Below are 144,179 nucleotides of genomic sequence, written 5' to 3' on the forward strand. Positions count from 1 at the left end.
GCATGGTCTGTTAGTTACCTTGAAGAATTTGTTTGTGAGGACAGAACATGATTACATAACATGCATGACATGGTAGTTTCCTGTGAAGAATCGATTGCGAGATAACATGAGTATAACCATGCATGACACTTCTATATTTTCAAACCCAGTATACATTTCCCTGTATTTTCCTCCTAGTTCCAACAGGGACATATCAATGATGTTTCTTGCATTATCCTACTCAAACTCTGAACAATGCTGATCTTACATTAACAATGCCTGTCCTTTTTGATATGATGCAGTGTCCCTACAGTTACTGCCCTTTGTAATCACACCACCTTTGCCAAAAACAAGGAAGCACAACTGGTTCCTCGCTCGATCAGACGACGGCAAAAGACTGATGATCATTCGGACACATGAGCCGGAAAAGTTATATTGCAAAAACCCCACTGTATACAAGCACCGTGTAATACATGAGTATCCGGACAGTGGCTGTTACGTCTATGAGCAGGATACCAGCTTGTTGGGGCCTTTAGGATTTTTTAGTTGGAGGCGGGTAAACAGCCTTGGTTCACACTCTCTGTTTCTCGGACTCAATTATCCGATTAACCAGGAGATCACCGTTGGCAAGGACCTTGATGGCAGAGAGGCTCTGTTTGCTATGGAAAACGGTGTCTACACGGCGAGCCCTAGGTGTTCGGGAGCAAACTCTCCTGATTGTCAACGATACAGCCTGCAGCCAAAAGAAGGTGAGAATGACAAAGGCATCCGAATTAACTGTGATCCTTGGATGTCTCAATTACGACAGGCAGTGATGTGGTTCGAGCCTTCAGGTTGATAGGTAATTGGGCTGTTGCATCGAAAGAGTGGAGTACTGGTGTCTCCGGATCACTAGTCGCCGAAGCGGGGCTGCAAATTATGATGGTGTTGGATCATCTCTTCAAATGACTTTGTTGTCTTTGCTGCTGGTTCTATATGGGTAGTTCTTTCTTTTGTTATGCATATTCCTTGTCATTTGGTCATCCTCGTCTATGTCACTCTTACTATGTAATAGTTGCTTCTGTTTAGAATGTCATTCTCGTCTGGATTACGAGAGTCTGGGCGCTGCAGATGGGTGCGTTTTGGTGGTGTAGAAAGACTTCTTATGAACCATCATGTCTTGCTGTTTATGTCAGTAGTAGTCACTAGTCAGTGTTTGAATGTTGTATATATCGTTGTTTTGAACTGTTTATTGTCTCGAACTACTGGTGGGCTAAATGAGGGCATCACCATTCTCCAGTGTTCAGAGTATATCTCCTTTTTTCAAATTATATAATTTGAGCTCAGTGTCTTTTCGATGATGTACACTTGTTTGGACCAGTGAGGTGTCGTTGAATATGGGCCGAGTAGTAACACAATGCCAAACAGGTCAATTATGACTCTCAGGCCGGGCTCTCAAAAGATCCTGAAAAAAAGGCCGGGCTCTCCAAAAAAGAATGAATAAGGACTCTTAGGCCGACATGTGGGCGCCACCGGTGTTTTCGTGCACTTGCGCGCCGAGAGCATATTGGCGCGTGCTCGAAATTCATGCTACCTTTTCATCCGCAGTCTCCCGCCCCTCCCCCACCTCTGGAATCTCGATTCCTACTCTAGTTCCCCCAAATCCCCCTCCTGTACTCCCTGTACTCAAGCGCACTATCATGTCGCCGGTCAACGCGGATCTCCGAGCCGGAGATCCTGAGGTCCGTCCTGCCTTCGGTCGCTGCGTGTTGTCGCTCAACAGTGGCATGGCAGCGCTTGACGACCAGTTTGCCGGCAAAGTGCTGATGGTAACCATCAATGGCGACCGGCCTCCCATCTCGTCGGATGACCTTGTCAAAGCTCTTGGCATTGCGCACGGCATCCAAATAAGTGACTTACTCGTCGAAGTCTGTCCGCCACCAGCTAATTTCTTCATCAGGTTCCGGACAACTTTCGACTGCAGTCGTGTGTTCGAATCTTCCTGGCGTTTGTTCTAGGATGGCGCGCTGGTCAGCTTTGATCGGTGGCACCCAGGATGGGGCTCCGTGCCCTCTGAGCTTGAGTTTTTAACAAAGCTTACCTTCCACGGCATGCCTCGACGTGCTTGGAACAGCGAGTCCATGAACGAGCTTATCAACGACCTTGGAGGTGAGCTCGTAAGTATGTTTGTTCCTCCAGACAGCTGGGCTCTGACAGTTATGGCATGGATGAAGAAGCCATCCACCATACCGAAGGTGATTGGTGTTGAGATACCGGTGCAGGAACCGGGGTTGTACTATTCGTCGCCACCAAGGCCGCCGCGGACCACATTAGGGATGTACCTGTATCGAGTGTTCGTGCATGTCGAAGAAGTGGTCAATCCATCAATCGAAGTCCTGCCGCCGCCGCTGGTGCCAGGGTCCGTCGACGACGTCCAATACAGGATTCAATGTCAGACTTTCCCCGTGTTGCTCGGAACGATGGATGGCACAGGGCCTACTCCATCGCGCGGCGGAGGCCACTGCTTCTTTGGGAGAAGAGGCAGGGCTAGCTGCCTGGATGTGCTCTAATTTGAGGTAACAACTGAATCTTGTCAGATACTAGTTAAATCCGAGCTATGGGTGTGAAGCACTGATATGCCAGTACATTTGATTGTGACCTGTTCTAATTTTGTACCTGAACTTTTTTTAGAAAGGGTTGCACGTCAACTTAATATGCTAGGAGAACTTATTGTGTTGTCTGTCTGTTTTCTTTGCACGACATTCAAGATATTTCCCCGTCATTGATAAAGACGACGAACCGTTATGTACGACTTCGTTGGTTTCAACATAGCCCTTCTCGTAGCGATCCACTGCTTCCATCCTGATTGTGCCGCCTGCGTGAAATTTTTGTATGCAAGTTCAGTGTGCTATGATGTTCTATATGATTGTGTCAACTATATAAGTTTTTACTGAGCATCAGCAATTCATATGGCTGAAAGATGTATTTACGAGCATCAGCCGATGGCTCTCTCTCTATCTCTCTCTCTCACACACACACACACGCACAACTAGGACCCGCTGAATTATTTATTTGCTCGTGACAGCTTTTAATTAGGTTCCACTCTAATCTAACTTTTTTCTTAAGTTATTAATTGAGCTCAGTGACTTCAAAAAGTTGTACAGAAACCTTGTTTGGGCCTTTCCGGCGTTGCTGAATGTGGGCTGAATAACCATGTTAGGTTGTACTGTACTACACGGGCCTTTTTTCGCTATTTTTTCTTAAATAATACATTTTTTTATTAATTTTCATAAATATTACGCTGGGTAATTTTTTTTTCAAAAATAATATATCGTCCGCCCGCTGCAGGCCGACTGGGCCTAGTCGGCCCATAGCAGGCCGATTGGATTCCAGTCGGCCTACAGCTGGCCGACTGGCCCCTGTCGGCCCACTGTGGGCCGACTGGAGCTAATTGGCTCGCTGTGAGCTAATTGTTTTTGCAAAAGTGTTAATCATGTATTTAAAAAATATGTGTATTGTGACCTCCTCCGCTCGCCGTGGGCCCACTGTTGACTAAAAAATATATTTTAAAAAGTGTTAATCATGTATTTAAAAATTGTTAAATGTGTGTATAAAAAATGTTCCTTATATATACAATTTTTTTAATGTGTGTATAAAAAATAGTTTTTTTTCAACATTAGCAATGCAACTGGGCCGATAGTTGTACACAATATCTGGGTCAACTGGACAGTTACTATGCACCAAACACGTAATTAGTTTGAAAAATATATTATTTTTGGAATTTGATAATTTTAATTTCATTACTTGTTGCGTGCGCAATATTTCGTTGGATTTTAACGTAATACAACTTTATTTTGAAATTATATTTAACCTGATTAGAAATTTCGGATACAAATATTTCGGATCCCATCAAAATGTGGAATTTTTTTTGAATTCTGTTTTGAGCGGTTGTTTGAAATTATTAATCGTTGTCCTAGCTAGAAGTTGGGCTGTACTTTTAACAAACTGTAAATGGGCTGTAGTAAATTCCATTAGAATTAAAAAATGGGTTGTACACTCTTACAAATCGCAAATGGGCTACATGTTCTCTATCAAATCCGAGCTGTGGGCCTACTAAGTTAACGCGTACCAAGGGCTTTGTCAACTTAGTCAATATAAACGATTCTAGCTGCAGTGATCGTACGATGTCCATCCAACGGTCGTAGTGCTTCTTCAACCTCTGGTCTTCTTGCTCCAACCGCCCAAAGCAGCGCCGGTCGTGTCGCGTGCCCCTGCCTCCCGTGGCCGGCTGTGATGCCGCGGAGGCCTCACCGCCCCGTACTACTCCCACCTCTTGCCAGACCATCCCTCTACTCACCCACACCCCCTGTTATTCTGCGGCGACGGCAGCCTCACACCACAGCCGAACCAGTGAACCCTCGTACTCCTCTCCGCGCGGGCTTCCACTGCTGCGTCTTCCCCGTCTCCGCGTCGTCCTCTTCCTAGGTCTCGCCGTCGTCCAGACCACCGCCCTGGTGCTCTCGGCGCGGCGTGGTCAACGTGGTCAACGACCGACTTCCATCGGAAGAGTACTTGATACGTCTCCGTCGTATCTATAATTTTTGATTTTTCCATGCCAATATTATCCAACTTTCATATACTTTTTGGCAACTTTTTATATTATTTTTGGCACTAACATATTGATCAAGTGCCCAGTGTCAGTTCCTGTCTGTTGCATGTTTTTAGTTTCGCAGAATATCCATATCAAACGGAGTCCAAACGGGATAAAAACGGACGGAGCTTATTTTTGGAAAATATGGAAGGAAAATCAACACGAACAGTGCCCGAGGTGGTCACGAGGCAGGGGGCGCGTCTGCCCCCCTGGGCGCGCCCCCTACCCTCGTGAGCCCACCGTAAGGCGGTTGACGCTCTTCTTTTGCTGCAAGAAAGCTAATATTCGGAAAAAAATCATGGCGAAGGTTTCAGGCCAATCGGAGTTATGGATCTCCATATATACACGAAACGGTGAAACAGAGCCAGAGAGAACGCAGAACCAGAGAGAAACAGAGAGATAGATCCAATCTCGGAGGGGCTCTCGCCCCTCCCACGCCATGGGAGCCAAGGACCAGAGGGGAAACCCTTCTCCCATCTAGGGAGGAGGTCAAGGAGGAAGAAGAAGAAGGGGGGCCCTCTCCCCCTTGCTTCCGGTGGCGCCGGAGCGCTGCCGGGGCCATCATCATCACCGCCATCTTCACCAATAACTTCACCGCCATCATCACCAAATCTTCCCCCCTCTATGCAGCGGTGTAACCTCTCTCTTACCCGCTGTAATCTCTACTTAAACATGGTGCTCAACACTATATATTATTTCCCAATGATGTATGGCTATCCTATGATGTTTGAGTAGATCTGTTTTGTCCTAATGGCTATTTGATGATCAAGGTTGGTTTGAGTTGTATGTTTTATTATTGGTGCTGTCCTATGGTGCTCTCCGTGTCGCGCAAGCGTGAGGGATTCCTGATGTAGGGTTTGCAATATGTTCATGATTTGCTTATGGTGGGTGGCGTGAGTGACAGAAGCACAGACCCGAGTAAGTAGGTTGTTTGCTTATGGGATAAAGGGGACTTCATACTTTAATGCTATGGTTGTGTTTTACCCTAATATCTTTAGTAGTTGCGGATGCTTGCTAGAGTTCCAATTATGTTAGCTTATGCCTCTCCCTCAAATAAAATTGCAATAATGATTACCGGTCTGGTTATCGATTGCCTAGGGACAAATAACTTTCTTGTTGACAAAAGCTCTCTACTAAAACTAATTTAGTTGTGTCTTTATCTAAACAGCCCCTAGCTTTTATTTTCGTGTTCTTTACTTTCTTGCAAGCTTACCCAAACACACCTACAAAGTACTTCTAGTTTCATACTTGTTCTAGGTAAAGCGAACGTCAAGCGTGCGTAGAGTTGTATCGGTGGTCGATAGAACTTGAGGGAATATTTGTTCTACCTTTATCTCCTCGTTGGGTTCGACACTCTTACTTATCGAAAGAGGCTACAATTGATCCCCTATACTTGTGGGTTATCAAGACCTTTTTCTAGCGCCGTTGCCGGGGAGCAATAGCGTGGGGTGAATATTCTCGTGTATGCTTGTTTTCTTTATCACTAAGTAATTTTTATTTGCTGTTCTAAGTTGTTCTCTATCTTTAGTTATGGATATGGAACGCAAAATACCAAAAAAATTAGATGTACTCGCTACTCATGGAGATGGGGTGACTCCTAAAACCCTCGATTCTCATTATGTGAAAGATATTAAGTACTACTTTGATAATCCTGAGAAAACCCCATTCAACTTTATAATGGGAGACACGTTGGATCAACGTGAATACTTTAGGGATTATCGCTTGACACAAAAAGGGAAACTATTATGGGACCAATTTATTATGTTGCATTGGTATGCTTGGCAACTATGCTTGAGATATGATATTACTTGTTGCTCTAGGATGAAGGCTCCACACCTTCCCTTTTCATGCAAATTTAATGTTAATGAAACCTTAGCTTCTTATGCTAATGGTATATATGATTACTATGATGTGGAACAAATAGAAGAATTTGTTGCTTTTAAGGCTGCTTATGAAATTGAATCTTTGTTTGAAAAGTATGAAGCTTTAGATGATGATGTTTATACGCCTGAAAATCTTGCTATACTTAGATATTGCTATGAAAATTATGAATACAATTACTATATTAATGCATTTATTGAGAAAGTCTCCGCTGTCCAAGAAGAGACTAATATTTTGCAGGAAGCTATGGAAGAAGAAATTGATGAAACTGTGAGCTCATTGGATGAAAAAGATGATGAGGAGAGCGAAGAACAAAAGGAGGAAGAGCGGATTGATCACCCGTGCCCACCTTCTAATGAGAGTAACTCTTCAACTCATACATTTTTTAATTTCCCTTCGTGCTTACCGAAGGATGATTGCTATGATGATTGTTATGATCCCATTGATTCTCTTGAAATATCCCTTTTTGATGATTCTTGCTATGCTTGTGGCCAAGATGCCAATATGAATTATGCTTATGGAGATGAACTTTCTATAGTTCCTTATGTTAAACATGAAATTGTTGCTATTGCACCCACGCATGATAGTCCTATTATCTTTTTATATTCTCCAAACTACACTATATCGGAGAAGTTTGCACTTATTAAGGATTACATTGATGGGTTGCCTTTTACCGATGCACATGATGATTTTGATGAGTATAATATGCATGTGCTTGCTGCTCCTATTTGCAATTATTATGAGAGAGGAACTATATCTCCACATCTCTATGTTTCCAATATGATAGAATTGTAAGAAACTGTTTATACTATGCATTAGCCTTTACTATGTGTGCATGAATTGTTCTTTTATGACATGCCGATGCATAGGAAGAGAGTTAGACTTCGTCATTACATGATATATGTTACTTTGTGCTCACTACTAAATTACAAATCATTGCTAATTAAAATTGGCTTTGGTATACCTTGGGATCCGGGTGGATTCACTACTTGAGCACTAGACGCCTAGCTTAATGGCTTTAAAGAAAGTGCTGCCAGGGAGACAACCCGGAAGTTTTAGAGAGTCATTTATTTCTGTTGAGTGATTTCTTATAGTTTAAAAACAACAAAAATAAAGAGGGGAACCCAAAACTTTTTAAAAAGGAAAGTGAAAGTGATAGGACAAGCATTGTTGAAGTGGGAGAGCTCCTTGAACTTTGTTCATGCTCACGGCAACTTTGTGAATCTTGATTACAGAAACTTTTCAATAAAAATAATTATCCCCTTGTACAATTCCATTGTATTATAAAAATAATGTGCCAAGGTTTGCCTTTAGGATGTTTACATTTGCTTGATGGTTTGTACGGTGTAGGACAAAAACTTTGGCTGTAGTGCGCGATTTTACATTTTTAGCTGGAACGTCAAATGGTTCTGATTCTTTTTGCACTGTATTCCTATAAAAAAAAATTTATTTTTCCAAATTTTGGTAGAATTTTTCAAGTATCATAAGTATGGTGAATGTTCAGATTGCTACAGACTGTTCTGTTTTAGACAGATTCTGTTTTTGATGCATAGTTTGCTTGTTTTGATGAAACTATCGATTCATATTAGTGGATTAAGCCATGAAAAAGTTATATTACAGTAGACACAATGCAAAAACAAAATATGAATTGGTTTGCAACAATACTTAGAGTAGTGATTTGCTTCATTATACTAACGGATCTTATCGAGTTTTTTGTTGAAGTTTTGTGTGGATGAAGTGTTCGATGATTGAGAAGGTTTCGATGTGAGAAGAAGGAAGAGAGGCAAGAGCTCAAGCTTGGGGATGCCCGAGGCACCCCAAGTAAATATTCAAGGAGACTCAAGCGTCTAAGCTTGGGGATGCTGGGAAGGCATCCCCTCTTTCTTCAACAAGTATCGGTATGTTTTCGGATTCGTTTCGTTCATGCGATATGTGCAATCTTGGAGCATCTTTTGCATTTAGTTTTCATTTTTATTTTATGCACCATGCTGGTATGAGATAGTCCTTGGTTGATTTATAGAATGCTCTTTGCACTTCACTTATATCTTTTGAGTATGGCTTTGTAGAATGCTTCATGTGCTTCACTTATATCATTTGAAGTTTGGATTGCCTGTTTCTCTTTACATAGACAACCTCCATTTGTAGAATGCTCTTTTGCTTCACTTATACTTGTTAGAGTGTTGGCATATCTTTTGTAGAAAGAATTAAACTCTCTTGCTTCACTTATATCTATTTAGAGAGATGACAGGAACTGGTCATTCACATGGTTAGTCATAAAATCCTACATAAACTTGTAGATCGCTGAATATGATATGTTTGATTCCTTGCAATAGTTTTGCGATATAAAGGTGGTGATATTAGAGTCATGCTAGTCGAGTAATTGTGAAATTGTAGAAATACTTGTGTTGAGGTTTGTGATTCCCGTAGCATGCACGTATGGTGAGCCGTTATGTAACGAAGTCGGAGCATGATTTATTTATTGATTGTCTTCCTTATGAGTGGCGGTCGGGGACGAGCAGGTCTTTTCCTACCAATATATCCCCCTAGGAGCATGCGCGTAGTACTTTGTTTCGATGACTAATAGATTTTTGCAATAAGTATGTGAGTTCTTTATGACTAATGTTGAGTCCATGGATTATACGCACTCTCACCCTTCCACCATTGCTAGCCTCTCTAGTACCGCGCAACTTTCGCCGGTACCATAAACCCACCATATACCTTCCTCCAAACAGCCACCATACCTACCTATTATGGCATTTCCATAGCCATTCCGAAATATATTGCCATGCAACTTTCATCATCATCATATACATGACTTGAGCATTTATTGTCATATTGCTTAGCATGATCGTAAGATAGTTAGCATGATGTTTTCATGGCTTGTCCATTTTTTGATGTCATTGCTACGCTAGATCATTGCACATCCCGGTACACCGCCGGAGGCATTCATATAGAGTCATATCTTTGTTCTAGTATCGAGTTGTAATATTGAGTTGTAAGTAAATAAAAGTGTGATGATCATCATTATTAGAGCATTGCCCCAAAAAAGGAGAGGCCAAAGAAGCCTAAATAAAAAAAGGGGGGCAAAGAAGCCTGCGAAAAAAAGAAAAAAAGGGGCAATGTTACTATCCTTTTACCACACTTGTGCTTCAAAGTAGCACCATGTTCTTCATATAGAGAGTCTCTTGAGTTAACACTTTCATATACTAGTGGGAATTTTCATTATAGAACTTGGCTTGTATATTCCGATGATGGGCTTCCTCAAATGCCCGAGGTCTTCATGGGCAAGCAAGTTGGATGCACACCCACTTAGTTTCAGTTTGAGCTTTCATATACTTATAGCTCTAGTGCATCCGTTGCATGGCAATCCCTACTCACTCACATTAATATCTATTAATGGGCATCTCCATAGCCTGTTGATACGCCTAGTCGATGTGAGACTATCTTCTCCTTTTTGTCTCCTCCACCATCATATTCTATTCCACCTATAGTGCTATGTCCATGGCTCACGCTCATGTATTACGTGAAAGTTGAAAAGGTTTGAGAACGTCAAAAGTATGAAACAATTGCTTGGCTTGTCATCGGGGTTGTGCATGATTTGAATATTTTGTGTGGTGAAGATGGAGCATAGCCAGACTATATGATTTTGTAGGGATAACTTTCTTTGGCCATGTTATTTTGAAAATACATGATTTCTTTATTAGTATGCTTAAAGTATTATTGTCTTAATGTCAAAGGATAGACTATTGCTTTGAATCACTCGTGTCTTAATATTCATGCCATGATTAGACATATGATCAAGATTATGCTAGGTAGCATTCCACATCAAATTTTTTTATCATTTACCTACTCGAGGACGAGCAGGAATTAAGCTTGGGGATGCTGATACCCCACCGTCGTATCTATAATTTTTGATTGTTCCATGCCAACATTATTCAACTTTCATATACTTTTGGCAATTTTTTATATTACTTTTGGGACTAACATATTGATCCAGTGCCCAGTGCCAGTTCCTGTCTGTTGCATGTTTTTGGTTTCGCAGAATATCCATATCAAACGGAGTCCAAACGGGATAAAAACAGATGGAGCTTATTTTTGGAAAATTTGGAAGGAAAATCAACGCGAACTAGTGCCCGAGGTGGTCACGAGGCAGGGGGGCGCGCCCCCTACCCTCGTGAGCCCACCGTAAGGCGGTTGACGCTCTTCTTTTGCTGCAAGAAAGCTAATATTCGGAAAAAAATCATGGCGAAGGTTTCAGGCCAATCGGAGTTATGGATCTCCATATATACACGAAACGGTGAAACAGAGCCAGAGAGAACGCAGAACCAGAGAGAAACAGAGAGATAGATCCAATCTCGGAGGGGCTCTCGCCCCTCCCACGCCATGGGAGCCAAGGACCAGAGGGGAAACCCTTCTCCCATCTAGGGAGGAGGTCAAGGAGGAAGAAGAAGAAGGGGGGCCCTCTCCCCCTTGCTTCCGGTGGCGCCGGAGCGCTGCCGGGGCCATCATCATCACCGCCATCTTCACCAATAACTTCACCGCCATCATCACCAAATCTTCCCCCCTCTATGCAGCGGTGTAACCTCTCTCTTACCCGCTGTAATCTCTACTTAAACATGGTGCTCAACGCTATATATTATTTCCCAATGATGTATGGCTATCCTATGATGTTTGAGTAGATCTATTTTGTCCTAATGGCTATTTGATGATCAAGATTGGTTTGAGTTGTATGTTTTATTACTGGTGTTGTCCTATGGTGCTCTCCGTGTCGCGCAAGCGTGAGGGATTCCTGATGTAGGGTTTGCAATATGTTCATGATTTGCTTATGGTGGGTGGCGTGAGTGACAGAAGCACAGACCCGAGTAAGTAGGTTGTCTGCTTATGGGATAAAGGGGACTTGATACTTTAATGCTATGGTTGTGTTTTACCCTAATATCTTTAGTAGTTGCGGATGCTTGCTAGAGTTCCAATCATAAGTGCATATGATCCAAGTAGAGAAAGTATGTTAGCTTATGCCTCTCCCTCAAATAAAATTGCAATAATGATTACCGGTCTAGTTATCGATTGCCTAGGGACAAATAACTTCCTTGTTGAAAAAATCTCTCTACTAAAACTAATTTAGTTGTGTCTTTATCTAAACAGCCCCTAGCTTTTATTTTTGTGTTCTTTACTTTCTTGCAAGCTTACCCAAAAACACCTACAAAGTACTTCTAGTTTCATACTTGTTCTAGGTAAAGCGAACGTTAAGCGTGCGTAGAGTTGTATCGGTGGTCGATAGAACTTGAGGGAATATTTGTTCTACCTTTAGCTCCTCGTTGGCTTCGACACTCTTACTTATCGAAAGAGGCTACAATTGATCCCTATACTTGTGGGTTATCAACCGACTTCCATCGGAAGAGTACTGTATGTGGAGAGACTGACAGTTGGGTCCACGGCAGCCGCAAGGAAGTGCCTCCTTATTACGCGCAAAATAATTATTCCTCCACCTGACAGCGGGGACCCACCGGACGGGCCACCGTATTTCGCGAAAAAAATGATTCGCCCCCTGACTGTTGGGACCCACGAGCTACATCTTCGCACGCAAGGAAGTGCGTCTAGAAAAAAAACGATTCGCCCCCCTGACTGTTGGGACCCACCAGGCCCCCAACTGCTGGGACCCACCAGCTACATCTTCGCATGCAAGGAAGCACGTCCGGCAAAAAAACAAAACGATTCGCCCCCTGACTGCTGGGACCAACCAGCTACATCTTCGCAGGCAAGGAAGTGCCTGACAGTCGGGACCCACCTGGTCGAAGCGTACGTAGCGTTGTCATTCTGGTCGCGAACGTGTACGTACATACTGGTCGATGTAGGGGCGCGCACGTGTCATAGTAGAGGCACGTACGTGTCGTAGTAGAGGCGCGCACGTAGCATGTACACGTACGTACAACGGCCAGGGTGCAAGAAAAAAAATATGGACACATATGTGTACATACGGTTGGGGTCTCGAACGCCTACTCGCGCATACGTACGACGAGGGCTCGTGTACATGGCTGGGTCGGAACGGAGAAACAGCGTCGTCGTCGTGTTCATGGGAAGGCAACGGAATGCGTCGTGTTCATGGGGAGGCAACGGAATGCGTCGTGTTCATCGGGGGGGGGGGGGGTTGGATGGAACAGGCGATGGAAACGAGGCCTGACGTACCGCAGAACGGAGGAAACAACCTTGTGTTCGACCGGCCACATTCGAAACGGGATCCTGTTCATCGGGAGGGGTCTGGCGTACCACAAAACGGAGGAAACAGACCTCCTACGGTCGAAACGGGGGTCCTGTTGATCGGGAGGGGTGTGGCGTACCTCAAAACGGAGGAAACGGACTTGTGTTGGAGCGCTACGGTCGAAACGGGGGTCCTGTTCATCGGGAGGGGTGTGGCATACCGCAAAACGGGACTCCACAGGATATTGTTCATCTCCACCGTCTACTGTTCATCCAGCCCTCCACATCACGGGGTCCTGTTCAACCACCCCTCCACGGGCACTCCTCCACCGTCTACTGTTCATCCAGCCCTCCACACCACGGGGTCCTGTTCAACCACCCCTCCATCGTCTACTGTTCATCCAGCCCTCCACACCACGGGGTCCTGTTCATCCACCCCTGCACGGGCACCCCTCCACCGTCTACTGTTCATCCAGCCCTTCACCACACCACGGGGTCCTGTTCATCCAGAGGCAACGCCACCGCTCACTGTTCATCCAAACCCCCCCGCAACGCTCACTGTTCATCCCATCGATCGGCTTCAGTTAGCAGCAGTAGCGAAGGAATCGCTCGGTCAGGTTCAGTTAACAGCCATCGATCGATCGCTCGGGTTCAGTAACGCGTAGCCTGCAGTGCAATCGCTCGGGTTCAGTTAGAGCCCAACGCCTCGCTCTGGTTCAGTTAGAGCCAACGCCTCGCACACACGCGCGTACGTGTACGAGAGAAACGCGCATCGCTCGGCCCCCGACCTCCCACCGTAACCGGGAACTCCCCGAAATTTTCCTCGCCCTCGCTTCTACCACGGTTTTTTTCGTTATGGACGGCTCAAAGAATGTCATGCAGCTGCGTCTCCGGCCCGCCCAGGACGAAAAGCCCATTTTCTGTCATTATTTTTTGTCATAGAAGTAGGAGCCCATCACATCTATGATGATACCGGGTTTTGTCACAATTATCGTCATAGAAGTGTCATATGTATGACAGAAAAAAATTTCGTTCGGCCCAAAATGTCACGGATGTGTCTTTTTTTTGTAGTGTCGCCCAGGGGTGTGAAAGGTGGGAGCTTTCCGCTTGTCTCATTGGTTAGGGTAGCGGCGGGTCTCGGGTGAGGTGGTGTCAAGGTCTTGAATGCTAGGGCGGCGGCCCGGGCGGCGCTAGCGCAGTGCTCTTGGGGCAGAGCCCGTGGCTTGGTGCTGCCCGGTGGTCATGGCCGTGTTGGCGTGGTAGACGGGGTGTGGCGTTCGGTGGCGATGAGTGTTGGCCGGGGTGAAAAACCTGTTCTATCTTCGGAAGGACCGGCGGCGGCGAAGCTCGTTCCCTTCTTGAAGGCATCGTTGCGGCTCTCATTGCCCGTCATGCGGCTTCAGGGGAAACTCTGATTCTCGGATCGGGCGGTGACGGCGCTCCGGTGTTGTTTCCTTCCTAAAGGCGCCGCCTTAGAGTTTATGGTTCGTCGTATGTGGCTTCATCTCTTTGTGGTGGTAGTGCTAGGGGTGGTGTTGCTGCGCTCAGCGCCTATGTATCACGCCCTGGGTGTGTGTTGTGATGGCGCGCGTTTGTGCTGAATGATTGATGATCGGTGCTTTATATATAAAACGAGATAAAAGCTTTTTTAAGTAATACTATCATTCGAAATGACGTAGTCACAGCCCTAAAAAAAACAACGTAGTCACCATTTCAGCAGTTGTTGTCCAATAAAAAGAAATCAAAAACAGGATCTTCATGCAGAAAAAGACCAAAAAGGTGCACAAAACAGGGTAATAACCTGGCTGTGCGCATTGACTGCATGTACTCCGATTCGTGAGTACTGAAAATGCAAGAAAATTTTAGGGGCCGTTTGGAAGCTCTCCACTCCTAACTCCGCCGCGGGAGCGGAGCGGCATCTAGTGTAATTTGGGCGAGCAGCTAAATGGGCGCTTGTCCGCTCCCTCCCTGGCAAAGGAGCGGAGTATTACCGAACACGGTCTTAATTTCACAAGCAACGCCCATCACCGTGTTATTACAGCCAGACGCAGAAGTAAATGTAGATGCATTTGCTTTACTATATTTGATTTCAGTTGATGATGTCTTTCAGGCTCGACACACGATTCTTTCATCCACATCATTCAAAAGTTCTGAACCTTTACTCTGTAGACGGATGATGGCCTGGCATTTTTGCTAAAAAAAAGAATCCTTTGAGCATAGCAAGCAAAAAAAGCCTACGTAATAGCTTTCCAAAAATGTTTCATGCAGCAGCCCCAATATTGGAAAACAGCCGCAAACAACCCACAAATAAAGCTGATCATGCAGAGCCTAGGCTTGCTTTTTCACAGCTTGAAAAGCAGTGCACATGGCTTCCCCTTTGATTCGATGAGCACACCAACAATTCACAAAATCGGAACCTTATCCTCCCAAAGATGCTAATCTTGATGCAAACAAAAGGTGCGGATAGCATTGATTACAGCTACTGTTGATAGGGAATCCACTCCCTATATAGAAAAAAAAGGTTTATAGAAAAGAAAAGTACTAATTAAGAGTGCAACATAAACATAATTTAAAAAATGATTAACATACAAGATAATATCATATTTAGAATCTACATATTTTTTGGAGCAATTTATATATATAACATGCTAATTTGAAGTTAGTGTTTAAAGGATAAGAAAACTTTAAAAAGTAATCGATTCCATGAAAAAGAAAGTTAAAAAAATAGCTGTGCCGAAATTGAACCGTGCAGCGAGGCTACTCTATCTTACGCCAATTGAAATTTGGGCAGAAAAGACTGAAAAAATGGGAGATGCTATGATCAAGCCTTGGTCTCCCGGATGGGGAAGTGACGCCCTAGCCACTCGGGTGGTGGTGTATTTGTGACAATGTGAGGGCAGAGTTGTAGATCAACCAAACTGAACTGGCGGCCACTTAATCTCTACTATTTAAAAAGGACGCAAGGTTCCCGTTTCACATTTCTTTCCACCGTCCCTTCGTCCAATTTTTCCCGTATAATAATCATCATCTTAATTTACTTATCTTCTGAACGAATTCTACTTTAATTATTTGCCAAACTTGTGATCAAAATATATAAGGTAAACCTCGGGCAAAATTTGATGAACATTTATTTATACAGTCGCATACTATGGGCACATAAAGAACTTCTAATCAAAATATAAGGTAAATCACGGACAAAATTTGATGAACATTTATTTACTCAATTCGCATATTATGGACAGCTATTACTGTAAATACTTATATCCCGTTGCAACGCACGGACATTATATTAGTAAAAAATGAATCTTTTTGCCACTTACGAATGGCGTTGGTGAGTAATTCTCGCCAGCTTCAAGGGTAATTTGAATGACGATGAATGGACAGAAGCACTCTGTACTTTATTATATCTATATCTTCCCCTAATAATAAAGCAAATAGTGCTTCTGGTCGTCCGTCAGGAAAATTGCCCCCGAAGTTCTCACACTAATTACCCACTATGCCACCGGTAAGTGAGAAAAAACGTTTCACTGCGGCTGCATCCGCCTTGGCTTGGTTCATATAAGGCAACACTCTCATATATCACAAGCATATGTGCCTACCGGTAGACCCGGGTTCGTTCTCTGCCCCCCCCCCCCCCCCCCCCCCCCTCTTTTTCTTTCTTTTCTTTTGGATGAACCCCGTCATCGCTGCTCGACCCGACATGCATCTTTGTTTAATTTCCTTTTTCAAATTCAAATATTTTAAAAATAATGATATCTGTCAAATCCTAACATGTTATATATGAAAATTTCTCAGAAAAATGTGTACATTTTTAATTTGCTATTATCCTCCATGTTAATCATTTTAAAATTATGTTTAGGATGCATCATAGTTTGATGCTCTCACAAAACCTATTACAAATGAAATATAATATTCCAAAAAATGTTAGTCACCATAAAAATGATTCCATTTAAAAAATATTCTAACAAATTAGAAAAAAACACTTTCTCAAATTAAATATATATTCATGTTTTTCTGAACAACAAAAATAAAAATGATTGAAAGACACTTTCATCGAAGAGCTGAAATGGGTCATGACAAACATTGCTACAATATGTCCAAATTCCATAGTCCAAAAAGAAATACTTAATGTAACTTTATTTCTGACGTTTGCAAAAATTAAATTAAATAAGTGTTACATAATTACATTAAAGATTGTGATATGTTTTTTTTCTCCTGTTGCAACACACGTGCCCTTTTTCTAGTACTTATTAATAAAGGGTTATTGCTTCTGGCGGTACGTCATCAAAATTGCCCTCAAAATTGCAAAATATTACCCGCCGATGCCACCTATAAGTGCAAAATCACTAGTTGAGGAGTACTCGTTGCAAAGATCACTCCAACTCCCATGGTTGCGACAAATGGCGCCTATGCAGTGCGCCACTTGTCATAACCTGAGAGTTTTCCCTTTTTTCGTAGATCCGTTTATTCAAAACGTTTTTATCCCTCAAACCTTGCGCCCAAATCTCGAACCGCTTTCACCGTTGGATTCCTCGCGTAGAGATCTTTCAAATTAGATCCCATGTTGATAGGTTTTGATGAACTTTTTTCACGAAAAAACCGGACGAAAAAACCGAACTGAAAGCACGGGTTTTTTCCTTTCTAAAAGAGGCACGCCCGTGCCTCTCACGAAATCACAACCGTGTCTCTCGCGGAGGAAAAATAAAAGAGAAAACGTGTTTTCTTTTTCCGTTTCCAAGGAGGCACGACCGTGACTCTCGTGAAAGCACAACCGTGACTCTCGCGAAAGGAAAAAAACAGAAAACACGTTTTTTCGTTTCCATGAGGTACGACCGTGACTCTCGCGAAAGCACAATCGTCCCTCTCGCGGAAGAAAAACCGTGACTCTCGCGAAAGAACAAAAAACAGAAAACACGTTTTTTTCGTTTCCGAGAGGCACGACCGTGACTCTCGCTAAATCACAACCGTGCCTCTCGCGGAAGTAAAACCGTGACTCTCGTGAAAGGAAAAAAAATAGAAAATGCATTTTTTTCTGTTTCCGAGAGGCACGGCCGTGACTCTCGCGAAAGCACACCCGTGCCTCTTGCGGAAGCAAAACTGTGACTCTCGCAGAAGAAAAAAAAAGTAAAACGTGTTTTTTTGTTTCCAAGAGGCACGGTCGTGACTCTCGTGAAAGCAAAACCGTGCCTCGCGCGAAAGGGAAAAAAAATAAAAACACGTTTTTTCGCGCAAATTTTTTTTCAAATTTTTTGTTTTTTGAAAAGCTAAGGAAGACCGATGGAAAACCAAAACATCGAAAAAACCGAAAAAACCCCGTATAAAAAGCCAAAAACGCGTGCGGAAAAATAAAAATAAAAAAATCCGGAGGAAGCGCCCAGAGCGCGACATGTGGCGAATGACTGAGAGCGTGCCAAGTGCCGTTGATCGTTGCGATGCTCCCGAAGGAGCGCTCATTAGCTAGTTGCTCTCCTATAAATGATAAACAACGTTTCACAAAGGGGAATCCCCGACTGGGCTGGCCCATGCAGTAGAAACTTTCTATACTGCGCTCTGCGCATTGGGAGAAGACATAGCGCGCCTGTTTGGGCCGGCCCATGTCCGGGCGGCCTGTTTTTTGAAGTTGGAATTTTATTTTATTCTCCTTTTTCTTTTCATTGTTATTTTTTTCTTTAAATAATTTGGGACTTCCAAAAAGTTCCATTTTTTTTAAAATTGAGAACTTTGAAATAAAATATTTAATAATTCATAAATGTTCATGGATTCATAAAATATTTGTGATTTTTAAAAAATATTCGCATCTTGCAAAAATCTTCACAATTTTGAAAAATAAGTGGTTGAAAAATTAAAAAAAAATCATGATTTTGGAAAAAGTTTGTGTAATGAAAAAGTTAATGAAACTGAACAAAATTTCACCAATTTAAAAAATGTTCATGAATGGAAAAATATCCTAAAAATTCAAAAACTGTTCATGATTTACGAAAATCCAGATAAAAATTTCGCCGATTCTACAAATGTTCGCCGATTCAATGAAATTGCTTTAAAAATGTTCACAATTTTTTTGCAAATAGTATAAATGTTCGTTCATTTTGAAACTGTTCATAATTTTAGAAAATGTATGAAAGTCTGTAAAAATGTTCATAAATTCGAAAAATGTTCATAATATAAGATGTGTTCACGAGTTTAAAAATGTTGATGATTTTTAAAAATTGTTCACGAGTTAACGAAAATGAAGGTGATATTATATCTCCTGATGGAGCAAAATGTGGTCATGACCACAGGATGTTATGATTTTTTTTCTCTATCGTTACAACGTACGGGCCGTTTTACTAGTTATTAGGTAAAGAAACCCGGCCAGTTCAGAGTGGGCCTCGCACGTCAGGTGCTCTTGCGGACACATTTTTGTAGACAAGGTCTTGCGGACACGTGAGACAGTCCGGAGGCCTTTGACGACGGCGCTGTGCTGCGTGGATGTGATGGGTCAGTCTCGCCGTCGAACCCCATCCCCCGTGCTCGCGACCGCACGCTAGCCGCCGCCCCATCTTCGTCTGCTCCGGTGCTCCCCTTCCAACTCCGACGCCAAGGAAGCGAGGGCTTCCCGTCGGCCGCTCGCTCGTAGCCTGTACCCGTCCAGCGCGCTTGGAGAGGGAAGTTTGGCGAGGGTTTCGTCGGCGGGCACGCGGTGGGCGGAGGACTTCGGATCTGCCAGCACCCAGTAACGGAGGAGTCCTCCCGCTCTCCCTCTTCCCCGCGGTTGCCGGCGGCCGGCGCTTCCGGCTGTCGCGAATTGAGGTGATTCCAGTCTCTTTATCTCCTTAGAGAAAGCTAGTACATGATTCCCTGATTTGGTGATGCCACATTCGACTGCGCCTGGTTTGCTGATTTCTCTCCGCTCCCGCAGTGCCCGCCACCTGTTCGACGGAACGCTCGAGATGGCTGCTGCGAGTGACCGAGACCCTTTTGGAGACCTCCCTGGAGAGCTCCAATGGCGTGTCCTGTCCTTCCTGCCGGCGGACAATGCCCTGCAGACCTGCGTGCTGGACACCCGCTGGCGCGACCTCTGGAGGCACGCGACCAGCCTGCTATTTGTCTTCGACGGGCCAACCTTCCCGCGATACAACCGTTCGATTTGAGATCGATGCCTATCCCGACGATGAGCCAGAGGACACGTTCACAAACACCAGGCTGTTGATTGACTACGCTCTAGCATGCAAAGCTGAGGAGCTCGTGGTAAGAGCTGCTGATGTTCAATATGACCAACCAGTGTTCGATGTGCCTCTCAGTCTCATCTCCCAACACCTCAGGACCATACACCTTGAACGGGTGAACCTTGACTGCTCTGACCTGAAGTTCTCAGGCTGCCCAGTCTTAGAGGATCTAAGGGCGTGTACAATGGTGGCATATGGATACATATGCACCCCCGCCCCCTCTCCCTCACGCCCGCGATCCGCCTGCCTCGTGCGTGACCACGACACGCTCCAACACGCGCTGCTCACGGCGGGCCTCCAACAAAACGCACACGAGCACCCCGCACTCCTCGCCAATGGTCTGGCCCTAGTCCTACGCACTGGGATCACGCACACGCACGCACCCCCATGTTTCTCAGACGCACACACACGCGACCCTGCCACGGGCCCGACGCGCCCATACACGTGCTCGACATGTCCGCCGCGGTGGCGCCGCGGCTTATTTGCCCAACAGTAATTCATAGACGCATGTGAGACAACGAACAATACGCCACCCGCCGCCGGCTGCATTATTGCAGTACCGCTGAACCGGTCGTAAACGGTGGGTGACGTGACAATACATCCAGACGTGCTGCATCAGCGAGCTTTGGCTGCGCTTGCATGTGCTGCACTTGCAAGGCTGCACGCACCACCTACACACACAACGCCTGAATGCATTCAAAGATTTTCCATCTCGGCCGGCCACACGTCGCCATTTTCCGGGAATTAATGCGTGTAGTAAGGGTGCCTTACAAAGGGACGATGAAGCTCCGAACTCTCAAGCTGGCATAACAAATTAACATGGCTCCTCTCACTCCCAGGCTTGTAGTGCCCATAGATGTAAAGAAGAAGCCATGGGAGCAGGAGGTTCCTCTCCACAACCGCTGGCACCCGGAGATCCCTCCGGTCGCCGATGTGACTCAAGGGGAATTATTCCGTGTTGAGATGGTCGATTGCACCGGAGGGCAAGTTAAAGATGATGACTCGGCGGACGATATCAAATCTCTGGATTTTGCAGCTGTAAGTATATATGCATTTACTTACTTTTATGGATGAAATGTTGTGTCATGCATAGTTGCCAGATTCGTTAGACAAGGCGCCGAAGATCGTTCAATGTTGCTAGATCGGATTTGGAAGTTGCTCATGTTCATTGACTATGGTTTGATGTTCTGTTTATTCTAGTAGAGTCGGATTTCTCTCATGCGTGCATCAAATAAAAGCAAGTGTTAATTGTGCCAACAAACTGAATATGGGTTTTCCACAGCCTCACTATCTCAGCGGCCCCCTTAGAGTGGTTGATGCCGAAGGGGTTCCAGCTTCACCGGGTGATCTTCTTGCCGTGGAGATCTGCAACCTCGGCCCGCTTCCTGGTGACGAGTGGGGTTATACTGGAACATTTGACAGGGAGCATGGAGGTGGGTTCTTAACTGACCACTTCCCGAGTGCAAGGAAAGCCATTTGGTATTTCGAAGGAATTTACGCGCACTCCCCTCAGATACCAGGTACAAGTTGCTGCTATATATACTACTTTAAATGAATCATATTTATGAGCTTTGGATCATTTAAATGAGTTCATTTTGTGCATACCAGGTGTTTCGATTTCCGGGGTTAACTCATCCTGGTATAGTGGGAACTGCACCGTCAGCTGAGCTTCTCAATATATGGAACCAAAGGGAAAGAGAATTGGTCGAGGCGGGTCATGAGTCTCTGAAATTGTGTCAAGTTCTACACCAGAGACCTCTTGCTAGCTTACCAACCTCCCTCAACTGCTTACTTGGGAAGGTATGACGTGCTGCCTCATGAATGGTTTCACTTTAACAGATCGTATTATACATGTGCTTCCTTTCTGCCGATGCATCTGAGATGCAAACTTGCATTTTCTCGAAAAATAAATAAAAGAGGATTAATCTTGTTTTATGGCCCATAATTCCAGTACAATAGTTTTTGGACGCAGATACTATTTACTCCCCCTGTCCCACAATAAATGACTTGGTTTTAGTTCAAATTTGATGCAGTTGAGAAGATCTCTAATCCTCTAATAAACACTCGTTACAGAGGTGATAGACCAAGTCTGGCTAACCACCACGACACGGAGTCAAAGAACAGTTTGCGAAAGGTTAACAACAAAAAATAGCACCACCGCCGGCATAGGTAGACTGAACAGATTAACAGAATATACTCCACAAAATTGAATTGCCAGCCAGGAAAACAAATCAGATTCAGTGGTCAGCTTCATATAATTAGCAATCCAAACAACCTCAAGTCCCATATGTTCATCGATACTTTGTTTATATATGGTCAAAGAGCTATGTTGACAAGGCATGCAATGTTCTGCAGACCCAGGAAGGGACTGCTGAATGGGAAAAAATTGCAAATGAAGCAGCAAGAACAATTCCTGGAAGAGAGAATGGTGGAAACTGTGACATAAAGAATCTAGGCAGAGGTTCCAAGGTTTATCTACCGGTATTTGTTGAAGGAGCAAATTTGAGTACTGGTGATATGCACTTCTCCCAAGGAGACGGTGAAGTTTCATTTTGCGGAGCAATAGAAATGAGTGGATTCCTTGAGCTAAAGTAATTACCTTAATTTGTTCTTCTCTACACTTTTCAATACTTGTCAGTTGTCACACTAACTACATTCTAAATGCGACTGGTATGAGTGGTATCTCAGGAGTAGTTGTTTACTGGACAACCTAGATCCATTAATGTAATAGAAATTCCCATTGTTAAGTTTCAACATTCTTTATCAAGAAACTAGGTTGGCACAGTAGCAGGAAGCATCTTGAGTCTTAACAGCTGCTTGCTTGAAACCTGTCAGATTCAGATGGGGCAGAGCGTAGAGAGAAACAGATACTAGTGCATAGCTATATTTCACCACATTATCAACTTATATCGTACCTAAGCCTAACAAACTGCAATTCTCAGTTGATTAAGCTTACATGAGTTGCTGAATTTGCTAGTTGCATAACAAAAGAATTGTCTATGTGATTTACTTCTCACGGCGTGCTTGTGAAACTCTAATGATTTATTTCACGTAGGTGTGAGATCATAAGAGGTGGCATGAAGGAATACCTGACTCCTGTTGGTCCATCACCACTTCATGTAAATCCTATCTTTGAGATAGGTCCGGTGGAGCCGCGTTTCTCGGAATGGTTAGTCTTCGAGGGCATCAGCGTGGATGAGTCAGGGAAACAACATTTCCTTGATGCATCAGTTGCCTACAAGCGTGCAGTTCTCAACGCCATTGAGTACCTTTCTAGATTTGGGTACTCCAAGGAGCAGGTAGGCACTAGGATTATTAACTATCACAATGTATTTTGGGTCGTATGCAGGTCTATATCATGTAAGAGGGATATTATCAAATGTTCTTGACTTTGGGTTGTATGCAGGTCTATATTTTACTGTCATGCTGTCCATGTGAAGGTAGGATATCTGGAATAGTAGACGCCCCTAATGCAGTGGCAACACTTGCCATCCCTACAGCGATATTCGACCAGGTATCATGTACTGGCCGCAACAAACTGTCTTCTGGACATTTTAAACCATGTGAATCATATCTGTTAATTCTTGGGCCTTTTATTTTTCATTTTCTTAATAAGAATATAACAAGGTTGTGGTTCATGCCTTTCGTCTAATCTTGGATATACCTTAAGCTTTTTTTGCAACTTTTTTTTTGAGGAAACCAAATAGTGGTGTGCATTGAGCCATTGACAATTAGTAGAGATATGTGTAGAGGTTTTTGTATCACATCAAATCAATGTCGATACTGCTAGGTTTGCATCCTAAAGAGTGCACAGGTACTCAATGGAAACATCAGTCTAATCAGTAACAGGCTGAAGGAGTAGTAGTAGTAGTAGTAGTAGTAGTAGTAGTAGTAGTTGTATATAGACTACCCATGTTTCTGTTGCAAATAATCTCGTTGCCTAAGAATAAATGATCTTGACCGGTGTATGTTGGCAAGAGAAGCGATATTCACTGGTATCACTTGAAGCATCAGGGCTAGCAGCAAAAATATCCAGCATGCATATTGGCGGCGAAGCTTAGTCGGTAGTAGAAAGTACTCCCTCCGTTTCTAAATATTTGTCTTTTTAGAGATCTCAAATGGACTACCATACACGGATGTATAGACATATTTTAGAGTTTATATTCACTCATTTTGCTTCGTATGTAGTCATTTGTTGAAATCTCTAGAAAGACAAATATTTAGGAACGAAGGGAGTAGTAGTTTGCTTAGCTTGTAAGGTAGAACATGTCAGTAGTAGAGTATCTCCTTCATTCATAGGCATTTTCAGTGTTATGAGTATTTTTATTTACAACTCCAGTGCATGACATTTCATTTGTTAACACAGGATATAAAGCCAAAACGCCTGGGGAATGGACCAAAGTTGAGAAGATTTCCGGATGTTCTGAGATGAACGTACAGGGGACCATATATGTTAGCACAAGACCAAGGCGGTACAAGGGCACCACAACGTCAAATATCTAAAGTAATGCGTGATCATGTATTCATGTTTACACTATTGTCTAATAATAAATTTAAATAACCATCTTTATTATTTGAACAATCATTTCTGCATGTGCGACATGGAATGTGGAATTTTTTCGACAAAGGGTGGATTTTATTAGCTCAATATGGAGCATCAAGAGGATACAAACACAAAGAGCACACACCCGGTCTCTGCATAGCTAAGATGCACACAGTCAACACAAACGCACACAACAAAAATCACACCACCGACTAGCAAGGTCATACAAGACCGAAGCTACATCAAGACGGATAGAGAAAAAAGGAGCAATGATAATCCAGGCCGAGCAAGTGTTCAGCCATAATGCAACCGCACATGATCCGGACGTGGACACAACCATGCGGCCTAAACACGCACACATATGCAAGTGGCCTAACTGTTGGGGAACATAGTAATTTCAAAAAAAATTCTACGCACACACAGGATCATGGTGATGCATAGCAACGAAAGGGGAGAGTGTTGTCCACGTACCCTCGTAGACCGAAAGCGGAAGCGTTTGCACAACGTGGTTGATGTAGTCGTACGTCTTCACGATCCGACCGATCAAGTACCGAACGTACGGCACCTCCGAGTTCAGCACACGTTCAGCTCGATGACGTCCCTTGAACTCCGATCCAGCCGAGCTTTGAGGGAGAGTTCCTTCAGCACGACGGCGTGGTGACGATAATGATGTTCTACCGACGCAAGGCTTCGCCTAAGCACCGCTACGATATTATCGAGGTGGACTATGGTGGAGGGGGCACCGCACACGGCTAAGAGATCCAAGAGATCAATTGTTGTGTCTAGAGGTGCCCCCTGCCCCTGTATATAAAGGAGCAAGCGGGGAGAGGCGGCCGGCTAGGAGGAGGCGCGCCAGGGAGGAGTCCTACTCCCACCGGGAGTAGGACTCCCTCCTTTCCTAGTTGGAGTAGGAGAAGGGGGAAGGAGGAGGGAGAGAGGAAGGAAAGGGGGGCGTCGGCCCCCCTCCTTGTCCAATTCGGACTAGAGGGGGAGGGGCGCGCGGCCTGCCCTGGCCGCCCCTCCTCTTCTCCACTAAGGCCCATCTTGGCCCATTAAACCCCCGGTACTCTGGTAAAATCCCGATTTCACCCGGTACACTTCCGATATTCAATTATAGGCTTCCAATATATCAATCTTTATGTCTCGACTATTTCGAGACTCCTCGTCATGTCCGTGATCACATCCGGGACTCCAAACTTCCTTCGGTACATCAAAACACATAAACTCATAATATAACCGTCATCGAACTTTAAGTGTGCGGACCCTACAGGTCCGAGAACTATGTAGACATGACCGAGACACGTCTCCGGTCAATAACAAATAGCGGAACCTGGATGCTCATATTGGCTCCTACATATTCTACGAAGATCTTTATCGATCAAACCGCATAACAACATATGTTGTTCCCTTTGTCATTGGTATGTTACTTGCCCGAGATTCGATCGTCAGTTATCTTAATACCTAGTTCATTCTCGTTACCGGCAAGTCTCTTTACTCATTCTGTAATACATCATCCCGCAACTAACTCATTAGTTGCAATGCTTGCAAGGCTTATAGTGATGTGCATTACCGAGTGGGCCCAGAGATACCTCTCCGACAATCGGAGTGACAAATCCTAATCTTGAAATACGCCAACCCAACAAGTACCTTCGGAGACACCTGTAGAGCACCTTTATAATCACCCAGTTACGTTGTGACGTTTTGTAGCACACAAAGTGTTCCTCCGGTAAACGGGAGTTGCATAATCTCATAGTCATAGGAACATGTATAAGTCATGAAGAAAGCAATAGCAGAATACTAAATGATCGTGTGCTAAGCTAACGGAATGGGTCAAGTCAATCACATCATTCTCCTAATGATGTGATCCCGTTAATCAAATGACAACTCATGTCAATGGCTAGGAAACATAACCATCTTTGATCAACGAGCTAGTCAAGTAGAGGCATACTAGTGACACTCTGTTTGTTTATGTATTCACACAAGTATTATGTTTCCGGTTAATACAATTCTAGCATGAATAATAAACATTTATCATGATATAAGGAAATAAATAATAACTTTATTATTGCCTCTCGGGCATATTTCCTTCAGTCTCCCACTTGCACTAGAGTCAATAATCTAGATTGCACAGTAATGATTCTTACACCAATGGAGTCTTGGTGCTGATCATGTTTTGCTCGTGGAAGAGGCTTAGTCAACGGGTCTGCAACATTCAGATCCGTACGTATCTTGCAAATTTCTATGTCTCCCACCTGGACTTGATTCCAGATGGAGTTGAAGCGTCTCTTGATGTGCTTGGTTCTCTTGTGAAATCTAGATTCCTTTGTCAAGGCAATTGCACCAGTATTGTCACAAAAGATTTTCATTGGACCCGATGCACTAGGTATGACACCTAGATTGGATATGAACTCCTTCATCCAGACTCCTTCATTTGCTGCTTCCGAAGTAGCTATGTACTCCGCTTCACATGTAGATCCCGCCACAACGCTTTGTTTAGAACTGCACCAACTGACAACTCTACCGTTCAATGTAAACACGTATCCGGTTTGTGATTTAAAATCGTCCGGATCAGTGTCAAAGCTTGCATCGACGTAACCATTTACGACTAGCTCTTTGTCACCTCCATAAACGAGAAACATATCCTTAGTCCTTTTCAGGTATTTCAGGATGTTCTTGACCGCTGTCCAGTGATCCACTCCTGGATTGCTTTGGTACCTCCCTGCTAAACTTATAGCAAGGCACACATCAGGTCTGGTACACAGCATTGCATACATGATAGAGCCTATGGCTGAAGCATAGGGAACATCTTTCATCTTCTCTCTATCTTCTGCAGTGGTCGGGTATTGAGTCTTACTCAACTTCACACCTTGTAACATAGGCAAGAACCCTTTCTTTGCTTGATCCATTTTGAACTTCTTCAAAACTTTGTCAAGGTATGTGCTTTGTGAAATTCCAATTAAGCGTCTTGATCTATCTCTATAGATCTTGATTCCCAATATATAAGCAGCTTCACCGAGGTCCTTCATTGAAAAACTCTTATTCAAGTATCCCTTTATGCTATCCAGAAATTCTATATCATTTCCAATCAGCAATATGTCATCCACATATAATATCAGAAATGCTATAGAGCTCCCACTCACTTTCTTGTAAATACAGGCTTCTCCAAAAGTCTATATAAAACCATATGCTTTGACCACACTATCAAAACGTTTATTCCAACTCCGAGAGGCTTGCACCAGTCCATAAATGGATCGCTGGAGCTTACACACTTTGTTAGCTCCCTTTGGATCGACAAAACCTTCCGGTTGCATCATATACAACTCTTCTTCCAGAAATCCATTCAGGAATGCAGTTTTGACATCCGTTTGCCAAATTTAATAATCATAAAATGCAGCAATTGCTAACATAATTCGGGCAGACTTAAGCATCGCTACGGGTGAGAAAGTCTCATCATAGTCAATCCCTTGAACTTGTCGAAAACCTTTTGCAACAAGTCGAGCTTTATAGATAGTAACATTACCGTCAGCGCCAGTCTTCTTCTTGAAGATCTATTTATTTTCAATGGCTTGCCGATCATCGGGAAAGTCAAGCAAAGTCCACACTTTGTTCTCATACATGGATCCCATCTCAGATTTCATGGCCTCTGCGAGTCGACTAGAATTGTAGTGAGAGACATGGTCAATGTGGGTTACGCAGCAGTTAGAAGGTGCATCCGAGCGATGTTTGGCCCAGGGATGCAGGGGAAAATGGACAATGGAAGCCTTCGTTGTTGACGGGGGAAATGATGGGACAGTTGCCCGTTGGGGTTTGCGGCCTGTCACAGGTGATCGTGAAGGAAATATGCCCTAGAGGCAATAATAAAGTTATTATTTATTTCATTATATCATGATAAATGTTTATTATTCATGCTAGAACTGTATTAACTGGAAACATAATACATGTGTGAATACATAGACAAACAGAGTGTCACTAGTATGCCTCTACTTGACTAGCTCATTAATCAAAGATGGTTATGTTTCCTAACCATGGACAAAGAGTTGTTATTTGATTAACGGGATCACATCATTAGTTGAATGATCTGATTGACATGACCCATTCCATTAGCTTAGCACCCGATCGTTTAGTATGTTGCTATTGCTTTCTTCATGACTTATACATGTTCCTATGACTATGAGATTATGCAACTCCCGTTTGCCGGAGGAACACTTTGTGTGCTACCAAACGTCACAACGTAACTGGATGATTATAAAGGAGCTCTACAGGTGTCTCCAAAGGTACATGTTGGGTTGGCGTATTTCGAGATTAGGATTTGTCACTCCAATTGTCGGAGAGGTATCTCTGGGCCCTCTCGGTAATGCACATCACATAAGCCTTGCAAGCATTGCAACTAATGAGTTAGTTGTGAGATGATGTATTACGGAACGAGTAAAGAGACTTGCCGGTAATGAGATTGAACTAGGTATTGAGATACCGACGATCGAATCTCGGGCAAGTAACATACCGATGACAAAGGGAACAACGTATGTTGTTATGCGGTCTGACCGATAAAGATCTTCGTAGAATATGTAGGAGCCAATATGGGCATCCAGGTCCCGCTATTGGTTATTGACCGGAGACGTGTCTCGGTCATGTCTACATTGTTCTCGAACCCGTAGGGTCCGCACACTTAAGGTTTCGATGACAGATATATTATGAGTTTATGAGTTTTGATGTACCGAAGGAGTTCGCAGTCCCGGATGAGATCGGGGACATGACGAGGAGTCTCGAAATGGTCGAGATGTAAAGATCGATATATTGGACGACTATATTCGGACATCGGAAAGGTTCCGAGTGATTCGATTTTTCGGAGTACCGGGTAGTTACGGGAGAAGCAATGGGCCTTGATGGGCTTTAGTGGGAAGAGGAGAAAGGGCCAAGGGGCTGCTGCGCCCCCCTCCCCTCTGGTCCGAATTGGACTAGGGAAAAGGGGGCCGGCCACCTTTCCTTCTCCTCTACTTCCTTCTCCCTTCCTCCCCTCTTGGTGGACTCCTACTAGGACTTGGAGTCCTAGTAGGACTCCACATCCTGGCCGCACCAATTGCCTTGGCCGGCCTCCTCCTCCTCCATCCTTTATATACTGCGGCAAGGGGCACCCCATGAACACAAGTTGATCTTCGTGATCGTTCCTTAGCCGTGTGCGGTGCCCCCTCCACCATATTCCACCTCGGTCATATTGTAGCGGTGCTTAGGCGATGCCCTGCCACGGTAGAACATCAAGATCGTCACCACGCCGTCATGCTGACGGAACTCCTCCCCGACGCTTTGCTGGATCGGAGCCCGGGGATCGTCATAGAGCTGAACGTGTGCTAGAACTCGGAGGTGCCGTAGTTTCGGTGCTTGATCGGTCGGGCCATGGAGACGTACGACTACATCAACCAAGTTAACGCTTCCGTTGTCGATCTACAAGGGTACGTAGATCACACTCTCCCCCTCTCGTTGCTATGCATCACCATGATCTTGCGTGTGCGTAGGAATTTTTTTGAAATTACTACGTTCCCCAACAGTGGCATCCGAGCCTAGGTTTTATATGTAGATGCTATTTGCACGAGTAGAACACAAGTGAGTTGTGGGCGATATAAGTCATACTGCTTACCAGCATGTCATACTTTGGTTCGGCGGTATTGTTGGACGAAGCGGCCCGGACCGACATTACGCGTACGCTTACGCGAGACCGGTTCTCCCGACGTGCTTTTCACATAGGTGGCTTGCGGGTGACAGTTTCTCCAACTTTAGTTGAACCAAGTGTGGCTACGCCCGGTCCTTGCGAAGGTTAAAACAGCACCAACTTGACAAACTATCGATGTGGTTTTGATGCGTAGGTAAGATTGGTTCTTGCTTAAGCCCGTAGCAGCCACGTAAAACTTGCAACAACAAAGTAGAGGACGTCTAACTTGTTTTTGCAGGGCATGTTGTGATGTGATATGGTCAAGACATGATGCTAAATTTTATTGTATGAGATGATCATGTTTTGTAACCGAGTTATCGGCAACTGGCAGGAGCCATATGGTTGTCGCTTTATTGTATGCAATGCAATCGCGCTGTAATGCTTTACTTTATCACTAAGCGGTAGCGATAGTCGTGGAAGCATAAGATTGGCGAGACGACGACGATGCTACGATGGAGATCAAGGTGTCGCGCCGGTGACGATGGTGATCACGACGGTGCTTCGGAGATGGAGATCACAAGCACAAGATGATGATGGCCATATCATATCACTTATATTGATTGCATGTGATGTTTATCTTTTATGCATCTTATCTTGCTTAGATTGACGGTAGCATTATAAGATGATCTCTCACTAATTAGCAAGAAGTGTTCTCCCTGAGTATGCACTGTTGCGAAAGTTCTTCGTGCTGAGACACCACGTGATGATCGGGTGTGATAGGCTCTACGTTCAAATACAACGGGTGCAAAACAGTTGCACACGCAAAATACTCAGGTTATACTTGACGAGCCAAGCATATACACACATGGCCTCGGAACACGGAGACCGAAAGGTCGAGCGTGAATCATATAGTAGATATGATCAACATAGTGATGTTCACCAATGAAACTACTCCATCTCACGTGATGATCGGACATGGTTTAGTTGATTTGGATCACGTAATCACTTAGAGGATTAGAGGGATGTCTATCTAAGTGGGAGTTCTTAAGTAATAGGATTAATTGAACTTAAATTTATCATGAACTTGGTCCTGGTAGTATTTTGCAAATTATGTTGTAGATCAATAGCTCGCGTTGTTGCTTCCCTGTGTTTATTTTGATATGTTCCTAGAGAAAATTGTGTTGAAAGATGTTAGTAGCAATGATGCGGATTGGATCCGTGATCTGAGGTTTATCCTCATTGCTGCACAGAAGAATTATGTCCTTGATGCACCGCTAGGTGACGGACCTATTGCAGGAGCAGATGCAGACGTTATGAACGTTTGGCTAGCTCAATATGATGACTACTTGATAGTTTAGTGCACCATGCTTAATGGCTTAGAATCGGGACTTCAAAGACATTTTGAACGTCATGGAGCATATGAGATGTTCCAGGAGTTGAAGCAAATACCCGAGTTGAGAGATATGAAGTCTCCAACAAGTTCTATAGCTAAAAGATGGAGGAGAATCGCTCAACTAGTGAGCATGTGCCCAGATTGTCTGAGTACTACAATCGCTTGAATCAAGTGGGAGTTAATCTTCCAGATAAGATAGTGATTGACAGAATTCTCTAGTCACCATCACCAAGTTAGTATAACTTCGTGATGAACTATGATATGCAAGGGATAACGGAAACGATTCCCAAGCTCTTCGTAATGCGGAAATTGACGAAGGTAGAAATCGAGAAAAACATCAAGTGTTGATGGTAGACAAGACCACTAGTTTCAAGAAAAGGGCAGAGAGAAGAAGGGGAACTTCAAGAAGAACAGCAAGCAAGTTGCTGCTCAAGTGAAGAAGCCCAAGTCTGGTCCTAAGCCTGAGACTAAGTGTTTCTACTGCAAAGGGACTGGTCACTGGAAGCAGAACTACCCCAAGTGATTGGCAGATAAGAAGGATGGCAAAGTGAACATAAGTATATTTGATATACATGCTATTGATGTGTACTTTACTAGTGTTTATAGCAACCCCACAGTATTTGATACTAGTTCAGTTGCTAAGATTAGTATCTCGAAACAGGAGTTGTAGAATAAACAGAGACTGGTTAAGGGTGAAGTGACGATGTGTGTTGGAAGTGGTTCCAAGATTGACATGATCATCATCGCACACTCCCTATACTTTCGGGGTTAGTGTTGAACCTGAATAAGTGTTATTTGGTGTTTGCGTTAAGCATGAATATGATTTCATCATGTTTATTGTAATACGGTTATTCATTTAAGTAAGAGAATAAATTGTTGTTCTGTTTACATGAATAAAACCTTATATGGTTACACACCCAATGAAAATAGTTCGTTGGATCTCGATCGTAGTGATACACATAATCATAATATTGAAACCAAAAGATGAAAAGTTAATAATGATAGTGCAACTTATTTGTAGCACTGCCGTTTAGGTCATATTGGTGTAAAGCGCATGAAGAAACTCCATGTTGATGGGATTTTGGAATCACTTGATTATGAATCACTTGATGCTTGCGAACCATGCCTCATGGGCAAGATGATTAAGACTCCGTTCTCCGGAGCGAGCAACTGACTTATTGGAAATAATACATACTGATGTATGCGGTCCGATGAGTGTTAAGGCTCACGGCAAGTATCGTTATTTTCTGAACTTCACAGATGATTTGAGCAGATATGGGTATATCTACTTGATGAAACATAAGTCTGAAACATTTGAAAAGTTCAAAGAATTTCAGAGTGAAGTGGAAAATCATCGTGACAAGAAAATAAAGTTTCTACGATCCGATCGCGGAGACAAATATTTGAGTTACGAGTTTGGTCTTCAATTAAAACAATGTGGAATAGTTTCACAAACTCATGCCACATGGAACACCACAACATAATGGTGTGTCCGAACGTCATAACCGTACTTTATTGGATATAGTGCAATCTATGATGTCTCTTACCGATCTACCACTATTGTTTTGGGGTTATGCATTAGAGACAGCTGCATTCACGTTAAAAGGGCACCATCTAAATCTGTTGAGACGACACCGTATGAACTGTGGTTTGGCAAGAAACCAAAGTTATCGTTTCTTAAAGTTTGGGGTTGCAATGCTTATGTGAAAAAGTTTCATCCTGATAAGCTCAAACCCAAATCGGAAAAGTGTGTCTTCATAGGATACCCAAAAAGTTACTGTTGGGTACACCTTCTATCACAGATCCAAAGGCAAGACATTCGTTGCTAAGAATGGATCCTTTCTAGAGAAGGAGGTTCTCTCGAAAGAAGTGAGTGGGAGGAAAGTAGAACTTGATAAGGTAATTGTACCTTCTCCCTTATTGGAAAGTAGTTCATCACAGAAATCTGTTCCTGTGACTACTACACCAATTAGTGAGGAAGCTAATGATGATGATCATGTAACTTCAGATCAAGTTACTACCGAATCTCGTAGGTAAACCAGAGTGAGATCCGCACCAGAGTGGTACGGTAATCCTGTTCTGGAGGTCATGCTACTTGACCATGACAAACCTACGAACTATTAAGAAGCGATGGTGAGCCCAGATTCCGCAAAATGGCTTGAGACCATGAAATCTGAGATGGGATCCATGTATGAGAAAAAAGTATGGACTTCGGTTGACTTGCCCGATGATCGGCAAGCAATTGAGAATAAATGGATCTTCAAGAGGAAGACAGACGCTGATAGTAGTGTTACTATCTACAAAGCTAGAATTGTCGCAAAAGGTTTTTGACAAGTTCAAGGTGTTGACTACGATGAGAGTTTCTCACTCGTATCTATGCTTAAGTCTGTCCGAATCATGTTAGCAATTGCCGCATTTTATGAAATCTGGCAAATGGATAAACAAAACTGCATTCCTTAATAGATTTATTAAAGAAGAGTTGTATATGATACAACCAGAAGGTTTTGTCAATCCTAAAGGTGCTAACAAAATATGCAAGCTCCAGCGATCCATCTATGGACTGGTGCAAGCATCTCGGAATTGGAATATACGCTTTGATAAGTTGATCAAAGCATATAGTTTTATACAGACTTGCGATGAAGCCTGTATTTACAAGAAAGTGAGTGGGAGCACTACAGCATTTCTGATAAGTATATGTGAATGACATATTGTTGATCGGAAATAATGTAGAATTATTCTGCAAAGCATAAAGGAGTGTTTGAAAGGAGTTTTTCAAATAAAGACCTCGGTGAAGTTTCTTACATATTGAGCATCAAGATCTATAGAGATAGATCAAGACGCTTGATAAGGTTTTTCAATAAATACATACCTTGACAAGATTTTGAAGTAGTTCAAAATGGAACAGGCAAAGAAAGAGTTTCTTGCCTATGTTACAAGGTGTGAAATTGAGTAAGACTCAAAGCCCGACCACGGCAGAAGATAGAAAGAGAATGAATGTCATTCCCTATGCCTTAGTCATAGGTTCTATAAAGTATGCCATGCTGTGTACCAGATCTATTGTATACCCTACCACTGAGTTTGGCAAGGGAGTACAATAGTGATCTAGGAGTAGATCACTAGACATTGGTCAAAATTATCCTTAGTGGAATAAGGATATGTTTCTCGATTATGGAAGTGAAAAAAGGTTCGTCGTAAAGGGTTACGCCGATGCAAGTTTTGACACTAATCTAGATGAATCTAAGTCTCAATCTAGATACATATTGAAAGTGGGAGCAATTAGCTAGAGTAGCTCCGTGCAGAGCATTGTTGACATAAATATTTGCAAAATACTTACGGATCTGAATATAACAGACCCGGTGACTAAAATTATCTCACAAGCAAAACATGATCACACCTTAGTACTCTTTGGGTGTTAATCACACAGCGATGTGAACTAGATTACTGACTCTAGTAAACCCTTTGGGTGTTGGTCACATATCGATGTGGACTATGGGTGTTAATCACATGGTGATGAGAACTATTGCTATTAAATCACATGGCGATGTGAACTAGATTATTGACTCTAGTGCAAGTGGGAGACTGAAGGAAATATGCCCTAGAGGCAATAATAAAGTTATTATTTATTTCCTTATATCATGATAAATGTTTATTATTCATGCTAGAATTGTATTAACCGGAAACATAATACATGTGTGAATACATAGACAAACAGAGTGTCACTAGTATGCCTCTACTTGACTAGCTCGTTAATCAAAGATGGTTATGTTTCCTAACCATGGACAAAGAGTTGTTATTTGATTAACGGGATCACATCATTAGTTGAATGATCTGATTGACATGACCCATTCCATTAGCTTAGCACCCGATCGTTTAGTATGTTGCTATTGCTTTCTTCATGACTTATACATGTTCCTATGACTATGAGATTATGCAACTCCCGTTTGCCGGAGGAACACTTTCTGTGCTACCAAACATCACAACGTAACTAGGTGATTATAAAGGAGCTCTACAGGTGTCTCCAAAGGTACATGTTGGGTTGGCGTATTTCGAGATTAGGATTTGTCACTCCGATTGTCGGAGAGGTATCTCTGGGCCCTCTCGGTAATGCACATCACATAAGCCTTGCAAGCATTGCAACTAATGAGTTAGTTGTGAGATGATGTATTATGGAACGAGTAAAGAGACTTGCCGGTAACGAGATTGAACTAGGTATTGAGATACCGACGATCGAATCTCGGGCAAGTAACATACCGATGACAAAGGGAACAACGTATGTTGTTATGCGGTCTGACCGATAACGATCTTCGTAGAATATGTAGGAGCCAATATGGGCATCCAGGTCCCGCTATTGGTTATTGACCGGAGACGTGTCTCGGTCATGTCTACATTGTTCTCGAACCCGTAGGGTCCGCACGCTTAAGGTTTCGATGACAGATATATTATGAGTTTATGAGTTTTGATGTACCGAAGGAGTTCGGAGTCCCGGATGAGATCGGGGACATGACGTGGAGTCTCGAAATGGTCGAGACGTAAAGATTGATATATTGGACGACTATATTCGGACATCGGAAAGGTTCCGAGTGATTCAGGTATTTTTCGGAGTACCGGGTAGTTACAGGAGAAGCAATGGGCCTTGATGGGCTTTAGTGGGAAGAGGAGAAAGGGCCAAGGGGCTGCTGCGCCCCCCTCCCCTCTGGTCCGAATTGGACTAGGGAAAAGGGGGCCGGCCACCTTTCCTTCTCCTCTACTTCCTTCTCCCTTCCTCCCCTCTTGGTGGACTCCTACTAGGACTTGGAGTCCTAGTAGGACTCCACATCCTGGCCGCACCAATTGCCTTGGCCGGCCTCCTCCTCCTCCATCCTTTATATACTGAGGCAAGGGGCACCCCATGAACACAAGTTGATCTTCGTGATCGTTCCTTAGCCGTGTGCGGTGCCCCCCTCCACCATATTCCACCTCGGTCATATTGTAGCGGTGCTTAGGCGAAGCCCTGCGACGGTAGAACATCAAGATCGTCACCACGCCGTCGTGCTGATGGAACTCCTCCCCGATGCTTTGCTGGATCGGAGCCCGGGGATCGTCATCGAGCTGAACGTGTGCTAGAACTCGGAGGTGCCGTAGCTTCGGTGCTTGATCGGTCGGGCCGTGGAGACGTACGACTACATCAACCAAGTTAACGCTTCCGTTGTCGATCTACAAGGGTACGTAGATCACACTCTCCCCCTCTCGTTGCTATGCATCACCATGATCTTGCGTGTGCGTAGGAATTTTTTTGAAATTACTACGTTCCCCAACAGTGGCATCCGAGCCTAGGTTTTATATGTTGATGCTATTTGCACGAGTAGAACACAAGTGAGTCGTGGGCGATATAAGTCATACTGCTTACCAGCATGTCATACTTTGGTTCGGCGGTATTGTTGGACGAAGCGGCCCGGACCGACATTACGCGTACGCTTACGCGAGACCGGTTCTCCCGACGTGCTTTTCACATAGGTGGCTTGCGGGTGACAGTTTCTCCAACTTTAGTTGAACCAAGTGTGGCTACGCCCGGTCCTTGCGAAGGTTAAAACAGCACCAACTTGACAAACTATCGATGTGGTTTTGATGCGTAGGTAAGATTGGTTCTTGCTTAAGCCCGTAGCAGCCACGTAAAACTTGCAACAACAAAGTAGAGGACGTCTAACTTGTTTTTGCAGGGCATGTTGTGATGTGATATGGTCAAGACATGATGCTAAATTTTATTGTATGAGATGATCATGTTTTGTAACCGAGTTATCGGCAACTGGCAGGAGCCATATGGTTGTCGCTTTATTGTATGCAATGCAATCGCGCTGTAATGCTTTACTTTATCACTAAGCGGTAGCGATAGTCGTGGAAGCATAAGATTGGCGAGACGACGACGATGCTACGATGGAGATCAAGGTGTCGCGCCGATGACGATGGTGATCACGACGGTGCTTCGGAGATGGAGATCACAAGCACAAGATGATGATGGCCATATCATATCACTTATATTGATTGCATGTGATGTTTATCTTTTATGCATCTTATCTTGCTTAGATTGACGGTAGCATTATAAGATGATCTCTCACTAATTAGCAAGAAGTGTTCTCCCTGAGTATGCACTGTTGCGAAAGTTCTTCGTGCTGAGACACCACGTGATGATCGGGTGTGATAGGCTCTACGTTCAAATACAACGGGTGCAAAACAGTTGCACACGCGGAATACTCAGGTTATACTTGACGAGCCAAGCATATACAGATATGGCCTCGGAACAGGAGAGGGAAAGGTCGAGCGTGAATCATATAGTAGATATGATCAACATAGTGATGTTCACCAATGAAACTACTCCATATCACGTGATGATCGGACATGGTTTAGTTGATTTGGATCACGTAATCACTTAGAGGATTAGAGGGATGTCTATCTAAGTGGGAGTTCTTAAGTAATAGGATTAATTGAACTTAAATTTATCATGAACTTGGTCCTGGTAGTATTTTGCAAATTATGTTGTAGATCAATAGCTCGCGTTGTTGCTTCCCTGTGTTTATTTTGATATGTTCCTAGAGAAAATTGTGTTGAAAGATGTTAGTAGCAATGATGCGGATTGGATCCGTGATCTGAGGTTTATCCTCATTGCTGCACAGAAGAATTATGTCCTTGATGCACCGCTAGGTGACGGACCTATTGCAGGAGCAGATGCAGACGTTATGAACGTTTGGCTAGCTCAATATGATGACTACTTGATAGTTTAGTGCACCATGCTTAATGGCTTAGAATCGGGACTTCAAAGACATTTTGAACGTCATGGAGCATATGAGATGTTCCAGGAGTTGAAGCAAATACCCGAGTTGAGAGATATGAAGTCTCCAACAAGTTCTATAGCTAAAAGATGGAGGAGAATCGCTCAACTAGTGAGCATGTGCCCAGATTGTCTGAGTACTACAATCGCTTGAATCAAGTGGGAGTTAATCTTCCAGATAAGATAGTGATTGACAGAATTCTCTAGTCACCATCACCAAGTTAGTATAACTTCGTGATGAACTATGATATGCAAGGGATAACGGAAACGATTCCCAAGCTCTTCGTAATGCGGAAATTGACGAAGGTAGAAATCGAGAAAAACATCAAGTGTTGATGGTAGACAAGACCACTAGTTTCAAGAAAAGGGCAGAGAGAAGAAGGGGAACTTCAAGAAGAACAGCAAGCAAGTTGCTGCTCAAGTGAAGAAGCCCAAGTCTGGTCCTAAGCCTGAGACTAAGTGTTTCTACTGCAAAGGGACTGGTCACTGGAAGCAGAACTACCCCAAGTGATTGGCAGATAAGAAGGATGGCAAAGTGAACATAAGTATATTTGATATACATGCTATTGATGTGTACTTTACTAGTGTTTATAGCAACCCCACAGTATTTGATACTAGTTCAGTTGCTAAGATTAGTATCTCGAAACAGGAGTTGCAGAATAAACAGAGACTGGTTAAGGGTGAAGTGACGATGTGTGTTGGAAGTGGTTCCAAGATTGACATGATCATCATCGCACACTCCCTATACTTTCGGGGTTAGTGTTGAACCTGAATAAGTGTTATTTGGTGTTTGCGTTAAGCATGAATATGATTTCATCATGTTTATTGTAATACGGTTATTCATTTAAGTAAGAGAATAAATTGTTGTTCTGTTTACATGAATAAAACCTTATATGGTTACACACCCAATGAAAATAGTTCGTTGGATCTCGATCGTAGTGATACACATAATCATAATATTGAAACCAAAAGATGAAAAGTTAATAATGATAGTGCAACTTATTTGTAGCACTGCCGTTTAGGTCATATTGGTGTAAAGCGCATGAAGAAACTCCATGCTGATGGGATTTTGGAATCACTTGATTATGAATCACTTGATGCTTGCGAACCATGCCTCATGGGCAAGATGACTAAGACTCCGTTCTCCGGAGCGAGCAACTGACTTATTGGAAATAATACATACTGATGTATGCGGTCCGATGAGTGTTAAGGCTCACGGCAAGTATCGTTATTTTCTGAACTTCACAGATGATTTGAGCAGATATGGGTATATCTACTTGATGAAACATAAGTCTGAAACATTTGAAAAGTTCAAAGAATTTCAGAGTGAAGTGGAAAATCATCATGACAAGAAAATAAAGTTTCTACGATCTGATCGCGGAGACAAATATTTGAGTTACGAGTTTGGTCTTCAATTAAAACAATGTGGAATAGTTTCACAAACTCATGCCACATGGAACACCACAGCATAATGGTGTGTCCGAACGTCATAACCGTACTTTATTGGATATAGTGCAATCTATGATGTCTCTTACCGATCTACCACTATCGTTTTGGGGTTATGCATTAGAGACAGCTGCATTCACGTTAAAAGGGCACCATCTAAATCTATTGAGACGACACCGTATGAACTGTAGTTTGGCAAGAAACCAAAGTTGTCGTTTCTTAAAGTTTGGGGTTGCAATGCTTATGTGAAAAAGTTTCATCCTGATAAGCTCAAACCCAAATCGGAAAAGTGTGTCTTCATAGGATACCCAAAAAGTTACTGTTGGGTACACCTTCTATCACAGATCCAAAGGCAAGACATTCGTTGCTAAGAATGGATCCTTTCTAGAGAAGGAGGTTCTCTCGAAAGAAGTGAGTGGGAGGAAAGTAGAACTTGATAAGGTAATTGTACCTTCTCCCTTATTGGAAAGTAGTTCATCACAGAAATCTGTTCCTGTGACTACTACACCAATTAGTGAGGAAGCTAATGATGATGATCATGTAACTTCAGATCAAGTTACTACCGAATCTCGTAGGTAAACCAGAGTGAGATCCGCACCAGAGTGGTACGGTAATCCTGTTCTGGAGGTCATGCTACTTGACCATGACAAACCTACGAACTATGAAGAAGCGATGGTGAGCCCAGATTCCGCAAAATGGCTTGAGACCATGAAATCTGAGATGGGATCCATGTATGAGAAGAAAGTATGGACTTTGGTTGACTTGCCCGATGATCGGCAAGCAATTGAGAATAAATGGATCTTCAAGAGGAAGACGGACGCTGATAGTAGTGTTACTATCTACAAAGCTAGAATTGTCGCAAAAGGTTTTTGACAAGTTCAAGGTGTTGACTACGATGAGAGTTTCTCACTCGTATCTATGCTTAAGTCTGTCCGAATCATGTTAGCAATTGCCGCATTTTATGAAATCTGGCAAATGGATAAACAAAACTGCATTCCTTAATAGATTTATTAAAGAAGAGTTGTATATGATACAACCAGAAGGTTTTGTCAATCCTAAAGGTGCTAACAAAATATGCAAGCTCCAGCGATCCATCTATGGACTGGTGCAAGCATCTCGGAATTGGAATATACGCTTTGATAAGTTGATCAAAGCATATAGTTTTATACAGACTTGCGCTGAAGCCTGTATTTACAAGAAAGTGAGTGGGAGCACTACAGCATTTCTGATAAGTATATGTGAATGACATATTGTTGATCGGAAATAATGTAGAATTATTCTGCAAAGCATAAAGGAGTGTTTGAAAGGAGTTTTTCAAAGAAAGACCTCGGTGAAGTTGCTTACATATTGAGCATCAAGATCTATAGAGATAGATCAAGACACTTGATAAGGTTTTTCAATAAATACATACCTTGACAAGATTTTGAAGTAGTTCAAAATGGAACAGACAAAGAAAGAGTTTCTTGCCTATGTTACAAGGTGTGAAATTGAGTAAGACTCAAAGCCCGACCACGGCAGAAGATAGAAAGAGAATGAATGTCATTCCCTATGCCTTAGTCATAGGTTCTATAAAGTATGCCATGCTGTGTACCAGATCTATTGCATACCCTACCACTGAGTTTGGCAAGGGAGTACAATAGTGATCTAGGAGTAGATCACTGGACAGCGGTCAAAATTATCCTTAGTGGAATAAGGATATGTTTCTCGATTATGGAAGTGAAAAAAGGTTCGTCGTAAAGGGTTACGCCGATGCAAGTTTTGACACTAATCTAGATGAATCTAAGTCTCAATCTAGATACATATTGAAAGTGGGAGCAATTAGCTAGAGTAGCTCCGTGCAGAGCATTGTTGACATAAATATTTGCAAAATACTTACGGATCTGAATATAACAGACCCGGTGACTAAAATTATCTCACAAGCAAAACATGATCACACCTTAGTACTCTTTGGGTGTTAATCACACAGCGATGTGAACTAGATTACTGACTCTAGTAAACCCTTTGGGTGTTGGTCACATATCGATGTGGACTATGGGTGTTAATCACATGGTGATGAGAACTATTGCTATTAAATCACATGGCGATGTGAACTAGATTATTGACTCTAGTGCAAGTGGGAGACTGAAGGAAATATGCCCTAGAGGCAATAATAAAGTTATTATTTATTTCCTTATATCATGATAAATGTTTATTATTCATGCTAGAATTGTATTAACCGGAAACATAATACATGTGTGAATACATAGACAAACAGAGTGTCACTAGTATGCCTCTACTTAACTAGCTCATTAATCAAAGATGGTTATGTTTCCTAACCATGGACAAAGAGTTGTTATTTGATTAACGGGATCACATCATTAGTTGAATGATCTGATTGACACGACCCATTCCATTAGCTTAGCACCCGATCGTTTAGTATGTTGCTATTGCTTTCTTCATGACTTATACATGTTCCTATGACTATGAGATTATGCAACTCCCGTTTGCCAGAGGAACACTTTGTGTGCTACCAAACGTCACAATGTAACTGGGTGATTATAAAGGAGCTCTACAGGTGTCTCCAAAGGTACATGTTGGGTTGGCGTATTTCGAGATTAGGATTTGTCACTCCGATTGTCGGAGAGGTATCTCTGGGCCCTCTCGGTAATGCACATCACATAAGCCTTGCAAGCATTGCAACTAATGAGTTAGTTGTGAGATGATGTATTACGGAACGAGTAAAGAGACTTGCCGGTAACGAGATTGAACTAGGTATTGAGATACCGACGATCGAATCTCGGGCAAGTAACATACCGATGACAAAGGGAACAACGTATGTTGTTATGCGGTCTGATCGATAAAGGTCTTCGTAGAATATGTAGGAGCCAATATGGGCATCCAGGTCCCACTATTGGTTATTGACCGGAGACGTGTCTCGGTCATGTCTACATTGTTCTCGAACCCGTAGGGTCCGCACGCTTAAGGTTTCGATGACAGATATATTATGAGTTTATGAGTTTTGATGTACCGAAGGAGTTCAGAGTCCCGGATGAGATCGGGGACATGACAAGGAGTCTCGAAATGGTCGAGACGTAAAGATCGATATATTGGACGACTATATTCGGACATCGGAAAGGTTCCGAGTGATTCGGGTATTTTTCGGAGTACCGGGTAGTTACGGGAGAAGCAATGGGCCTTGATGGGCTTTAGTGGGAAGAGGAGAAAGGGCCAAGGGGCTGCTGCGCCCCCCTCCCCTCTGGTCCGAATTGGACTAGGGAAAAGGGGGCCGGCCACGTTTCCTTCTCCTCTACTTCCTTCTCCCTTCCTCCCCTCTTGGTGGACTCCTACTAGGACTTGGAGTCCTAGTAGGACTCCACATCCTGGCCGCACCAATTGCCTTGGCCGGCCTCCTCCTCCTCCATCCTTTATATACTGAGGCAAGGGGCACCCCATGAACACAAGTTGATCTTCATGATCATTCCTTAGCCGTGTGCGGTGCCCCCCTCCACCATATTCCACCTCGGTCATATTGTAGCGGTGCTTAGGCGAAGCCCTGCGACGGTAGAACATCAAGATCGTCACCACGCCGTCGTGCTGACGGAACTCCTCCCCGACGCTTTGCTGGATCGGAGCCCGGGGATCGTCATCGAGCTGAACGTGTGCTAGAACTCGGAGGTACCGTAGTTTCGGTGCTTGATCGGTCGGGCCGTGGAGACGTACGACTACATCAACCAAGTTAACGCTTCCATTGTCGATCTACAAGGGTACGTAGATCACACTCTCCCCCTCTCGTTGCTATGCATCACCATGATCTTGCGTGTGCGTAGGAATTTTTTTGAAATTACTACGTTCCCCAACAGATCGGTCATGGGGGTTGATTCGTCTCCAACGTATCTATAATTTTTGATTGCTCCATGCTATATTATCTACTGTTCTGGACTATATTGGGCTTTATTTTCCACTTTTATATTATTTTTGGGACTAACCTATTAACCGGAGGCCCAACCCAGAATTGCTGTTTTTTTGCCTATTTCAGTGTTTCGGATAAACCGAATATGAAACGGAGTCCAAACGGAATAAAATCTTCGGGGACGTGATTTTCTCACCGAACGTGATCCAGGAGACTTGGACCCTACTGCAAGGGATCAAAGAGGAGGTCACGAGGGTGGGGGCGCGCCCCCTGCCTCGTGGGCCCCTCGGTGCTCCACCGACGTACTCTTTCCTCCTAAATATACACACGTACCCCAAACGATCAGAACAGGAGCCAAAAACCTAATTCCACCGCCGCAACTTTCTGTATCCACGAGATCCCATCTTGGGGCCTGTTCCGGAGCTCCGCCGGAAGAGGGCCGTCATCACGGAGGACTTCTACATCATCCTAGCCCCTCCAATGAAGTGTGAGTAGTTTACCTCAGACGTTCGGGTCCATAGTTAGTAGCTAGATGGCTTCTTCTCTCTCTTTTGAATCTCAATACAAAGTTCTCCCCCTCTCTTGTGGAGATCTATTCGATGTAATCTTCTTTTTGCGGTGTGTTTGTTGAGACCGATGAATTGTGGGTTTATGATCAAGTCTATCTATGAATAATATTTGAATCTCCTCTGAATTCTTTTATGTATGATTGGTTATCTTTGCAAGTCTCTTCGAATTATCCGTTTGGTTTGGCCAACTAGATTGGTAGTTCTTGCCATGGGAGAAGTGCTTAGCTTTGGGTTCGATCTTGCGGTGTCCTTACCCAGTGACAGAAGGGTCAGCAAGGCACGTATTGTATCGTTACCATCGAGGATAACAAGATGGGTTGAATACTAAGATAAGTTTGATGCTTGATAATTGTTTTGAGATATGGAGGTGATAATATCATAGTCGTGCTAGTTGAGTAGTTGTGAATTTGAGAAATACTTGTGTTAAGGTTAGCAAGTCCCGTAGCATGCACGTATGGTTAAATTTGTGTAACAAATTTGAAGCATGAAGTGTACCTGGCTTGTGCATCCTTATGAGTGGCGGTCGGGGACGAGCGATGGTCTTTTCCTACCAATCTATCCCCCTAGGAGCATGCGCATAGTACTTGATTTTTGATGACTTCTAAATTTTTGCAATAAGTATATGAGTTCTTTTGACTAATGTTGAGTCCATGGATTATACGCACTTTTACCTTTCCGCCATTTGCTAGCCTCTTCGGTACCGTGCATTGCCCTTTCTCACATTGAGAGTTGGTGCAAACTTCGCTGGTGCATCCAAACCCCGTGATATGATACGCTCTATCACACATAAACCTCCCTATATCTTCCTCAAAACAGCCACCATACCTACCTATTTATGGCATTTCCATATTCCGAGATATATTGCCATGCAACTTCCATCATCATCATCATCATGACATGCTTTACTTTTTTCATATTGCCATTGCATGATCTTGTAGTTGACATCGTATTTGTGGCAAAGCCACCATGCATTATTTTTCATACATGTCACTCTTGATTCATTGCACCATCCCGGTACACCGCCGGAGGCATTCATATAGAGTCATATCTTGTTCTAGTATCGAGTTGTAATCATTATGTTGTAATCAATAGAAGTGTGATGATCATCATTATTAGAGCATTGCCCAATCAAAAAAAAGAAGAGAGAGAGAAAGGCCAAAAAGAAAAAAAAGGCCCAAAAAAAAGAGAAAATAAAAAGGGCAATGCTACTATCTCTTTTCCACACTTGTGCTTCAAAGTAGCACCTTGTTCTTCATGTAGTGAGTCTCATATATTGTGCTTCAAAGTAGTACCATGATTTTCATATAGTGAGTCTCATAAGTTGTCTTGTTCATACTAGTGGGAATTTTTCATTATAGAACTTGGCTTGTATATTCCAACGATGGGCTTCCTCAAAATGCCCTAGGTCTTCATGAGCAAGCAAGTTGGATGCACACCCACTAGTTTTCTTTTGTTGAGCATTCTTAGCTCTAGTGCATCCGTTGCATGGCAATCCCTACTCCTTGCATTAACATCAATTGATGGGCATCTCTATAGCTCATTGATTAGCCTCGTTGATGTGAGACTTTCTCCTTTTTTGTCTTCTCCACACAATCCCCATCATCATATTCTATACCACCCATAGTGCCATGTCCATGGCTCGCGCTCATGTATTGCGTGAAGGTTGAAAAAGTTTGAGATTATTTGAGTATGAAACAATTGCTTGGCTTGTCATCGGGGGTATAGAAGTTGGGAACATCTTTGTGTGACGAAAATGAAGCATAGCCTAACTATATGATTTTGTAGGGATGAACTTCCTTTGGCCATGCTATTTTGAGAAGACATGATTACTTTGATTAGTATGCTTGAAGTATTATTATTTTTATGTCAATATGAACTTTTGTCTTGAATCTTTCGGATCTGAATATTCATATCACAAGTAAGAAGAATTACATTGAAATTATGCCAAGTAGCACTCCGCATCAAAAATTATCTTTTTTATCATTTACCTACTCGAGGACGAGCAGGAATTAAGCTTGGGGATGCTTGATACGTCTCCAACGTATCTATAATTTTTGATTGCTCCATGCTACTTTATCTACTGTTTTAGGCAATATTGGGCTTTATTATCCACTTTTATATTATTTTTGCGACTAACCTATTAACCGGAGGCCCAGCCCAGATTTGCTGTTTTATGCCTATTTCAGTATTTCGAGGAAAAGGAATATCAGATGGAGTCAAAACGGAACGAAATCAACTGGAGAAGTTATTTTTGGAAGGAAACCCACCTGATGGACTTGGACCCCACGTCAGAAGAGCCACGAGGCGGTCATGAGGGTGGAGGGCACGCCCTCCCCCTCTGGGCGCGCCCCCTGCCTCGTGGGGCCCCCGTAGCTCCACCGACGTTCTCCTTTCACCCATATATACCGTCGTACCCTAAAACTTCTAGAACAGAAGATAGATCGGGAGTTCCGCCGCCGCAAGCCTCCAGAACCACCAAAAACCAATCGGGACCCCTTTCCGGTACCCTGCCGTAGGGGGGATCCATCACCGGTGGCCATCTTCATCATCCCGGCGCTATCCATGACGAGGAGGGAGTAGTTCACCCTCAGGGCTGAGGGTATGTACCAGTAGCTATGTGTTTGATCTCTCTCTCTCTCTCTCTCGTGTTCCATCTATGGCACGATCTTGATGTATCCCGAGCTTTGCTATTGTAGTTGGATCTTATGTTTCTTCTCCCCCTCTACTCTCTTGTGATGAATTGAGTTTCCCCTTTGAAGTTATCTTATCGGATTGAGTCTTTTATGAACACTTGATGTATGTCTTGCCGTGCTTATCTGTGGTGACAATGGGATATCACGTGCCACTTGATGTATGTTTTGGTGACCAACTTGCGGGTTCCGCCCATGAACCTATGCATAGGGGTTGGCACACGTTATTGATTCTTCGGTAGAAACTTTGGGGCACTATTTGAAGTACTTTTATGTTGGTTGGATAAATCTGAGATTGTGTGATGCATATCGTATAATCATGCCCACGGATACTTGAGGTGACAATGGAGTATTTAGTTGACATTAGGGTTTTGGTTGATTTGTATCTTAAGGTGTTATTCTAGTAAAAACTCCAGGGTTGTTTGTGACACTTATAGGAATAGCCCAACGGATTGATTTGAAAGAATAACTTTGAGGTGGTTTCGTACCTACCATAATCTATACGTTTGTTCTCCGCTATTAGTGGCTTCGGAGTGACTCTTTGTTGCATGTTGAGGGCTCGTTATATGATCTATCTATGTTATTATTGTTGAGAGAACTTGCACTAGTGAAAGTATGAATCCTAGGCCTTGTTTCCTATCATTGCAATACCGTTTATGCTCACTTTTTGTCGGGGGACTAATCCACGAACACCTATGGGACCGGCGGACCGAGTCCCTTTCGGTTCGGCGGGGGCGGAGGTCGTGCAAAGAGCAGATTGAGGTGAAGCACACGAGCAGTTTACCCAGGTTCGGGCCGCACGGATGCGTAAAACCCTACTCCTGCTTTTGTGGTTTGTATTGAGTTCTTGCTCGGGAGCGCCGAGTGCTACAGTACACTCCAGCAGTTAACGAGACCGAGCGTGAGAGTTCGAACCCCCCCAACGTTGAGCGTGGGCCTCCTTTTATATGCTCAAGGGGTCACCGACAGGTGGCAACGTAGACAAGGGTAAAAATGGAAAGGTGCTGCGGTTGGTACAGCTACCTGCTACAGTGTATCATACCTAACCCTGACGGCAGGGGACAAGGGCATTAAATGCCCGTCTGTGTCGCCTGAATAGTGCAAAAAAAGGGACCGTCAGGGACGCCACCGCTCGCCATGATGGCAATCTTGTCAGCGCCGCTTGCCACCGCGCACCGCTGGCTGCACAGCCTCCCGCCACGTACGCTGGGAAGGGTCCCAGAGCGACACGTTGGTGGATGTGCTGGAGCGCGGACACAGAGTGGTGGCTTGCCGTGGCAAACGCCTTGCCGCGGTCGTTGCCTTGTCGCGTCCGGGAGCTTGTCGCTCACCGGGCCTTGCCGGGACGCGGGGCGCGTCGCGGCAAGTTCCTTGAGATGCCTTGGTTGGCCTTCCCGGCAAGCTCCTCTTGCCGGGGTCTTGACTTGGATACTTTGTTCTTGAATGGCTCCAAAGGAACCACGGAGGACCTTGGCGGTCACCCGGCAAGCCTTGCCGCGGGATGCTGCGACTGCCCGTGCACAAGTTCGGGATATTAGGGTACCCCTACTCTAGTACACCGACAGGAGCCCCCGGGCCTGGGCCATACACGGTGCCGAGCGCTGTTCGGCCAGGGCAAAAACAGGGCACGGGCACGCGCGGCCTAGGTTACGCCGTATCTCTCTCCGTATCCACCGTGCCCTCCCCGAACGGCACGCGTTGAATGCGGCGTCGTGGGAGAGATCATGGGTGGTTACTTTATTCGGAAATGCGGAACGTCCGCCCCCTCCCTCTTTATAAGCAGGGGAAACAGGGGCAGTTCACACATTCGCCGGTGGCTACTCCAATCTCAGAAATCTTCGCCGCTCCCTCGTCTTCCCAAAGCCGAAAGAGAGCAGCGCCCCGCCCCCCATCGCCACCAGCACCACCAACGCCGTCGACCTCCTCCACCACTTCCGCCATGGCTCCGAAAGCCGACAAGGGGAAGGTTGTGAAGTCGACCGAGGCGCAGCGGCTTGCGACGCTGCGAAAGGAGCGGGCAGTCTTCCCCCCCCAAGCTTGCCGCGAAGGAGCTGAGGGAGAACTACTACCTCTTCTGGTCGACGGAGACGCGGGCGCACCCGCGCACGAAGGTACTTCCCGCCGCCGCTTGGAAGAAGGCTCCGAACGGATACCCTTTCTTTGCCTTGTTCTTCTACTGCGGGCTCTGCCCGCCCTTCTCTGAATTCTTCTGCGATATCATGAACACCTACGGGTTCCACCTCCTTGACTTCACCCCCAATGCCGTTCTGACCATGGCAGTTTTCGCGCATCTCTGCGAAAACTTTGTCGGAGTCCATCCCAATGTAGCCCTCTTTCGCCATTTCTTTATACCCCGGGTAGAGAGAGGCGAGCCTTTATCCGGCGGAATCGCCTGGATCTCAAGGGCCGGCAAGAAGGAAACTTATCTGGAGGGAGAGTTCCGCGGCAAGTGGGAGGAATGGAGGGCAGACTGGTGCTGGATTGACGAGGAGAACCCGCAGCCGTTTACCACCCGGCGCCAAACCCCAGTAGCACGCGGCAGCGATTGGAGTGACGTGGCCCCGGAAGACGACAGGCTGAAGATTGCTGTCACCCGGATCCTACGCCGCCGCATCGCCCCTCTGCAGGAACGAGGAAGACCCGCCTGGGAGTTCAAGAATGCGGCGGATATCATGAGGCTGCGGCCGGGCCTCAACTTCAACTTCACTGTTCTGGAGCTCAACGCGATGCTCCAGGAGCTGTTCAAGTATGACCCCCAACATCCCGAAGTTTTCAGGTTGCCGGGGGGCGTCGTTCCGCTGTGTAACAATTCCTCGCTCGACCGCATCCGGGCAATGATGCCGCAGTGCGACTCGCATGGGATTGTCCCAACTTGTCAAGAGCCTGCGGACGACGTCGTGCAACAATTCTTCGATGGCTTGGTAGAAGTGGCGATCCGCCCCGACGAGAAGGACAGCCTCACCCGCGACACCACCGATGAGGAGATGACACGCATCGCCACCAGGCTGGAAGAGGCGGCGGCTGCCGCAGCCGCGGGCGAATTTGGATTCACCGTGGAGGAGGCAGTTGCAGCAGGGGCGGGAAGCCGTGCCGAGCAAGAGGAGCGCGTCGGCGAGAAAGAACTTGCCGGGCATGGCGCCGGGTCGAGCGAGCCCGCCAAGGATACGAGCGGCTCGCTGGAGATCAACTCGTCTTCCACCTCATCTTCAGATAGCTCGCCGCAAGCAGAGCCTCCATCTCCACCAAGAAGGCGCCTCCGCAAGGCCGGGGAGGTAGCGGAGCGGCAGACGAGTCAACAGCCGCCGCGCCGCGCGACACGCTCCACCGCGGCAAGCACCGTTGCCGCGGGAGCATCTCACGCTGCAGCGGCAACTGGAGCGGGGTCCTCCCGGACCACCGCTTCTGCTCCTGCCGCTTCTCATGCCGCGACGACAGCTGGAGCGGGGTCGTCGCAGACCACCGCCACTGTTCCCGCCAAGCAGTCAAGGGAAGCCACTCCTCCGCCTCCTCGCACCGGACGTGAGCCGGACTTCGACTTCTCCGCATTCAGCTCCGACGAGGAAGAAGAAGAGTAAGATCCTCTTGTTGTACTTGTAGTTCTTCGATTCTTGCTGTTTTGTCTTGTATCTCACTTGCTTTACTCTGAACTTATTCCTTCTCAGGACTCTGGCCCAGAGAGCAGCGAAGAGAGCCAAGGCCCCGGTGATTATCATCGAGGATGAACCCACGGCGACAGCGGGGGGTGCACTCGAGACAACCTTGCCGGACCCGGCAACTTTTCTCCAGAGCAGCCCCCAACGTAAGTATCTGGTTTGCTTTTCGCTGTGAGGCGCGCATGGATACTCTGTCTTTGCTAATATCTGACTGCTGGTCTGTGTAGGAGCAGAGCAGCCCCACCAAGAGCCAATGGAGAGTCCTCCGGCAAGGGAGAGCTTTCCGGTAAGGGAGAAGTCTCCGGCAAGGGAGAGTTCTCCGGCAAGGGACAGCACCAGCGGCCCCCCGACGGCGGAGACCACGACTGGAGAACCCGGTACAGGTAATCCTTTCGCTGCAAGACTTCCCTTGGGTTCTGCTTCTTTTGATCTTCTTGGGTTTTTGTTTGACTCTTCTCCCTTTTTCGGTTGTCAGACCCATCTGCTACGGAGCCGATGGAGACCGAGGTTGTCGCTGAAGGAGCAGCCGGTGCTGACGATCCCGCCGACGCAGAGGCCGCCAAGGCTGCCGCCGCAGCAACTGGTGAGGGGTCTGGCGATCGTACTGACGACCCTGAGGCCGCAGGAGCGCCAGGCGCTACGTCGACTGCCGACCCGTCCGCCGCTGCCGCAGCGCCAGGCTCCGAAGAGCCCCAGCCAGGCGTCTACTTGAAGGCCGGTGATGGCATCTTCATCAATCTCCCCTGGGCGTCAAGCTCCAGGGCGCCGGTCGAGGAAGAGATCTTCGACGGGGAGGTGCTCGCCTCTGCTGGGCTGACGCTGGTTGACGTGCCGAGCAGTAGCAGCAACGAGCCCGAGGAAGAGCGGCTGCTGCGGAAGTTGTTGTCGCTCTACCGCGCGCGGCAAGCCAAGCTGGAATCCCACGAGGCGCTTGTCGCGAAGGCGGGAGCAGACATCGAGAAGCGCGCGGAGGAGCTCGGGGGTTTCCACCAAGAAGCCCTCCGGTCCCTGGCGGAGGAGCGGGAGCAGCTCGCCGAAGCACAGAAGGCCTTCCTCCTCGAGAAGGCTGTGCGCAGGAAGGCGAGCTGGCGCAGCGGAAGGTCAACCTTGATGCCCATGAGGAGGAGCTTGCCGCGCATGAGCGAACATTCGGCGGAGCCCTCAAGCAAGCGGAGGATGCTGCCGCAGCCGCCGAAGCCGCCAAGAAGGAGCTGGAGGCGAAGGTGGCGCAGCTGGAGGCCAATCTCGCCGAGAAGGGCAAAGAGCTCAGCGCCGCCAAGGACTCCAACGCGGATCTTGTGTTGAAGCTGACTACTTTGACCAAGACGCTGGACGGCGCCAAGGAACAGGAGGCGGCCTTGAAAGAAGAGATCAAGGCCGACAAGACTCTCCGTCCAGTGCTCCACAGTCTCCCTGAATATGTCGGGATTGGCTTCAATTCCCCGCTGAGACACGAAGAACCCGAGAAGCTTGCCGGAGGGGACTCCAAACACACACTTCTCGGGGTTGAGCTTGAGGCTAATCTTGCGCAGATTTGCAAAGGTCTCGTCTAAATCTTGGATCAGAGTTGCCTTGTCCTTGCTCTTGACCACTATATCATCCATGTAGGCTTCCACATTCCTGTGTATTTTTGGCTCAAGAGCGACATGGACTACTCTTGCAAATGTTGAGCCAGCATTTTTTAATCCAAAAGGCATCCGTATGAAACAGTACATGCCACATGGAGTAATGAATGCGGTCTTCTCCTCATCCTCTTCTGCCATGAAGATCTGATGGTATCCTGAGTATGCGTCAAGAAATGAAAGCAAATCACATCCGGCTGTGGAGTCAACAATCTGGTCAATGCGCGGCAAAGGAAATGGGTCTTTGGGACAAGCTTTATTAACATCGGTAAAATCGATACAAAGTCTCCATTTCCCGTTCGCCTTGCGCACGACTACAGGATTGGCCAACCACGTAGGATGGAGCACTCCTCTGACAAGGCCTGCTGCTTCCAACTTCTTGATCTCTTCTGCAATGAACTCTTGGTGCTCCACTGCTTGCTTCCCGACCTTCTGCTTGACGGGCCGCGCATGAGGACAAACGGCAAGGTGGTGCTCAATTACTTTCCTGGGAACACCGGGGATGTCAGACGGTTGCCACGCAAACACGTCGACATTCGCCCGCAGGAAAGCAATGAGTGCGCTTTCCTATTTAGGGTCGAGAGTGGCACTGATGGTGAAGGTACCACCAGTGCCATCCTCCTTGGCGGACACCTTCTTGGTCTTTGGCGGAGCTGCCATTGTCTTCTTACACTTGCCGGTGGAGCTCGATGGTGCGTCCTCGATGGCAGCGCAACACTCCGAAGAGGTGCGCTTTCCGGAGTGGGCATCAGAACTCTTGCCGGACTTGGTCTTCTTCTTCCCCCCCGGGAGCTTCAACGGCAAGTGACTTGCGGTCTGTTGCGGCTTCCGCTTCCCGGTAGATCTTGTCGGCGCAAATAAGAGCATCCTTCTTGTCGCCGGGGACAGAGATGACGCTTATCGGGCCTGGCATCTTCAGCATGTTGTATGCGTAGTGAGAGGCTGCCATGAACTTGGCGAGTGCTGGACGGCCAAGTATCCCATTGTAAGGCAATGGAATATCGGCAACGTCAAAAGTGACCCTCTCAGTCCTGAAGTTCAGCTCGCTGCCAAATGTTACTGGCAACGTGACCTTCCCCTTCGGCTTACTCCTTCCCGGGTTGATTCCTTGGAATGTGCCGGTCTCTTCGAGCTCGCTGTCAGGGATCTGGAGTTTCTGGAGTACAGCGGAGGAGATCAGGTTCAAGCCGGCCCCGCCGTCAACTAACATCTTAGTGACCTTGAGGTTGCGGATAGTTGGTGAAACCAACATCGGCAAGCACCCGACCGCAGTTGTACGGTCAGGGTGGTCCTCAATATCAAAGATGATAGGCGTGCTGGACCATTTCAGAAGCTTGCGTGACTCGACAGGTGGTTCTGCCGCATTGACTTCCCGCACCCACTGCTTGAGTTGGCGGTGCGAAGTATGCAGAGAAGCACCGCCATCAACGCACAAGACCTCTGTGGCTTTCTGGAACTCCAGTTCGCTGGTCTCAACATCATCCATGTCTTCGTCGTCGTCGTCGTCTTCATCCTTGTCGCGGCCGCGGGGAGGTCTGTCTCCTTGCCACTGCTTGGCCTTGCCGCGGTGTCCTCCCCGGCCGGCGCGCTTCTTGCCAGATTCTCCAGCGCCTCCTTGGGCCCTCTCCTTGTCGCATCGCTCGTATTCAGCCTTTTGCTGCTGGACAAGCTGCTCGACCTTCTTGCAGCTCTGGAGGTCGTGGCCCTTGGTGCGGTGGATCTTGCAGTACTGCTTGTCGGTGCCGTCCTGCTTGTCGGCGACCGCCACAGCCTGGCAGTTGGTGCATGCGGCAATCTCCTTGCTGGAGCTACCAACTTTGGCTTTCTTGGCGCCACCTTCATTGCCGGACTACTCAACGACTAGCACATCTTTGCCTTTCTTCTTCCTGTTCCGCCGCCGGTTTTTCTTTGCCGGGGCTGCATCCTCGCTGTCAGATCCTCCTGCTCCTGTATTCTCTCCAGGGAGTTTCCTCCCTTCCTCAGCACGTGCACACTTGTCGGCCAGGGCATACAGCTCACTGACGTCTCTGATCTTGCACATCGCCATCTCCTCCCGCATCCCGCGGTTACGCACGTTCTAATGGAGCGCGCTGATGACCGCGGCAGGGTGGACATCTGGGATGTTGTGCTGCACACGGCTGAATCTCTGAATATACTTGCGCAGGGGCTCTCCTTCCTTCTGGGCGAGTAGATGAAGGTCACTCTCTTGGCCATGAGGTTTGTGGCCGCCTGTAAAGGCGCCGACAAACTGATGGCACAGGTCTGCCCAGGAGGATATGGAGTTGTCCGGCAAGTGCATGAGCCAGGACCTGACGTTGGGTTTGAGCACCAGCGCGAAGTAGTTGGCAAGGATCTTGTCGTCCCGTCCCCCGGCAGCATGCACCGCGATGGTGTAGATGCTAAGGAACTCCGACGGATGCGACTTGCCGTCGTACTTCTCTGGTACGTCTGGCTTGAAATTCTTCATGCTGGGCCACTGGACTTGCCGCAGCTCACGAGTAAACGTAGGGCAACCTACCGCGTACGGCAAGTCGCCTGGTTCCCCTGGCGCATGCATGTCAACAGAGGGCCCAGCGCGCTGGTCTGATTGACGTCGCGCTTCTCTTCGGCTCGATGCGAGTACGAGCGTCTTCTTGCTGTCGTTCATGAAGAACTTGGCGCTGATCTCGACGACCTCGTGGATCTGATGACGCGGTGGAGTCGCTGTCGAGGTGTATCCGGCGAGTCGGCGATCTTGGCCTTCGGGGCGGAGAGTGCACAGTAGTTGCACCCCCACCGGTCTTGTCGCCACCGGCTCGTGCCTGGCTGACTTGCGGCGGCTGCGACGTGCTCGGCTGCCGCTGAGTGTCGCCGTTGGCGAAGCCGATGAGACTCTGGATGGTGGCCCTCCAGTCGTCGATCTTGTCTGCCGTCGGAGGGTAGTCTAGGAGCAATTGAGCTCGCGCCAAAGCTTCTGCTGCAGTGGCGGGTGGTGGTGGCAAACGGTGCGAGGAGTGGGATATGCTCGGACTTCTAACTATGTTAGAAGGAGCAGTATCCCGTCCAGGCGACCGTGTCTCGCTCGCGCCAGCAGGTTGGCGTGCATGGTGGTCTTGAGCACTCCGAGATCCACCAGCTCGATCTTGGTCCAGCAAACGCATGGTACCGTGAGTACCATGACGCTGCCGGTCCCGCGCCTCCTGAGGTGGGCGCGGAGCATGTACGGACGCCGAGGTCTTGGAGTGCGCCCGGTCATTGTGGGAGCCGGCTACGCCGCCGATGGGCAGCGCAGCCTTGTCCTTGGACCTGGCAGCACCGTGAGCTCCCTCGTCGACGCCCGTTCTTCCACCAGCGTCCGCCCCATCAGCCGTTTGCTCCGGCAGTGGTGGGTTCGGCGCGGACGGAGCAGCCGCCTCCGAAGCCTTCTTCTTCGGCGGCATGTCGATGAAGATGATGAAGATCTAGCTCGCGTGAACGCCGGATCTGGTTCACACAACCTCGACGCCCCCTACCTGGCGCGCCAAAGATGTCGGGGGACTAATCCACGAACACCTATGGGACCGGCGGACCGAGTCCCTTTCAGTTCGGCGGGGGCGGAGGTCGTGCAAAGAGCGGATCGAGGCGAAGCACACGAGCAGTTTACCCAGGTTCGGGCCGCACGGATGTGTAAAACCCTACTCCTGCTTTGTGGTTTGTATTGAGTTCTTGCTCGGAAGCGCCGAGTGCTACAGTACACTCCAGCAGCTAACGAGACCGAGCGTGAGAGTTCGAACCCCCCCAACGTTGCGCGTGGGCCTCCTTTTATATGCTCAAGGGGTCACCGACAGGTGGCAACGTAGACAAGGGTAAAAATGGAAAGGTGCTGCGGTTGGTACAGCTACCTGCTACAGTGTATCATACCTAACCCTGACGGCAGGGGACAAGGGCATTAAATGCCCGTCTGTGTCGCCTGAATAGTGCAAAAAAAGGGACCGTCAGGGACGCCACCGCTCGCCACGATGGCAATCTTGTCAGCGCCGCTTGCCACCGCGCACCGCTGGCTGCACAGCCTCCCGCCACGTACGCTGGGAAGGGTCCCAGAGCGACACGTTGGTGGATGTGCTGGAGCGCGGACACAGAGTGGTGGCTTGCCGTGGCAAACGCCTTGCCGCGGTCGTTGCCTTGTCGCGTCCGGGAGCTTGTCGCTCACCGGGCCTTGCCGGGACGCGGGGCGCGTCATGGCAAGTTCCTTGAGATGCCTTGGTTGGCCTTCCCGGCAAGCTCCTCTTGCCGGGGTCTTGACTTGGATACTTTGTTCTTGAATGGCTCCAAAGGAACCACGGAGGACCTTGGCGGTCACCCGGCAAGCCTTGCCGCGGGATGCTGCGACTGCCCGTGCACAAGTTCGGGATACTAGGGTACCCCTACTCTAGTACACCGACACTTTTACCACTCGCTACCTTGCTGTTTTTATATTTTCAGTTTACAAAAACCTATATCTACTATCTATTTTGCACTTGTATCACCATCTCTTCGCCGAACTAGTGCACCTATACAATTTACCATTGTATTGGGTGTGTTGGGGACACAAGAGACTCTTTGTTATTTGGTTGCAGGGTTGCTTGAGAGAGACCATCTTCATCCTACGCCTCCTACGGATTGATAAACCTTAGGTCATCCACTTGAGGGAAATTTGCTACTGTCCTACAAACCTGTGCACTTGCAGGCCCAACAACGTCTACAAGAAGAAGGTTGCGTAGTAGACATCAACGCACTCCCACCCTTCCACCCTTGCTAGCCTCTCTAATACCGCAGAACTTTCGCCGGTATCATACACCTACCATATACCTTCCTCAAAACAGCCACCATACCTACCTATTATGGCATTTCCATAGCCATTCCGAGATATATTGCCATGCAACTTTCCACCATCTAGTTCATCATGACACAACCATCATTGTCATATTGCTTAGCATGATCATGTAGTTGACATAGTATTTGTGGCAAAGCCACCTTTCATAATTCTTTTATACTTGTCACTCTTGATTCATTGTATATCCCGGTACACCGCCGGAGGCATTCATATAGAGTCATACTTTGTTTTAGTATCGAGTTGTAATCATTGAGTTGTAAATAAATAGAAGTGTGATGATCATCATTCAATAGAGCATTGTCCCAAAAAAAGAAAAAAAAGAAAGGCCAAAGAAAAAAAAGAAGGCCCAAAAAAAGGGGCAATGCTACTATCTTTTTTTCCACACTTGTGCTTCAAAGTAGCACCATGATATAGCGAGTCTCATATATTATGCTCCAAAGTAGCACCATGTTCTTCATATAGAGAGTCTCATATGTTGTTATAGGTCTAGGTCTTCCAATGATGGGCTTCCTCAAATTGCCCTAGGTCTTCGTGAGCAAGCAAGTTGGATGCACACCCTCTAGTTTCTTTTGTTGAGCTTTCATACATTTATAGCTCTAGTGCATCCGTTGCATGGCAATCCCTACTCACTCGCATTGATATCTATTGATGGGCATCTCCATAGACTACTAGGGAAAACCCTAGTAGTAGCGCGGGTTTTGGGGCTATTAGCAGCGCGGGCAGCCGCGCTACCAATAAGGCGCTACAGCTAACTGTTAGTAGTAGCGCGGTCCGTACACGCGCTACTACTCTGGACTGTATCAGCAGCGCGTTTTCAGAACGCGCTACTATTAATTAGCTGTAGCGATTTCCTTGCCCCGCGCTACTGCTATATATTTCATCATTTCCCCCCGGCTTCCTACCCCGTTTCAGCTTCAATAAACAGCAATTTCCAGATACTAGGTACTACTAGATATCAATTTCATAAAGCATTATAGGTACTAGGTAGTACTCCCTCGGTTCCAAATTACTCGTCGTGGTTTTAGTTCAATTTAATTTCATATATACTCAACATGCATCCTCAAGCAGTACAAGGTGATATCGACGACGATCATCATATGTAGTTCTAGATAATATCGACGACGATCATCATATGTAGTTCTACATGATATCAACGACGATCATCATATGTAGTTCTAGATGATATAGCCACACACACACACATGTAGTTCTAGATGATATCGACGACGATCATCATCCTCAAGCCTGGGCAGTGGGTGTTCTTGATGTAATTAGGATGGCCTGTCCAACACGAAGATTCTTGCCAACGAGGAATCTCTTCCACCCAACCGAGTTTAAGTGTGTGCGACCATCTGTGTCCATGCGGTAAGTACAGGTGGCGACGGAGCCCCTTGTGGTAAGGCGTACTCCAGCTGAGCCTTCTTCATTAGGCTCGATGCCACAACTCACAGATAGGTTCTTTGACAATTTCTGAATAAGAAAAACATATCAATTAATAAATAGCCTCGCACATACTCTTGCAAATATATTTCTATTAAGTCTAGACTTCTACACTATCAAAAGACACAGTACTACGCATTTGTACTAACTAATCATGAATTCTACTAATAAGTATATATGGATTATCTACACTATTAATAGTTCATTGGATTCTACACTAATAAGAGCATGTGATCAGACTCTACACTAAAGCATATCATCGACTAGATTCCACAAAGCATATCATTGGACTCTACACTAAGCATATCATCGGATTCACTAAGCATATCATCGAATAATTTGCATTTGTAAGTATAACAATAAAGCATATATATATCATTAAATTACTACAGGCAGTACATATAACATACCATTTTATGCCGATCGGCCATGGTACTTGTCAGGCGGGTCACGAATGGCACCCCGACAAAGTCATCACGTGGCGGAATTATGTCCCATAGGTTGCACACCTCCTCCTCGCTCAGCCTCATTCTTTGAGCTATGATGGCTTCATGAAGTGGGTTCTCATCATCTTCATCGAGTGGGTCCTCATTATCTTCATCATCTTCGTCATCTTCATCATCTTCGCCATCTTCCACCAGGTTGAGATAAATGATAGCCAGCTTGGGTCTTTCTGCTCCGAAGGAGAAGCTGATCAACTCACCACCAGTAAGACGCATGTGAGCAAGGAAACAGGCCCATCCATCTCCTCCAATCTGCGACATATTGCATCCTTTCTCGACCTCCATAGTGTACGGCCCCCCAGGAGCCTCAAATGTCACAGTGTCTCCTGTCAGCTTGTTGAATTTCAACCTCACATTGCATGGGACGATCTGTGTAAAAAAAGCAAAATGACACAATGCAGTAATGCCAACACTAAAAATAAAATAGTTGTTACATTTCATCTAATTTCTTACCGCCACATGACGAAAACTCGGCTGGAAGTAGATGCCGAACAGCTTGCCAGTTGCAAGGCTGCTGGTGCACCTTGACTTGCACAGTCGACATAGTGGTGGTGGTGGTGGCGCCATTTTCCCAAAGCAATATGAGCAAAGGATTAACGATCCACTTCACAGGAAAGATAAATAGTAGCATGTGATATTTTTGGTTCTTCCGCGAGAAGCAATTTTATGGACAAAGCATTTCGGTCGCACCTATTGCCGAAAAAACTTTTCACAAATATCTACCAAATAAGGGTACCAACTACCAAGACATTTCATCTCATCTGGCCCCTATTGCCTAAGACAATTGATTAAAAAACAAGTGGCAAATTTAACTAAATTGGCACCTACATTTTGCCAAAAAATAACTTATTACAAAAAAACAAAAGCATCCATCTATCCATGTACAGAAAAATAACAATAAAATGGTGCATACTAAATCAACTAGCCTACTAAATCCACTAGCATACTAAATCAACTAAATCAAAATGTTCTAAATCAACTAAATCAACTAGCCTACTAAATCAACTAAATCAACTAGCCTACTAAATCAACTAAATCAAGATGTTCTAAATCAAGTAAATCAACTACATACTAAATCAACTAAATTACAATGTTCTAAATCAACTAAATCAACTAGCCTACTAAATCAAAATGTAGCAGGGAGGAGGGGTTGTGGATGGAGGAGGGAGGAGGGAGAAGGAGGGGCGACTCGAGGAGGGAGAAGAGAGTAGGACGGAGGAGGAAGACGGAGCAAGGAGGCGCCAGCCGGCAGCGAGTGGAGGGAGGACGGAGAAGGAAGGCAGAGCGAGGAGGGGCCGGCCAGCAGCGACTAGAGGGAGGATGGAGGAGGAGGCTGGTACCGAGTCCAGCGAGGAGGAGGAGGTGGCGGCGGCGCAGATCGGAGGAGGGGCGACGGGGGAGGACCGGCGTGGGGGTTGAGGGGGAGATCGAGTGAGTGTGAGTGGATCGGATAGGTCGGAGAGTGGGGGAGATGGAATGGCTTAGCAGTAGCGCGCTATAGCAAAATGCGCTACTGCTAAACGACCTAGCAGTAGCGCCTTTCACAAAGAGCGCGCTACTGCTATGTGTCAGCATGTAAAAATAGACATCAAAAATACATTGATCATCAATGATATTTTTGTGTACAATCTGATTTGTCAATATGAGTCCTCACCAGTTTAGGAACTGCTGAAGACTCATATTGCGGCCACAAATTTTACACATAGAGTTCAGTGAAGACCAAGTGGTTGTGAAAGTTTGAGAAGTAACATATTTAAGGTGGTACAAACTCTCTTCACGAAGCCAGGTGGGACTAATTTTTTTAGTAAACTTAGCAGTAGCGGTTATTGTGTAAATGCGCTACTACTATGCTCCGTAGCAGTAGCGCTCTTCATACAAGCACGCTGCTGCGAGAACTAGCCTCGCGGCGGCGTCATGGCAATTATAGCAGTAGCGCGTCTTAGAGTGGGCGCGCTACTGATACATTCATTTCAGCAGCGAGGTTTATGCGCGAGCACTACTGCTAGTTAGCAGCAACGCCTTATTTTAAAGCGCGCTGCTGGTAAGATTCTGTGTATAGGCTTTTCCCTAGTAGTGATAGCCCGTTGATACGCCTAGTTGATGTGAGACTATCTTCTCCTTTTTTGTCTTCTCCACAACCACCATTCTATTCCACCTATAGTGCTATATCCATGGCTCACGCTCATGTATTGCGTGAAGATTGAAAAAGTTTTGAAAAAGTTAGATTATGAAACGATTGCTTGGCTTGTCATCGGGGTTGTGCATGATTTAAATACTTTGTGTGGGGAAGATGGAGCATAGCCAGACTATATGATTTTGTAGGGATAACTTTCTTTGGCCATGTTATTTTGAGAAGACATAATTGCTTTATTAGTATGCTTGAAGTATTATTATTTTCTATGTCAATATAAACTTTTGTCTTGAATCTTTCTAATCTGAATATTCATACCACAATTAAGAAGATTTGCATTGAAATTATGCCAAGTAGCACTCCGCATCAAAAATTCTCTTTTTATCATTTACCTACTCGAGGACGAGTAGGAATTAAGCTTGGAGATGCCTGATACGTCTCCAACGTATCTATAATTTTTGATTGCTCTATGCTATATTATCTACTGTTTTGGACTATATTGGGCTTTACTTTCCACTTTTATATTATTTTTGGACTAACCTATTAACCGGAGGCCCAGCCCAGAATTGTTGTTTTTTGCCTATTTCAGTGTTTCGGATAAACAGAATATCAAATGGAGTCCAAACGGAATAAAATCTTCGGGAACGTGATTTTCTCACCGAACGTGATCCAGAAGACTTGGACCCTACTGCAAGGGATCAAAGAGGAGGTCACGAGGGTGGGGGGTGCCCCCCAAGGGCACGCCCCTGCCTCGTGGGCCCCTCGGTGCTCCACCGACGTACTCCTTCCTCCTATATATACACACGTACCCCCAAACGATCAGAACAGGAGCCAAAAACCTAATTCCACCGCCACAACTTTCTGTATCCACGAGATCCCATCTTGGGGCCTGTTTCGGAGCTCCGCCGGAAGAGGACCGTCATCACGGAGGGCTTCTACATCATCCTAGCCCCTCCGATGAAGTGTGAGTAGTTTACCTCAGACCTTCGGGTCCATAGTTAGTAGCTAGATGGCTTCTTCTCTCTCTTTTGAATCTCAATAGAAAGTTCTCCTCCTATCTTGTGGAGATCTATTCCATGTAATCTTCTTTTTGCGGTGTGTTTGTTGAGACCGATGAATTGTTGGTTTATGATCAAGTCTATCTATGAATAATATTTGAATCTTCTCTGAATTCTTTTATGTATGATTAGTTATATTTGCAAGTCTCTTCGAATTATCCGTTTGGTTTGGCCAACTAGATTGGTAGTTCTTGCCATGGGAGAAGTGCTTAGCTTTGGGTTCGATCTTGCGGTATCCTTACCCAGTGACAGAAGGGGCAGCAAGGCACGTATTATATCGTTGCCATCGAGGATAACAAGATGGGGTTTATTTCATATTGCATGAATTTATCTCTCTACATCATGTCATCTTGCTTAAGGCGTTACTCTGTTTTTAACTTAATACTCTAGATACATGCTGGATAGCGGTCGATGAGTGGAGTAATAGTAGTAGATGCAGAATCGTTTCGATCTACTTGTCATGGACGTGATGCCTATATACATGATCATGCCTAGATATTCTCATAACTATGCTCAATTCTGTCAATTGCTCAATAGTAATTTGTTTACCCATCGTAGAATACTTATGCTCTTGAGAGAAGCCACTAGTGAAACCTATGGCCCCTGGGTCTATTCTCATCATATCAATCTCCATTACTTTAATATTGTTTTGCTTTTTTACTTTGCCTTTACTTTTTACTTTGCATCTTTATATCAAAAATACCAAAAATATTATATCTATCAGATCTCACTCTCGTAAGTGACCGTGAAGGGCTTGACAACCCCTAATCACGTTGGTTGCGAGTAGCTATCGCTTTGTGCAGGTACGAGGGACTTGAGCGCGGGCTCCTACTGGATTGATACCTTGGTTCTCAAAAATTGAGGGAAATACTTGCGCTACTCTGCTGCATCATCCCTTCCTCTTCGGGGAAAACCAACGCAAGCTCAAGACGTAGCAGGGGTCGTACATGAGGTTTGCAAGCAATCCCAATAACTCAATGTATGGTCAGCCGATTGTGTATGTGGAGTTCATTTTAGTCACTGATGTTGCCGGATGCAGTAGCAGGGGTGGTGAGGTCGAGTTGGCCATCACATCAGCCCCTAGAGTCTCCCTATTGGAACCGACGGGCGGCCAACCTGTGTATGACATAGGATATTGGTCTGCGGCCGTTGACATGAGCGAACACGTGGAGGGATTGCCAGAGGTGCTAGATGATGATGATCATTCTTCTGCGTCTTCAGAGTCAAGTGAAGAAGAAGATGTTCCTCCTCAGAGGGCGGTCGCGGTGGCACTGCAACCCGGGTTTTTACAGGATATGAGCATCACCAATGAATTTCACTCTGCTTCTGGCCTAGGAGCGGGGAGCCTGGAGGTTGGGCAAGTTTTCTCAAACAAGAAGTCGGCTTACCAGGCAATGAGTAGCTATGCAATTGGCATCCACCGCCAGCATAGAGTGAAGTAGTTTGATAAAACAGAGTTGAAGGTCATATGCATCCACACCGCGAAAGGTTGCCGCGGAAGAGTTCTCGCTAGACTGAAGCTTGGGGTATTTCAATCATGGCATATCACAAAAATAGTGGAGCATACCTGTGAGCAAAGTGGGACTCTTTCAAATCACTGCAATGTGACAGCAAGACATGTGGCACAGATGATGGAAACAATTGTGCAGGGAAGTCTCAACATTAGTGTTAGGGCTCTGCAAAAAGATGCAGAAGATCAAATTGGCTTCCCTGTCAGCTACAGCAAGGCTAGGCGTGCGAAGGAAAATATATTCAAGAACTTGTATGGTACCTATGAGGAGGCATATTCTTATGCCCACAGAATGCTTCATCAGATAGCAAGTGCTAATAGGGGGACTCAAGTTTGGCGGAGAGAATGTCCAAACCCAATGAACCCGGGTGAGCTAATCCTAGACCACTTATTCTGGGCATTCGCCCAGACTATATATACAAGCCTTCAGGCACTGTCACCCGGTATTATCAGTTGATGGTACCTTTCTCACTGGAAAGTACAAGGGCACACTATTGGTGGCGATTGCAGCGGATGCAAATAATCAGCTTCTTCCTATTGCATATGCACTGGTCGAGAGCGAGAACAAAGATAGCTAGTTGTGGTTCCTGAGCTGCGTGAAGATGGGTGTCGTGAAAGAGCGTGAAGGTGTTTGCATCATCTTTGATCGCAACACTGGATTATTAAGCGCTCTTGACATAATTAAGGCGTCGAAAGAAGAGTGGGGCTGACCCGATCTAGAGGGAAGGTGGTGCATGAGGCATTTGGCAGCAAACTTTTACTCCAAATTCAAAAACAAGGATTAGTTCAAGTTATTCAAGAGGATGTGCATGAAAAAACGGTAGCCAAAATGAATGCGATATGGGCAAGTATCAATGGTGAGATCGACCGCGCGGCCTTGCCGCAGAGAGAAGACTGGAGGGGTCGTAGGACGCCCATAAATTTGAGCCAGTGGATCGGCGACAATTGCCCTCATTTGGACAAGTGGGTGCAAGCTCACGACACCGGGGCTTGGTATGGAATAATGACCAGCAACATGTCAGAGGTGTACAATGGTGTTCTTAAAGGAGTGCGATCACTGCCTATCACAGCCCTAATTGAAGAAACTTGGAACAGGACCCTGTCATACTTTGTAGAGAGGGTCGCCGTCGCCAAAGCACAAGTTGAATTGAACAAGCCATGGTCCGAGAAGATGCAAAGACATCTGGACGAGAAAGCAAAGAAGTCCCAAAATCATGGCTGCAGGAAAGTGGACGCACTTAGGAATAAGTGGGAGGTCAATGTGCGGGCCAAGTACGTTAAGGGTCACCACAGAGGATCAAAAAAGCAAGTTGTCACCCTCGGCCCAACGTCCTGTGAGTGCACTTGTAACAAGCCCAAGCTTGAGGGCTACCCTTGCAATCATGTTCTCCGGGCGGCTGCTGATCAAAAAATCAGTGTCGAGTCATATGTATCGCCGTATTTCAACATGTACAATCTGTACAACACTTGGAACGGTGAGTTCTGGGCTTGGGGCATTGATATGAACTACAAAATGTTGTGTCCAGATGGGCCGAAATGGGTTCCGAACGCCGACTTGATGAGAACCGCAAAGGGACAACGTCAGTCTAGGCGTCATCGCAATGACATGGACCATAGCCAGATGGGAGAACCAAGGCCATGCCGCGTTTGCAGGTGTCCTGGACATTCACGCAGAAAATGCCCGTATCGAGGCAACAACACTGCATGATGTTGATACATCTGTACTCGCTATGTCTATTTATATTTCTACTCGTTATGTTTACTTATATTAAATTTAAGTTGAATCTCTTTGTATTATTATACTTGTGATGTTAACTTCAGATAATTAACGTAAATTGTATCTCTTTGTATTTTTAAGTTAATTTTGATTTGCATTTGTATTTGTGTCTTCCTCATAATTTATATTTGTATATTTGTGTGCAGGTTATGGCTGAAGTGCTAGTGCTTTTGCAAGGGCCCCATGACGCCGGCCACCGTTGCCACCTATTTTTGAACCCAAATACTAAGCATGATTATCGGCCTTTCAGACTTCGAACCATAAAGCAAACATGGCCAATACACAATTATTTCCTTGCTCACCTTGACGCTTATGGACTACAAGGTTTTGCTAGGCTCACGTCATGCTACGACCAATTACGTTCGGGCCCATCCCTTTTGACATCCCTCGTTGACCGGTCGAGACCTGAAACCCACACCTTTCACTTTCGTTTTGGGGAGATTGCACCTACACTGAAAGATGTTTCTATGATCACTGCTATACCAATTAGAGGTGAGCTGTTAGTCTCTCCACGAGTGTCTCCATCTTGGGCATTAGATATAACAGCCCGTCTTGGGATGGCAATGCCAGAATCACAATGTTCTGGTGGCCCTCGGGGCATCCCACTCGTCTGGCTTCGTGATAACTTTCGTATTATATCTAGCTTCGTTGATGAGGAGACGAGAAAAAGACATCTATTTGCATATTTGTTGTGGCTCCTCGGGACTCTGTTTCCAAATTCACATGGGGACGTAGTTCTCCCTGGTCTCATCTACATTGCAGAGAATATGGTAGATGAACCTTTACCCGAGCAGCCAAAATACAGCTTCGGTTCTGCCATGCTATCTCATACATATAGAGGCTTGTGTGATGCCACACAAAAAACCTCTTTCGCACAAAAAGCTCCATTACTTTGTGTCGCCTACGAGTTTCTACAGTTGTGGTCCTGGGAATACCTCCCTGTAGAACGACCTCGTTTAGTAAATCCCGTACACCCATACGACTTTAGCGAGGGCAGCAATGCAACTATGGCCACCAGGTGGACAAAGGCACGGAAACGTTGGTCTCCAGATATTGCGAAAAATTATTACCCTATGTATCACCAGCAGTTTGAGATACTTGATGAGGCAGAAGTCACATGGAACCCGTGGACTCAGGACCAGATACAAATGGTCTTTGATGTTCGACCCATCACAGCAGGCATCTTGAGCAATAGTGCATTCTAGCTGACTCGCTGCAACTTATTGTTCCTGTGATGTGTTGAGCCTTACAATCCAGAGCGTGTAATGAGACAGTTCAGTCTCTATCAAGAGATTCCACCACCTTTTCCAAGACGTATCGATGAGGAAACCCATAAGATTCCACCTCCCTAAATAGTTGGTGTCTTTTTTAATTTACTAAACTCACACTTTGTTACATAATTTGCAGGCTAACCAATATGGGCAGGGGTTGGAGTTTATACTATTGGAGGGAACACAACATTCAATGGGTACACAAGTGGGAAAATGAAGCGCTAGCAGATATAGTGCATCAACTTAGGTATATTTTATTTACATTATTTTATTACGATGATCATACGATGCGTGAAGATGCTTTGCTTTCATCACAATGGTTTATGTAATTATTTAATTTTGCAGACCGTACGATGGAAGTACAGATCAAGTGTACAAGCAATGGTACTACATCAACACACGTACTAGCCTGGCCAGTCAGCCAGCTACTATACCAACACATCTCACACAGGAGGAGCAGACGCAGAGACGTATTGAGCTGCATGCAGCTTACTATCGTGACCAGATGGTAATCACTTGTAACTTTTTCAGGTCCATCATTTCATAATCATTTGAACCAAATAACATCCAAATATTGTTCAGCTTGAAAGTTGCAACGAAGTAGGGCAGATAGCTGCGGAAAGCATGCCGGCCCAGGCCCAGCTCGCAAGTCATTTCAGAAACGTTTTCAAGAATACATGGCAACAAAATTCAGATGCGGTAGAGGCGACGACGTTGTCACTGGAGCGTACAACATGCCGGTAGCGAGGTCAGCCAGACCGAGTGTGGCGCCGTCGTCCAGACCGAGCGAGGCGCGTACGAGCCATGGGCAGTGCGGGGAGGGTCCGAGTACTAGAATGACATTGCCACGACATGACTCATCTCTACCACTGCATCGCTCTTCTTCGGTGCAGTTTCGTCAGGGGCAGACATCTCAGGACCATGGCACGGGCTTGGATTTGATGCCCGAGCAGACTCTTTTCCCTAACCCATATGCGTTCACAGGATATGACGCATACACCCAAGGTGAGAGATCTCAGTCGTATCTCTCCACGCGAGGGATCTCCATGCCCGAGGAGACTCATGTACCAGATTTAAACCAGTGCCACATACAATGGCCAGACAGTACAGGCGACGGATCTGATCAGGTAGTCATGTTTACATTTTAATGCATTTACAATGATATCATGTATTATTCTCTAACAGTTTGTTTACAATGTTTCTATGTGCAGAACATACCTGATGTTAGTTGGGACGATGAGAACACCCAACGTGGCCTCAACACAGGCCTCCGGGGAGCATCACATGATCATGGCGACACAGTTACAGCATTAGTTACAGAGTTTTTTGGAGGGGACGTTATTGGCCCATCTTTTATTCCCGCGGAGTCAAAACCATACGCCTATGATTACGCTTTAGGTTTGCAACGAGGGTTCCCGACTCCACCACCTATGCAGGAGTCGCAGACACATGAAGCCGAATTGGAGTACGGCCGCGGTCTTCGTGTAACTCGGCCACCTAATCGCTTGTCGCTTTCCGGTCGTAAGAAAAGTCCAGGTGGTCGTCGTAACTAGGGTGATTCATCTATCCACGTGCATGACCCATTGTATATACATATGTCAGTATCAGACTTTCCGATTTAAACATCTATGTATGCTGAAATAAAAATGCACCAGTTAGGAACAATTTTTCCCGCCTATATATCCCGCCATACTATCCCGCTACACTCTTTGGCTTATGTTAGGCCGAAATGATTTTTTTAATTTTGGCTGATGAATACTGTGCAACCATTGCCCATCTTAGACGTTGAAAATATATATTTTCGCGCAACCTTTTCCCCTCAATATTTTACCACCAATGCTTTCCCTCCATATGTTCCCGCCACCCGTTTCCCGCCAACCCCTTCCCGTCATATCTTCCCGCCACCCGTTTCCCGCCAACCCATTCCTGCCATATGTTCCCGCCAACCTTTTTTCGCCATACCGCAGTCGTTCTTTCCCGCCATTTTCTCCTCTCTACCTATAAAACCCCCTTTAGACGGAGGAGGATAAGCATTCGAGTGTAGTGTAGTCGAGATGTCCCATTATCCTTTCGATCGTAGTTTTCACCCTGGGATGAGCAGGACTCTTCTGAGGCTAGCTACCGATTTCAGGATGGACAATAGGATAGTTCCATGGGACGCACTCACCGGTAGTGACACCATAATGAATGAGTTGGCTCACGAATTACGTAGGTATGGGTGGCCTGAAAGGACCTATGAGGAGGTACGTAAAGAACTTCTTAGGTTGCATGCAAGGTGGAAGAAGATAGTGGAGTCGAAGAGTGAAACTTTCAGAAGGACTACAGAAAAGCATCCATTTTTATGGACTGAGGAGAGCGAGGACGAAGATGATATCTTCATGCCGCCGCTTCCGGGTTTTGCATCGTCAAAGAGCAAGAGTTCTGCATCGTCCAAGAGCAAGAGTACTGCATCCTCGAAGGGCAAGAGTTCTGCATTGTCCAAGGGTAAGAGTTCTGGATCCTCGAAGGGCAAGAGTTCTGCATCGACGGAGGATGACGATGATGCCTTCATGTAGTTTTTAAGTTGTATTCCAGTTCTACCATTTAATTCAGATGTACTTGCACTATTAGTTTGTACTCTTTTATTGTAGGGCATTATGTTCTATCTTAATTTCATTTTGTAGTTGTTGCACGATGTTTGACAATTAATGGAGGTAAATAAAATGCCACTAATTTATTCTAAAACTATATTTTTTTCATTACGACACGCTACAACTGAAAATGAAATAAAGCTACATTTAACTACTGAAATAAAGCTACATAAACTGCAGAAATTAAGATACAAACGATTGTGAAATTTAAAATACCTCCACAGGAATCTACTGAGTCCAGCATGGATATTTTACTTTTCCATCGCCAGCTTCTTCTGCTGCCTTGGTCTCACGAGCCCTTTCTTTCTTTCTCTGTCTCTCCGCCTCACGAGCCTCCTTTCGCTGTCGTTCCTGCTCAAGCAATAGCCAGACCGATTCCTGCAGCATCGGATTCCCGCAGCGAGTGACTGATTACCGCAGTGCCATCACATCTGCTCAAGCAATAGCCAGACCGATTCTCGTAGTGCCGTCGCATCCGCCGAGGCAAAAGTAGCAAAAGCAGAACTGATTCTCGGGCAAAAGAACCAAAAGCAAGGCACCAACGTCCATATTCCCGCGCGTGAGAATCACTGCCGTCAGCGTCGCTGTCGCGCCTGGGAATCAGGGCCGTCAGCGTCTGGTGTCGCGTTTACCAGAGATGCCGCCTGTTGCAGTGGCGGCGTGGCCCACCGGCTGGGCCCGCGAGCAGCAGGGCTTGTCAGCCAGGGAGCGGCAGCCGCAGCGCCCGCCGCCTCGCCTGGTGACGGCGTGGCCCACAGCGCCTGGCCCGTTCCGTCCCGGCTGCTGGTGATGTACACAAACAGTTATAACACGCGTGGCCGCCTCCTGCGGTGGCGGTAGGTGCCACGTGTCGTCCGCTGCCACGGCGTAGGGGGTCCTTTTTGGCAAATTCATTTGCATGTGGTCCTTTTTGGCAATAGCGTTCGGCAAGGGGTCCTTTTGGACAAAGAATCCGGCATGAATGCACGGCAATCACATCACGCAAGAGAGGGTGTGGACGCTGGGAGAGGATTTTGGGTGGGTCCCAGGTGTCGGACGTGTGCGTGACAGTGGTCTTGACTCCCATAAAGCCCCTCCCCTGTTTGCTTTCGATTTGTGGGAAAACAGATGTCTGGACCTACCAGGGACGGATGAGGTTCCGCATCGAACGGCAAAACACATCGAGACAGCATGATCCGGACGAATGCGAGCGCTTTAAGATCAGCTTTGGAGATGTCCTAATCCCGTGAGACGTCGTCCGGACGTATAGGATTGCGTCTAATCGTATCTATAATAGAGGAGATGCAGAACTAGTGGACGTATAGGATTGCGTCTGATCGTCTCTATAATAGAGCAGATGCAGAACTAGTGGACCACGCCCATCTTAGTACACAGTTAGCTAGTCACCCAAATGGTTAGGCTAAGTGTGCCTGTGGCTGTGGTCATGCCTTGGCTAGCTCTCCTGCTCATGGCCGTGCTAGCTGCCCGGCTGATCCATTTGCTATTGATGAGATGGAACAAGGTAGCAGGGGCGGCAGCTGCAAGGCTGCCGCCGGGATCTAGGGGCTTCCCCTTCATTGGCGAAACGCTCGAGTTCTTCAGCCAGAGCCCATCGCCCGAGCTGGTCCCCTTCTTCAAGCGACGTCTTGAGCGGTACTCCCAAAATCATGCTTCGGACACTGCTTTAGTCCAACTTGATTTTTTCTTCTTCTTATGCTTGTATTACACGTATTTAACCGCTTGCTCCGTTTGGATGCAAAGCAATTTAGGCCCTGCTTGGATCCTCGTTTTGCTTCCACTTGCACCCGTAAAAATTACAGATCTCCGTCCGTTGTTTTGCGTTCCAGCTAAAAATAACTCTTGGCCGGTAAATTACACCCGGAAATTTAATGCACATGTATTAAATTACATCCATACCAAGCGCGGCCTTAAGAGTTTCTCTACGCTACATATAATCTCAAAAGAATATTTTCGTTTTTGGTGCTAAGCAAGATTTTGTAAGGGGAATATGAGATATAATCCAATTTTTTTAAAGAAACTATTGTACTATTAATTAAGAAGACAAAGCTATTACAATCTCAATAGGTCAGGCTCAGCATGTAGGTTGGCACTGCACAACCCGGCCGCACAACTCTTTACGTCTAAATTAGGCAATACTTTAGGCTTAAACATTATCTTTTATGTCCGGATTTGTCAGGACTCATTTGACTGAGACTTGATGAAGTCTTAATCGACTGATACCGGCAAGTATAAAATCGGCTATGACTGGTTCTCCTCACGCACATCGTATTGTTTCTGTTTTATGTAGCCGATTTACGTATGTTACTGCTTTTCTATTTGAGTTGGGTCTGTTGTCCCTGGGTTGGGTTTCTTAAAGCATCTCTAGTAGACCCCACATAACGCTCGGCCCGCAAAAATTTTGGCGAGTATGTGGGCTCGGGCCAATTTTACGGCCAGAACAGAGCCCGCATACTCGCGAGGCCCGCAAAAACTTTTGCCGCAGCCCGCAAACCGCACGCCCCGAGCACTATAAGTGCGGTTCCGTGACCCTTTCGCGGGTCCAAAGCCTATCCCCCCGCCGCCGCGAGCCACCCAATTCCCCTTTCTCCTCTCCCAATTTCTCACCGCCGGCGACCCTCCGCCCCGCCTCCAGCCGCCATGTGAGGGCGAATGTGGAGCTCTGGACGCTGCTCCGGCAGCCGATCCGGCAGCGAGAGGGACCCGGAGCGCGAGCGGCGTGTCCGGTCCGACGGCGCAAGGAAGCGCGGCACGCGGAGGTGGACGAACCGCGGGCTTTCGCCGCCAGCGAGCTTCAACCGCCGCGAGACGGTGGAGTACGACCGCCGGCGCGCGTCGTTCTCCTCAGAGCGGTCTCCGTACGCCGGATCCTCCTCCTCCTCCGCCGCGGGCTTCCTCCCCATGAAGAGGGAGTGGTCGGACGAGGAGGAGGAGCCGGAGCCGCCGGCGCCGTTCCCCTTCGCGCCGGTGAAGGAGGAGCCCGAGGACCCCGCTCTGCTCGGCCGCCGCGGAGTTGTCGGCCCTGAGGACTTCATTGCGGAGTTCGACGCCGTCGCCGCCGCCATCGCCGAGCGGAGCGTGCACAAGGAGGAGGAGCTCGAAGCCCTCGAGTGGCGGCATGCGGTCTCCGCCAAGGAGAAGGCCGAGGAGTGGCGCCGCATCCGCACAGAGCAGGCGGAGAAGTTCATCAATCTCTGCAGCTCCGGCGAGGACGAGTGAGCGTCCGGCTCCTCCACGGCGTCGTCCGGTTGCCGCGACCTCGCCGCCGTTATCCCCTAGTACTAGTTTAACGTAGTATGTGCTTGTAGTTGGATGAACTATGTAGTATGTGATGAACAATGTAGTATGTGTGATGAACCATGTTTGCGCAATTTCTCCCGCGAAAAAAGTTTTTTCAAATTATGCAGGTTTAGATACGAGTTCTGCTCGGATGCGTATGTTTTTGACCCGCAAAAGCGATTTTCGTGAACCCGCAAACGCGTTTTGCGGGTCGTATTTTTGCGGGGTCTGCTAGAGTTGCTCTTAGCTTCACTTCCCCTGTTTTGCCCTTGCTTCCTGACTTGGGCTTTATTTTTTTCAACAAGAACAAAATACACTGGTGAAAAGAAAGTAAAATAGTTCCATGACAGAAAATGGTGCATTGTATTGTGCTTGTGTTTCTTAGAGCCAGCAGAACAGTTGCCTTGCATAGGCCATCTATGTTTGTTCTGCCAGCTCATGTCATGTTTCAGCTTATTTTCTTATAGATCCAAAGAAAAGCTGTGAAAATTAATTTAAAAAATGGGGAAAATCTATATTGTATAAAATTAAAATTGTTCGTGTTTCGTGTTTATAAATGGCCGTCCTATATTTTGTATCACCTCATATTTTATTCAAATATTGACCGTGTATTCATAAAAAACATTGTATATTATAAAATGTTCATCATGCATTTGTCTAATTTTCACGGCATAATGTAAGATGTTCATTGTGTATTTAGATAAATACTCATCATGCGTATAAGAAAATGTTCATCACGTACTTAAATAAATATTCATAATGTAGATATGAAAATGTTCATCACGTATGTAAAATATTAATGTATCAAAAGTAAAAACATGGAACAAAAATGAAGAAAAAAAATAAAACAACGAGACGTCCTCGATGGGCTGGTCACCTCCTAGTGGCAAGTTTGCAGCTGTCGCACCGCCGACAAAACACCACAGAGTTACAGTTCGCGCGACACTTGCAGTTGCATGACTAGTGAAAGACATACAATTGTCTTTTCCGACCAAACATCACAGAGTTGTAGTCGAGCGCGACAAACTATAGTTGCGCGCCTACTGATACACATCAACTGCCTCCTCCACCAACAAAACATCATAGGGTTGCAGCTATGTTGAAGACCTGCGGTTGCAGAAGGATGCGGCAATTGCAGTTGCATGCCTATTGATAAACATGCAGCTGCCCCAACAAAACACCGCTGGATTTTAGTTGTGGACGACACTTGCAATTCCATGTCTAGTGGTAGATATGCAACTGCCCCTCCTCGACAAAATACACTAAGTTGCATAAGCTTGAAGACACGTAGTTGCAGTCGGAGACGACACTTGCAGTTACGTGCTTAGTGGGAGACACGCAATTGACCTCTTCCCTAACAAAACACCATTAAAGTTGCAGTCGTATTGAATGCATGCAGTCTCAAATGTATGCCTAGTTGCAGACATATAACAACTCCATGCCCTCCTTCCCCCAACCCCGAAAAACCATCACTAAATTATAGTTGTATTTAAGACATGAAATTATAGTTGGGCGACAAATATAGTCGTGCTGCTTGTGTTTGCATACGTGGTGCATCATATGTAGTTGCATGTGAGAGACGGACGTTCAACTAGTTGCATATTTTCAAAAAAACATAAACACCCATATTTAAAAATAAATAAAAAGTAAAGAAAAACACAAAAGAAAATTATAAAAGAACTGAAAAGAAAATATAGATAATGAAAATATTAAAAGCATAAAAAAGAAACCAACACACAAAAAATAAAAATAAAAATAAGAACAAAAAATAGGGGGAAATATAAATAAACCAATTTAAATAACAAATCTGTCTGCCGGTCCGCCCCACACACTCGATATCCTGTGACACCCAGTTGGGTGCACGTTGTGCCGCTTGCAGCTTTCGCAGCGCAACACATACAATTGCATGTGGGTGGCATGCAACTCACATCCGTGTTTGCAAAAAAATATACCCCTATTTATAGAAGGAAAAAACAACCGGTGAACACAAAAATTATAAAATAAAAAAACAGAAAAAGAAAGAATATATGAATAATAGGGCATGTACAATGATGCTATCTTAGCAGTGTCACGTAGGATAAATGATAAGGTGGAGAAGAAAAACTCATAAGAAAGACTTGTCTTCTCTTATTGAGATGATCTCTTAGCATAATATGTTTCACCACATTTTTAGGAATAGCTAGTTATTAAAGATATAAGGCTAAGAAATGATCCATTGTATACATCTTTTTTTGTCATCTCTCAATTACATGCAAGATTTAAGATAAGACCATCTTATCAACCATTGTACATGCCCTAATAATCATAACTACCTCACACCCCCTAGTTTCGCACATCGCCCGCTTGTTACAAGTCAGGTACCATACATGCAGTTTGCACATTAAGATGCATGCAACCGAGTGGCACGTTTGAAAATAATAATCAAAACATCTCTATTCAACAAAATAAAAATAAAAACACAAAACTAAAATAAAAACAGAATTAGTTTTTTAATAATACACCCACATAACCGCTCACGCAACCAGCTGACGATATCCCGCTAACTACAGGCAAAAGGGAATAATGAACTGCAAAAAATACAACTGTTTGAAGGAAAGCCCAGCAAGACATAAGACACAGTTAGTGCTCGTGTTCGCCCCTCTAAACGCCAGTTAGCTGTGTAGCCCAGCAACATGCTGAAACTGAAACGCGAAGAAAAAATTCTGTGAGGAGGAATCGAACTCAGCACCACACTGTCAAGTGACGCCCTGCCGTGATTACTGGTAACCCTTTAAATACTGCACATAACCCGTAAAGAAATAGAAGGCATGTAGACCACTATAGTAGTGATCTAAACGCTCTAGTATTTCTTTACGGAGGGAGTGTTATATACCCAGTATAAATTAATTAAAAAAAGAAAGTGTAAATTTCAAAAGGAATTAATAAAAATATAGAAAACCCATGAATTTAAGAAAGTTCAGCGATTTTTTAAAAAAGGTCACTGAATTTGGAAAAAAAGTTCATCAATATAGAAAATATGTTCGCAAATTGGAAAGAAAGTTCATCAATTTTCCAAAAAAGCTAATTGAATTTGAAAAAAGTGCATCAAATTTACATGATGTGTTTTGATTTACGATTTAACCTCCATGTTTGGCAAAGACCAAATAGTGTGACTTAACCCGACTTGTCCATGACCGAGGACACGACTACTCAAATAGTTTAACTTGGTAGAGGTCGCACACTTTACCCATACGACGAAGCATCTCTTATGGTGACACCCACCAAGATCTTCTCAAGTCATACATTTTTATGGGATTGCATTAATGATATCTATCGGCTGGGAATTATCCTAAAAACAATATATTAGAATCAAAGGTTTGATGTTTCTAATTTCTGTGAGATTTTCTAGCATATTTATTTTTTTATGAGACCATAAATTACTTTTAGTATATAAGAGATAGATAATACAATAGAAGATTTCGTATGTTATAAAATAGCCTGACAAATACTCCCGCTGTCCCATAATATAAGCCATTATGCATATAATAACGGAAGCAGATTGTAGCGCCCGGTTGCTCCACACCCCTATACAAACATTAAATTAAAAAAATACCGAGAAGTTAAAAAAAAATCTGAGATTTTGGGATATCAAACCTGGATTTTTTATCTACTCCCGTGTGAAATTTCTTGAAAAAAACCAGGAAACATCTTCGTGGCAAAAAGAATAAAAATTCCTATGTACAGAAAAAAATTGTTTGGATGGATTTTTGTGTGGATAGTATTTCGTTCGCCACAGATACGTTTCCTGGTATTTTTCATGAAATTTCACACGGGAGTAAATTAAGAATCCAGGTTTGATATACCCAAATTTCAGATGTTTTTATTTTTCTGGTATTTTTATTTTTATTTTTTGGGTATTTTTACATTTAATATTCTTATAGGGGTGTGGAGGACCATGAGCTCATGTGTATTTTCCTATAATAATGCCTTATATTAAGGGATGGAGGATGTACTCCCTCCGTTCCGAATTACTTGTCGTGGATTTGTCTAGATACGGATGTATCTAGACTCATTTTAGTGCTAGATACCTCCGTATCTAGACAAATCAAAGACAAGTAATTCGGAACGAAGGGAGTAGTAGATAAAAAGAAGATTGTAAACGAATAACAGTTTAATGTGTAAAACTCTTGTAGAAAAAACTGCATACCCACGAAAGAATTAGGTTACGTTTGACAGCACAATTTTTTTTAGAGAATTGGGAGAATTTTGGATGCAACAAAAAATATCAATCCAAACATAACAAAATGGAAACTCGCTTCGATGCTCGTCTTAAGACGAACTTAACAGTGAAGATTAGTTGTTTGTAAGATAAATCATTTTAAATCTTAAGATATCGCAATCAATGATGGTGATATCAGCATGCATGCATCCCATGTACTAGTTAGAATTAAATTAATGAATGGTTCAAATTTCAGGTATGGTCCAATTTTTAGGACAAGTTTGTTCGGTGAAGACCTTATAGTTTCCATGGACAAAGAGCTGAACAACTTGGTGTTCCAGCGAGAGGAGAAGCTATTCCAAATCTGGTACCCGGAGTCGGTCATGAGAATCTTTGGAGCCGACAGCATCATCTCAAAACTTGGGTCCTTCCACAGGCACATGAGGAGTCTAGTCCTTAGGCTGTTCGGCCCTGAAAATCTCAGGCTAGTCATGCTCCATGATGCTCAGCGAACGGTCCAGACCGGCCTGCTCTCGTGGCTCAATCAACCCAGCGTTGAACTGAAAGAGGCAACTGCAAGTGTATGCCACTTTTAGCTTCTTCCTAAAATAATCATGTTGTGATAAAGATAACCAAATTAAATCCAAGTTTTGAGCACCTTGTCGTCCGACTTCTCTCTGTAATGCAACAATTTCTTATCGTAGATGATATTCAGCATCACATCAAAGAGGTTAATCAGCTATGACTCCTCAAACTCAGATGGGAAGCTCTGGAAGCAATACGATGCATTCTTTCAGGGAATGCTGGCATTTCCACTCTACATCCCTGGCACAGCATTCTACAAATGTATGCAGGTAATTGACAAGTATACAATAGCAAATTCTTTGAAGGAAGAAGGAATGCAGAGTGAGGGGGCAACCTTGTCGTGGGATTAATATGGCAAGTGTCCTCATAGGAGAACTTAGTTGTGAGGCCATAGCTACGAGGTGAAGCCTTGGATGGGGTTGATTGGAAACGAGAGACACAAGTTTACCTAGGTTTAACCCCTCTACTAAGGGTAAAACCTACTCTGCTAGATTTCTTATTGAATATGTTGGTCTCATTACAAGGATGCTATTCTTTCTACCTCTCTCGAGAGAGCTCAAAAATCTTGTCTATTTGGATGACCTAGGAACCCCCTTTATATAATAGCCGGGTCCCTGGGGTTACAACAGATTCCAGGTTCTACCCGCAATCGGAGTCCTACTCTAAGTCTTCTAGGTCCTTCTTGTATTGTCTTCCAAGTTGGGGGTCTTCGTCTTGTATTTGGACTCGTTCTTCACAGAACCTCGCCTAGGTTCAGGTCCTTCAGACCAGGTACTGTAGCAGGCTGGGTCTTTCTTCAGGCCGGGTCCATGTAGCAGACCGGGTACTCCCCAGGTCGGGTCTTTCTTCAGGCCGGATCCTGCCCAGGCCGGGTCTGGCTGGGTCCTATAGCAGGCCGGGTTCTCGAGGGACCTTTGTCCAGTCTAGGTCCTTCAGGGACCTGCTGGTTTCTCTACATCTTATTGGCCTACCCGGTTGGGTATTCCCCGTCACAACCCTCAGACCAATTATCTAATTAGAGTAGTAGTAGTACTTATTATATGTATTCTTGCTATTAACAAGTCTCTTAATTAAAAAAATCTAATATGCATCCTTAGCTGTCTTAGTATATCTTACAAATTATTCTAAGATACTTCTACACAAGTAGTATGAAAAAAAATTGCGCAAAAAAAGTAGTATGAAAAAAGATCACCAGGTCCTAAGATTTTTTGCAATATGTGGATTCAAATTATTAATTTTTATTATTACTATTATCTCTTCAGGCTCTCTAGTAATAACTATTGAAGTATAATTTAGAGTATTCGCCTATGTGGTATATGAGGGACGCAAGTAAAACTCTTAGGAGCATGTAATCATGTCTCTATATGTATACATCATATATAAGTATAATCCATGTTTTAGTTTCACACTATGCATATATAACAATTTCATTGCCAGGGACGAAAGTATGTCATGAAGATTTTGAGGAAGATGCTAGATGAGAGGATGAGGACGTCACATCGGGAGAGCGTCGACTTTCTTGATCTACTGATCGATGATTTGAAAGAGGAGAAGCATTTAATGAATGAAAAAATTGCGTTGGATTTGCTCTTCTTGCTGCTCTTCGCCAGCTTTGAGACCACGTCATCCGCGATAACTGCCACAGTCAAACTCCTAACAAACAATCCAAAAGCCCTACAAGAACTTACAGTAAGTGAAGAAAAGGCTAATGAAGTAGACTTTAATGTTCTGATTTTCAATCTAAAAAAATCCTTCCTTTCGGAGTACACTCTCACCTGCCTACCGCACATGAACTTACAAATAGCACTTTAGTCTATAATAATTGAACAACATATAATACTAGAAATCTATGTATAGTTGGATAAGTTATAATCATGTTGAACATGTTACCCAATCAATTAGTGTGATGGTTCCAGGAGGAGCACGAGAACATCCGAAAAAGAAGGGTTGACCCTGACTCCGAAATCACATGGGAGGAATACAAGTCCATGAAATTTACGTCTCATGTATGTCTCGCTTACACCAGTCATCGACCATGCAAACTTCTAAATTTATTCATGATTATTGTCAAAAGCATCCACCTCTACAATGTGCATTTATCTTCTCCGTTGTTGATTTCTAGGTCATACACGAAGCATTAAGGCTGATTAACATCGCTCCGATAATGTTTAGAAAAGCTACAGAGGATGTTCATGTAAAAGGTAAAGTTTGCTGTAAGGAAAACGATACATGTAGGACTAACCTTTTATTCATTGTTTTTGAGATAGCTAACAACATGCATTACAAGTGGTCATATAGGACTAATCTGTCATATACATGGACACAATTATAGTTGTCGCAAGTTAACTATATGGGATTGGTGGTGATCTGTGCAGGTTACATTATACCAAAAGGTTCAAAGATCATGATTAACCCTTCTACTATTCATCTGGATCCTACAATTTACCAGGATCCCAATGCATTCAATCCATGGAGGTGGAAGGTATGTGAAATTTAAAGCAAAATAACATATGCACATATTTTAATGAGTAAAGGGCCAAAGAAGATTTTAGGTTAGATCTCGTGAATAGAGAATAGACGGACCCTCGCATCCCCTCTCTCGGGCGACATGGGGGAACACGGCCAACGCCGCCACTACCCTCCCTCCCGTCCTCATCTTGTCTTGCCACCGTCGGAGGGTAGCGCGGAATCTCGTGAGGGCGTCACGCATCTGTCCCCATCCATTGGGTGATGTCCCGGCAGCTGCTCTTTGTGCCATCGTGGTGGTGACCCTTGTTCGGCGGGGGTCCTGGGCGTTGAGGCGTGGTCTGATGCGATGACGGCGATGCCCGAGAATGCCATTTTTTTCTCCATGGAGACGTTTGTTAGTTCTGCTTCTACCTCCACAGTGTCATGTGTCTCCTGGGTGAAAGCCCTAACTGAGGTGGGCCGCGATGGCGCCATCGGCATCGTACCCTTCTTGACGGCGCCGCCTTGGGAGATCGTTGGGTTGGTGTTGGCGGCGATTTGGATCTGGAGGTGGTGCGATGTGGCATCTACCGCGTCGGCGATGACGGGTCTCGGCGGCGTGGTGCAACGGGGTCTCGGTGTTGGACGTGTGTTGATGGACGTGTGCAGAGTGGTAACGTTCACATGCATCATGGTGGCGTCTATGGTAGTTAGGCATGAAAAGGTCGATGTGTTGATCTCTTCTGAAGTTGGGACGACGGAAGATGATGCTGGAAGATTCCGGAGCGTGCGGACGCATTGCATGCTGTGAGTCTGCTAGATCGGTTGGTGCCAGCTAGGTGAAGCCACAAATTAGATGTTGTGCGTCGGTGCAAGGTCAAGGCACATCATCAAACTAACAGGTGTAGCGACATAGATCCTCAGCAAGGTGACTTTGGGTTGATCCATGTATTAATTTTGTCAAACTGTTGAATAATAAAATGAAGGTGGTTGTGTGCATGGGCTTATCCTCCTTTTTTAAAGGGTTAAAACAGGCCGATGGATAGAAAAGGCTTCCAGAATACATGATACTGTATTGTATCCTTATTTTTTCTATATTAATACGTTTGAACTTCATGTCATGAAAGGAGAAAATTAGCTCAAGAGCTTCCATAGAAAAACAGAAAGTAACTCATGCATGATGGGTAGCATCCTAACTAGTGAAGTTTGAATTATTAAAGACAATTTATTTACGCACGTAGTAGTGATGTACAATGTTTTCTTTTAAAGAAAATATAGAAGAATCAATAGTTAATTAACATGTTCATTCATTTTACCCTTATGATTTTTCAAGTCACGGAAAAGGCTAAGGGATCTAGCTATATTTTAATGCAAGGGAGTAATATTAATTGTTGCACAAACATAGTATTATCTCCCTGAAACCTAGTTACAACCTGCGTGTACAGGGTACTGCTGAACCAGTTAGTGGTGCCTCCAAGGAATTCATGGCTTTTGGAGGCGGGCTGCGGTTATGTGTTGGTTCAGACTTTGCTAAGCTACAGGTGGCTATCTTCCTTCATTGCTTAGTTACTAAATACAGGTAAAGTTATATTTCTTGTATTTGAAGTATTTTGATAAATAATAATTACTCTAGCAACAAACACGTATTGGAGGGAGAGTGCTAGCAGTGTACATATAGATTTCCTATGGCATAAAAAAGACACCAGTAAAATTGTCCGATCGTACTCTCCTGTCTCCTGAAACAAATGTCTTTCTAGTCATTGGTCCACATCGAAACTGATGTCCAACAGGTGGTTAGAATGTGGGACTCTAACGAGTTCCATAGGTCGGAGATCGGTGGGATCTTGAATGAGAGGTTAAGGAGTTGAGTGCCAACTTCTCCTTGTTCAAATTGTGCTGTATAGGAAGGGACGCTAACACGGCTGCTCATTGCTGCGCAAAGCGAGCTAGTGAGGCTAGACGTAGGTGTTTATGGCTGAACTATGTTCCCCCCTCCTTGCTGAAGTGCATTAGCATGATTGTAATCCTATGGAGTAATCAATAAAGTTCATTTAGTCACACATACACAAAAAAGATCCCTTGTAGTACCTTCAAGAAAACAGATATGGTGTACAACAAAAGGAAAATTGTTAAAAAAACTTCAGTGCTACATTATGCCGTGCAAGACGTGACTAAATTTAACATTTTTCAAAGGAAACAAACCAAAAAGTGTTTCATAAAAGTGAAAAATATAGTATGCAAGAAATGCAAACAAGGAATGAAACATGCGGCAAATCGTACAAAAAGGCTTGCCGTAAAAAAACATGGGAATACTATAGGACTTCATTTGCAAAACATGTATATAGTGCTTGATTCTCTTGTGGTATTAGGGCATCTCCAACGGCGAGCCGTAAATTTCCTCCCGCGTCCGTCCACGGACACGGGGACCAATCCACAGACACTGATGCGGAAGGTCGCCATCCAACGTTGTCTGCATACATTTCATACACTTTATGAATCAATCAAATTAAATTTATGCAAACACGGTCGGATTTCATATAGACATTGTTGAGTATAAGGATTATTAGAAAGTATAGGATAAACTAGGATTTGGTCCTGCCTTGTCTTGTATTCCAAGTTGGTCTTTGTACTCCTATATATACGCCCACGAGGCTCAAGCAATACATCAAACTATTCCCGCAAATCCCTCTCTCCCTTCTAACATGGTATCTATCGCAAGTCGATCCTAAACCCAAGCCGCCGCCGCTTCCGCACCCGCGCGCCGCCCCCGGAGCGGTCGGCCTCCATGCCCGTCGTCGGGGGCCGCGCCGCCCGTATCTAGGGTTCGTCCGCCGGCCGTGTTGGCCGTCTGCCCTAGAGAGTCTTTTTTCCCGATCCTTTGATCCGGATTTTCTATCTCTCGCCGGTCGCTTTGATCGGCGTCTTTTTTTTGGTTTTCCGGTATATGTGATCCGGTTTGCGTCGCCCATCGCCGCCGTCGATCCCGTGTGCCTCTACTCCAACACCGACCCGACGGCCTCGCGCGTCGTCCGCGCGTCTGTCCGTCGGTCGCCCCGACCCGGCGGCCTCGCGCGGCGTCCTTGCGTCGGCCCGCCAGTCGCCCCGACCCGGCGGCCTCGCGTCATGTGGCGGCTCTACACCGCCGCCCTTCGCGCGACGGCCCGCCCGTCGATCTACGCCGGCCGTCACCGCTCTGCTCCGACCGGGACACCTGCATCACCCCGACCCGGCGGCCTCGCGCCATGTGGCGGACAATCATAGCCGCCCTGCCGCCCGCCGCCGACGGCTTCATCTTGGACTCCGCCGCCACCGCGCCTCCATCGAGCGGCGTCCTCGACCTCGCGCGCGATCGGATTGATCACCCGCCCGCCGCCGCGATCCGCCTCATCTACGCCGTGCGACCGACCTGGCCCGTCGGTTGCGCGCGCCTCCGCAGGCCCCGTGAAGACCGTCCCGAGTTCAGCGCGCCCCTCTACCGATCGAGCAATGGGCTGCCGTTGCGTCGCCCTGTCGGGCCGCAGCGCCGCTGCCCCGTGGTTCTTCTCCCAGTTGCACTGACCCGCGTCAGCGCTGCGTCGCCCCTTCGGGCCGTAGTACCGCGGCCCGTGGTCCACCGCCGCCTAGAGGCCGTCCGCTCCAGGCTGTCCCCGTGGCGGCACCGACCCTCGCGCCGCCACTGCGTCGCCCCGTCGGGCCGTAGCGAGCGTGGCACGTGTCCACGCCGCCGTCTAGAGGCCGTCCCCGCGGTTGCACCGACCCGCGCTCCTCCGCCGCGCCGCCCCTTCAGGCTGTCGCGCCGCGGCCCGCGGTCCCTGCCGCCGCCCCGAGGTCTTCCCGCCATCACCCCGACCTGCCCGCCGCCGCTGCATCGCCCCTTCGGGCCGTAGCGCGGCGGCCCACGGTCCATTTCGTCGTCCATGTGCGTTGACTTCCTGTGGTATGCGTCGCGCCACCTCCCTTGGCGCGGGAACGCCACCGTCCGCGCCGGTCTTCGTCATGCTGTCGGGTTCTTCGCCTACTTCGAGCACCGCCGCCGCGCTCCTAACCTAGCCGCCGCCGCCGCCGTCAGGCCGCCGCCGCCCGTCCACCTCCTTCGTCTTCGTCCAGCACCGGCCCGTTGCCAGCGTCGCCGTCATCTACCCCGACTACTTCGTCTACTCCGACAACCGCAGGCGACATTGGCTCCGCGCTGATTGACGCCGCAACCGTCGTCGAGTCCTTCTCTGCTAGCCTCTCCGACTCCTCCGACATGGCGTACAACTTGTGCAGGTCCTTGTCTATGCATGCCCGGTGCTGGCAACACCGATGCGTGCCTTCGTCCACGACGTTTCCCCGGGCCTGACAAGCCTGGTGTGGCGCTTCGTCAACTTCGTCTTCGTCCGTCTACGCATGCCCGGTGCTGGCAACACCGGTGCGTGCCTTCGTCTATGATGTGTCCCCGGGCTTGGCAAACCCGTCGCGACGCGTCGTCAACAACGTCTTCTTCCCGGCGCACCACTACTTCGACACCACTGCGCCCATGCTAACTCGGCTCCCTCTTGCGCCCGCAGCTCCATGGCGACATCCTCGACACCGGCTCTCCGACTCGACATCGACCACGACATTCTTCGCGCGGCTACCTCGACCACGGCTACACCACCCTCGGCTCTCGGCTACCTCGACAAACGGCACAAAGGGCTACCGCCTGCTTGAGCAACCTCGTTGGTTTCCACTCCAGCCACGACTCCGCGATGCGTCGACCGTTACGACTGTGGGGGTGTCCGTCGGCTTGCCTTCGGATTCTTCTCCAGTCTCACCGTCTGCGTCGCTACCGTTGTGACTGCGGGGGGATGTTGAGTATAAGGATTATTAGGAAGAATAGGATAGACTAGGATTTGGTCCTGCCTTGTCTTGTACTCCAAGTTGGTCTTTGTACTCCTATATATACGCCCACAAGGCTAAAGCAATACATCAAACTATTCCACCAAATCCCTCTCTCCCTTCTAACATACATGATAGATTTTATACAAACAGGAAGAAAATGGTTACATTTTAGACATATTTTAACTAAAAAGGTAAAACTATACACACGTACGATCGCGCACGGAGCTCCACTCCCATGACACGGATACACTACAGTAGTCTACGGCCGCCCGTGGCGGATCCCTTTGTATTCCCCATGTCCGGCAGCCCGCGCGCTGATCGGACTGCCGGGAGCCCCGGAGGTATATTCTTCTCCCGTATCTTCCCTATGTCTGGTCGTGCCGCTCATCAGAGTGGCAAAGAGGGTGCTTCAGCCGGAGGGGAAGGGGGGCTCCTCCATTTCGGTGGAGCCCAGACGGGGTCGAGGATGGTCTGAAATAAAGATCCAGATGGGTCATTGGTTGTACAAGTCGGTGACGCGCCTGCGATATGGCCTTCCTGGGACCCAAGCGGCGGCAGCCTCCCATGTTCTACTTTTCCCTCGATGTTGGCGGCGGACATGCTGGCCGTCGACTCGTCGTTCTCCGCGCGGCCGGCTTCTTTCTCTGCCAGCAGGGCATGGTTACGCGCGCGTTGACGATGGTACGACGCGGTGTCGTCCACGGCAGCGACGATGCCCGTGCCGCCGTGCTCCCCCTCCCCCCATGTGCCGGCTTGGAGCGTCGAGTTGCTGAAGCACGCGCCGGCTTGGGGGCGGCACTTGCTCCGTTGGGCTAGGCGAGGAAGGTGGAGCAGCAAGCTGCGTCGCTCGTATCCAACAGGCTCCGCGGGCCTCCCGGCCGGCTTTTATGTTGGAGAACTGTTCTTCCTTTTCGTCGGATGCCATCAAAAGGGTGGAGGAAATGGCGAAAGAAGGAGATGGGGAGCGGCAGAGTGGTATGATTTTAGCCCGGCATCAGGCCTCCTATAAATAGCAGGCGGACAGGAGGAGCTTGTCCGGCGTTGTGTTTAATGTCAGCCTGCTTGTGAACGGACGTGTGGCCGAAATAGGTTTCTCGGCTTCCATGCGGGTTTTAATAGAGGTGTTTGAATGCGGCGACGAGGTGTGTTCAGCCAGGCGTGCAGCGGCGGTGCCCTTGGCCGGCGCACCGCTTCAATGACGGAGGCAGTAAGAGGTCGCGTCTTCCCTGAGCCGTCTTTAATATGGAGCGACGCACTCTAGAGCGGCATGAATGCGGACAGCTGGCACCGAGCGGCCGGGAACGCGCGCATGCGAGGGATGAGGGCGTTTGGGTGGGCCAGGGTGGTCAGAATCAGCGCGTGGTTGCTATCCGGAGGCCCGCATATCCTTCCCCCACGTTTATATCTCGTTTGCGGGAGAAAGTACGCCCGGATTGCACGTCTGCGCCACTGACCGATGTTACATGCCCGCATTGGATGGCTTCTGCGGTCCGGACAACACGGTTGGACGTATGCGGGCGATTTGAGAGTCGGTGTACATGTGCTCGGTAGAAGAAAGGAAAATAGAATACGATATAACTTCAATGCAAAACAGGAGACTGTAAATAAAAGAATTATGAGCTCTTTTGAGTCGTAGGATTATGCATACATTTTTTTACAACATTGTACATAAATCCTGACAAACTAAACTTTAAACTTCTGCCTAGCGCAGATGGAATGTGATCAAGGGAGGAACCATGGTGCTTTCTCCTGGACTACAATTTCCTGGTGGTTTTCACATCCAACTTCTCCCAAAAGCTTGATTCGTGGTGTTGATTTCTGCAATATGGACGATGTTTCTACGCATGGCACCAGAGGATATGCAGTGTTGTCATGTTCCTTATTATGTGGCTAGTAATTGACTTTTGGAACGCAAGATTGCTAATAAGACCTTTTTGAGTTGTTAATAAGCTTCTCCTATGGAGCATAAACTATGACTCAATTTGTTTCTGCTTCCCATATTTGATATATGCCAGAAAAATGTATCTGTTGTTTGTTTGGTGCAACTTGGCAAAGACGTTTTCCACTTTGTCAGGAATTTGCAGGGAATCTAAATGATGGTTAGAATGTTGCTATGTTTCTGCCGGTAATCAAAATGATGCTTACATACTTATTTTGTAGATCATCAATACATCACCAGTATTGTAAATGCATCTCTTATGTCCCTGTGCGTCATCAATAAATACCGGAAGTGTACATGCATCAGAAATCCTCGGTGTCTAAGTGATAATTCTGCAAAAATGCTAGACCTACGGGGACTATTTTACGGATCCCGTGCTATGGATGGACGTGGCCTATTCATTAACCCCTCTGATTACATGTGTGGGGCCCTTCATAATTCAATCAAATAAGCCCCACCTTGGATCCGTAGCTATATCCCATAGGTGTAGCAAAACTCATAATTCTGGGTGAGGTAGCAATGTAAGGGCCCGTTCGGAAGCTCTCTGGCTTCCGAAGCCAGCCAGCTTCTCGAGGGAGCAGCGTTAGACAGCTTCTCCATGGTTGGCAATAGAGGTCGGGGCAGCACGGGAGAGGAGCTGCGGCTTGCTGTGGTCGGGCCCACCAAGCTGGCCCATTTTGAGGAGAGTGAGACTGGTCCAATTGGTCTGTGAGCACGAACCGGTACGCTGATTCACTTGGCGGTGGCAACGCTAGTAATTTATCCTAACTCCACCTCCGCTATAATCTGGGAGCTTGAATACCCAGCTTCTTGTTACACTACGTGAGACCTCCGCTTCTGAAGCTGACTTTATGGAGCCGAGGTGTTCGGCCAGTTCCTCGCGCGTTGCCGGTGGAGCACGGAGCTGGAAAGCTTCCGAACAGGGCCTAAGTTCTCTCTTGATATGTTGAAGATTGTGGGAACAGCACTATCGTTTCTATCTGAAGAAATAGTGGCGTTGTTGCTTGAGTGTCAGCTCAGAAAAAGTTGAAGTTAATTACATATTGATTCCGTTTCAATGTTTCATCTTGGTCTTGAAGCCAGGAAACTTTCTATATTTGTTCTGATTCTGGTCATCTTGTGCTGAGTATGTTGTTTGATATCTAGAGATATATAAGGGCAAGGATTGTCGAGTTTTTTGAGCGGTTCTTCACTAGGTTCACAAATTGTGTGCCTTGACTTTATTTCTCGGACTGTGGAACTAGTACTGGAGCAGTTTAAGTCGAGACTTTGAAATATCCAAAACGCATATATTTGTGAACGGAGGGAGTATTATTTAAGCAGGTTTATTCATGCAAAAAAAGTATTTAAGCAGGATTCATTTTAGTTTTGAACCAGGGTAAGGCCAACTCCACCGCGCGACCCTATCATGTCCGGCCCCGTCCGTTTGGGGTAAAACAGACAAAGGAGGCGGCCCAGCGCGCGACGGCCCGGACCCATCTTGTCCGTTTTGTGTCCGGGCCGACCCATTTCGAGCGCAAACTTGCGCCGGGTTTGGGTCATGACGGACACCAAACGGACGCGCGCCACGTCCGCGTCGGGGCCGCGTGGCAGGCGGCCACCTATCTCCCACCCGCCCACATCAATGCGCACGAGCGGGTGGCCCCACCTGTCATCTGCACGTCGAACGGTCGCCGTCCTTCTTTAAGTGGAAAGCGTGGACGGGTCGTCGTCCACACTGCCCCACGCCACCCCGCGGCCTCCTCGAAACCCGACAGCCCCGAACCCTAGCCCTCCATTGTCCTCGAGCTCGCCGGCCGGCCACCTCGCCATGGGCTTCTGGAACCGCAAGGGGAAGCACGACCGTGAGGCCGGCTCCTCCTCGGGGCGCCGCCGCAGCTCGGTGAAGAAGGAGGAGCCCGTGTCTCCGCCGCGCTCCTTCCATCGAGCCCCCGCATCGGCCCCCTTCACCATCAACCCTAGGCCCGCCGGCGAGCGCGACCGACAGTACCTCGCGGTGGACTTGTGCCGGAGGTACTGGGAGACGAGGACGCCGGTCCCGTGGAGCGACGTCCACCTCCCCAACGGCTGGCACCTTAGCGCCGACCGGGTCCCGATCCTGCCTGTGCCGGCGAGCGGCCGCGCGCGCCGCGATGAGATCGAGCCGCCGCCGCCTCCTCCCCGACGACCTGTACCACGACACCAGGTACGCCCCGGATTCCTCCCTTTGGGACACGTGGCTCCAGGACGAGCACGACACGTGCCGCGCTTCATACTTCGTCGGCACGGTGTCGGGGCAGCGGCGGCCACGTCGAGAGGTGCGCGGGCGTACGCGCGTGCGCGGCCTCACGCCCACGCTGTCGCCTTCCCCGTCTCCGTCACCACCTCCACCTCCTCGCATGACAGCGGAGGAGGAGGCCCGGCTCGTGCAGCGTGTCATGGACGACTCCATATACACCCACGACGAGCGCCAATGGGACGACTTGGAGGAGACGATGGCACTCTCTGCCGCCGGCGACGTCGCCTTCCCCGAGCTGCAAATGGTGGAGGAGAGGAGGGAGGAGGCGACGGAGGAGGAGCCGGTGGCCGCGTTCCACCCGGGCCTGCTGGGCCAGGGGTGGGGCTGGTCCTGCACTGCTCCGGAGATGGCCGCCGCCGTGGGCGTCAACTGGTGCGCCACTCTGCCACGGTCACAGGAGCGGGAGGCATCGCCACGGGAGGAGGTCGTGCAGGCACCTCCCGCCGTCTAGCCCACCCCCGTCTACCACGCACCGCCGGCCCACTTCTGGACGCCGCCGGCCTACGTGGACCTCGTCAGCGACGACGACGACACCGACGGCCACTAAAGACGGCGACGACATCGACGGCACGGGCACGAGCGCGCTGGCGGCGGCCTTTTTTTTTTCTTTTTATGTTTAATTATGTCAAGTTGGACGTGAAACTAGGCCGTTTTGTGGCCATGGACCCTAACTTAAGTTTTAAGTTCTTTAAACTGCGTTTATTTACCTTTTAAGTCATTTTGTTTAAGTTTTTATGTTTTTTTAAACACGGACAAGTTTTGGGGTGCGGCCGCGCGGTGGGCGTACGCACAACCCAACGGACAGAGGCGAACACGGGCGAACTCATCGGCGCCTCAAAGGGACAAAATCCGGCCAAAACGGACGTCTGTTTGGGATCGCGCGGTGGAGTTGGCCTAAGCCGATTCAAATTAAAACTGACCGGTTCGTTGTGGGCCCCGCACGTCAGGTGCTAGCTAGGTGGCATACACGTGGTTCCGATCCTCCACGTGTGACAAGTCCGGCCGCCTTGACCCGTTGCGACTGGAGAGTGAGCAGCACAACCTCCTCTGCTTCCTCTCTCTCGTCTCTCCGAGCCGCGACTCGCTCTTGCGACGACTGACTGGCGACGGGTGAAGGCGCGCCGTCGACCCCCATTCCATTTCCATCCCCCGTGCCTGCGACCGCGCCCCAGCCGCGACCCCCTTCTTCCTCTGCACCGGCCTCCGGCGCTCCCCTTCCACTCCGATGCGAAGGAAGAGAGGGCTTACCGTCGGCCGCTCGCTCGTAGCCTGTACCCGCCCAACGCGCGTGGAGGGGGAAGTTGGCGAGGGGTTCGTGGGCGGGCACGCGGCGGAGGAGCACCCCAGATCTGCCACTACACGCGGTCGCCGGCGACCCGCGCTTCCGTCTGTCCGCGAGCTGAGGTGAGGTGATGCCTACATTTTTCAGCCTGAGGCGCCTAGGGCTTCGATGGTTGAGGTGAGATTCACGGATTTGGCGGCCGTACATTCGATTCGACCTAGGGTTTCGACCTACTGATTGGCCTGCTCATTTCTGTCCTCTCCTACAGAAGGATTCCCCATCACCGGGTGTCGAGCACACAAGTCTGCAGGGCGTCGTCGGACGGCAGAAAGGATATCACATGCTAGAGGAGTTCGTCAGGGAGGACGCGGAAGGGGTCCTCGCCGCTCGCGGCAGCACGCGTATGCACAAAGGAATGCATATAAGCAAGTTGCTTGTATTCTAGAAAAAAAGAAGCAAATTGCTTAGTTTCACTGCCAGTTTGGTACTTTTATGTATACCAGTGGGTCTCAAAGTAACGAATTGATAACATAGTGGCTTGGTGGTTATTTCTGGGGCTTACATGCAGTTTTATATTTTTATTAGTTAATATTATTTAAATTATTTACCCAAAGTTTTTACCAACTTAAATCATGTCGTTTTCTAAAGTTTCACTGTTCATTTTCATTCATCTGCAGTGTGCGCAGCATATCTACGAATGAGATTTAGAACGGTGCCCCATATTTGAAAAATTAAAGACTCTCTTACTCAACGAGTGGATTAGGGTTATTGACCTAGTTTGCATTCTCCAGCACTCCAATTCTTGAGATGTTCACTCTTCAGCTTGATAATACGGAGGTATATTCTGTATATACCTTAAAGGTATTGTCACGTATGTGCTATTGTCTTACTAAATGTTTTATATTATATAGATCCTCACAGGAGCAACAGGGTCCCTAGAAACAATAGAACAACTGTTTGTGTCTGCGCACCTTATGGTTGTCATTGAATGTCGAAAGATTGATGAGGGAATCCATAAAATTTTGAAGATCTTGAGTACATGTGGTGTCCTTCGTGATCACATCAGCATCAAGGACCCATATTCTCTCTCAGAGTGTAAGTTAGCTTTGTCATTCTTCATGCTTCCTATGTTCCTACAATCTTCCTACTTCTATCATGTCTACTTTAATTACACATCAACTAGAGTGTTTGACCCCTTGACAAATACATTGATATTCAATATATATTATCCTTCAGTAATAATGGGATTGCATGCTAGTTGATTTCAAAATGGCTCTTCAGTTTCATCAAAATTAATTACTCTGTAATTTACTGGTGACAATATGATAGTGGCCACACATTTTTCTTGGGGTGTTAAAATGAAATGGCAGTTTTTCACGTCTTGAAATGGAGTTCATCTCTGCTAATCATAGATTCCATTTCACTGTGAATCTTGAACTGATGGGAGCGAGGAGAAACTGCCTTGGCCTCATTGTTTGCAGTTTCATTATTGTTCATAGCCTGCTCTCAGTTTGATTAATAGAGATTGATGGTGCATGCCACACTACTGAGCTTGAAGGCCTCTTGAGTCTTGAGTCATCTTAATGGGCATATATATCTTGCTCTCACATGACTAAACTCCGTGTTAACGAAGAAATTTGGCCAAGGACACTTTAAGTATAAAAATCAGTAATTTGGTCATGGTCACACTTTAAGTAATTTTTATTTAGAAATTTGGTCAAGTTAGATGATAGTTCATCTACATCAAACTGCTACCCAAGCTATTCTCCTCTCGAAACTGAACTTATTGGGAATTGTCGTGGTTTGTGCATATTTCAGTTTCCAGAAAAAGCTATTCTCCTCTCGAAACTGAACTTATTGGGAATTGTCGTGGTTTGTGCAGATTTCAGTTTCCAGAAGCCTCCATATAACTGCTGCTGTGGCCCTAGTTGCTGCCTCCATTGACAGCGCCTGAGATGCCCGCTCGCTTAAAGCCTTTTGTGTTTCTCAGAACTAGTCTGTTATGGTGTTCCTGTGTTAGCCTCTATCTTTGCATTAGTTTCTTGTTTTCTATCTTTTGGTCCTGTGCTGGAAATTAGCTTTGTTTGTTGTTTGGTGCAATTCAACAAACGGTCCGTTGAACTCGTGACTTGTCATGGTTGGTCGGAACATGACTACATTTATGTTAGCAAGAAATGGTGAAATGGGGATTGGGCTGGAGAATCGATATGTTTCCGTTTTCGGTGTTTGAATTGGAGCTAGTACCATTTTTCTCTTTTGCGGGACGGTTTGAGAGACGCTGATGGAGTTTAGACAGAACAGTGCCGTCTGGACTAGAATAGAAAATGAAATATATGATCATGGTCAGAGCATCGATATGTTCCATAATCAATATTAATGGATTCGAGTCCGTGTGCCGGGTTTGACTGCATGAGTTTCTCTCGCGTTAGAGAGTGTGACACCCTTTATGAATGCGTTAAATATTCGGTTTCCGTTATCCTTCAGTATAACTGGACTGCATGCTGCTGTAGTCCAAAACAACTGTTTAAGGACAGTTTTTTGCAAAGAAAAGAAAACAAGGAATTTTGCCGTTTGGCAAGCTATTCTTCTGTGTACATCAATCGAGGGCATCTTGGTACCAAGCTTAGGGCTCCTTTGATTCCAAGGAATTGCATATGATTTTTGGAGGATTTGAACCCTTAGGATTTTTTCCTGCGATGCCCGTTTGATTCGTAGGATTGACATCTTTAGGAATTTTTCCATAGGTTCCATCTGTACATTTTGGAGGAAAATTTCCATCCACTCAAACCTCTTTGTAGAATTCCTTTATTTTTCTTGCACTATCAAACATTCTTTCAAATCCTATAAGATACTATGGGACATGCCATCATACTCCTGCATTTTTCTTATTCCTTCATTTTGACAATCCTGCGAATCAAAGAGGCCTTTATTGTGCATTGTCATGTTTTGTGCAGTTTTCAGTTTCCAGAAGGATCCGCACTCCGCAGCCACTGCTTCCTGTGTAGGTGTCGCACCAGGCCTTGCTGCTTCCACCACTCAAGGCAGCTAAGATGTGGGCTCGGTCGTACTGTAGGCGTAAAGCCTTTTGTTAGTCTGCAAGGGCGGTCCTTTGCTGGCCCTTATCGCTGCATTTAGTTTTCTCGCTTTCTACCTTCCGGTCCATTTCTTGAAAAAAAAACCTGGGTGTGTTGAATGTTTAGTGCAAGCCAGCAGATCACCAGAACAGTTGTTTCTTTTTGTTTATTTGTTGGGTTGTGGTTAGAAATAGACCGTGCAAGGTGCAAAGAGGAAGCGTGTTGTCTTGTTTTTTCTCATTTTTTCTACTAGACTAGCATGTGTGTCCTCCATGCTCAGTGTCTTTTCCTATATTTTTTAGCATGTCATGATCAATGCACACTCTTAATTTTTCTCCACGTTTTTTTATTTTCCTCCATGATGTATGTCAAGGTTTGCTCATATAAGATTTGGTTATATGATAAACCATTTAATCTATGCACCAAGATTGGTGCAAATTTGTGTTGCATTTCCTTTTTCTGGTCGCAATATTGTTTATATTTTTTTCAAAATGGCTTGAGCCAATTCATTTTGGATTTCAAGGATAGTTTTCCTTTTGAATTTTATTTTTGTTGCTTCTTTTGAAATTATTACTTATTTCCATTCCTCTCATTCTTTTCTTGTTCTCTTTTCTCTCATAATTCTTTCTTTGAAGTATGTTTGTGTTTTTTTTTTCATTTTTCATTTTTTATATTTTATTAATTCATAATTGTTCACATTTATTTTTGTCATTTTTAAAATCATACTATCAGCTACATGTACATCCATCCACATGTGACTGCATTGATTATTTGTTTAATTTTTTTTGCCCGTGTTCCTTGTTGCGTTGATTATTTGTCTCAATTGTATTTTCATTTTCATTTTTATTTTATTAAAGAATAAAAAAATTGTAATTTTGTTTTAAATATTTTTTGTTAAAAATAGTTTTATTTTGAAATTTGTGGTTGCTCAATTGCACCCTACTGCAGTTGCATGTCTTCAATGCGACTGCAACTCAGTGGTGTTTTTGTCAAGGGTGAGGGGCATAGTTTCATGTCTATCACTAAACATGGAACGACAAGCCGCCTCGATTACAACTGTACGTCTTCAACCCGACTGTAACTATATGGTGTTTCATCAGGGGAGGGGATAGTTGGTACGCAATTGCATGTCTACCACTAGGCATGCAACTATGTAATGTCTCGTCGGGGATGGGGTAGTTGCATGTCTGTCAATATCCCTATTTTTTGTTATTTTATGCGCTCAAGAGATGGCGTATGAAGTATGTTTGGACCGTTGCAACCATAAGAGTAAGTGTAACGGTTTTGGCATCTATGTATGGGAGTTTAAAAATGCAGCGCTAACTCAGCAAAACTATTTTTTAATTTTTTTATCTTTTAATCTTATTTTTAAGTTATTTGTCATGATATTTTTTTACTTTTTTGTGTGTCTTCAACAAAATAGCTTGTAAAATGTAACGAAAGTGGTCGTTCCAACAACATAAATGGGAGAGAATCTCACATTTTGAGGCCAGTTCATGATCGTACAGTGCAGAGTGAGGGTCCTTAACAAAGTGCAACATATGGAAGATGGTGGAGAAGCTTTGTTGCAGACAACAATATGAGGAAGGGTCACCTGGTGTTCTTTGGTGGTGGGTGGTGAGAGATGGTGTTGTTTGTCTGATACTAGGCATGCAACTCAAGTGTCGCCCTCGACTGCAACTAACCTTGTTTTATCGAAGGACGGCTAGAGAGACACGCAGTTGCATGTCTAACACTAGGCATGCAACTGCAAGTGTCGTCTTCGAGTGCAATTGCATGTCTACTCAAATGAGTGCAACTAATATTTGTTTTAGATGAGCGACGGGAGAGGGGGCAGTTGCATATCTGAGACTAGGCATGCAACTGCAAGTGTCGCGCTTGACTGCAATTGCATGTCCCCCAACATGGTTGCAACTGGACCTTTGTTTTGTCGAAGGGGATGGGCAAGTTGCATGTCCGACACTAGGAATGCATCGGCAAGTGTCGCACCCGACTGCAACTACATGTCTTGTAACCCGACCACAACTAGACTTTTTTGTTCTGTCGGAGGGGGCGCCGCTAGAGGGGGCGGGCCAGTTGCAAGCCCGACGACAGCCCCGCAACTGCAAGCGCCGCACCCGACCGCAACTGCAATGTCCCCAACATGGTTGCAACTTGGCCTTTATTTTGTTAAAGGGGGCGGCGGGAGAGGGGGCGGGCCAGTTGCATGTCCGACACTAGGCATGCAACTGCAAGTGTCGCACCGACCGCAATTGCATGTCTTCTAGCCCTACCGCCACTGAACTTTTTTGTTCTGTCAAAGGGGGTGCCGGTAGAGGGGGCGGGCCAGTTGCATGCCCGACAACATCCCCGCAACTGCATGTCCCCCAACATGGTTGCACCTAGACCTTTGTTTTGTCGAAGGCGACGGCGGGAGAGGGGGCGGTCCAGTTGCATGTCCGACACTAGGAATGCAACTGCAAGTGTCGCACCCGACCGCAACTGCATGTCTTGTAACCCGACCACAACTAGACTTCTTTATTCTGTCGGAGGGGGCGGGCCAGTTGCAAGCTTGACAGCAGCCCCGCAACTACAAGCGCCGCAACCGACCGCAACTGCATGTCCCCTAATGTGGTTGCAACTGGATCTTTGTTTTGTCGGAGGGGGCGACGGGAGAGGGGGCGGGCCAGTTGCATGTCTGACACTAGGCATGCAATTACAAGTATCTCACCCGAGCGCAACTACATGTCTTGTAACCCGACCACAACTGGACTTCTTTGCTCTGTCGAGAGGGTGGGCCAGTTGCAAGCCCGACAACAGCCCCGAACTTCAAGGGCCGCACCAGACCGCAACTGCATGTCCCCCAACATTGGTTGCAACTGGACCTTTGTTTTGTCAGAGGGGGCAGCGGGAGAGGGGTTGGACCAATTGCATGTCAGACACTAGGAATGCAACTTCAACTGTGGATCCTGGCTGCAACTGCATTCTTTCAACACGACTGCAACTTAGTGGCGTTCTGCCAATTTTTTATGAAAAAACTATTGCATGCCATATCTCAACTGTAACTACATGGTGTAACATGACCCACAACAAGGGATACAAGTACCAGCAACTAGCCGTCCCCTACACCTTTATTATCTTTTTAAATACGCGGTGAATATTTTAAAAATACATTTTTATATTTTTAAAATATATGGTGAATATTTTTATAATTACACAACTATTTTATCAATACACGATGGACATTTTTGAAATGTACAGACACTTTTTCTGAAGTATAACGACGAATGCAAAAATGTACTTCCTTTTTTTGGTGAACATGTAACTAAAAATGAAATATAATAAAAACATTGAACAAACAACAGGAAAAATTAAATCAGAAAACCCAGGACATAGAACGGAAAGCTAGACAACATGCAAAAAAAGAGAACGAAAATGATGCACATGTGCACATTAGTCGGACGCATATAGTTGCTTATCTGTTGATCACAGGAAACTAAGTTGTCTTCTTCTTTTCATTTTGTTTGTTTTCTTATTTATTTTCTTTGTTACATTAAAGATTTCTTTATCATTTAAAAATAAAAACAATATTTTTTAAAATGATAAATAAAGGAAAAAATAACAAGATGAAAAGAAAAGAAGGAACAAAGCATTAGCAACGCTAGTGTAAAAAAATACGAACTACATCGTGTTGTATAGCAATACACCTAATGGGACAATGTTCTGGCGATCCAGTAAAAAGCACAAATAAAAAAGGGAAAAAGCAATACAGCCCAACAACAGCCCACGTGGTGTGGCAACACAGGCCAACGCAGGCCAACAGGGAATGCGAACTCCAGCCAAGCGAAGGGAAATTAATCTGTGACTAGTTTAGAGATGACGTCACTTGACTTAGACTTCGCGAAGTCCAAGTCGACTGAAACTTCATGAAGTCTAAATCGACTAAGACCTAGACAAACCCTTAGTGTAAGCCAGCAGATCACCAGAACAGTTCCCAGTAGGTTGAATTCCTGCTATGTCATGGTTAGTCAGAAGGTTGTTCTGTTTCCATTATCAGAATGGAAATTGGGCCAGGACTTTGCCATGTCTAATGGAAATCGGGGTCGTGTGCCCTGTTTGACTGCATAAGTTTGCCATGTTGGGCTTTGTCTGGGAGAGAAGTCCACATTTCAACTCTTAAGTAACCACGCGGTTCGATTTACAACCCTCAACTACGAAACCGGTCAAATTATACCCTCAACTTACCATAAAGTTCAAAAGACAACCCTGGTCTCGTTTTTGTGCTGGTCAACCGGTTTTGACTGCAGTCAGTGCTGACTAAGCAGACCACCTCAGTAGGATAAAAAAATGGATCGGCCACCTCTGTCTCCACTCAATCCGACCACCTTCTGCTCCCACAACAGAGTCACCACCGCCGCTGTGCCCGCCGCCTCGCCGCACCTGACTCCGGCCACCACCGGCGACTGGCGAACGAAGCCGCTGCATCTTCGCCGCCTCGCCCTACCCGCAAGCCAGCTTGAGCCCCGCCCCATCCCACCAGAGCAGCCGCCACCATCTCTGCCTGGGATGCCTCCACCCTGATCCAGTTTCCGCGTGGTCCGGCGGCGACAGCGGGAGAGCGAGGGGAGAGGTCGAGGAGGACCGGGAGCTCACCCCGATGATGGCATCGATGTCAGGAAGGCAAAGGAAGCTCAGAGGCATCCACCTCGTCATCAATGGCGGGCGCCGGGGCATGGGCGCATGGCGTGGTAGGCTTGGGGACGCGACGCTGCTTGTGACCATGGCGTCGAGCGATGACATAATTGTTTCTGGACCGGGGCGATGGTGAGGGAGTCGGGCTCGGGGCCAGCGGGGCGGAGGTGCAGCGCCGCCACGTGTTGCTCACCGGCGGCGGACACCGCTGTGAGAGGAGGTGTGGGTCGGAGGACTCGGGCTCGGGGCCCACGCGGAGGAGGTGCAACGCCGCCACTCGTCGGCCGCTACAGTCGCCGGCCGCTGCCGTGTGCGGCGGGGAGGCGGGCACGGCGGCCGTGGGTCAGGGTGAAGGCGTGCCAGGCGGCAGCAGCAGCGGGGGACTGGGCTTGGGCTCAGATGAGAAGATGAATCGAGAGAGACTAGGTTAGATGGGCTGCTGACTTGGCATGTCCAGTCAGTTTTGACTACGGTCAAAACCGGTTGACCAGCCAAAAACCAAGACAAGGGTTGTATTTTGAATCATGTGGTAAGTTTAGGGTGTAATTCGAATGGTTTCGGAGTTGAGGGTCGTAAATCGAACCGAATGGTTAGTTGAAGGTTGAAATGTGGACTTTTCTCTTGTCTGGGATGGGATGCTGCACCGGAACCCATCTTTAAGGAGTAAACCCCTGATTTCTGTGCATGCATCTTCTTCTTTTTCAGCGGCCGTGTGTTTGTCATTCCGATCGCACTATCCACAAATCCTGTTTGTTTTGCCTGTTTGTACGTGCTAGCTAGTCAAAGATTGATCAATAAATAACGGTTTTGCCTGTTTGTTTTGGCGAGGGGTGGAGCGGCGGCCATTCTGCTGACCGGATGCAGTGAGCAGTAGCGGCGAATTCTTAATCAGCCAGGATCCAATCATCGCCTTGCCGGCCGGTCGGCCGGCTGGCCGGCGATGGTGATATACTAAGAATATATGTCGAGACTCGACCAGAAGGCCAGCCTGACCGTTTCAATTTGAGGGCACACACATGCCGAATCATGTCGTGCCCATTATCCCATCCAGTTGAACACTATAAATCCAGTTTCACTTTCAACAATTTGTAAACATTCTTGTTGAAATCGTTAACTGGTAGCTGTTCGGTTAGCTGACGAGTAGAGTATTAATAGGCTAATCGGCAAGTTGATTCATTAATTGAACGATTTATCAGTTTATCGGCTACTCGATGACCCTATGAGTAGGGATTAATTGGCAAGTAGTTAACTGATTAATCGGACAAATTCTTGAACAAGATTTATAAATATAAAGCGTATGTGTGCTGTGCGGGGTGAAACGTAATTAAATACTAGCATCTCTGGTACCAAATGTTGTTACCGCCCTAAACCCTAACTCGCCCTTGCTGGTCTCTACCTATCGCTCTCGCTCTCTGTGACACGAACCGAGGTAGAAGAAGGAAGGAAGAAGAAGGAGACGCGGGTAGACAGTGGATTTTGCCGGCGCATGAATGCCACGGCCGCAACAACAGCCGTTTCACTCAAGCTCGAACTCGAGCACCACACCACGCCGTTACAATAATCACCATGCGGGTCTTATACCCAGAGCCAGCGCCCGGGCACGCACCCCCGCTCCCTCTCCCTCACGCCCGCGATCCGCCTGCCTCGCGCGTGACCACGACACGCTCCAACACGCGCTGCTCACGGCGGGCCTCCAACAAAACGCACACGAGCACCCCGCACTCCTCACCAATGGTCTGGCCCTAATCCTACGCACTGGGATCACGCACACACGCGCACCCCCATGTTTCTCAGACGCACACACACGCGACCCCGCCACGGGCCCGACGCGCCCATACACGTGCTCGACATGTCCGCCGCGGTGGCGCCTCGGCTTATTTGCCCAACAGTAATTCATAGACGCATGTGAGACAACGAACAATACGCCACCCGCCGCCGGCTGCATTATTGCAGTACCGCTGAACCGGTCGTAAACGGTGGGTGACGTGACAATACATCCAGACGTGCTGCATCAGCGAGCTTTGGCTGCGCTTGCATGTGCTGCACTTGCAAGGCTGCACGCACCACCTACACACACAACGCCTGAATGCATTCAAAGATTTTCCATCTGGGCCGGCCACACGTCGCCATTTTCCGGGAATTAATGCGTGTAGTAAGGGTGCCTTACAAAGGGACGATGAAGCTCCGAACTCTCAAGCTGGCATAACAAATTAACATGGCTCCTCTCACTCCCAGGCTTGTAGTGCCCATAGATGTAAAGAAGAAGCCATGGGAGCAGGAGGTTCCTCTCCACAACCGCTGGCACCCGGAGATCCCTCCGGTCGCCGATGTGACTCAAGGGGAATTATTCCGTGTTGAGATGGTCGATTGCACCGGAGGGCAAGTTAAAGATGATGACTCGGCGGACGATATCAAATCTCTGGATTTTGCAGCTGTAAGTATATATGCATTTACTTACTTTTATGGATGAAATGTTGTGTCATGCATAGTTGCCAGATTCGTTAGACAAGGCGCCGAAGATCGTTCAATGTTGCTAGATCGGATTTGGAAGTTGCTCATGTTCATTGACTATGGTTTGATGTTCTGTTTATTCTAGTAGAGTAGGATTTCTCTCATGCGTGCATCAAATAAAAGCAAGTTTTAATTGTGCCAACAAACTGAATATGGGTTTTCCACAGCCTCACTATCTCAGCGGCCCCCTTAGAGTGGTCGATGCGGAAGGGGTTCCAGCTTCACCGGGTGATCTTCTTGCCGTGGAGATCTGCAACCTCGGCCCGCTTCCTGGTGACGAGTGGGGTTATACTGGAACATTTGACAGGGAGCATGGAGGTGGGTTCTTAACTGACCACTTCCCGAGTGCAAGGAAAGCCATTTGGTATTTCGAAGGAATTTACGCGCACTCCCCTCAGATACCAGGTACAAGTTGCTGCTATATATACTACTTTAAATGAATCATATTTATGAGCTTTGGATCATTTAAATGAGTTCATTTTGTGCATACCAGGTGTTCGATTTCCGGGGTTAACTCATCCTGGTATAGTGGGAACTGCACCGTCAGCTGAGCTTCTCAATATATGGAACCAAAGGGAAAGAGAATTGGTCGAGGCGGGTCATGAGTCTCTGAAATTGTGTCAAGTTCTACACCAGAGACCCCTTGCTAGCTTACCAATCTCCCACAACTGCTTACTTGGGAAGGTATGACGTGCTTCCTTTCTGCCGATGCATCTGAGATGCAAGCTTGCGTTTTCTCGAAAAATGAATAAAAAAGGATTAATCTTGTTTTATGGCCCATAATTCCAGTATAATAGTTTTTGGACGCAGATACTATTTACTCCCCCTGTCCCACAATAAATGACTTGGTTTTACTTCCTAGAAGGCACAGTTAAATTTGCGTGCATTTCCACAATAGACAAGGTTTAGGGCACATTACATTTATTTCTAGTAGCTAATTAGTACTCTGATATACTATTTCTATATGCATGCGTAGTGTGAATGCTATTTTTTAGCCCATCCCATAACCAATAGATAACCACCTAGGTCCCAGAGAATTTCCAAGCGCGCCTTCTAAACCGTGACGGAGGGAGTAGTTCAGATTTGATGCAGTTGAGAAGATCTCTAATCCTCTAATAAACACTCGTTACAGAGGTGATAGACCAAGTCTGGCTAACCACCACGACACGGAGTCAAAGAACAGTTTGCGAAAGGTTAACAACAAAAAATAGCACCACCGCCGGCATAGGTAGACTGAACAGATTAACAGAATATACTCCACAAAATTGAATTGCCAGCCAGGAAAACAAATCAGATTCAGTGGTCAGCTTCATATAATTAGCAATCCAAACAACCTCAAGTCCCATATGTTCATCGATACTTTGTTTATATATGGTCAAAGAGCTATGTTGACAAGGCATGCAATGTTCTGCAGACCCAGGAAGGGACTGCTGAATGGGAAAAAATTGCAAATGAAGCAGCAAGAACAATTCCTGGAAGAGAGAATGGTGGAAACTGTGACATAAAGAATCTAGGCAGAGGTTCCAAGGTTTATCTACCGGTATTTGTTGAAGGAGCAAATTTGAGTACTGGTGATATGCACTTCTCCCAAGGAGACGGTGAAGTTTCATTTTGCGGAGCAATAGAAATGAGTGGATTCCTTGAGCTAAAGTAATTACCTTAATTTGTTCTTCTCTACACTTTTCAATACTTGTCAGTTGTCACACTAACTACATTCTAAATGCGACTGGTATGAGTGGTATCTCAGGAGTAGTTGTTTACTGGACAACCTAGATCCATTAATGTAATAGAAATTCCCATTGTTAAGTTTCAACATTCTTTATCAAGAAACTAGGTTGGCACAGTAGCAGGAAGCATCTTGAGTCTTAACAGCTGCTTGCTTGAAACCTGTCAGATTCAGATGGGGCAGAGCGTAGAGAGAAACAGATACTAGTGCATAGCTATATTTCACCACATTATCAACTTATATCGTACCTAAGCCTAACAAACTGCAATTCTCAGTTGATTAAGCTTACATGAGTTGCTGAATTTGCTAGTTGCATAACAAAAGAATTGTCTATATGATTTACTTCTCACGGCGTGCTTGTGAAACTCTAATGATTTATTTCACGTAGGTGTGAGATCATAAGAGGTGGCATGAAGGAATACCTGACTCCTGTTGGTCCATCACCACTTCATGTAAATCCTATCTTTGAGATAGGTCCGGTGGAGCCGCGTTTCTCGGAATGGTTAGTCTTCGAGGGCATCAGCGTGGATGAGTCAGGGAAACAACATTTCCTTGATGCATCAGTTGCCTACAAGCGTGCAGTTCTCAACGCCATTGAGTACCTTTCTAGATTTGGGTACTCCAAGGAGCAGGTAGGCACTAGGATTATTAACTATCACAATGTATTTTGGGTCGTATGCAGGTCTATATCATGTAAGAGGGATATTATCAAATGTTCTTGACTTTGGGTTGTATGCAGGTCTATATTTTACTGTCATGCTGTCCATGTGAAGGTAGGATATCTGGAATAGTAGACGCCCCTAATGCAGTGGCAACACTTGCCATCCCTACAGCGATATTCGACCAGGTATCATGTACTGGCCGCAACAAACTGTCTTCTGGACATTTTAAACCATGTGAATCATATCTGTTAATTCTTGGGCCTTTTAGTTTTCATTTTCTTAATAAGAATATAACAAGGTTGTGGTTCATGCCTTTCGTCTAATCTTGGATATACCTTAAGCTTTTTTTGCAACTTTTTTTTTGAGGAAACCAAATAGTGGTGTGCATTGAGCCATTGACAATTAGTAGAGATATGTGTAGAGGTTTTTGTATCACATCAAATCAATGTCGATACTGCTAGGTTTGCATCCTAAAGAGTGCACAGTTACTCAATGGAAACATCAGTCTAATCAGTAACAGGCTGAAGGAGTAGTAGTAGTAGTAGTAGTAGTAGTAGTAGTAGTAGTAGTAGTAGTAATAGTACTAGATATGTATAATTGTATATAGACTACCCATGTTTCTGTTGCAAATAATCTCGTTGCCTAAGAATAAATGATCTTGACCGGTGTATGTTGGCAAGAGAAGCGATATTCACTGGTATCACTTGAAGCATCAGGGCTAGCAGCAAAAATATCCAGCATGCATATTGGCGGCGAAGCTTAGTCGGTAGTAGAAAGTACTCCCTTCGTTTTTAAATATTTGTTTTTTTAGAGATCTCAAATGGACTACCATACACGGATGTATAGACATATTTTAGAGTCTACATTCACTCATTTTGCTCCGTATGTAGTCATTTGTTGAAATCTCTAGAAAGACAAATATTTAGGAACGAAGGGAGTAGTAGTTTGCTTAGCTTGTAAGGTAGAACATGTCAGTAGTAGAGTATCTCCTTCATTCATAGGCATTTTCAGTGTTATGAGTATTTTTATTTACAACTCCAGTGCATGACATTTCATTTGTTAACACAGGATATAAAGCCAAAACGCCTGGGGAATGGACCAAAGTTGAGAAGATTTCCGGATGTTCTGAGATGAACGTACAGGGGACCATATATGTTAGCACAAGACCAAGGCGGTACAAGGGCACCACAACGTCAAATATCTAAAGTAATGCGTGATCATGTATTCATGTTTACACTATTGTCTAATAATAAATTTAAATAACCATCTTTATTATTTGAACAATCATTTCTGCATGTGCGACATGGAATGTGGAGTTTTTTCGACAAAGGGTGGATTTTATTAGCTCAATATGGAGCATCAAGAGGATACAAACACAAAAAGCACACACCCGGCCTCTACATAGCTAAGATGCACACAGTCAACACGAATGCACACAACAAAAATCGAACCACCGACTAGCAAAGTCATACAAGACCGAAGCTACATCAAGACGGTTAGAAAAAAAGGAGCAACGATAATCCAGGCCGAGCAAGTGTCCAGCCATAATGCAATCGCACATGATCCGAACGTGGACACAACCACGCGGACTAAACATGCACACATATGCAAGTAGCCTAGCCGCCAAAGATCTTCCATTGAGACGTCAATCGTAGCTCAAATGGCGAGAAGAGATGGTACCACCAACATCTCATTGAAACGCTCCGGCGATCCCATGCCTTCGATGCAAGTGTTTGTCAATGGTAAATCTTTGACATGACCACTGGCCCCAGACAATACACCATGAGCCTACACTGCACCTCCATGGCTACAACAAGCCCTCACTATCATTGAACATGACCCGGCCATCTGCACCGCCGATCAGCATCCCTGGCACTGCCACCTCGCACCATGTTTGCAAGGCCATACTGCAACAATGGAATGTGGACTTGTAGCTGTAATGTGGGATTTCTTGATTCTAGACACTTGAAAATTTATAAATCAGACGTATATATATATGAAGATACACAACAACAACAACAACAACAACAACAACAAAGCCTTTAGTCCCAAACAAGTTGGGGTAGGCTAGAGGTGAAACCCATAAGATCTCGTGACCAACTCATGGCTCTGGCACATGGATAGCAAGATTCCACGCACCCCTGTCCATAGCTAGGTCTCTGGTGATACTCCAATCCTTCAGGTCTCTCTTAACGGACTCCTCCCATGTCAAATTCGATCTACCCCGGCCTCTCTTGACATTCTCCGCACGCTTTAGCCGCCCGCTATGCGCTGGAGTTTTTGGAGGCCTGCGTTGTATATGCCCAAACCATCTCAGATGATGTTGGACAAGCTTCTCTTCAATCGGTGCTACCCTCGTATATCATCATTCCGGACTCTATCCTTCCTCGTGTGGCCACACATCCATCTCAACATACACATCTCCGCCACACCCAACTGTTGAACATGTCATCTTTTAGTCGGCCAACACTCGGCGCCATACAACATTGTGGGTCGAACAGCCGTCCTATAGAACTTGCCTTTTAACTTTTGTGGCACTCTCTTGTCACAGGGAATGCCAGAACCTTGGCGCCACTTCATCCATCCGGCTTTGGTTCGATGGTTCACATCTTCATCAGTACCCCCATCCTCCTGTAGCATTGACCCCAAATATCGAAAGGTGTCCTTCTGAGGTACCACCTGCCCCTCAAGGCTAACCTCCTCCTCCTCACACCTAGTAGTACTGAAACTGCACATCATGTACTCGGTTTTAGTTCTACTAAGCCTAAACCCTTTTGATTCCAAGGTTTGTCTCCATAACTCTTACTTCCTGTTTACCCCTGTCCGACTATCATCAACTAGCAACACATCATCCGCAAAGAGCATACACCATGGGATATCTCCTTGTATATCCCTTGGGACCTCATCCATCACCAAGGCAGAAAGATAAGGGCTCAAAGCTGACCCCTGATGTAGTCCTATGTTAATCGGGACGTCACCAGTGTCGACATCACCTGTTCGAACACTTTTCACAATATTATCGCACATGTCCTTGATGAGGGTAATGTACTTTGCCGGGACTTTGTGTTTCTCCAAGGCCCACCACATGACATTCCTCAGTATCTTATCATAGGCCTTCCCAAGTCAATGAACACCATATGCAAGTCCTTCTTTTTCTCCCTCTATCTTTCCATTAGTTGTCGTACCAAGAAAATGGCTTCCATGGTCGACCTCCCAGGCATGAAACCAAACTGATTTTTGGTCACGCTTGTCATTCTTCTTAAGCGGTGCTCAATGACTCTCTCCCATAGCTTCATTGTATGGCTTATCAGCTTAATTCCATGGTAATTAGTAAAACTATGAACATCCCCCTTGTTCTTGAAGATTGGTACTAATATACTCCATCTCCATTCTTCTGGCATCTTGTTTGCCTGAAAAATGAGGTTGAAAAGCTTGGTTAGCCATACTACCGCTATGTCCCCGAGGCCTTTCCACACCTCAATGGGGATACAATCATGGCCAATCGCCTTGCCTCCTTTCATCCTTTTTAAAGCCTCCTTGACCTCAGACTCCTGGATAAGACGCACAAATTAAAACGCATGCTGGTCTCACCAAAGGAGTCGTCCAGTTCAATGGTAGAACTCTCATTCTCCCCATTGAAAAGCTTGTCGAAGATACATATATGCCATAATGTCTATCTTGCTGCAAAGTTTTGTACTTTTGTTATGTAAGACATGCAAGTATTTTGCTTGTGATTACTATTGAAACTAGCATAGCAGCCCTTGCAAATGCAAGTGCATCATCTTTAGTGTGCCGAAAGCATCAACTACCTATTGTTGTCATATACAAGAAAAAAATCAGATACATTTTCAAGGTGTAACTTTATCTCTTGTTTTTTCATATGATTATGTTGCTAAGAAATAACGAACAAGAACTTTTACTAAAATAGTGATACAAACTCCTTAGTTCTCAATAACTTACTTTACTATGATCTCATGCGTGTTGCCGTAGGAATCACTAACAAATAATTTGATGTTTAGAAACATGAGAATGTTTATGGAAACATAGTATATGTTGATGACAGGGAATTTTGTTTTAAATAAATATTGTTTAGAGTAATCATCTAGATAAAACATGATGAAAAACATAAAATGTGCCTAAATGATTTTTTATTAATTTCCTTACGTTGACAATTTATCATCGAAGTGATCAAGCAATAACACCGTTAAATAGAGACAGTGAAGACATCTCACCTCTGGCAAAAGGTAACACAATGATAGCAACCATTGTTGTGCATTCCATAAAAACCTTCCTTGCACTAGGGAAAAAATGTTATTTCAATCATAAAAGTAGTGGGTGTGGCGAAGCCAGTGGAGCCATTTTGGAAAACGAGTTTGTAACCATGCTTCCGAGGTGGCTTAAGTGCTTGGTTCTCCCCACATTGGGCTAACCATTGGTCCCCTTACGTGTCCCACCAAAATCCTAAAGTTTTTCTTTCAAAATATTGTTAAATTTGATCATGCAAATAACCATAGCTCTTTTTCAACGTGGTAAACAAAAATGGTGTTCATCCTGGCAAGAGTACCATTGTTCATGTTCATGAAATCTTCATTTGAGACAATCTTAAGTTTTCTCTCATTCAGTGTACAAAAAATTTAGTTACCTATTCCTCTTCATTTTATTTTACAATTAGTTTCACTGATTAAGAAATATTATGTGAGATCTAATCAGCTAAAAATCCTACAAAAATAAAAACCGTCAAGAATCATTTAAGTGTATCCTACCCTCCAAAATTAAATATGTTTATTTTAATTAATTATTTTTTCACAATTGCATAATGTCTCACATTTGAAGAGCAGTTTTAAACGTTCTGTTGTAGTGTAATGTAGATCTTATTTATTTATATTAAACTTTTATACTTATATGATTTTATATAACTCACTCTTTAACATAAACTCCATCACTAAATTGTATAATTTTCATATTATATTTAGTGTTAATTAACACAAAACCGGGCTACTAAGTATGAAGAGACATATTCTTTTTCACATCTTGAGCATGCAAATATACTAGTGCACAACGTGACATTTTATTTTTGTAATTAATGTTGTAATAGTTTCCTAAATTTTAGTTTGAGGATTTTCCTCACAAAGAAACCATTGGATCAATTAATCAATATCCTTAGAATTAAAAAATATAAGACAACTCATCGATACTTAGCCGGAACATTCTTATGGTTTTAATTTAGATGTATTTTTTTATTTGTAAATGTGCATATCCAATTAGGGGCCCTCAAATATTTGGCATAGATCATGGTAGCTATCCACCAAATATAATTGTTCGGAAGATGTCCAAGCACTAGTAGAAAACAGGGCTTTGGTCCAGGCCGGGTCAGCCCATTAGTCCCGGTTCAGTCCAGAACCGGGACCAATGTGGGCATTGGTCCCGGTTCGTGCGCCCAGGGGGTCGGTCGGGCCACGTGGGCCATTGGTCCCGGTTCATCTGGACCTTTTGGTCCCGGTTGGTGGGATGACCGGGACCAATGGGCCTCGCTCCTGGCCCACCACCATTGGTCCCGGTTGGTGGCTTGAACCGGGACCAAAGGCTCCCCTTTAGTCCTGGCTCATGTCACCAACCGGGACCAGTGAGGTGCCTATATATACCCCTCGCTCGCGAGCAGAGCATCCCAGTGCTCTGTTTTTCTCTGGCCGAGGGGGAGAGGGCTTGGTGGTGCTCTAGCTCACCTCCTATGCACACAAGGTGTTCGATGGAATGCCCGAGCCACACTACTTAAGCTTTCTCCTCTCCAAGCTCGACCTCCAAGCTCCATTTTCTATAATATTTGTCTAGGTTTAGCGGTCCGTCACGCCCCGTCCCCGTCTTCACCGCCGTCGATCACCCGTGCTGAGCTCATCGCCGGCACCATCGTGGTGAGCCTCTTGTTCTTATCTTCTTTCTGAAAGGAAAAATATTCTTACTTGTATGTTTACATAGATACTTGTATTATTTCTTACTTTTATTATTGCATCTTATATAGTGCGATGGTTTTGGTATCCGCCCCCGTCGGCCCTCGTCCTGTCTATGATTCGGATGTGGTATATATATTATATTTATAACTATTGGTTCATTTATTGTTTATGAAAATTATGCCGATCAACGTGACATAGATTTTATTTATGTAGGATGTATGTGAATCGGAAATGCCAACCGACCCTATTGTCGAGAGGTTAAATTTGTTGAAGGAAAAATGCCATGCGCTTGAAGATTAAGGGCGTGTTGAAGGAAAAAATGCCAACCGACCCTATTGTTGAAGGAAAAAATAAAAAAAAATTGAGGAGGAGAAGATGATATTGGAGTTGTATGTTGCGGATGTCGTCTATGATCACAAGATCAAGATGGATGCAATGCACTTGAAGATTAGAAAGATTAGAAAATATGCCATTCATACCGAGGCTTGATATCATTATGCCGTTGGATCAATTGTTACCTTGGTTGCGATTATGATCGCATTTGTTTTCGCATTGAAATGTTTTACATAGTTTCAATGTATGGTTTAATTAATTAGATGCTCTGGAGAGCTATATGTTGTTAGATGAGAACTATGTATACACTTTGGTTTTAATGTGATGATGAACTTCTATTAATTTGGACACTTAATTATATATAATGCACGCAGATGAACCGGCAATGGATGTACGGTGACAGACACACCCGCGAGTACATTAAGGGCGTGCATGAGTTTCTCGATGCGGCTGAGGCAAACAAGCAGAATGGTTTTATGTGTTGTCCATGCACTCAATGTGGGAATACGAGGTCTTAATCTAACCGGAAAATCATGCACTCCCACCTGCTTTACAAGGGTTTCATGCCACACTATAATGTTTGAACGAGGCACGGAGAAATAGGGGTTATGATGGAAGACGGCGAAGAAGAAGAGTACGATGACAACTATGTGCCCCCTGAATACGGTGATGCTGCAACGGGGGGAGCTGGTGAAGATCAAGAGGAACCAGGCGATGTGCCCAATGATGCTGCAACGGGTGAAGCTGCTGAAGATCAAGAGGAACCAGACGATGTGCCCGATGATGATGATCTCCGCCGGGTCATTGTCGATGCAAGGACGCAATGCGAAAGTCAAAAGGAGAAGCTGAAGTTCGATCGCATGTTAGAGGATCACAAAAAAGGGTTATACCCCAATTGCGAAGATGGCAACACAAAGCTCGGTACCGTACTGGAATTGCTGTAGTGGAAGGCAGAGAATGCTGTGGCTGACAAAGGATTTGAGAAGCTACTGAAAATATTGAAGAAGCTTCCAAAGGATAACGAATTGCCCGACAGTACATATGCAGCAAAGAAGGTCATATGCCCTCTAGGATTGGAGGTGGAGAAAATACATGCATGCCCTAATGACTGCATCCTCTACCGCGGTGCATACAAGGATCTGAACGCATGCCCGATATGCGGTGCCTTACGGTATAAGATCAGACGAGATGACCCTGGTGATGTTGACGGCGAGCCCCTCAGGAAGAGGGTTCCTGCGAAGGTGATGTGGTATGCTCCTATAATACCACGGTTGAAACGTCTGTTCAGAAACGAAGAGCATGCCAAGTTGATGCGATGGCACAGTGAGAACCGAAAGAAAGATGGGAAGTTGAGAGCACCCGCTGACGGGTCGCAGTGGAGAAAAATCGAGAGAAAGTACTGGGATGAGTTTGCAAAGGACCCAAGGAATGTATGGTTTGCTTTAAGCGCGGATGGCATTGATCCTTTCGGGGAGCAGAGCAGCAATCACAGCACCTGGCCCGTGACTCTATGTATGTATAACCTTCCTCCTTGGATGTGCATGAAGCGGAAGTTCATTATGATGCCAGTTCTCATCCAAGGCCCTAAGCAACCCGGCAACGAAATTGATGTGTACCTAAGGCCATTAGTTGAAGAACTTTTACAGCTGTGGAATGGAAACGGTGTACGTACGTGGGATGAGCACAGACAGGAGGAATTTAACCTTAAGGCGTTGCTGTTCGTGACCATCAACGATTGGCCTGCTCTCAGTAACCTTTCAGGACAGACAAACAAAGGATACCATGCATGCACGCACTGTTTAGATGACACTGAAAGTATATACCTGGACAAATGCAGGAAGAATGTGTACCTGGGCCATCGTCGATTTCTTCCGACCAACCATCAATGTCGAAAGAAAGGCAAGCATTTCAAAGGCGAGGCAGATCACCGGAAGAAGCCCGCCATGCGCACCGGTGATCATGTGCTTGCTATGGTCAATGATTTACACTATGTAATCTTTGGAAAGGGTCCCGGTGGACTAGCTGTTCCGAATGACGCTGAGGGACACGCATCCATGTGGAAGAAGAAATCTATATTTTGGGACCTACCCTACTGGAAAGACCTAGAGGTCCGCTCCTCAATCGACGTGATGCACGTGACGAAGAACCTTTGCGTGAACCTGCTAGGCTTCTTGGGCGTGTATGGGAAGACAAAAGGTACACCTGAGGCACGGGAGGACCTCCAACGTTTGCACGAAAAAGACGGCATGCCTCCGAAGCAGTATAAAGGTCCTGCCAGCTACGCTCTTACGAAAGAAGAGAAAGAAATCTTCTTTCAATGCCTGCTCAGTATGAAGGTCACGACTGGCTTCTCGTCGAATATAAAGGGAATAATAAATATGCCAGAGAAAAAGTTTCAGAACCTAAAGTCTCATGACTGCCACGTGATTATGACGCCACTGCTTCCGGTTGCATTGAGGGGGCTTCTACCGGAAAACGTCCGATTAGCCATTGTGAAGCTATGTGCATTCCTCAATGCAATCTCTCAGAAGGTGATCGATCCAGAAATCGTACCAAGGTTAAGGAGTGATGTGGCGCAATGTCTTGTCAGTTTCGAGCTAGTGTTTCCACCATCCTTCTTCAATATCATGACGCACGTCCTAGTTCATCTAGTCGACGAGATTGTCATCCTGGGGCCCGTATTTCTACACAATATGTTCCTCTTTGAGAGGTTCATGGGAGTCCTAAAGAAATATGTCCGTAACCACGCTAGGCCAGAAGGAAGCATCTCCATGGGCCATCAAACAGAGGATGTTACCGGGTTTTGTGTTGACTTCATTCCTAGCCTTAAGAAGATAGGTCTCCCTAAATCGCGATATGAGGGGAGACTGACTGTTAAAGGCACTCTTGGAAGAGACTCAATAATATGCAGGGACGGATATTCTTGGTCTCAAGCAAACTACACAGTTCTACAGAACTCTACCTTGGTGACCCCATATGTCGATGAACACAAGAACAGTCTGCGCTCCAAACACCCGGAGCAGTGCGACGACTGGATTACATGTGAATACATCAGGACTTTCAGTAGTTGGTTGGAAACACGTCTCAAAGGTGACAACACTGTTTGTGATGAGTTGTACTTGTTGTCCAGGGGACCATCTTTGACTGTATTGACTCACAAAGGATACGAGATAAATGGGAATACATTTTACACGATCGCCCAAGATCAAAAGAGCACCAACCAAAACAGCGGTGTCCGCTTTGATGCAGCAACCGAGAGCGGAAAGGACACATATTATGGTTACATAGTGGACATATGGGAACTTGACTACAGACCTGATTTTAAGGTCCCTTTGTTTAAGTGCAAATGGGTCAATCTGTTAGGCGGCGGGGTACAGGTAGACCCACAGTACGGAATGACAACAGTGGATCTGAAAAATCTTGGGTACACTGACGAACCGTTCGTCCTAGCCAATGATGTGGCACATGTTATCTATGTGAAGGACATGTCTACCAAACCGAGAAAAAGAAAAGATAAGGAAGCGAATACATCATACGATGAGCCAAAGCGCCACATAGTTCTTTCAGGAAAAAGGGACATCCTGGGAGTGGACGGCAAGACAGACATGTCTGAAGATTATGAAAAGTTTCATGAAATTCCTCCCTTCAATGTCAAGGCTGACCCAAGCATCCTGATAAACAATGAAGATTATCCATGGTTACGGCGCAATAAGCAAATGATACAAGCGAAGAAAAAGTGAAGACTTTCTCCCGCAACTATTATGATGATACCATGCCAACTTTGTAACACACGAACATGCTACCATTGTCCGTGTTGTACATGCACATGCTATGTGGGTGAAATTATGATACCATCCCAACTTTCAACTTTTTCAGAGTTCATTTGAAATGCTTTCATGTCTTATGGTTCGCCCCTGGCCCATGACCATTAGTCCCGGTTTGTGCCACAAACCGGGACTAAAGGGTTGGTCCTCGTTGCGGGCAGAGTTTAGTCCCACCTCGCCAACCGAAGGGGGCTCACACCGGTTTATAAGCCCTTCCCTCTCTGCCTTGTTGAGCTCCTCTCGAAGTGAAAATAGATGCCCTAATAGAGAAAAGTTTAACCTAAATTCATAGTGAATTTCTCTGAAATTCATAGAAATTTACTAGGAATTTAGGTTGAATTTTCTCTATAAGCGCATCTATTCTCATTTTTTTAGTAAGTTAATCACAAACTTGTGATTCAAACAATTTTCAAAGAATTCAAATTTTAACTATTCAAATTTGAAAACTAATGGCACTAATAGAAAGTTTATATTTTTTCTAAAACTAATGGCACTAACAGAAAGTTTATAATTTTGCTAACCTAAAAGCAAGTAGAATTAAAAATTAAAGCAAAAAACAAAAGAAAATAAATAATGCAAAAAACAAATCAAAAAAATAGGAAAAAACTATTTTTATAGTAAAGTTAATCACAAAATAAAATAAATAAAGCAACAAAGAAAACAAAAAAACTAAAAAAGTGTTTTCAAATTTGAAAACTAATGGCACTAACAGAAAGTTTATAATTTTTCTAAAACTAATGGCACTAACAGAAAGTTTATAATTTTGCTAACCTAAAAGCAAACAGAATTAAAAATTAAAGCAAAAAACAAAAGAAAATAAATAATGCAAAAAAAATCAAAAAAAAGGAAAAAACTATTTTTATAGTAAAGTTAATCACAAAATAAAATAAATAAAGCAATAAAGAAAACAAAAAAAAAGTAAAAAGTGTTTTCAAATTTGAAAACTAATGGCATTAACAAAAAGTTAACAATTTTTCTAAAACTAAAAGCATAAAGAATTAAAAAATAAAGCAAAAAACAAAAGAAAATAAATAAAGCAACAAAAAACAAAAAAAATGCCACCTACTGGGCCACCACGGCCTGAATACGACTAGAAACCCTGCCATGGGCCAGGATTCAGGCCCGCAGTAGGCCCAGTAGGCCCACAGGCATTGCAGTGACAGATTAGGCCCGAAAGCCTGTAGTTGAGAGGAGCTCGGGAGGGTGGGCGCAACAGCGCTTATAAACCACTCCCGAGCCGTCTCAACTAGCGAGGTGAGACTAAACTTTTGGGCGCGGGGCAGCACAAGGCCATTGGTCCCGGTTGGTGGCACCAACTAGGACTAAAGGGGGCATTGGTCACGGTTCGTGGCACCAACCGTGACCAATGCCCCCTTTAGTCCCGGTTGGTGCCACCAACCGGGACCAAAGGCCGCCGCTTCCCGCCCTTTGGGCTGGCGAAATCAGGCCTTTAGTCCCGGTTGGTGGCACCAACCGGGACTAAAGGTGGCATTGGTCCCGGTTGGTGCCACGAACCGGGACCAATACTCTGTGTATATAAGCAGGACTTAGGAAATTTTCAGTTTCTCATCGACCATTTGCCCCCGACGCCGCCAGGCCGCCCGTGCTCGCCGTCGCCGTCGCCCCGCGCCCCTGCCCCGTGCTCGCCATCGCCGCCCGCTCCTCGTCGCCCTGCCCCTGCCCCGTCCCGCCCCCGCGCGTCGACGCCCTCGCCGCCCCCGCCGTCGCCTCGAGCTCCCCTGCTCGCGTGCGCCGCCCCGCACCCCGAGCCCCTTCCACAGACTCGCCGTCGCCGCCCGCCCCTGCCCCGACGCGCACCGCCCCGGCCCGCCCCCGTCACTGTCGCCCGCGCCCCTACCCCGACGCGCGCCGCCCCGGCCCGCCCTCGCCATCGCCTGCGCCCCTGCCCGCCTCCTCAGCTTGGTCCGGCCGCCGACGCCCTCCCTTTGCAATTTTTTTCATATATATGCTTGTTTTATATATATATATGCTTGTTATATATATATATGCTTGTTTTATATATATATGCTTGTTTATATATATATATGTAATGATTTTTTTATAGAATATGATGTTTTTTCATAGATGATCACATATATGATGTATGCATGAATGTGGATGAAATATGATGTTTTTTTGTTCATAGAACATGATGTTTTTTAGTTCACATATTTTTTTGTTCATGAGAGAGGCGGGGACATTGAGGGATCATAGATGTATTTTTTCAGAATTTTCTATTGTGCATAGACGGATTTTAGACCACGGGAGCACCCCCTCTCTATCATTGCAAAATTTGCTAAGTGATATTAAGAAGGAAGGAAAAGAAGTATAGGAAAGAAAGAAAATAAGAAGAGGAAAGAAAGAAGAAGATGAGAGGAAGAAGAGGAGAAATAAATAAGAAGAAGAAAAAAGAAGAAAAAGAAGAGGAGAAGAAGAAAGGAATAGTGGAGAAGAAGAGAAAATAGAATATATTCTATTTTCTCTTCTTCTCCACTATTCCTTTCTTCTTCTCCTCTTTTTTTCTTCTTTTTTTCTTCGATCTTCTCCTCTAGCTATTCCTTTCTTCTTCTCCTCTTTCTTCTTCTTCTTCTTCTTCTTCTTCTTCTTCTTCTTCTTCTTCTTCTTCTTATTCTTCTTAATTTTTATCGGGAACGAGGGTGTCGAGGATCGCCGAGGGGTCGAGGGTCGGGAACTAGGGTAGAGGGTCGAGGGTCGTTAAGGGGTCAAGGGTCGAGGGTTCGAGGGTTCTATAAGGTCGAGGGATCGAGGGTCGAGGGTTCCAGGGTCGTCTAGGGGTCGAGGGTTCCAGGGTCGTCGAGGGTTCGAGGGGTCGAGGATCGCCGAGGGGTCGAGAGAGGTTTCCTAGTGTCAAAGTATTGAAGAAATCCATGGCTTCATCATTAGCCGGAAGTAACCAGGGCATGACGAAGTCCTCCAAAGTTATTTTGGAATGGTGTCCCAGATAGGATAATTTGCCTTTTGTATGAATTTCAGCAAAGGCCTTCCAAATAACGATATTTGGAAGGTTCTTGCTGAACTTTGTACCAAAAAGCGAATTATCCTATCTAGGACTCCGTTCCAAAATAACTTTGGAGAGCTTCGTACCATCATGCACCTGTTACTTTTGCCTAATGATGAAGACATGGTTTTGTTGAATCCTTTGACACTAGGCAACCTCCCGACCCCTCGGCGATCGTCTCGAACATGAGAGGAAGAAGAGGATCGCCAAGGGGTCGAGGGTTCCAGGGTCGTCGAGGGTTCGAGGGGTCGAGGATCGCCGAGGGGTCGAGAGAGAGATTTCCTAGTGTCAAAGTATTGAAGAAATCCATGGCTTCATCATTAGCCAAAAGTAACCAGGGCATGACGAAGTCCTCCAAAGTTATTTTGGAATGGTGTCCCGGATAGGATAATTTGCCTTTTTGTATGAATTTCAGCAAAGGCCTTCTGTCGGTGTAAAAACCGGCGGATCTCGGGTAGTGGGTCCCGAACTGTGCGTCTAGGCCGGATGGTAACAGGAGGCAGGGAACACGATGTTTTACCCAGGTTCGGGCCCTCTTGATGGAGGTAAAACCCTACGTCCTGCTTGATTAATATTGATGATATGGGTAGTACAAGAGTAGATCTACCACGAGATCAAGGAGGCTAAACCCTAGAAGCTAGCCTATGGTATGATTGTTGTATATGGAGTTGATTGCCTACGGACTACAACCCTCCGGTTTATATAGACACCGGATAGGGTTAGGTTTACATAGAGTCGGTTACAATGGTAGGAGATCTTGAATATCTGCATCGCCAAGCTTGCCTTCCACGCCAAGGAAAGTCCCATCCGGACAAGGGACGAAGTCTTCAATCTTGTACCTTCATAGTCCAGGAGTCCGGCTGAAGGTATAGTCCGGCTACCCGAACACCCCCTAATCCAGGACTCCCTCAGTAGCCCCTGAACCAGGCTTCAATGACGACGAGTCCAGCGCGCAAATTGTCTTCGGCAATGCAAGGCGGGTTCCTCCTCCAAGTCCTTCATAGAATATTGTAAACACCAAGAGTAGTGTCCGGCTCTGCAAAATAAGCTTCCACATATTGCCATAGAGAGAATAATATTAACACAAATCAAATCTGCTGACGTATTCCGTAGTGCGTCAACACACTACTGCCAAGTCTTTCACTCGAATCGTTTTCACTTTTCCACCTCAGCGTGTTTTGCGAGGTGGTTTCCTTGGCACGTCTTGTCAAAGCAGAGATCGTGTACCCCCCTTTTACGGGATTCTCATCAATACGGACGTGGGTAACCCAACCGCGCCACTTATCACGACGCTTGGGAGGCAAGCGAGTTCTACTAGGCAGGTGGGGACACACAACCGCATCCGCCCATATAAGGGGACAAGGATCCACCTTTTTACCTACGCCATCTTCCTCCGTTGCCTATCCATCTCCTGCGCACCCGAGCTCCACTTCCCACCTCAACCTTCTCCAGCAATGTCCGGAGCGGGAGGCAAGTGGATGGTCTCCTCCGTCAAGGAGGGCAAAGTCAAGAAGCTAAGGAAGGCCGGATACCTGTCCAAGGACATCGCGCACCGGCTTCCCGAAGAGGGGCAGCTTCTCCCCACCCCAAGGCCCCATGAGAGGGTAGTATTTCTCCCCCACTTCCTCCGCGGACTGGGTTTTCCACTCCACCCATTTGTCCGGGGGCTCATGTTCTACTACGGCCTGGATTTCCACGATCTGGCTCCGAACTTCATCCTCAACATCTCGGCGTTTATCGTCGTGTGCGAGGCTTTTCTCCGCGTCCGCCCTCATTTCGGCCTCTGGCTCAAGACCTTCAACGTCAAGCCCAAGGTGGTGCGCGGCAGCCAGGCAGAGTGCGGAGGCGCCATGGCGGGCAAGATGGCCAACGTCCTATGGTTCGAGGGTTCTTTCGTGGAGACCCTAAAGGGATGGCAATCCGGGTGGTTTTATATCACCGAGCCGCGCGATCCGAAATGGACCGCAGCCCCCGAGTTCCGATCCGGACCCCCCACGCGGCTTATGTCCTGGAAAGAGACGGGCCTGTCGTGGGGTGACGAAAAAGAGGTGACCGGATTGCAAACATGCATCCAGTCCCTGGTGAACAAGCCAGTCCGGCTTGTTAATGTAATCCAGGTTATGCTCGTCCGCCGGATCCTCCCGTGCCAACAACGGGATTTTAATCTGTGGGAGTTCGACCTGGCGCAGCATCAAACCCTCAGTAGGCTCTTCGACACGACATACGGAGACGCCTGGAAGATGCTATTCAAGGGCGCCGAGGCTCCCGCATCTACTTCCGAGGATCGCGGATACAACTCGCAGCGTCATGCTAGCGAGGTATGCCATCTACACCTTTTACAGGATGTTAAGCTTTTTTCATAGTTTGACTCTATGCGGGATCTAAACTCCCTTACCTTTGACAGGCTTGGCGGGCGATATCCGGACCGATTAACTGTCTGGCTCTGCTGCCCGAAGACCCAGCCCTAGCTCTACTAGCAAAGCTTCTGGTTCTGGCGCCTTATGTGGTGCCGGAGAAGAAGGCCAAGAAGAAGAAAACCACAAGGACTCGAAAGAGTGCCCGCAACGTGGTGGTGTCGGACTCGTCATCTGACGAGTCTGAGACGCCCTCCTCCCGCGAAAACGAGGAGGAGGAAGAAGAAAACTCTCCCCCCCAGCGGAGGGAGGAGAGAAGAGGAAGGCCGCCCCAACGGGGGAGGCCGAGGGGTCTAGGAAAAGGAAGACCCCTCCGCCGGACTACGCCCCCAACGCCGAAGAGGGCAGAGAGGAGTGGTCAAACAGGGCCAAGCGTCCGGCAAAATCGTAAGTTCGGATATCAGAGTAACTCATGATGTTCCTTTGTTGCACAGCTTTCCCTAATGTCGAATGTAATTATGCAGTCCGCCCCGGGCCGAATTCGACGAATCGTCGGGCGGCTCCCTGGACTCATCGGACGTGAACTCAGTTCCGCCCGTTGTCTCCCCCTGCACTGCAGACGACGCCGAAGTGGCGTCGCGACAAGCTCCGGGGCAGGAGGAGGTGGTCGCCGCAAGGCAACCTCCCGGACTCCAGGAGTGAAGGGGATAAGGCTCCACAGGGCTCTCAGTCCGGCTTTGTGCCGGACACCGCGCCGGAATCTTCCACAGTTCTGGACCACGGTAGGCGAACTCCTTCCAAGAGGAGCAAGCCTTCTGAGCCGGCGGCCTCCGTCCAACCGGAGGTGCCGGACAATCTGCTGGAGGTGCTTGACGATGCCTCCATCGACGAGGGGCACCGTACTATTATGAGTACGGTGATCCAGAAGGTTCAGTCCGCCAAGACCGGACTGACTGAAGCTTGCGCTAGCCTTCTAACAGGCTTCGAGGTAAGTAAAAATATGTAAAAATATTACCGCATAGACAGTAGCCCCTGATGCTCTGTTTGGCGTTCGGAAAGAAAAGCCGAATAGAGGATCTATTAAATTTCGCAGGAGTCTAAAATAAAAGAGTCAATATGCGTATGCAGTCTTCGCTGCTATCCACCGCCGCACTGACTGCGAAGGTGGGTGTCCTGAAGCAGGACCTCGAGCGGACCGAGCAAGAGCTCGGCCTTGCCAAGCGGCGGCTCGAGGAGGAAGAAGGTAAGAAATACCTTACAGGAAAAGTGCCTATAAAAAGGCTTGATTGCAAAAAGAGTAACAGGATTGTACTGCTTATTGTAGGGGCCACGACTGAGGTGGCGACCCTTAAGCAGGCGCTGTCTAAGGCCGAAAAGAAAACGGCCGCGGAGCGCACTGAGCGAGACAGACTTGGGGCTCAGGTCGACGAGGTGCAGCAAGAGCTTCAGGTTCTCATGAAAAAACATGAGAGGTTGGAGCTGGAGTCGAAGGCGCAAGCATCCGAGCTTGCAACGGCCCTAGAGGCTGCCAAGTCTGCCAAGGCCGAAGCCCAAAAGGCCCGCCAAGAGTTGGAGGAGATGAGGAAGATAGCAGCGGGTAAGGCATTCTTTATGCAAAGCAGAAATATAAAAGTGAACTACCTGTTACTTACCCGAATCCGGAGCTCTCCAGGGGCATTCGCAGATCTTCCCCGTAGCGTATCCGCCGCCGCCGCATTCTACCGAGCTGAAGAGGGTAGCTCGACGGAGAAGGTGTTCTGGTCTTAGTATTCTGAGGCCGGACACCCTGTGCCCTTGAGCGACCAGCTGAAACAGCTGGTCGAGCTCCACAAGGCGGCCGAGCAGGCCATGAAGGGCTTCATAGTTCGGCTGTGGCCCGGAGAGGCCCTGCCTGGGAGCTATTTTGGGCTGGTGCGGCGGCTGGTGGAGGCCTGTCCGAGGCTTGAGGTCATCAAGTGCTCCGTCTGCATCGAAGGTGCCCGTCGGGCCCTTGCCCGTGCAAAGGTGCACTGGGGTAAGCTGGACGGTGAGAAGCTTGTGAAGGACGGGCCGCCTCCGGGGAAGGAGCATCGCAAGCCCGAGAACTACTACAAGGATGTTCTTGCAGGTGCCCGCCTTGTGGCGGATGAATGTACCAAGGATGTGATATTTGAATGAACTCGCTCGTGTTTATCCTGTGCACTGAAAACTTGTTCATATGCGCTAAGCAATGCTTATTGAATTTAAAATATTACTTTCTGTGCGGCCGTTTATCAAAAACTGAGAGATGGCCAGTCGTCGGCTTCTGCCCCCGTGCCACTAGTGCTGGGGTGTTCGGGATAAACCTGAGAGCTCTTTTCCCATAGTTGGGTCCTTCGAGGGAGGCGCTCAGCACAACGAACCAGGCAATCGGACTATAATGCTTGAACACTCTCACTTAGCCATAGAACTCTATAATTTTAAATTTCGGCAAAGCCCCTAGTTCGGAAGACCGAGTTCGGGGCGCTATCCACGCCTTGGCCGGACAAAGCCAGCTCCTCGCTCGAAGCGGCATAAGCCTTTAGGGACTCGAAAAACCTCTCGAACAGCGACCGGTCTCTCGCCACATCATGACAGTCAGTTTTAGCTTTCTCCACTGAGGTGCTTAACCCAGCTAAACCGGGGCACAATCGCAGTGGTTCTCCTAGTGCTACCTTAGCCGATAGAGCGGAACGTAAGGCACCAAAACATAGGAGCCGGGCAAACCCAACTATTGACCCAAATCATGATTCGGAGCCGATGCATATAGTGCTATAAGTTCGGGGTGCCGCACTTGTGAAAGTGTACGGACTTCTCACACCATTATGAGGGGTACTGAAGCCCCTGGCGTGTTTGCCGTACCATGGTGTACGGGTGCAATCATGTCATTTAATAAACATAAATGTGAAAAGAAGATAATCCAAAAAATAGACAAGAAGCTAAGCATTGTTTATAGAGAGGCTATTTATCAAAGCCGAACGATACAAATAGTGCGGTAAGAAAAAGATATTGGATTATTCAGTATGTCCTGACCAGGGGCAGGCCGCGGAATTGTATTTAAAACAGGTATACCGCTCGTAACAGAGACCACCTGGGAATTCCATAATGCGGCATGGCTTGTCTGCCTCCCTGGATCTTGCATCGTTTGTGCGGCAGTCGAATTGCCGAACATGTCGTCCGAAGTATGGAGTCCTGAAAGTAAGAAAAAATTAAAAAAGAATCCGGCAGCCCCTAGTACGTTTTAAACCGTATTTTGGGCGTGCCGCTGTTGTGCCCCTTCCCCTGTGCCCATGGTATTTTAAGGGCGTAGTTATGTACGCGAGGTACTGGTTTCGCTATGTCGCGAAAGCTGGGGTTGGGGCCGCATTGCTACGCTTGCTCAAAGTGTGCCAGGCGGTCCTACTGTGGGTTACTCCAGGCGTGCTTGGCAGTGTCTAGCTTTTTAATGGCCGGACTGGAGAATTGCCTGAGAAGGCTACTTTGTACCTCCGCTGCGAGAGCCGCCGTATGCTCCTCCGTACGGAGGGAGCGTTCGGTGTTTCCGTTGACCGTAATTACTCCTCGAGGGCCTGGCATATTGAGCTTGAGATATGCGTAGTGCGGCACCGCATTGAACTTTGCGAATGCGGTTCGTCCGAGCAGGGCGTGATAGCCACTGCGAAACGGGACTATATCAAAGATTAACTCTTCGCTTCGGAAATTGTCCGGGGATCCGAAGACCACGTCAAGTGTTACTGAGCCTGTACAGTTGGCTTCTACACCTGGTATAACACCTTTAAAGGTCGTTCTTGTGGGCTTAATCCTTGAGGGATCTATGCCCATTTACCGCACTGTATCCTGATAAAGCAGGTTCAGGCTACTGCCGCCATCCATGAGGACTCTTGTGAGATGAAATCCGTCGATGATTGGGTCGAGAACCAATGCGGCGAAGCCGCCATGACGGATGCTAGTGGGATGGTCCCTTCGATCAAAAGTGATCGGGCAGGAGGACCATGGGTTGAACTTTGGGGCGACTGGCTCCATCACGTATACGTCCCGTAGCGCACGCTTCCGCTCCCGCTCCCGCTTGGGAATGTGGGTTGTGTATATCATGTTCACCATCCGCACTTGTGGGGGAAAGCCCTTCTGTCCATTGTTATTCGGCGGCTTGGGCTCCTTGTCATCGCTGTGCAGCCCCTTGTCTCTGTTTTCGGCCCTTAACTTGCTTGCCTGCTTGAACACCCAACAATCCCTGTTAGTGTGATTGGCTGGCCTTTCGGGGGTGCCATGTATCTGGCACAAGTGATCGAGTATTCGGTCCAAACTGGACGGGCCCTGAGTATTCTTTTTGAATGGCTTTTTCCGCTGACCGGATTTATAGCCTTTGAATCCGGCATTGACTGTCGTGTCTTCATTGCTGTCGCTGCTAACGCGGCGTTTTTGCTTATTCCGACGTGTCCTGCCACTTTTGTCCTTGGTATCCGAATTACCAGGGTTCTTTGATAAGTTGTTACTGCGAGCTAGCCAGCTGTCTTCTCCCGCGCAAAAGCGGGTCATGAGTGTCGTGAGGGTTGCCATGGATTTCGGCTTTTCCTGTCCCAGGTGCCGGGCAAGCCACTCGTCGCGGATGTTATGCTTGAAGGCTGCTAGGGCCTCTGCGTCCGGACAGTCGACTATCTGGTTTTTCTTTGTTAGGAACCGTGTCCAGAATTGTTTGGCCGATTCCTCTGGCTGCTGAATTATGTGGCTTAAGTCGTCGGCATCCGGTGGTCGCACGTAAGTGCCCTGGAAGTTGTCGAGGAATGCGGCTTCCAGGTCCTCCCAAGAACCGATTGAGTCTGCTGGCAAGCTCTTAAGCCAATGCCGGGCCGGTCCTTTAAGTTTGAGCGGGAGGTATTTGATGGCGTGTAGATCATCGCCGCGTGCCATGTGGATGTGAAGGAGATAATCCTCGATCCATACCGCCGGATCTGTTGTGCCATCGTATGATTCGATGTTTACGGGTTTGAAACCCTCTGGGATTTTATGATCCATTACTTCATTCGTGACGCATAGCAGGTGTGCGGCGCCTCTGTACTGGGCTATATCACGACGCAGCTCGGGAGAGCTATGTCTGTTGTGTTCGGCCCGACCGGATATGTTGTGTCCGGAGTGAAGATCATTGTCACATGCCGTAGGGCACCTGCGCGGTCCGTAGATCGATCTTGTTTGTCTTGCCTTATCCTCCAGTATGTCTCGCAGGTCGGGCGCATTTTCCCGTGCCTTAGTTGAGCAACGTCGGGGTATGGCTTGGGTGGAGGGCCAAGAGGCCTCTCTGTCGCGGCCGCGAGGTGGCCGGTCTGCCATGTCATGCGCTGGTGATGTAGGTGCTTCCTCCTCTGATCGGGGTAGCGGCCTGCGCTTCGGGTAACTCTTGGAGGGGCGTTCGAGTTCATACTCTTCGGCCGCAAGGACTTCAGTCCATCTGTCAGCTAGCAAATCTTGGGCAGCTCTAAGCTGCTGCTGCTTTTTCTTGAGGCTGCTTGCCGTGGCGAAAAGCCTGCGTTTAAAACGCTCTTGTTCGACGGGGTCTGATGGTATGACGAATTCGTCGTCATCGAGGCTTGCCTCGTCTTCGGAGGGAGGCGTATAGTTATCATCCTCGACCTCTCGGTCTGCCGCTCTCTCATGAGGGCTGGCTTCTCCATCTTCCTATGCCGAATCTTGCTGAGGTGGGTGTTCTTCGGCGCTATCCAGGGTAGTATTATCTCCCGTGCCGGAATCACCGTTTTTTCTTTGGCGGGATTTAGAGCGGCGCCGCTGATGCCGGCGCTTTGGCTGTTTCTTGGGGGCGTCATCCCCCACTGTTCCATCGCCATCTCCATCTTTTGGAGTATCCACCATATATATGTCATATGACGAGGTGGCCTTCCGGCGCCCTACAGGTGCTGGTTCCTGTTCGTCTCCTACATCGTCGTCCATGCCGTCGATGTCTTCGGAGCTGAAGTAAAGCATGTCGGTTAGATCATCGACAGTGGCTACAAAGTGGGTGGTGGGTGGGTTTTGAATTTCCTCATCGTCCGTATCCCACCCTCGCTGACCGTAGTCCGGCCAGGGCTCTCCTGATAAAGAGAGAGACTTAAGAGAATTCAGGATGTCGCCAAAAGGCGAATGCTGAAAGCTGTCTGCGGTGGTGAACTCCATTATTGGCGCCCAATCGGATTCGATTGGCAGGGGCACGGGGGGTTCGGAGTCCGGGGAGGAGTCCGGATCCTCGGAGTCACGAGTCGTGCAGAGTGCGGGGCTAGCGTTCGGCTCGATCTCTTTCGGGATCGCAGCCCCCGAGGTGACGTCCAACTGCTCATCCTCGATTGGCGCAATAGGCTCCGAGTTAGGGGTCGGAACCGATGTGTGTGCGGCCTCCAGGACACTGTCCGGGGGCAGAGCTAGATCATGCCCCTCGAGATAGTGCGGCGCGCTTGGCCGTGGCTTGAGCCCGTCGAAGATCAAGTCTCCGCGGATGTCAGCCGTGTAGTTTAAGCTTCCAAACCTGACTTGATGGCCAGGGGCGTAGCTTTCGATCTGCTCCAGGTGGCCGAGCGAATTGGCCCGCAGAGCGAAGCCGCCGAAGACGAAGATCTGTCCGGGGAGAAAAGTCTCACCCTGGACCACATCATTGTTGATGATCAAAGGAGCCATCGGGCCTAAAGGCGACGACACAGAGGAACTCTCAATGAAAGCACCAATGTCGGTGTCAAAACCGGTGGATCTCGGGTATTGGGTCCCGAACTGTGCGTCTAGGCCGGATGGTAACAGGAGGCAGGGAACACGATGTTTTACCCAGGTTCGGGCCCTCTTGATGGAGGTAAAACCCTACGTCCTGCTTGATTAATATTGATGATATGGGTAGTACAAGAGTAGATCTACCACGAGATCAAGGAGGCTAAACCCTAGAAGCTAGCCTATGGTATGATTGTTGTATATGGAGTTGATTGCCTACGGACTACAACCCTCCGGTTTATATAGACACCGGATAGGGTTAGGGTTACATAGAGTCGGTTACAATGGTAGGAGATCTTGAATATCCGCATCGCCAAGCTTGCCTTCCACGCCAAGGAATGTCCCATCCGGACACGGGACGAAGTCTTCAATCTTGTACCTTCATAGTCCAGGAGTCCGGCTGAAGGTATAGTCCGGCTACCCGAACACCCCCTAATCCAGGACTCCCTCACCTTCCAAATAACGATATTTGGAAGGTTCTTGCTGAACTTTGTACCAAAAAGCGAATTATCCTATCTAGGACTCCGTTCCAAAATAACTTTGGAGAGCTTCGTACCATCATGCACCTGTTACTTTTGCCTAATGATGAAGACATGGTTTTGTTGAATCCTTTGACACTAGGCAACCTCCTGACCCCTCGGCGATCCTCTCGAACATGAGAGGAAGAAGAGGATAAAAAAAGAAGAGGAAGAAGAAAAAAAAGAGGAGAAGAAAGAATAGAGGAGTTCTTCTCCTCTATTCTTTCTTCTCCTCTTTTTTTCTTCTTCTTCCTCTTTTTTTATCGGGAACGAGGGTCGTCGAGGGACATAGATGTAGTGTCATCGTTGTCGATATATACCCCCTCCCGATAGCTTCAACAGGTGGGGGGGGGTCGATATTACCCCCTCCTTGAAGCGTTCTCGAGGCCACCCCAAACCCTTGAAGCGTTGTCGAGGCCACCCCAAACCCTAGAGAAGCAGTGTCGAGGCCACTAATTAATATATATGATTCCTTACTATGATTAGGTAGCTAGTTCTACGTTTGCCACTAATATATCCATCTGTCATGTTTGAATAATAATTGCCATGTCGTAAATATTTGTAGAAACTACGGACACCGCCCGAGACGAAGCAAAAGAAGCGTTGTTGAGGGACATAATCGCAGAAGGAAGTGATGTCGTTTCGTTGTTTCTCAACGACACCGATGGTCTGGAAGGAGAGGGTGAAGAAGCTGGCTACGGTGACCTAATGCCGGTGCAAGAAGAAGAACATGAGGACGGCTCCGGTGACCCAATGCCGGTGCAAGAAGGAGACCGTGATGACGGCTCCGGTGACCGAACCGAGTCCGGCTAGGTATATATATTAGTTAAGCCTGTGCTGACTAGCTGATTGATGCATTCATTGTTTTGGTATGTACACATATTAATTAAGTCTTTGTTCTTTTTTCTAGCCCTCCGGATCGAGCACAACTTCGGTAAAGAGACGAGGCCCGAAGAAAAAGTTGAGCTCGGATGAAAGGCTTGAGATCATAGCAATCGCGCCCGACGGCCAACCGATTGAACCCATCCGAACAAAGAACGCATTTGTTGCTCAGTGCGGGGTTCTGGTTAGGGACAAGATCCCGATAAGCATCCAGCAATGGTTTAAGCCGGCTACAGAAGACCCTGAGGTGTCTTATGTCAATGATATGCAGAAAAATGATCTTTGGACTGAGCTGAAGTCAAATTTCACCCTACCGCTAGAGGATAATCCAGAGAACCCAGTTAAAGAGCAATTAATCAAGTCTTTTGCTCTTAAGAGGATGGCAGAACTATTCAGGAGGTGGAAGAAAGATCTGAATAAGTTTGTCGAAAATGATGAGACACCAGAATTCAAGGGCAGATATGAGAAGATCAGAGATCACTGGCCCGCATTTGTGGCCCACAAGACCTCGGAAAAGAGTAAGAAGATGTCGGTGACAAAAAAGCAAAATGCTGCGAATAAGAAGCATCACCATCGCACGGGGTCAGGTGGCTACCTCGTAGCCCGGCCTAAGTGGGCCAAGACTGAGAATGATCTGGTTGATAAAGGGATCGAACCAGAGACAATTAACTGGCCAGACCGTTGCTGGACTTGGTTCTTCGGGGCTGGCGGAACCTTGGACCCTGTAACAGGGAAGTGCATTTGGACGAACGATCAAATGGACATACCAGTCAGGAAGCTTAAGCAGTATATCGAAGCAGCGCAGCAAGGGACATTCTTTCCAGACAGAGAGAACGACGAGCTCACAATGGCCCTCGGGAATCCTGAGCACCCTGGACGGACACGAGGCACGCCAGGCTCCTTTCCGTGGAAGGTTGGGTTTCCAGACGCAGGCGGTTACAAATTCCATGAGAGGAGGAAAAAAGTACAGCAGACCCAAATGCAGGCACTGCAAGCAAGGGTAGACGCGATAGAGGAACGAGAAGCAAATCACAACAAACGTACTGCCGAAGCTTCCCCCGAAGCTACCCCGCCATCTCAGCGCAGAAGCAGTGTGGCTTCCACTGAGCTACTTCAGCCGGAGCATGCCTTGACGGCTCCTGCCAGCTATCCCGTGGATGCTATCACGGAGTCTCAAAATTGCCACCTTATGACACAATGGAAGAATTTGAAGGTCAAGGCGGCTGTTGGCTTTGTTTATCCTACTGAACCCGGCGCAACTTTTCACTGCCGGCCGATTCCAGAAGGATATGCTAGGGTGATGGTGGATGAAATAACAGAGGGATTTGAGGACCTCCAGCTTGACCACCCTACCGGTGAAGGGGAGACTAGGCTGGGGTCTGCTCTGAAGACTCCATGCCTATGGCGGAAGGAGCTCATCAACCTTCCGAACTGGACGCCTCCTCCACCGCCTCCTCCTCCGGCGAGTCAGGGCACTCCGCCTCCTCCACCGCCTCCTCCTCCGGCGAGTGACGATCAGGGCACTCGATCGGCTCCTTCTCCAGCGCGTGGCGGCACTCCGCCTCCTTCTCCGCCTGCGCCGACGCGCCCGAGCAGCTAGCCTCCTCCTTCTCCGCCTCGTCAGCAAGGGCGGAAGAGACCTGCCACCGCTCCGGCTGCTCCGGCGCGTCGTAGTCCTTCTCCTCCGCCTCGTAAGCAAGTAAAGAAGACAACCGCTCCGTCTTCTCGGTCGGCGTCTAGCAGTACAACCAGAGGCGGGAGGACATACAGATTCGGTCCTTCTCTGAAGACTCCAGAGAAGTTACCATACGAGAGGACCCCGGAGGAGAACGCCGAGATCGCATGAACCGAAGTGGATGACTGGTTTCAAGGGTTGAAAGCAAAGAGACATCCACTTCCGGAGGAGAAGGTAGATCCGGTGAAAGCGAAGCGCACTCTGGCTGCCCTGACAAAACCACCGAAGTCTCCGCCGAAAGGAAACTATGAGCGCATTATTGGAAAGGAATTTGCCAAAGCGGAGCGGTCGGGAAGTACTGTCAGTGATCAAAGGCTGAAAGAACGACGAGCTGGGAAACAAATTGCCCATCTCGGCGAACAAGCGAAGCAATCGTGCCCCCCGCTCGAGGTGCCTAGCCACAACGTCGCTAATGATCCGAGGATGGTGCCCGGTTATAGAAATCTTGCAGATTACCTGCCCGACGATGTACAATATGAACCCATGGACGTGCAGATACAAAGATACGAGTACGGGAAGCCTCTCGTCAAAGATGAAAGATCTCTATCAACGATGATGCGAAGATTGCATGATTGGTACTTGAAAATTTGCAGAGACTCTGGGGGGAGGAGTACTTTGTATGTGAAAGTTAAAAAGGAGCATGACCTCATTGGAATTGAACTATTGCCTATTCCATTTGAGGAGTTCTATCAGTTTTTCAATCAATTGGCCCTCGATAAAACAACGGTCGCCTGCTACTGCCTGTAAGTAGTACTACTTCTGTCATTAAGTTTCTCTATATAGCTCAGCTCTTTCATTGCATGTATTTATAATCATCCTCACTATATTATGCAGATTGAAGATCGCCGAATTGAAGAAAAGACAAGTCGGTGATATTGGGTTCATTAACATATATCTCATAGATGCAACTCAGGTTAAATTTCATGCTGCAGCTATCGAGGCCAACTTGCTATGATCGTTCGTAATAAATGAAAACAAAGATATAATACTCTTTCCTTACAACTTCAAGTGAGTGTTACTGTCTTGTGCGTATTCGGTTTCCCTTATATATTAGTCAAGGTTATAGTAATGTAATTGATGAGTTATGCATGCGTGTGCAGTTTCCACTATATTCTCCTAGAGATTAAGCTTGAGCAGGGACTAGTAACCGTCTTAGACTCAAGACGAAAAGATCCCCAGGACTATGCAGACATGACTCAAATACTCGAGAAGTAAGTTAAATCGGTCATTATCCACCATATCAGCAACTTTGTTCATTTCCTGATATATCAAGTAATTGTTTTCTTCGTCCGGCAGGGTTTGGAGAAAATTCACCAGAAAAGCTCCGGGACTGCCGAAGGAGCTGCAATTTAGACACCCGAAAGTAAGTACTATAGTAGCATGTTCCGCGCATCTACTAGTCATTCAAGTGCTAGTTTCATCAATACCATTTGGCATTCTTGCTTATCAGTTTGATTGACCTCTGTTTCTTGTAAAGTGGTTGTGGCAGGAACAAGGGAATGATTTCTGTGGATACTACGTTTGCGAGTCCATCCGCCACACGACCTGTGAGCGGGGCTACACTGACGAACAATATGAAGTACGTAAATAACAACATTCACAATTTTATTTTATTACCATCATTTGTGTTGAGTATCATTCATTCATATATATATATATGTATTGACCCCCTTCTTTAAATTAGATGTTTCGGAAGCAGGATGAACTCCTAGCACCAGCTCGCATGCGAGCAATTCAAGAGGAATTGGCGGCATTCTTTCTTGACCACGTGATCCCTGAAGACGGAGAATTCTATGTGGACCCTGAGTACGTATGATTATATTTGTAAGAGATAATTATTGTATATATGTAGCCGGTAGTGTCGGATAGATATACGAGAACTTGTTGTTCGACCAATCTCTCGGAGAAGGAGAGGTGGTCGATATCACTTCTCTCTGTATGCATATATGTTCATGACGATCTTCTGTTTCCTTCGTTTGCTTACTAGCTAGCTAGCGTGTCTAGTCCTCTCTATACGTATGTATAGTACGTAGCGTCGACCAAGCACGGACATAAGAGAGGACACTTCTCTCTATTAATTATAGCTAGCTAACACAATATATGAAACACCTAAATTAACCCCCAAAAACCCCCAAACCTCCCCTTTCAAAAAAAAACAAAAACCCCAGCCACAGAAATGCTGACGCATGGATGCCTATTGGTTCCGGTTGGTGCCACCAACCGGGACCAGAGGGTCTCCTGCCTGGGCTCCGCGCACAGGCCATGTGGAGGCCCATCTGTCCCGGTTCTGGATTGAACCGGGAAAGGGACAGGGCATTAGTACCGACCCTTTAGTCCCGGTTCCAGAACCGGGACAAAAGGCCCTTACGAACCGGGACAACAGGCCCTTTTTCTACCAGTGAAGAAATGTATTAATAGGAGTTTCTAGAGTGTCCCATTGTTGATTTTATTTGATGTGCATACAAATGGTTTGTCCTTGAAAATCTTTAGTTGCATACGTCATGTTGCTTACATCATTGCCTTAATATAACTTATAAAATGTACAAGTTGGTAAAATCAAACTATTTTGACTAGACATGTGCATGGTAAGCCTGCCCTGACGGCCCAAACCCTAAGCATGATGGTTGAGCCGGGCTCAGCCTCCAGATTTGGCCAAAATTTAAAGTCCAAAAGCCATCCGAAAGTACTTTTAAAATAAGGTTTTATTAGAAATATAGCTAAAATATAGTATTTATATACATCAATATTGATTAAAATAATGTTATTTAATGAAAAGTGTGGTATTATTATTATTTTGGGCCAGGCTCAGGTTTTTGGGGATGGCCTTTTTAAAGCCCGGGCCAAGAAATGCCCATGTCTAATTTCAACTATCCAATCCAACCAGTTCAATGGCTCGTGAATTCCCTTGCGTATTTAACAGAGGGTTAATTGTTGGGGAACGTAGCAGAATTTTAAAATTTTCTACACATCACCAAGATCAATCTATGGAGTCATCTAGCAACGAGGGAGAGGGGAGTGCATCTACATACCCTTGTAGATCGCGCGCGGAAGCGTTCAAGAGAACGAGGTTGATGGAGTCGTACTCGTCGTGATCCAAATCACCGATGACCTAGCGCCGAACGGACGGCACCTCGGCGTTCAACACACATACGGTTGGGAAGACGTCTCCTCCAACTTGATCCAGCAAGGGGGAAGGAGAGGTTGATGAAGATCCAGCAGCACGACGGCGTGGTGGTGGAAGCAATGGTGATCTCGGCAGGGCTTCGCCAAGCTCAGGGAGAGGGAGGAGTGTCACGGGAGGGAGAGGGAGGCGCCAGGGGCTAGGGTGCGGCTGCCCTCCCTCCCCCCACTATATATAGGGTCCCTAGGGGGGGCGCCGGCCCTAGGAGATCCAATCTCCAAGGGGGGGCGGCGGCCAAGGGGGTGGTTTGCCCCCCAAGCCAAGTGGGGCGCCCCCCCACCCCTAGGGTTTCCAACCCTAGGCGCAGGGGGAGGCCCAAGGGGGGCGCACCAGCCCACTAGGGGCTGGTTCCCCTCCCACTTCAGCCCATGGGGCCCTCCGGGATAGGTGGCCCCACCCGGTGGACCCCCGGGACCCTTCCGGTGGTCCCGGTACAATACCGATTACCCCCGAAACTTTCCCGATGGCCGAGACTTGACTTCCTATATATAAATCTTCACCTTCGGACCATTCCGGAACTCCTCGTGACGTCCGAGATCTCATCCGGGACTCCGAACAACTTTCGGGTTACCGTATACTAATATCTCAACAACCCTAGCGTCACCGAACCTTAAGTGTGTAGACCCTACGGGTTCGGGAGACACGCAGACATGACCGAGACGACTCTCCAGTCAATAACCAACAGCGGGATCTGGATACCCATGTTGGCTCCCACATTCTCCTCGATGATCTCATCGGATGAACCACGATGTCGAGGATTCAATCAATCCGTATACAGTTCCCTTTGTCAATCGGTACATTACTTGCCCGAGACTCGATCGTCGGTATCCCAATACCTCGTTCAATCTCGTTACCGGCAAGTCACTTTACTTGTACCGTAATGCATGATCCCGTGATCAACCGCTTGGTCACATTGAGCTCATTATGATGATGCATTACCGAGTGGGCCCAGAGATACCTCTCCGTCATACGAAGTGACAAATCCTAGTCTCGATTCGTGCCAACCCAACAGACACTTTCAGAGATACCTGTAGTGTAACTTTATAGTCACCCAGTTACGTTGTGACGTTTGGCATACCCAAAGCACTCCTACGATATCCGGGAGTTGCACAATCTCATGGTCTAAGGAAATGATACTTGACATTCGGAAAAGCTATAGCAAACGAACTACATGATCTTTGAGCTATGCTTAGGATTGGGTCTTGTCCATCACATCATTCTCCTAATGATATGATCCCGTTATCAATGACATCCAATGTCCATAGTCAGGAAACCATGACTATCTTTTGATCAACGAGCTAGTCAACTAGAGGCTCACTAGGGACGTGTTGTGGTCTATGTATTCACACATGTATTACGATTTCTGGATAACACAATTATAGCATGAACAATAGACAATTATCATGAACAAAGAAATATAATAATAACCATTTTATTATTGCCTCTAGGGCATATTTCCAACATTAACAAGAGTTAAGATACCACTAGCCAGCGTGTAGCATGGTTAATTCGTGACAAGGTAATCTTTTCAAAATTTTGTCCAACAAGTTGCTTTCTTATTCCCATATTGCATAAATTGAAATAAGACATTTTTTTCCAGAAACTTGATGTTTTACTTCTAGAAATTAAAAGGTTTTAAAGACGGAAGGTTTCACTTTTATAAGTTGGAGGTTTCAGAAAATTAGGGGTTTTTGTACCAGGAATTATAAGTTTCCAGCTAAATACAACCACTAAAAAGTAGAAAAGCAAAAATAAATCTAGGGATGTTCCGCCACATCCATTGTGTCATTTAGCATTAAAATTTCAACAAAATTTTTTTTACTGCACAAAGGAATCTATTACATATTAAAAGTATATTATGAGTTAGCAAGAAAAATAGACATAATATAAATCTTGCAAGAAAAACATTTGAACATTAATTTGATGCCTTGTATTAATAAAAATAGAATCAATGGATGTGATCTTTTTCTTAGAACAATTCACCCACCTTATTGATGCATAGTAATGTATTGAGGAATACAAGTTACATCATGAGGCTGAAGAAGCCAGGAATGAGACCTAAATGATTTTTTTTATTAATTTCCTTACGTTGACAATTTATCATCGAAGTGATCAAGCAATAACTCCGTTAAATAGAGATAGGAGACATCTCACCTTTGGCAAAAGGTAACACAATGGTAGCAACCATTGTTGTGCATTCCATAAAAACATTGCTTGCACCAGGGAAAAAATGTTATTTCACTCATAAAAGTAGTGGGTGTGGCCAGGCCAGTGGAGGCATTTTGGAAACGATTTTGTAACCACGCTTCCGAGGTGGCTTAAGTGGTTGGTTCTCCCCACATTGGGCTAACCATTGGTCCCCTTACGTGTTCCACCAAAATCCTAAAGTTTTTCCTTTCAAAAATTGTTAAATTTGATCATGCAAATAACCATAGCTCTTTTTCAACGTGGTAAACAAAAATGGTGTTCATCCTGGCAAGAGTACCATTGTTCATGTTCATGAAATCTTCATTTGAGACAATATTAAGTTTTCTCTCATTCAGTGTACAAAAAATTTAGTTACCTATGAAGGAAATATGCCCTAGAGGCAATAATAAAGTTGTTATTTATATTTCCTTGTATCATGATAAATGTTTATTATTCATGCTATAATTGTATTAACCGGAAACTTAGTACATGTGTGAATACATAGACAAACAGAGTGTCGCTAGTATGCATCTATTTGACTAGGTCATTAATCAAAGATGGTTAAGTTTCCTGGCCATAGACATGTGTTGTCATTTGATGAATGGGATCACGTCATTGATGTGATGGACTAGACCCATCCGTTACACTATGATCGTTTAGTTTATTGTTATTGCTTTCTTCGTGACTTATACATGTTCCTATAATTATGTCTTGTGAAAGAATAATTGTTATTTTGTTGACATGAATAATACCTTCTGAGGTCATACACCCAAGGTGAATGGTTTACTGAATCTCGATCGTAGTGATACACATATTCATAATATTAATGCCAAAAGATGCAAAGTTGATAATGACAGTGCAACATATTTGTGGCACTGCCATTTAGGTCATATTGGTGTAAAGCGCATGAAGACACTCCATGTTGCTGGGATTTTGGAATCACTTGATGCTTGCGAACCATGCCTCATGGGCAAGATGACTAAGACTCCATTCTCCGGAACAATGGAGCGAGCAACTGACTTATTGGAAATAATACATGCTGATGTATGCAATCCGATGAGTGTTGAGGCTCGCGGCGGGTTTCGTTATTTTCTGACATTCACAGATGATTTGAGCAGATATGGGTATATCTACTTAATGAAACACAAGTCTGAAACATTTGAAAAGTTCAAAGAATTTCAGAGTGAAGTAGAGAATCATCGTAACAATAAAATAAAGTTTCTACGATCTGATTGCGGAGGCAAATATTTGAGTTACGAGTTTGGTCTTCATTTAAAACAAAGTGGAATAAGTTTCACAACTCACGCCACCTGGAACACCACAGCGTAATGGTGTGTCTGAATGTCATAACCGTACTTTATTGGATATGGTGCGATCTATGATGTCTCTTACCGATTTACCACTATCGTTTTGGGGTTATGCATTAGAGACAGCTGCATTCATGTCAAATAGGGCACCATCTAAATCTGTTGAGACGACACCATATGAACTGTAGTTTGGCAAGAAACCTGAGTTTTCGTTTCTTAAAGTTTGGGTCTACGATGCTTATGTGAAAAAGATTCAACCTGATAAGCTCGAACCCAAATCAGAGAAGTGCGTCTTCATAGGTTACCCAAAAGGAAACTGTTGGGTACACCTTCTATCACAGATCCGAAGGCAAGATTTTCGTTTCTAAGAATGGATCATTTCTAGAAAATGAGTTCCTCTCGAAAGAAGTGAGTGGGAGGAAAGTAGAACTTGATGAGGTAACTGTACCTTCTCTCGAATTGGAAAGTAGTTCATCAGAGAAATCTGTTCCTGTGATGCCTACACCAACTAGAGAGGAAGTTAATGATGATGATCATGAAACTTCGGATCAAGTTACTACTGAACTTCGTAGGTCAACCAGAGCATGATTCGCACCAGAGTGGTACGGCAATCCTATACTGGAAGTCATGTTACTAGACCATGATGAACTTACGAACTATGAGGAAGCGATGATGAGCCCGGATTCCACAAAATGGCTTGAGGCCATGAAATCTGAGATGGGATCCATGTATGAGAACAAAGTATGGACTTTGGTGGACTTGCCCATTGATCGGCAAGCCATAGAGAATAAATGGATCTTCAAGAGGAAGACGGACGCTAATAGTAGTGTTACTATCTACAAGGCTCGAATTGTCGAAAAACAGTTCTTTGACAACTTCAAGGTGTTGAATACGATGAGATTTTCTCATTCATCGCGATGCTTAAGTCTGTCTGAATCATGTTAGCAAGTTGCCACATTTTATGAAATCTGGCAAATTGATATCAAAACTACATTCCTTAATGGATTTCTTAAAGAAGAGTTGTATATGATGCAACCAGAAGGTTTTGTCAATCCTAAAGGTGCTAACAAAATGTGCAAGCTCCAGCGATCCATCTATGGACTGGTGCAAGCATCTCAGAGTTGGAATATACGCTTTGATAAGTTGATCCAATCATATAGTTTTATACAGACTTGCGGCAAAGCCTGTATTTACAAGAAATTGAGTGGGAGCACTACAACCTTTCTGATAAGTATATGTGAATGGCATATTGTTGATCGGAAATGATGTAGAATTTTCTGGAAAGCATAAAGGAGTGTTTGAAAAGAGTTTTTCAATGAAAGACCTCGGTGAAGTTGCTTACATATTTGTCATCAAGATCTATAGAGATAGATCAAGATGCTTGATATTTTTTTTCAATGAGTACATACCTTGACAAGTTTTTTGAAGTAGTTCAAAATGGAACAGTCAAAGAAGGAGTTCTTGCCTGTGTTGCAAGGATTGAAGTTGAGTAAAGACTCAAAATCTGACCATGGCAGAAAATAGAAAGAGAATGAAAAGTCATTCCCTATGCCTCAGTCATAGGTTTTATAAAGTATGCTATGCTATGTACCAGACCTATTGTATACCTTAGCATGATTTTGGCAAGGGGGAACAATAGTGATCTAGGAGTAGATCACTGGATAGTGGTCAAAATTATCCTTAGAGGACTAAGGAAATATTTCTCGGTTCTGAGGTGATAAAAGAGTTCGTCGTAAAGAGTTACGTCGATGCAAGCTTTTGATACCGATCTAGATGACTCTAAGTCTCGATCTAGATACACATTGAAAGTGTGAGCGATTACCTAGAGTAGATCTGTGCAAAGTATTGTAGACATAGAAATTTGTAAAATACATACGGATCTAAATGTTGCAGACCCATAAAGTAAACTTCTCTCACAAGCAAAACATGGTCAATCTTTGGGTGTTAATCACATAGCGATGTGAACTAGATTCTTGACTCTAGTAAACCCTTTGGGTATTAGTCACATGAAGATGTGAACTAATCATATAAAGATGTGAACTATTGGTGTGAAATTACATGACGATGTGAACTATATTATTGACTCTAGTGCAAGTGGGAGACTCAAGGAAATATGCCCTAGAGAAAATAATAAAGTTGTTATTTATATTTCCTTATATCATGATAAATGTTTATTATTCATGCTAGAATTGTATTAACTAGAAACTTAGTACATGTGTGAATACATGGACAAACAGAGTGTCCCTAGTATGCCTCTACTTGACTAGGTCGTTAATCAAAGATGGTTAAGTTTCCTAGCCATAGACATGTGTTGTCATTTGATGAACGGGATCACATCATTAGAGAATGATGTGATGGACTAGACCCATCCGTTAGCTTAGCACTATGATCGTTTAGTTTATTGTTATTGCTTTCTTCATGACTTATACATGTTCCTATAACTATGAGATTATGCAACTCCCGAATACCGAAGGAACACCTTGTGTGCTATCAAATGTCACAACGTAACTGGGTGATTATAAAGATTCTCTACAGGTGTCTCCGATGGTGTTTGTTGGGTTGGCATAGATCAAGATTAGGATTTGTCACTCCGATTGTCGGAGAGGTATCTTTGGGCCCTCTCGGTAATGCACATCACTATAAGCCTTGCAAGCAATGTGACTAATGAGTTAGTTGCGGGATGATGCATTACGGAACGAGTAAAGAGACTTGCCGGTAACGAGATTGAACTAGGTATGATGATACCGACGATTGAATCTTGGGCAAGTAACATACCGATGACAAAGGGAACAACGTATGTTGTTATGCGGTTTGACCAATAAAGATCTTCGTAGAATATGTAGGAGCCAATATGGGCATCGAGGTTCCGCTATTGGTTATTGACTGGAGATGTGTCTCGGTCATGTCTACATAGTTCTGGAACCCGTAGGGTCCGCACGCTTAACGTTCGATGACGATTTGTATTATGAGTTATGTGATTTGATGTACCGATGGTTGTTCGGAGTCCCGAATGAGATCACGGACATGACGAGGAGTCTCAAAATGGTCGAGGCGTAAAGATCGATCTATTGGAAGGCTATATTCGGACATCGGAAAGGTTCCGAGTGATTCGATTATTTTTCGGAGTACCGGAGAGTTACGGGAATTCGCCGGGGAAGTATGCCTTAATGGGCCTTACAGGAAAGGAGAGAAGGGCCTTAAGGGGTGGCCGCGCCCCCCCCATGGCAAGTCCGAATTTGACTAGGGAAGGGGCGGCCCACCCTCTCTCCCCTTCCCCCTCTCCTACTCCTTCCCTCTCTCCCCTCTTGGAAAAGGAAGGGGACTCCAACTAGGATTGGGAATCCTAGTTGGACTCCCCCTATAGGCGCGCCCCTCCTAGGCCAGCACCATCTTCCTCCCTCCTTTATATACGTGGGCAAGGGGGCACCCAAAGATACACAAGTTAATTTCTTAGCCGTGTGCGGTGGCCCCCTCCAGAGTTTTCCACATCGGTCATATTGTCGTATTGCTTAGGCGAAGCCCTGCGTCGGTAACTTCATCATCACCGTCACCACACTGTCGTGCTGGTGAACCTCTCCCTCGGCCTCAGCTGGATCTAGAGTTCGAGGGACGTCATCGAGCTGAACGTGTCCCGATCGTGGAGGTGCCGTGCATTTGGTACTTGATTAGTTGGATCCCAAAGATGTTCGACTACATCAACCGCGTTACTAAACGCTTCCGCTTTCAGTCTACGAGGGTACGTGGACACACTCTCCCCGCTCGTTGATATGCTTCCCCTAGATAGATCTTACGTGATCGTAGGATTTTTTTTTTTTGAAATACTACGTTCCCCAACAACCTATTCCTCTTCATTTTATTTTACAATTGGCTTCAATGATTAAGAAATGTTATGTGAGATCTAATCAGCTAAAAATCCTACAAAAACAAAAACCGTCAAGAATCATTTAAGTGTATCCTACCCTTCAAAATTAAATATATTTATTTTAATTAATTATCTTTTCACAATGGCATAATGTCTCACATTTGAAGAACAGTTTTAAACATTCTATTGTAGTGTAATGTAGATCTTATTTATTTATATTAAACTTTTATACTCATATGATTTTATATAACTCACTCTTTAACATAGACTCCATCACCAAATTGTATAATTTTCATATTATATTTAGTGTTAATTAACACAAAACCGGGCTCCTAAGTATGAAGACACATATTCTTTTTCACATCTTGAGCATGCAAATATACTAGTGCACAACGTAACATTTTATTTTTGCAATTAACGTTGTAATGGTTTCCTAAATTTTAGTTTGAGGATTTTCCTCACAAAGAAACCATTGGATCAATTAATCAATATCCTTAAAATTAAAAAATATAAGACAACTCGTAGATACTTAGCTGGAACATTCTTATGGTTTTAATTTAGATGTATTTTTTGTATTTGTAAATGTGCATATCCAATTAGGGGCCCTTAAATATTTGGCATAGATTATGGTAGCTATCCACCAAATATAATTGTTCAGAATATGTCCAAGAAATGTATTAATAGGGGTTTTTAGAGTGTCCCATTGTTGATTTTATTTGATGTGCATAGAAATGGTTTGTCCTTGAAAATCTTTAATTGCATACGCCATGTTGCTTACATCACTGCCTTAATATAACTTATAAAATGTACAAGTTGGTAAAATCAAACTATTTCGACTAGACATGTGCATGGTAAGCCTGCCCTGACGGCCCAAACCCTAAGCCTGATGGTCGAGCCGGGCTCAGCCTCCAGATTTGGCCCAAATTTAAAGTCCAAAAGCCATCCCAAAATACCTTTAAAATAAGGTTTTATTAGAAATATAGCTAAAATATAGTATTTATATACATCAAAATTGATTAAAATAATGTTATTTAATAAAAAGTGTGGTATTATTATTATTTTGGGCCAGGCTCGGGTTTTTGGGGATGGCCTTTTTAAAGCCCGGCCCAAGAAATGCCCACGTCTAATTTCAACTATCCAATCCAACCAGTTCAATGGCTCGTGAATTCCCTTCCATATTTAATAGAGGGTTAACAAGAGTTAAGATACCACTAGCCAGTGTGTAGCATGGTTAATTCGTGACAAAGTAATCTTTTCAAAATTTTGTCCAACAAGTTGCTTGCTTATTCCCATATTGCATAAATTGGAACAAGACATATTTTTTCTGGAAACTTGATGTTTTACTTCTAGAAATTAAAAGGTTTAAAAGACGGAAGGTTTCACTTTTATAAGTTGGAGGTTTCAGAAAATTAGGGGTTGTTGTACCGGGAATTATAAGTTTCCAGCTAAAGACAACCACTGAAAAGTAGAAAAGCAAAAATAAATCTAGGGATGTTCCACCACATCCATTGCATCATTTAGTATTAAAATTTCAACAATTTTTTTATTTTTTTACCGCACATAGGAATCTAGTACATATTAAAAGTATATTATCAGAAGCAAGAAAAATAGACATAATATAAAATCTTGAAGAGAAACTTTTGAACATTAATTTGGCGCCCTGTATTAATAAAAATAGAATCAATGGATGTGATCTTTTTCTTAGAACAATTCACCCACTTTATTGATCCATAGTAATGTATTGAGGAATACAAGTTACATCATGAGGCTGAAGAAGCCAGGAATGACGACCAACATGTAAAGAAAGAGCATAGTCAGAAATCCGTTGGTGCTCCCGGAAGCGCGCGCTCCTGCACACAAAAATATTTCAAACTGTGAAAAAAATTCCAAACAAAAATTTGACGCATACATCTCGAATTATATGTGTGCACGTCAAGTTTCGGAGAAACCGACATTTTTTGTGGCTTGTGTAAAAAAGACAAAAGGATGTGTTGTAAAAAGCATTTTTTAACACCGGATTTTGTCTTTTTCACACGCAACACATAAGTTGTCAGTTTTTCGCGAAAGGACTTTACGAGCATGTACAACATCGAGATGTACGCACCAAGTTTTTGTTTGGAATTTTTTAACATTTAAAAATATGTTTAAAACACATTGTAAAACCAGGAGGGCGCGCTCCCATGTGTCAAAACGCTACTCTGAGTGAGCGAAGGTTACTTCCTAGAACTTCTTGGACTATTCGCCTAGTTCCTTAATCATATGGCATTATGGCCACATGAATTTTGATGGATATCATTGACAACCGAGAGACTGTCTAAACCGATGTTCAGTCAACTAACTCGCAAATCCTCAGTCAAAGCTAAAGGCTCGCGGCACGCAAGCATTTCTAAGACAGCTGGATCGGAAAGAGCCGGAAAGGTTACCGCTGATGATCGAAGGTGTATTTCCCCTCGCTGGATGAGGGCACAAAAGTTAAGTCACCTTTGCCTTTTTGGGTATGCATTCAAGTACCCTTTGTTTTTGCGAGAAGCATTCAAGTAGCCTCTGTATGGCCACTGCAATCTGGTAACTTATATAACCTTGTTTCTTCTGAATCGAAATGTGGTGTATATTTCTAAACACTTTTTAGATTTAAGGATACAATTTTTTACTGACATGACACTAATTGAAAAGAAGCTATTAGAATTCACCAACCACCCCAAATTGAGACCATGGTAAGGGGGTACACAGGTAGATACTATCTAACAAATATTGGTTTGTAGCGAGAACATAAAGGGTTCCTCGAGATTAATTACCTGTTCAACAATAATTAATTGTTTTTGTCAGTAAATGCCCTTTTCTGATCTGACGACGCACCTCACTACCTACTTTAAACCCACCTCCAACCACCGATGTTTAAAAATTGGTCGACGCAGGCACCCCCTCACCCATCCCCTCATAGTCCAAACAATGAGGAAATTGCAAAAAAAAAAAACATTGTAATTGAGGACCCTAATTCAGAAAACTGCCGCTATTCTTTTTTTAAACCATCAACATTGTGCTAACAGTTTTCAGAAAACGTTGATCGCTCAGGTAAACACTCGCTGACTGTAAAACTTGACATATGGGTCCCACTCTAAGCGATGACGTGGTTACCAAAACTAACGGCGGTTAACTGGAATTTAGTTGACCGTTAAAATAGACATGGGCCTACATGTCAGTGTCAACTTAATCCTCTATCTAATAAAAGAAACGTACAACTCGTCACACCCGTCCTCCTCCCAATCCTCATCCGAAAGGATCCCATGCCGGACCGCCGGTCGCCGCTGGCGAGGCAAGCCGTTGCCGCCTCGCCGTTCTTTGGGGGGGGGGGGAGTAGCAACGGGAGACGCCATGTCCGCACATGGGGGCGCGAGCAGCAGCACCGACCGGAGTGGGCGCGCACGGGCCCGCGAGCTAACGTCTCCTCCACAGCACGAGTGCGAGCAGCGGGAGCCGCCACGACCGCGCAAGGGCCCGCTAGCAGCAGCCCTATTCGTGCACGGGCGCGCGAGCAACAACACCGGCCGGAGTGGGCGTGCATGGGTGCGCTAGCAGCAGCCCCGTCCGCGCACGGGCGCGCGAGCGGCAATACCGACCGGAGTGGTCGTTCACCGGTTTGCTAGCAGCAACCCCGTCCGCGCACGGGCACGCGAGCTGCCGTTTCCTCCAGATTACGGGGCGTCGTAACGGGGGCAGGGGTGGACCGAGTCAAAGGAGTCGTCCCCATATGGCGGCGGTGGTGCGGATCCTATATCGCGGGGCGGTGGCGGAATTGGGGGCCAGTTGTAGGATAATATGGGAGTGGGGCTACGACAGCAGTGGGCGGCGGCGGCGGTATGATCTGGGCGGCGGAGGGGACTGAGTCGGGGCGGTAGTGAGAGCCGGAGAGATGGGAGGTGGCGAATTATGTCCACTAGCATCGTTATCTCTGTTCTTGCCTCGTGGCACCTGACAATGGGACCCAGTGGTCAGTTTTGTTGACAAACATCTCTAATCTAGTGATCGGTGTTTTTTCAAAACCGTCGGCACAATGTTGCTGGTTTTTGAAAAAAAATCGAATGGTGCCGGTTTTTTGATTTAGGGTCTTCAATTGTGATGGTTTTTTAAAATTTACACTCCAAACGAGCCCCCTCCAGCAAACCTCTCCCCCTCCCCCCCAAAAAAATCTTCTTCTAACCTTCTCGCACAATAAGTTGCTTCTTTCTCTATCTCCACCAACAACATCCTTTTATGTCACTACTAGCGAAAATCTTATACACAGAATTTTAGCTGTAGCGCTGGATAAAATGGGGCACTACTGCTACTTAGCAGTAGCGCGTGGCAACAGAAGGACATAGCAGTAGCATGGTCAGGGAAAAGAGTGCTACTACTAAAATTACCACACCGTTGCCGCCAGGCTAAGTGTAGTAGTGGCGCTTTGCTATGAAACGCGCTACTGCTAGGTGGATTAGCAGTGGCGCTTTCTCCTAAACTGCGCTACTGCTAATCCAACCTTATCCCCCCGCGCGTTCGCACGTTTCCTCACTCCCCTCGCTGTCGCGGCCGTCCTCCTCTTGCCATCGCCCCCGCCGTCACCATATTGCCGCCGCCGTCGCCGCATTCCTGCCGGCGTCGCCGCCATCCTCCGGCCTCGGTAAGCCTCCTCCTTCTCCTCTTCCTCCCCTCCTTCCTCTAAATGCCCCTCCTCCCTCCTCCGCCCACTCCTCCCTCCTCTACCTTCCTCTCCTCCTTCCCTCGTCCCTCCCCGTGCTCGTCCCTCCTCTAGCCGCCCCTCCTCCTCCATCAACAGCGCCTCCTCCCTCCATAGCCCCTCCTCCCTCCACAGCCCCTACTCCCTCCATAGCCCCTCCTCCCTCCACAGCCCCTCCTCCCTCCCCCTCCTCCCACCATAGATTTAGTTGATAGTATAGATAGGTAGAATGTAGGTTTTTTTAATAGTATAGATAGGTAGAATTTTGTAGAATGTACACAGAATGTAAGTGGTTAATAGAACTAGTTCATTTATATTAAGTGCTTAATAGAACTAGTTTATTTAGTAAGTGGTTAATAGAACTAGTTTATTTAATTAGTACTTAATAGAACTAGCTTATTTAGAAAATGTTTAATAGAACTAGTTTAGTGAGAAAGAACTATATTGGCAAATTTAGTTATGTTAGGATATATATAAGATATTTTGAAATGTTTTTGTTCATATTTTCAACCATTGAAATGCAATGACCATCAAGTTTGAATGCAAATAGGATATGTGCTTGCCCAAGTGGCCATGTTTGCAGGGAACACCTCTGAGTGGCCTATGTTTTGCCGGAGTGTTGTTTAATTTCCGCTTTGGCAAATTTTAGGCGCTCGATATGTCATTTTTTAGCAAAGGTCATGCAAGATTTTTTCATGAATTTTGGCATGACTTGTGCTAGAATATGTAGGAAATATCGAGTGGCCCGAATTTTCTACAAAGATAATTAAACGATATT

At 46.1% G+C, this 144,179-nt stretch overlaps 3 protein-coding genes, 1 long non-coding RNA gene and 1 pseudogene across 5 annotated transcripts; all 5 read left to right on the forward strand.

Annotated features, from left to right (window-relative positions):
* Positions 1–20,584: 20,584 nt before the first annotated feature.
* LOC125516986 (uncharacterized) lies at positions 20,585–63,546 on the forward strand (annotated as a pseudogene). Its single transcript, XR_015609300.1, has 8 exons — positions 20,585–20,928; positions 21,173–21,413; positions 21,503–21,690; positions 22,246–22,481; positions 22,946–23,189; positions 23,297–23,404; positions 24,257–24,324; positions 63,144–63,546. The product of XR_015609300.1 is annotated as an uncharacterized LOC125516986 (transcript).
* An 897-nt stretch (positions 63,547–64,443) lies between these two features.
* Positions 64,444–68,215, forward strand: LOC147966499 (uncharacterized). The gene is made up of 4 exons (XM_087530850.1): positions 64,444–64,886; positions 67,008–67,170; positions 67,253–67,789; positions 67,874–68,215. Exons 1-4 carry the CDS (start codon positions 64,444–64,446, stop codon positions 68,213–68,215), a joined length of 1,485 nt encoding a protein of 494 aa, XP_087386976.1.
* Positions 68,216–70,606: 2,391 nt separating this feature from the next.
* On the forward strand, positions 70,607–86,774 carry LOC125515229 (cytochrome P450 87A3). The gene is made up of 9 exons (XM_048680668.2): positions 70,607–70,924; positions 77,023–77,347; positions 77,471–77,620; positions 78,789–79,040; positions 79,268–79,357; positions 79,474–79,552; positions 79,727–79,833; positions 81,245–81,378; positions 86,374–86,774. Exons 1-9 carry the CDS (start codon positions 70,683–70,685, stop codon positions 86,462–86,464), a joined length of 1,470 nt encoding a protein of 489 aa, XP_048536625.1. The 5' UTR covers positions 70,607–70,682; the 3' UTR covers positions 86,465–86,774.
* A 2,899-nt stretch (positions 86,775–89,673) lies between these two features.
* LOC147966500 (uncharacterized) lies at positions 89,674–92,354 on the forward strand. Its single transcript, XR_015608951.1, has 4 exons — positions 89,674–90,338; positions 90,430–90,998; positions 91,073–91,256; positions 92,044–92,354. It is a non-coding gene; the product is annotated as an uncharacterized LOC147966500 (long non-coding RNA).
* Positions 92,355–100,006: 7,652 nt separating this feature from the next.
* LOC125512884 (uncharacterized) lies at positions 100,007–104,089 on the forward strand. The gene is made up of 7 exons (XM_048677953.2): positions 100,007–100,340; positions 100,585–100,822; positions 100,911–101,101; positions 101,832–102,067; positions 102,532–102,775; positions 102,883–102,990; positions 103,874–104,089. Exons 1-7 carry the CDS (start codon positions 100,122–100,124, stop codon positions 103,937–103,939), a joined length of 1,302 nt encoding a protein of 433 aa, XP_048533910.1. The 5' UTR covers positions 100,007–100,121; the 3' UTR covers positions 103,940–104,089.
* The last annotated feature ends 40,090 nt before the right edge of the window (positions 104,090–144,179 follow it).

This window comes from Triticum urartu, chromosome 6A (assembly GCF_056163025.1).
Source record: "Triticum urartu cultivar PI428250 chromosome 6A, HENAU_Tu73, whole genome shotgun sequence".
In the NCBI taxonomy this organism is placed as follows: Eukaryota; Viridiplantae; Streptophyta; class Magnoliopsida; order Poales; family Poaceae; genus Triticum; species Triticum urartu.

Coding starts and splice junctions, on each gene's coding strand:
- LOC147966499 (XM_087530850.1), top strand. CDS start 64,444: ATGAATGCGATATGGGCAAGTATCAATGGTGAGATCGACCGCGCGGCC. Junction 64,887..67,007: donor GAGGTCAATGTGCGGGCCAA/GTACGTTAAGGG, acceptor TTAATTTTGCAG/ACCGTACGATGGAAGTACAG. Junction 67,790..67,873: donor CAGGCGACGGATCTGATCAG/GTAGTCATGTTT, acceptor TTCTATGTGCAG/AACATACCTGATGTTAGTTG.
- LOC125515229 (XM_048680668.2), top strand. CDS start 70,683: ATGGTTAGGCTAAGTGTGCCTGTGGCTGTGGTCATGCCTTGGCTAGCT. Junction 79,041..79,267: donor AAGCCCTACAAGAACTTACA/GTAAGTGAAGAA, acceptor TGATGGTTCCAG/GAGGAGCACGAGAACATCCG. Junction 79,358..79,473: donor CCATGAAATTTACGTCTCAT/GTATGTCTCGCT, acceptor GTTGATTTCTAG/GTCATACACGAAGCATTAAG.
- LOC125512884 (XM_048677953.2), top strand. CDS start 100,122: ATGGCTCCTCTCACTCCCAGGCTTGTAGTGCCCATAGATGTAAAGAAG. Junction 101,102..101,831: donor ACAACTGCTTACTTGGGAAG/GTATGACGTGCT, acceptor AATGTTCTGCAG/ACCCAGGAAGGGACTGCTGA. Junction 102,776..102,882: donor TTGGGTACTCCAAGGAGCAG/GTAGGCACTAGG, acceptor GGTTGTATGCAG/GTCTATATTTTACTGTCATG.